A 120,759-nucleotide genomic window follows, 5' to 3' on the forward strand; every position below is an offset into this window, starting at 1 on the left:
TTGTCATCTCGGCTCAGCTCCTGGCTGCCTGGGGGGGAGGCAAGCTATCTGAGGTGGGAGAGGGGGCTGGGGTCCAGGCAGTGACGGCGTTTGGGGAGGGAATTTCCAGGTACGAGGAGGAAAGTTGAGGCCCATGTACCCAGCCACCTCCCCCTGGATGGCCCCCAGTCACTCCCTCCCAGCATGCTCGCTCCTCCTCTGGGTGTCTTCTCTCAGTGAGTAAAGCTGCCAGCCCCTCGCTCCCCACCAGGGTCCTGGCAGCCCTGTAATGGCCACACAGACCCCTCTGTTCCTTACTGGAACCACAGAGCAGCCCCCTGCCCCCAGGCCCACCCTGCCTGCCCAGCCTCAGCGGCCATCATTGTGGGCTTGCAAAAGTGGCAAGGTGAGGGTGTCACCCTGAGCCTTATATCTTCCCTGGCTCCCTGTTGACCCCAGAGAAAGTTCTAGCTCCTCAGCCAGCTGTCAAGGCCCCTGGCTTCCGTGCTCCCTGGGTCCCAGTCTCCCTGTGTGAGACACGTGTGGCCCCTGGAAAGGCTGGTTGTTCGACAGTACTTCCTCAGCCCTGGGCCTGGAAGATCCTTCCGGAAAGATTTGACCTACCGTCCCCCACCCCATGAAGCGTGCTGCTGATTCGTCTCCTCTGGCCTGGGGGGTGGGCTGCTCCCTCCCAGCTGCCTCGCTGCTGTGACCCCCTGTGGCATAGTGACTGTTACCCTCAGGGACACTGATTTGGGTCTTAGCCTGTCTTCCCTGCTAAAATCAGGAATCAACCCTGTTTCTTTTTCTCTGCGGTCCCGGTGACCTGCATGGGGTCTGGCCAAGAGAGGGGACACAGGGAATGCATTTATGCATTCGCCCATCCAATACTGTTGGGGTGTTCTGTGAAGACTGCACAGCATATTCAAGCAGGACAGCCATGTACAGCCATGCTCAAAACCACAGGGTTGGGGCCCGCTGATGGGACCCAGGATGGGCAGAGGTCATTGGTGTCTGATGGGGGACACCTGGCCCCTGCCTCCAAGGAGGCCTGTTTTGAGGCAGCCTGGTACATGGGAGAGCTTGGGTTTGAATTTAAGCGCTCCCCCTTCCTCGCTGTGCATTTGGGGTAAGTCACGTACCCTCTCTGAGCCTACAGTGGTGTATGCCCCTTTGTAAGCAGTGAGGCAGTGCTCATGAAGCACATGGTGGATGCTTGGTAGATGGTTACTCTCCACCCCTACCTTCCTTAGGAACCTTCTGGTTCGATGTGGGCCACTTGGGACCTATCCTCAAAGAAGTAGGGAGCTGGGGCCCCTCTGCTGGCAGACGTCACCCTGTGTGGCCCTATGGGCCTGGAGGGCAGCAGAGCGGTCTAGCTCTCCTAGTGGTCTCTGCCCTGGGAGGTGCCCGCCTGCCCTTCCACCCAGCGCCCCTGCCCTCTGCGCCCCTTGGCAGGCTCTCAGGGCCAATATGGGATGTGCCCGGCATTGACTCCACATGCTTCCCAATGGGCAGACCACTGGCAGGACCAACCCTGTCATGGGGCCTGGCCCTGTGTCCGGCATCTCTCTGGCACTGCCTGGGTACCGGCTTCCTGCAGGCGGATGCTGGCTTGTACCCTGTGCCAACAGGCCCTCCCCAGGGCTGAAGGTGCCTCGGGGCCAGGCCCACGCCCGGGGACCTGCCCAAGATGAATGCAGACTTGTCCGAGAAGGGCCACATCTGCCCTCAAGTCACGGCTCCCAGGGAAGGCTGACACCTCCTCCCTCTGACTAGGGCTTGTCAGAGCAGGGCCCTGTGCCGCCCTCGGACTAGACTTTGTGAACCAAGGCTGTGTCTCCCCCTTTAGACTCACTTACTTCCCAGGGCAGGTCCAGGTCTCCTCCCTCATACCAGCTTCCTGGGGCAGGGCCGTGACTCCTGCTTAGACTAGGAAAGGGGGTGTTGCCAGAACATTCCAGAAGCACCTGGTGGTGGGTGGAGCATGGCGAAATTCAAGGCCCTACAGAAGGCCACATGGATGGGTATCACAGGGTAGAGGAGAGAAGGTAACGGATGAAGAGAGACAGGCCAGGTGGGCCATCTGGCACCTAAGAATGGGCTTTTGTCCTGAAGATTGTGGGGAACCAGTGAAGGGAGCAGAGTTGTTCTCACAGATCCTTCTGGCCACCGCACCAGCCACAGGGAACAGAAGCCTGGGCTACTGGGTGGTGGCTGGGGTAGACAGGAGGGACCAGGTCGGGCCATCTGGGGAGGACGAAATGACAGGTCAGGTGGAAGGGAAGGATGGGGAAGGCAGGCCCAGCACCCTGGCTTCTGGCTGGGGCAGCCAGGGTCGGGTCCACAGCAGGGGAGCCACGATGTGGGCCCTTCGGGGCCTGAACCTGCAAGGAGCCCAAGGGTCAGGCAAGTGGAAGGGTCCAGAATGCAGCCCCGGGAGACGGCTTACAGCAGAGGTAGAGTCTGCCCATTGGGAAGCACATGGAGTCATGTGCATGAGGTTCCCCGCGGCAAGGGGGAGATTCTGGGACGCGGTCTGGGGAGGCACAGAGAGGAAGCCCGGAAGTGGTCCGGAAGAGAAAGCCCTCTGCCTCCATTTCCTGTTCTAGAAAAGGGGCAGGTCAGTGCTGCCGGGCCCTTGTCCCTGGCTGGGAGGGTGCCCGAAGCAGCCGATGCCCTGCAGGCTCCGTGGGCTCCCCAGCCCCACACTGCAGCCCTTCAACTCGACACTGGGCCCTTGCCCTTCTTCGGAATTTTCCAGGTGGAAATTCACCTCAAAGGCCCTCTCTGGCTCCACATACTCACTACATCCTGTCTCTGGTCCCGGCACCCCGACCCCCAGCAGCTCTACGGGCTCCAGGACTGAGTCCCCCCGGAGCCCTGGGCCCTCCTCCCAGGGGGGCGGCCGCCAAGGAAGGAGAGAGGCCCTCAGGTGACCCCTGTGCACCTCTCCCCACTCTCCCCCAGTTCCAGACACATTTGCGATTTATCTTTCTCTGTTGTTTATTGTGCGGAGGCCAGGCCTCCCAGCCAAATCGGAGCTGGACCGGCCAGCTGTGGCCCGAGACGGCCGTCCCAGCCAAGCCCGGAGCAGCCCCCCGCCCACCGTCCCCTCAGCCGCCCCCGAGCCAAGCAGGCCCTGAGCTTTGGCGGGCTGGACACTCCTTATGGAACCCCAGGGCCCGTCTCCCCTCATTGTCTGCCCATGTTTACAGCCTCGCTCATGTTTGCCTCATGATCTTATTCCGGGTGACGCCCCAGTCTGGACAGGGCCTGCATGCCATCCTGCTGAGGCCTCGCTCATCGCCCGGGCCCTGGGCCCCTGGGCTCCTCATCCATCATTTCACTGAGCCTCGCCCTGCAACAGGGGTGGGAGGGCTCCTTGCCCACAGCGGTGTGAGCGAGGGCACGGCTGGTGAGCCGGGTGGGAACCTGCCGCAGGGCTGCGCCTTCGTGTGTGTTCACAGATGTGCGTGCGTGCGCGTGTGTGTGTCGGGGTTTGCTTTCGTGGGTATGCATGCGTGTGTGCATGCATGGTGGGGGTTTGGGGGGCTAGCACGCGAGCCACAGCCTGGAGCCCTAAGCCCGTGGAGGCCCGCAGACCTCCAGGCCGGGCTTCCAGGCTAGCTCTCCCCTTCGCAGGTGTATGACTGTGGCCTCATTAGCCCCTCACTTTCCTTTGGGGGGACAAGGGGGGCTGTGTTGATACCAGCCTCACAGCATGCCTTTGGGCATCTAGAAGGGCTGTGCTCAGCTCTCACTGCAGACCCGGGGACTGTCTTTCCCTCCATCCCTCCTTCCCTCCTTCCCGCGTGCAGTTGTCCATCTCTGGGCTCCTCCTGGAGAAATACACCTGTACACATACAGGTAAGATTTGGCAAGTCCCCTGAAGTCCCCCCATGAAATCTTCTGATTAAAAACCTCTGTTGGGGGGCGGGTGGTGTCTGGGTGGTTCAGTCTGTTAAGCGTCTGCCTTCAGCTCAGGTCATGATCTCAGGGTCCTGGAATCGAGCCACACGTTAGGCTCCCTGCTCAGTGGGGAGTCTGCTTCTCCCTCTCCCTCTGCTTGTGCTCTCTCTCTTTCAAATAAATAAATAAAATCTTTTAAAGAAATAAAAAATAAATAAAAACCTCTGTGGGGCTGGACAGAAAAATCCTCAGAGGCCTTAGAATTTTCCATAGTAAATATGAATGTGGCGGCAGTCACCATGATGTCCCTAGAGGCAATTAAGGGACCCAAAGCTGCCACTCAGGCCTGTCTCTTCTGTCCACCAGAAACAAAATAATGGGGCCATTCTCTGACACCCTGGTATGGCAGGCAACCTGAGGTCATACCCTGATCCTAGATGGTTTGATGACCCAAGTTGGTGCCCCATCTCTAGAAATCAGGGGGCCGGAGGGCTTGTGTGCTGAGTGGCCCCGGGCTGAGGTCCTCCCCCAGGCCTCCCAGCAGGCTGAGGTGGCTAGGGAAGACCACGGCTGCAGGGGATCGTAGATCCCCGGGCAGGGAGAGGGAGTGCTGGAGAGGATGCGGGCTGGTGGTGGAGCCAGGCGGTGTGCAAGATGGCAGGGGCTTTGTTCATCTTGCTCATTCTTTATGGTATTCTGACAGCCAGGCAGTGCCGTGTAACATTTCCCAAACACAGTCCCATCCGTCGGGACTGGAGCTCCAGACCCACAGGGGCGATCCGATGACCACTGTCTGAGATGCTAAACTGTGGGTCTGGAAGGTTTGTAAAGTCCTTGAGGACATCAGTCCCCCAGCCACCTGCCTAGGATTCCTGTCCCTGGAGCTGTGGCCTCTGAGCCCCCTGGGGCTTCCCCCGTCACCAGGCCCAGGGCTCTGGAGACTGGGGACCAGCCGGGGACCTCTGGGGCTAGCGGAGGAACTGATGGGCGGGCTGGTTGTGACTGAGGCAGAGGTGGCCCAGGGATGCCCTGGGGAGGGAGAAGGGTCATCCCACGGACATGGAGCTCCCTAGGAAGCAGCCATCTCCTGGGCCTTCTGACCCTGGCTAACCCATCTCCTCTAACCTGGGTGGGCGGGGGCTCCCCCCCCACGACCCTCAGGCTGCCTTAGGATCCTGAGAAGCTGTCACCTGTTGCACGCCAGCCAACGGCATCAAAGGAACTGATATAATATCTTCTTTAGACTATTCCAGAAGGTACAGGGAGGGTAAGAGACTCCTGAGGGTGTCAGGAAACCATCCCCCTGCAAAGCAGCTCATTCCCAAGAGACAGGCTGGGGGGATGGGGGGATGGGGGGATGGGGGGGCTGGTTCCGGACAGCCAAGCTCCTCGCTCCTCCCTATGGCAAAGTCTGGCACTCCGGAAAAGCTCCATCCAGCGTGCACACGCGTGTGTGCATGCACACTTGAAGCCTCACGGACCATTCAGAGTCTATAGCGGGAATGAGACATGCTCCATGACTTCAAGGCAGGTCAGGCAGCTACATTTGGGAGCCCACAGTCCCAGCCAAGGACGGGCTTGCAGCCCACCCACCCCATCCACACACAGAGGCCAATATTCCTCTCTGATTTTCTGCCTTTCGGAGAACAGAGGACTGGGTGGGGATCTGCAGGCCTTGGGAGAGCCCACAAAAGCGCCGATAGATGCATTTATGTTCCTCCAAATGACACTGTAACAAAGCGCGCTGAAGGAAGAGGCAGAGTTTCACACATATTAAATCATGGTCATGGGAACGGTGCGATTAATTCTCATTTATCATCTCTCCTGTCCACTAGAAACTTCCATGTCTCGGACCAGCACCCACTTCAACCCCCACAGCTCTACCAGACACTCATAAATCTGTTTTGCTGTTTCACGCGAGCTGCCTGGGAAAAGGCCCCATTTGCTGTGTCTGCTCCTCTGTCCAAACTTTCAACGCCTTCGACATTTTATGGTTTCACGTTATTGACTTGGCCTCCTGGGTCCCCTGTGGTAGGCGGCTGTTATAGAGAGCAACGAGAGGCTTGGGGTGACCTCAGGTTCACCCCCTTGCCTGGCCGGAGCAGGGAGGACCATGCAAAAGCCCTGCAGTTGCCTAGGGCCTGAGCTCCTGGGGGAACACAGACCCTCACCAGGCCTTCCCCTCTGTGCCCTGACTCGGGTCCCGAATCCCACCCCGAACTGAGGTCCTGGACCCATTCTTCCTGCTTTGCCCAAACCTCAGCTTCTGCTTTCCTCTCCTCCTTCCCTCTCCAGCCCCAGCTCCTCCTTTTCCCAAGGGCCTCCTCCCCACCCCCAAGGGAAGAGACATGAGGTCAGTGTGCCAAGAAGCAAAATGTCCAGGTGGAGGGGAAGGTGTGTGCGCATAATGCCCAGGGTCGTTCCCTCTACGGCTGGACCAGGACTCCTTGGTGCCACTGAGGACACGGATAAAGGCCAGGCTGATTTTCAGCTGGTATGTTCTGGAGAGGTGGTACAGTTGTTAAATATTTTTTTTTAAAAGATTTTATTTATTTATTTGAGAGAGAGAGAATGAGAGACAGAGAGCATGAGAGGGAAGAAGGTCAGAGGGAGAAGCAGACTCCCCGCCGAGCAGGGAGCCTGATGCGGGACGCGATGCCGGGACTCCAGGATCATGACCTGAGCCGAAGGCAGTCGCTTAACCAACTGAGCCACCCAGGCGCCCCAGTTGTTAAATATTTTGACTGATGTCTTGAATGAAGGACATCTGTCTTTACCTCAAGGAGCTCAATGAGGGGGAAACAGAGAGGTAACTACGTAATAGTGATTCCAGTGGCCAGCAGTGTTCAGCATGATGTGGGGGCTCAGAGGCCTCATCTGCCCCTGTCCAAGGCTCCTGGGGGAGGAGGCAATGTCTAAGCTAATCCCTGAAAGACCCACAAGAAACACCAGAGGTTTATGGTGATAGAGGGGCTGGGGTGAGGGGTGGGGGGACGGTGTGCTTCCAGGCAGAAGGAACAGCATGTGCAAAACCCAGGAGCAAGAGAGAAACTTTTGATGTTTGAGAAATGGCTTTTGGTGTTCATGGAACAAGGAGATAGAAGCTGAGAGGTCAGCTAGGGCCAACTGTGAGCCGAGGCACCTACAAAGCTGGGGTAGGAAGGTTGGTTTGCCTTGTGGGAGACAGTTTAGGCAGGGGAGTGACATGGTAAGATTTGAATATTGGCCAAACCATCCTACAATGAGGAGAGTGGATTGGAGGACTAAGACTGGTAGAAGTCCCCTGCCTTACCCCATAGGCAAAAATGAACTCAAAATGGATCACGGACCTACCTGTAATAGCTAAAACCATGAAACTTCTGGAAGAAAACATAGGGGGAAAAATCCTAATTACTTTGGGTTTGGCAACTATTTCTGAAATACAATATAAAAAGCACAAATAATAAAACAAAAAAATCAATAAACTTTGCTAAAATGCAAAACTTTCGCTTTTCTAAGACACTATTAAGAAAATGATAAAGGCAAGGCACAGACTGGAATGCTTGTAAAACATATCCAACAAAGGACTTGTATCCAGAATATATGAAGACGTTTTACAACTCAGTATTAAGAAGACAAACAACACAATTTAAAAATGGGCGAAAACTGGAACTCACAATCATGGCTGGTGGGAGTGTAAAATGAAACAACTTTGGGAAACAGAGTGGCAGTTCCTTAAAATGTTACACATACACCCACCACATGACCCAGACATTCCACTCCTAGGTATTTCCCAAGAGAAATGAAAGCATCTATCCACACACACAAAAACGATACATGAATATTCATAGCAGCTTTCATCATAAGAGTCCTAAACTGAAAACGACCCAAATGTCCATCAATGGGTTGAATGGATAAACAAATAGAGGTATAATCATATAGTGGGATACGGCCCAGCAATAAAAGGAATTAATTATAGATACATGCTACAGTATGGATACATCTCAAAATAATCATTGTGAATGAAAGAAGCCAGACCCCCCCTCCCCAAAAAAGAGTATATGAAATTCTAGAAAATGCAAGTGAATCTATAGTGAGTTGTTTGGGGACACGGTGGGAGGCTGGAGGGGGGATTACTAAGGGACAGGAAGAAACTTTTGGGGGTGATGGATGTGTTCATTATCTTAAATATGATGCTGATTCCATGGGTGTATTTATCAATCAAAACATATCAAATTATGCATGTTAATGTACATGCTGTTAATGTCAGTCAATTGAACCTTAATAAAGCTGTAAAAAATAAACACGCAAATTACAGCAGGTGACCAGGGAGGCATGGGCGATGTTCAAGACCAAGTCAGGGAGATTAAATACATGATTGTTGGTTCACTCACTCACTCACTCACTCCCATTCCCACTCATTTTTGCTAAATTGTAAGTCCTATAAAGGCAGAAAGGAAGGCTGCCCTGCTCACCCCCATGTCCTTAATGTTCAGCTTGTTGTAGGCACAGGGGCAGAGAAAGGCAGATTGTCTCAGGTGGAATTTAGAAAGTACTTGGCCAGCCCTGAGGATGTCGGAGGTGAGGGAAGTTGAGGGACCAAAAATAATGCCTGTGTTTCCAGCTCAAATACATGCTGCTGGTGTGTGAATTTGGAGAGGAGAGAAAGGTGACCTCAGACTTGTGAATGCTGAGTTTGTGGTGCCACATTGTGTGGAGACAGACACGCTGGAGTGAAAGATTTGGGCATTGCCAGTGGGTCTCAATGTTTCTTAATGGTTTAGAATGAAAACTGAAAAGTTTCGAAAGATGCTGAATCCTGGGCCCCACCTTTAGACCAATAAAATCTCTGAGGATTCTGCCTGGCACTGGAATTTTCCTAAAGCTCTGAGGGGATTCTAAAGTGCAGCCAGAGTAGATAAGTCTCACCACGGGTAGTGGTTAAAGTCATGGGAGGAGATGAGCTCCCCAGGTGAGGATGGGGGGAATGAGACAGAAGAGGACCTGAGGCTGAGCCTCAAGGAGCCCTGACTTCAAGGGATAGAAAAGGGAGAGTAGCAAGAGATGGGAGTAGCTGGAGAAAGAGCAACTGGAGAAGGAGCAGCCGGAGAGATAGGAGGAAAATCAAGGGTGCAAGTCACAGAACAGGGAAAAGGGATTCATGGAATGGGAGGTTGAAACTGGTATCAAATGCTGTGGCAACATGGAGCAAAAGGCAGGATGAAAAGGGTCCATTGGATTTATCAACAAAAAAGGTCACTGGTGAGCCAAGAGAGAGCTATGTTGGTGGAATGGATGTGACAGAGCCAAACTGGAGAAGGGGATTATGGAAGAAAGTGGGTAGAAAGAGTGAACTCTAAAATAGCTTTGCTTTGAGGTAGAGTATGGAGTTAAGGGAGGAAACTTGAGCATATTCAGTTGCTGATAAAAAGGAATCAAATGGGACAGAATAGAGTCTAGAAACAGACCTTGCCTATATGGTCACTAGATTTATGACAGAAGCACAGAAGCAATTCAATGATAAAAGGAAGATCTCTTCAATAAGTGCTGCTGGAACACCCAGATGTATGTGTGGGGTGGGGGGAAAGAACCTTGATCCTTACCTCACACCACACACACAAATTAGTTCAAGATGGATTATAGACTTAAACATGAAAGTAAAAACCATAAAGAAATTGTAGGAGAATATCTTTATGATTCTGGGGCAGGCAAAAATTTATTAATAAACATGACATAAAAAGTACTGACCATAAAAGAAAAATTTATATGTTGGACTTCTTAAAATTTTTAAACTTCTGTTCATCAAAAATCACCATTAAAGGCAAAATCAATCTATGATGATGCAAAATAGACCAGGGGTTGCTGACTTACTGGAAAAGGGCATGAGGGAACTTTCTGGAATGATGGAAATGTTCTGTGTCCTGATGGAGTAGGGGTTATGTTAGGGGGTTACATTTTTCCTTTTTTTTTTTTAGATGCTTTCTTTTTTTATTTAAATATATTTGACATATAACATTGTGCAAATTTAAGATATACAATATGCTGATTTGATACACTTATATATTATAATATGATTGTCATTGTATTGATAGCTAACACCTCAATCATACCACATAATTATCATTTCTTTTATGGCTGGAATAATTAAATATAGTCTGTTAGCAAGTTTGATGATTATAATACAATATTATTGTCTATATTCACTATACAGTACATTAAACTTCCAAGACCTGTCTATTAGTTGCAAGTTTGTAATGCATGCATTGTTCGAAACAAAGATTAAACTGTATACTTAAGATCTGTGTATTTAATTGTCTTCAAGTTATATCTTAATATAAAAAGATAGAAAAGAAGGAAAGTGAAAAGGCAAGCCATAGACCAAGAGAAGATATTCACTATATACATATATATTTGATAAAGAACTTACATCCAAAATATATAAAGAATTCTCACAAATCAAAAAGGAGAAAAAGACCCTATTTCTAAAATGGGCAAAAAACTTGAACAGGCACTTCACAAAAATATCTCAATGATTCATAAACACATGGGAAGGTGCTCGACATCATTACTTAGCAGAGAAATGCAAATTAAATCCACAAGAAGATACCCCACACACACATACACACCCAGAATGCCTAAAACGTAAAAGACTGACAATTCCAAGCATTGGCAGAATGTGGAGAAATTTTATATTTTCAGACGCTACTGGAGGAAGCCTTCCTACAGCAGGGAGGGAGGGGGGCTCAAGGTTGACAAGGAGTCACTGTGAGTATGTCTCTGCTGCTCTCCTAGGCCTGGGTGTCCTCAGTTTCTCACAAGGCACAACTGGGGAATGGCTGCCTGAAGCCATACAGTCCCCATTTTGCTCACATTCCTCCTGTCCACCCCCCTTTCTTTCCATTGCCCACCCCCCATGGGCCCTTGGCACCTTCAGCCAGAGCACACTGCCCTGGGCCATCCTTTTCAAAGCCAGCAACACTGCTAGTGTTAGTCCTGGCTCACGGGGCAGACAGTGGATGCTCATCCCCCCTCTGATAGCGTGGGTGGTCTTCTCTCCTGCAGCCTGGGCCTCCTCTCCACTAGCCCATCTCCTCTCTGCTGGTTGGTACCACAAACTCCTCACAGCCTCCTGGCCCACCTCAATCCCTCTGCTATTCACCTGCAGTCTCACCAGCCATTGCTGGCACTCTTCGGTAGCCCACTGCCTTCAGGCTAAAACTTGAGCTGCTGGGCTCAGCATTCAAGGCCTCTATGGCCCACTCCATTTTTCATCCTGTTAGACCAGATGTGAACATAAGGGACCTTTCGGGCATGCTGGGGCAAGTTACAGAAGGCCCACAGCACTGTCCAGGGGTAAGACAGATCAGGCAAGCCTTGGACACAGTAGGGGGGGAGCGGAGGTGGCTGCAGGGGATGCCCCATCTGGCCCACACAGTGATGCACATGGCCGGCAGCCGGGGGGAGAGAGGGAGCAGGCCAGGCCAGCCACTGGTAGACACATCTGACTTCCCTGAGGAAGGCAGGGCGGGCATGAGTAGTCCTAGGCCAGGGAAGTGTGAGCTCAGCATGGACTTTTGTCCTGGTAGGGAAAGTGAGTCAGAAGCTCAGACCTGTGGACCAGGCTGTGCAGCGGGTGAAGGGAAAGGCCAAGCCTAGGCCCCTGGGAGACGTCAGCCGACTTGGTGTGAGAGGGGGGCATCTCAGGGCTAAAGGGCCGAGTTCCCAGCTCTGAGGGCGGGGTGAGGGAGGTGCTAGGGGGTGAATATCATTTGTTAAGCAGCTGCTCTGGGCACCAGGTCCTGTGCTGGGCTGTGTATCAGGAGGGGCTTGGCAGGGGGTGGGGATATATCCAAAGGGATTAACAGAGCAACTTTAAGGAAGGGAGTGTGTGCAGAAAGGGATAGGGGTGGGGGCAAGGAACCAAGAAGGGGTACTGAAGCCCAACATAGCAGATGTGGGGAGCCATGATCTGCCTGCCCCAGGCCTGGAAGGGCACCTGAAGGAGAGGTGTTACCGGGGTGCAGAGAGGGCTGGGACCATGCAGTAGGGCCCCCACCCCAGGAGCCAAGAGCCTAGAGGCATGGCTGCTAACCGAGCTATAACCAGGCATGAAGAGAGCCTGGGGATGAGCGCCCCAACTTCTCTTTCCTCCCGCCCCCCTCTCCTGAGTACCTCATATGCATTGTTGGGTCATCATCCTTCAAGGTGGTGATTTTTTGTCCATTTTATGGAGGATGAAAATGAAGGTCAGCAGTGAGGGGACCTGCCCACAGCCACTGCACAGTTAGTAAGTGGCCAGGGCACAGGCCTGGGAGGGCACAGTGCTCAGGGCAGGCCTCCGAGGCGCTCCTCAGACGGACGACAGAGAAGACAGCCCAGGGTGGCCGGTGGAAGCTGGCTTCGAGAACCCAGAGCTCGCCACCAAGCAAGGTGGCTCCCTTGGGATGGTGCCTTTCGTGCCCTCCTGCCTCTGAGCCGGGGCCCTCGGCCGCATCTGGCCCCCCTCTGGTGGCTCCCCTCGAGGCCCGGCCTGGACACCGGCCCGTCACGTGGCCCGTGCTGACAGATTGGGGGTCTTCAGTGCACCCACAGCTGCCGCTAAGTGGCTTCCTGGCAGGGACTCAGGGGTCACCTCATCGCTGCTTCGCTCAAACAACACTGGCCTCTTCGGGGTGCCTGCCACGTCTGCCTGCCAAGACTGGGTGTGTTTAGCATCAAATCTGAGACGCGGCCCCTGCGTGGCGACTCCTGGGGGAGCTCGGAGGCCCCTCGGGGCAGACGCACAGCCGGCCGGGGTTGGGTGGGGAGGGTGCTCTGGGCCCCGGCTCGAGAGAGCTGGCGGGTCTCACCCCCTGTGTTCCCAGCGTGCCACACATGTCGCTCTGTGTCCCGGACGCCTGTGCTCCAGCCTCTCTCGCTGGCTGACGGTGGCTGGGCCCCCGGCTCTGGGCCCCGGCTCTGGACAAGTCCCCGATCTCAGAATGTTTCTGCTTCTCCTTGCAGTGCGTTCCACCGAGGCCCTTCGGGGACCTGGGACTGAGTGAGCTTGTGTCTTGACCACTGTCCAAGGCTCCGGTCCCAGTCACTGAGGCCACCAGTGCCGGGGGAATGATCACAGGGGTCAGACCAGTATGGTTCCAGGACCAGCGCCACCTCGTAAGCCACGTGATTCTGAGCAAGTCACTCTACCCTGCCTGGGGCTCAATCTTCTTTGAAAAATGGTGAGAAGAGCTGAGTACATGCTAGCACCTCCTTTGGGACCCCCTAAGAATGTGTGTGTCATCACGAGGCTGGTCTGCTCTTCCCCAGCTGTCCTTGGTGGGCCCCATGCTTCCCAGCAGGTATGTCAGAATGAAGGGCAGATACAGACAAGGTGGGGGTCAGGAAAGTCTCCTTGGAGTGACACTGGAGCTGGAAGTGAGGCCCAATAGGGACGTCGCGGGTCGAAGGAGCCCGAGGAACAAGCATTCCAGACGGAGGGACCCACGTGCGGAAGAGGGCAGGTGTGTTAGGCAAACAGACGTCGTGGCTGGTGATGGTCAGAGCAGAAGGTGCATGGAGGGGGTGGCGGGAAGTCGGCTAGAAAAGTGGGCGTCTGAGGACCAGGGAGTCAGGGGCTGGGTGAGACTCAGCAGGCGGGGCAGATCACTCTGGAAGCCAGGAGGGGGTAGCTACCCACGGAAGGGACCGGAAGCAGGGTCTCTCCATGTGTGGCCGGGGTCTACCTGCCTCGGATCACCTGGGGAATTCTTCAAATGCAGAGTCCAGGGGGATGCCTGGGTGGCTCAAGTTGGTTAAGCGTCTGCCTTCGGCTCAGGTCATGATCCTGGAGTCCCGGGATCGAGCCCCACATCGGGCTCCCTGCTCAGCAGGGAGTCTGCTTCTCCCTCTGACCCTCTTTCCTACTCATGCTCTCTCTCTCTCTCAATAAATAAATAAAAATTTTTTAAAAAGTACCGAGTCCAGGCCTATAGCTCTACAACTCCAGGTGTGTTGCTGGCAGGGAAATCGGAGGGAAGAGGGGGGACAGCCCCGTCTCAGCCTGGTCAGGGCCTGGGGCAGTTCGGGGGCTGTCTGCAGAGGGCATCTGAGGCCTGGGGTGAGCCAGGTGGGCGGGCCCTGTGTCAGGCTCCTGGCTCAGGGTGCAAGTGGGCCCTTGGCGTGTTTCCCAGCCGGTAGAGGGCCCATTTCCCTCCATGTGCCCTCTCCGAGGCAAAGAGAGGCTGGGGCTGAGCCTCAGGGGTCGCTGGTTGGGGCTGCAAACTCTGGATCTGTGCAGCGGGAAGCCTGGCCCCAGAGCCATCGGGTGGGAGCCCCGTCCAGCTGAGACTGGCCCTTTGTCTCCATCTCAGCGGGGGAAGGTGCCCGAGTTGGTGTCCAGCTGGAGCCCAGGCTGAGTTGACAGTGCCAGCCTCCCATCTGGTCCTGGAGATGTCCCCCAGAGTTCCAGCGAGAGAGGGCAGGGACAAGGGCCTGGCCCCGGGCTTGGGGGAAGACTGAGGAACAAAGAGCTTCTCCACCACTCAGGCGCAGGGGCCCAGCGCGTATCCCGAGATGCGGAGGGGCGGGTTTGGGCCAAAGCTTAGACTCCGCTGAGCCGGGGTGACAAGCCCCAAGCTGCTCCCAACAGCTCGGGGGCCTGGTCAGTTTGCACACGGGAGGGAGGTGTTCCCCAGCTCGCCAAGCCTCCAGATTTGAAATAATCCCAGCTCAGTGAGAGCTGGGGGCTGAGGAGGCCAGGGAGGAGGGTGGGGCCCAGGGACAGGGCCCGGGGAGGGTCCAGGAGCTCCGAGAGGGGCTTGTGTCCTGAGCCTGTGGATGAGCCGAGGCTTGGCCCTGGCCAAGCTCCCTTGGTGCCTGGCACTGGCTGAGGCTAGGGGTGCCTGGCCTCTTCCAAAGCCCTCCTGGTCGGGCTGCAGGCAGGGCGGGGCCGGGGGCTGGGCGCGGCCACTCATATCTTCCCCGTTACTTCATCCATTTTGCTCCCACTGATCCCTTGTTTATCTCCCTGGGAATGCAGCCGCGGTGGAAATTGGGGCCAAGGGAAAGGCCAGAGCCTGGGCCGCCTCCAGAAGAGCCCCAGCCTCACTTGCCTCCCTCCCTCACCTGGGTCTCTGGGCTGAACCGTACAGGAAGGTCTCTGAGAAGCTAGCACGGGGCCCAGAGGCCGGTTCTGGACCGGGCCCGGCAGCGGATGGGCTGTGTGACCCTGCCGAGGACTGACGGTCCCTGGGCCTTGCTTTCTTCATCTTAGTTGGGGGTTATTCTAAAGGACCTTTGAGAATGCTTACTGTCATGAACAATAAACGTACCATTTCATAAGCACCAGCCTCGGGCCCAGCGTGTCCCTGCTCTCCCCTGAGGCTCACCCATCTCCATGGATCACCATGAGCCCACTTTAGAGAGGAGGCGGGGTCCAGGGGCTTTTCCCAGGTAGAGGTGGGGGTGGAGACCGGGCTAGGAGAAGACCCCCTGGGCAGGGTTGGGGGTAGCTGTATCAGAGGTCAGGGCTGCCATGGTCAGGGCTGTGTGTGCCTAGCAGGGCCAGTGTCTGAAAATGTCCTTTAAAAACCGGTCAGTGGGAAATGTCAGGCCCATACCACGCCTTCCTGTTGCAGGGCCCCTCGCTGGGGGTGCAGGGTGGGACATTGGTATCTCCTGGGGGCCTGGATTAAGTGGGCCCTAATCCCGATCACCAAGCAAACCTGTCTGTCCTGGAAAATCACCCACTTGGGTAGGAGGCAGGTGCTATGGCTTTAAGCAGGCGGGACTGAGCCCTTGTCCTTAGTCAGTGATGTCCAAGGACACCCCGACCCTGCCAGGAAGAGACTGCCAGGCCCCTGGTCAGAGGTAGAAACTGAGGCCCAGAGAAGCCGATGGAGTGGCTCAGGGTACACAGCTGTGTACCTGTCCGACCCAGAAGCTTGCCCACCATCTGTCCCGACCGTGGCTGCCTGGAAAACCCTCTTCTGGGGTCCCCTCTGGGCTCGGCAACCCGAGAGGGCATGCATTTGGGCCAGGTACTAAGGCCAGAGCCTCAGGGGCCTCTTGTCTTCTTCTCCCCGGTGACTTGGTGTTCCAGTCTGTAAAATGGGATGGGTGGGTCCAACTCTGGGCCTCTGGGTGTCTGCCCTCCGTCCTGGAACCTTCGGGAGGAATGAGGTCATATTTGTCTGGGGGCTGGAGTGTCTTGGAAGGAGAAACCTCGGCAAAGACAAGGGCCCATTGTCCCCCTTTCCCCAGTCCCCTGCCAGCTTCCGCCCCAGTCACCAGACAAGCCAGCCCTGCCTGCAGGCCCCAGAGGCCACCATGTGCCAACAGGGGGTGACTCAGTGCCCCCTCCCTTCCCATTAATTGCCATTGCCTGGAATCCCACCATCAACGCTTTGTCGGGGTGCCACAGAAGGGAAGGCAGGAGAGGAAGGGACGGCAGGAGAGGAAGGGTCCCCCCCGGGGATGTCACACTGGGGGCTTTACAAGCGGGCTTGGCTGACGTGTCCCGCAATAATAAGTAATAAAAACAGCAAAACGTGTGTGCTTGCTTTTCAGCGGTCTTGGTTTGAAGCTCTCACAAGCATTAGCTCAACGATTGCTCACAGCCACCCTGAGGGGGCCATTGATGTCATTACCCCCATTCACAGATGTGGAACACTCACCCTCGGCCACCCAGCTCACAACTGGTAGATGAGGATGGAAGAGGTAGAATTTGGATTGGAGTCTGTGTGGTTCTCGAGAATTCCGCAGAGAGGCTCCGGGATGCTCAGGTGGGGGCCGGAACGGGGGGACAGAGGAGAGGCAGGTCCAGATCCTGGAGCTCACAGTAGATGGGGTGTCCCAACAGAGATGTGGGCGCCTCCCCACTGAGCCCATAGACCAGGCCTCAGTCCTTCGGGGCTGCAGAATGGAGAGTTCTTTGCTGCTCGGGACCGGGAAGGCTCCCCGGCCTCTGGCACTGCCAAGGCGGGATGAGAGATGCTCAAGCAATTTCAGCACTTGGAGACACCTAATGGGGCCACACATAGGCAGGGCTGCTTCTGGGCCAGAGACACCCCTCTTTCTGGCTTCCCTGCCACTCTGGGGCCAATGGAGCTCTGTCAGCAATGAGCCAGGCAGAGGCAAATAACAGCTGAAGCTTAATGCGTCCGAAAGTAAACTCTCGATTTCCTCCCCAAACTGCTCCTCCTTGCGTCTTCCCCGTCTCAGGAAATGGCACCATCGTCCGCCCTGTTGCTCAGGCCAGAAAACTGGGAGGCATCCTTGGATCCTCCTGCTTCTCACCACCCACATCACTCCATTGCCAAGACCTGTCAATTTTACCTCCAAAATAAACCCCAAATCTACTTCCCTCTGTTCCTGCTGCCACCATGGGCTCAAGGCGCCACCCGCTCTCCATGGACAACTCTTCCAGCCTCCTCTCTGCCCCTTCCAGCCCACTGCCCCATAGGAACCACAGGAAGCGCTTAAAATGTAAATCAGACCGTACCGTTCGCTTGCTTAAATTGCACACCAACACTTATTACCGTGTTTGGAGCCAAACTGACACCCCTCGATGACTATGAGGTCCCTTGCAACCTGGCTTGACCTCATCACCTCACCTCCGTCTACTCTTCCTGTCCCTCCGGTCTCGGCTCGTACCTCGCTTTCTTTGCCGACCCCAAACTTGGTCTCCCCAAGTCCGTTCCCTCACAGCCCCTTTGTAGGAATTTTCCTTGACTTATAATTGTGTGGTTATGCTCTGGCTTCCCAACCAGCTAAGACCCGTGAGAGCAGAGCCCTGCCTGCCTTGCCCACCGCCATCCCCACCCCAACCCGGTCAGCACTCAACATCTCAGTTGGATGAGTTAACAACAGGAATAATAGCAGTGGCCAAACTGTTCAAGCAACAGTGCTCTCTCCCAGTGAATGCAATCACCGCACCACCCAATGAGTACTCGACGCTCAAGGCTCCCCATTTTTCAGCTGTGGAAACGGGGGCTCGGAAGCTAAGATCGGTCCCCCGGGGATCTCACAGCCTGAATAGGGCAGAGCCAGGTTCAGACCCAGGTGGGTCAAATCTGAGGTCTGACCTTCTAACCACTATGCTGTCTCTATAACGCACTATGATCACGCCGTTCTTGTCGTGCCATCAAGTCTGAGAAGTCGTCCATGGAAAGATGCACCATTGTTTCATGGCCCATTAAGACAGGTAAAAACTCTTGACCATTAAACCATGACAGGCCATCCCAATTTCAAAGATGTGAAACTGTAGCCACAGGGACTTTTGGGGGATTGATCTGAAAATACAGTATTTTAGGGAACAAAACCCATTCAGTCCTGAGGACCCAAGGGAAAATTAATAGATGGATTTCTCAGCGATGCTGAGGATTGCTCTGTAGCCATTGGGGAGCAGGAGGAGCCCCGCCTTGGGCCCCCACCCCCCGGCGACTCCAAGGTCGAGCAAGGACAATCTGCTGATGGATGTGCTGGGGAGCCCATGTGGGGGAGCTAGCCCACCCCCTGCGGGGGAGGTGGTGAGGCTTCACGGAGGAGGGGACATCTAAGGCAGACATCAGAGGAGGAGTAGAGCTTAAGCGAGCTGAGAGGGGGTGGGAAGCATGCCAGGTACAGGGAAGAGCCCACACGAAAGTCTGGAGGACAGCTTCCCTCGTGGGAAGTGGCATGTGGCTTGTGTGTCTGGAGCCGTCACTGGATGGATGGATGGTGATGGTCCTCCCCCGCAGCTGCTGGAGCTGAGGCTTCATCCTGCAGGACAGGGAGCCCGTGAAGTCAGCGACAGCGGAATGACCACACCACCTTTGTACGTTAGAAGGATGGAGTGAGGAGGCATGGGAAGCTTGAAGGCAGTGGGGAGGCCTGAGAATGGCTGGGACGTGCTGTCAGGTCGCTCTTGGGCGGGACGGTACCAACGGGCTGACTCACACGCTCGCTCTGGGGGCTCCCTTGGCATGATTGGGCCCACTGGTGAGGGGCCCGGGGAGCAGGCGGGACGGGAGGCAGCCTTCCCCCAGGCCTGGGAATGTCCAGGCCGGCTGAGAGCCCGCCAGAGGCCGGTGAAAGGCCTACTTACCATGACAGATGGGGGCCCGGTCGGCCACGCCAATTAGGCAAGATGGAGTGCCAGGGCCGTGCTATAAATATCTTGGCTGCTGACCAGCCCAAGAATGTAAATGGTGGTGTTGAACAAGCGGGAGAAAATGTTCAGTTCAGACATGATGGCGTTTTTGTGTGTTTTAAAAACATGCTCTCCCCTCCCCGAAGACTTCAGATTGGGCAGCAATCAGGCTGGGTGCCCAAGAGCTGGCTACTTGTCCAGTGAGGGGCCGGAGCGAAGGCTTGCGAAATCCAAGTCTCGGGGCAACTCCCTGGAAAAGTCAGTGCCTTTGAAGCCTAGAAAAAGCCTGAACCCCACTTGTAGCTTTCTCCCTGGTCAGAGGGGTGCCTGGGTGAGGGAATGCGCTAACCGCCCAGCTGGGCGACACACAGCCCAGACAGGTGTGGTAGTGGGGGGATGCCACCGGTGATCAGAGGCATCTCCCCAACACCAGGCTGCTCCCAGAGTCCTCTGTCCTGTTGCAGGCACGCTGGACCGGGTGTCATGTGCTGGGGCTGAGGGCACACCTGCTCTTCAAGATCAGAGCCAGGAGGACTGGCTTTCTGTCAGGGTCACTGAACAGTAAGGCCGGGAGACCCTCAGAGGTGCCCGTGGAGCCACGGGTCCCCCCTACCCAAACACCGTTTGTAAATCTCGAGCAGCTGACCCTCCCCCTCATCACCTTTTTCATTTCAAAGCACAAGGTTGCAGGATGGCAGGCAGGGGGAAGCGAGGTCCGGCTGAGAAGGGGAGGCGGTCAGCGAGCCCTCGGAGCAGCCCAGAAACCCTCCAGCCAGCCCTGTGGGTGAGATACACACACTCAGGGTCCGGGTGAGAGATCGGGGCTGGCAGGAGGGACAGAGTGGCTACGGCCCGGGGTGAGCCAGGCCTGCAGAAAACCTCGGACAGCAGGAAGGGCACCTTTCGGGATGCTTTGTGGTGCTGAGGCCCTGCTCTGTGTGCCCGGGAGAAGGTGTACTGAATTGGGAAGGATGCACTGTCCCTGGGGAAGGGAGAGGCAAACCGCATAAACGTGGGGGGCCGGGGGAGGAGGGGGCCCGGACAGAGTGGGGTCAGGCACGTTCTCGGCTCCTGGCCTAAAGCAGCCCACCTGGAGGGGCCAGGCTAAGGGGATGGGTAAAGGAGTGCACCGGGCTATTCTAGGGGATTGTGGAGGAATTGACTCATTTAGCAAATATTTGTTGAGGGCCTACTACATGCCAGGCGCTGTGCTCAGTTCTGGCCGGAGTCCCCAGGCACGGAGGCAGGGCAGGGGGTCTGTCTGGCCTGCCGGAGAAAGGGCTCACAAGGGCGTGGAGACTGGACTGCAGCTCAGCCAAGCTCTAGGCAGAGCTGGGGGTAAAACTCAAGTTCTAGGGGGAAGGTCTGGGGCCTGGAGGCAGATGTTGGGAGTTGGGGCTGGACCAACTGGGGGGGGGCGTGAGGGGCAGTGCAGGGCTTGGTGGGTGAGCAGACCCCAGAAGTACAAAGTGGAGGTCAACGCTGCCCCCTTGGAGCCCCCCAAGGAGGTGGTGGTGCCTCCTCCCAGCCTGGTCAGGTGGGCTTAGAGAACAGAGCAGGTGAAGAGGATGATAAGACCCTGGGCCCTTGCCTGGAACATGCCACTCATCCTGCAGGTCCTGCAGACGGGGCTCAGAGCAGGTACAGATGCGCTGTACTGCTTGGGCTGGAGAGGGGTCCAGGGTGGGGGCATGGGGTGGGCAGCAGGAACTGGAGCAGAACAGTGGGGAGAATAGTCTCCCACTCTGAGCCAGTGGACTGGTGGGGTCTGGCGGGGTCCACACCTGCCACACTGTGGAGTGAGGTGACCACCCAGAGAGGCCCAGACAGATGGAGCCCTGGATTGTGCCCAAGGATGGGTTCCATCTTCTCGTCGGGCGTGCAAGAACCTATGTGTATGCAGGCATCTCAAAGCAAGTCCCCAAGGGTGCACTTTTGTGGGAGATCAATGCGGTGGTGAAGCCAAGAGAAGATACATCTATGGAGTCCAAGGGTGTGCGATTGCAGACCAGGGTTCTAGGATACAACCAAGGGTGTGAGTGTGCCTTGACAGTGGGACCTGTGTGGGCATTCAAGGGCTGCCCTGGGATTCCAGACACCCGCAACTTGGCAGTAGCATGTTGCTGTGTATTTCTCGGTCTTCAAAGCTGATCACTGCAGCTCTGTCCCCCATGATCACTCCTGGAGGACTGCCCCATCCCTCCACACCACCCATCCCTGAGCCAAGAAGATTCATCTTTTTTCCTCGTGATTTCTTCTATTGCTTGGAAATTTATAAACCACTTGGGAAGTTTAAGAAAAGTTAAGGAAGTTAAGAAAAATTTATAAATGCTTTTCCAGAAGGTAAGAAAGACTGCAATGTTTCCTACTAGCTACTGTAGAATTTTATTACTTACTTATATAAGTTTTAACTCTGTCATCTGCCTGGAGATAATTTTAATGTTGAATATAAAATGTTAGCTAATTTCCTTGCACCCCGAATTGCTGTCCCTCCAATTCATTTTATAATTCAATTTATAAATGCTTTACCAAGTCTTGCATTTATATATATAATTGGCTCTTATATAAAATTGCTGCTTTGTATTTTGTTCCAATGGTGCATATTTCTGATCTTACTCCAGTACCACACTCTTAAATTATTGTTCTTTTAGAACATGTTTTGTGGAAGGCTTTATAGCATAGTAGCTAAGACTACAGTCTTTGAAGTCAAACTCACTGGGATTTACATACGAGAACTTTGCCACTTAATAAATGTGTGACCTTGGGCAAGATACCTCATGATTCCTCATCTGTAAAATGGAGTATTAGGAGTTCTATAAATAACATCTCCCTCACACATTCAAAACAAACCAAGAGATAGCCAAAGGAATCAGACAGAGATTAAACATTAACCTTATTACCGAGGACTGCTGTCCACTGCCACCACTTAACTCTGCATTAGACCGCCTAGCCATCTCAATAAGGCAAGAAAAAATATGAAAAGGGGGCACCTGGGTGGCTCAGTTGGTTGGGCGACTGCCTCTGGCTCAGGTCATGATCCCAGAGTCCTGGGATTGAGTCCCACATCGGGCTCCCTGCTCGGCGGGGAGTCTGCCTCTCCCTCCGACCCTCCCCATGTGCTCTCTCTCTCATGCTCTCTCTCTCAAATAAATAAATAAAATCTTTAAAAAAAAAAAAGGAAAAAGAAAAAATATAAAAAGTATAATGATTAGAAAATCAAGCCAGAGGTGCCTGGGTGGCTCAGTCGGTTAAGCATCCAACTCTTGATCTCAGCTCAGGTCTTGATCTCAGGGTCATGAGTTCAAGCCCTGTGTTGGGCTCCATGCTGAGTGGGGAGCCTACTTTAAAAAAGGGGGAAAAATCAAGCCAAAGAGCAAAGCTTCAGTGGGCACCCTCACCCTTCATCCCTGACTCAGATACACTGCACCCCCAGTCGTAAGTAGCACTGGACACCCCAGGTCTTCCTTCCACCCTGCCAGGCAGAACCTTCCCCCATAAAATTACTACAGAGCACAGTAGAAAAGACTAGTCCTGGGGGAGGAGAAACAAGGGGGAAGAGAATACAGGAAAGTCTTCTAGCTGAAGTCCCTTCACATAGGAATATGAGTTGGAGATGGCGGTGGAGACTCTCCCAGTGACTTCACATGGGGTCGTAGTCAGTGTGCCTGTGAAGCCCTCAGCCCAGTGCCCAACACACAGGTGCACAGTAAGTGCTGTTCTTATTACCAGTATGCATAGGATCCTGTTTTGTTTCATTTCTCCTCCTGTCTTGAATTTCTTAAAAAAAAAAAAAAAAAAGTCCCCATGTGTTTTTCCAGATGAAAATAGGGTCCTTTGGTGATGTTCTAAGATAAAAGGCTTCTCGGGTGCCTGGGTGGCTCAGTCGGTTAAGCGTCTGCCTTCGGCTCAGGTCATGATCCCAGGGTCCCGGGATCGAGTCCCGCATCGGGCTCCCTGCTCAGCAGGGGGTCTGCTTCTCCCTCTCCTCCCCACTTGTGCTCTCTATCTCACTATCTCTGTCTCTCTCAAATAAATAAAATCTAAAAAAAAAAAAAAAAAAAGATAAAAGTCTTCTCCTTAACACCTGGCCCACCCCCACCATTTCAATACGTGCTGCATTAATGTGTATGTGATCCTGGGTAGGGGGGATTGGTTCAGGTAGAGGACTGGGGTGGGCAGTAGGGAGAGGAAGGATGGGGGGGTGGGGAGGTTAGTGGGTTTGGGGAATGTGAGCCCAGTGGTGGAACCAGGTCCAGAGAGTCAAAGGTGGGGATGGTGAGCATGTCATGGAGGAGGTTCTGAAGAGCCAGGTGGGCTCCCAGGTAGGGAGAGCCGGGTGGGCTACCAGGGGGGGTGGTGATGTGAGCCCAGGAGGTGAAGGCCAAAGCCAAGGGACTTGTAACCTTCTGGGAGCTGAGAACATACCCCAGGGTCAGGGTCCTGGTCCAGGGTTCAGCTCTGCGACTGGCCACTGTGGGCCTCAGAGCCCCTTTATCAAATGAAGGCCCTCTCCATGCCATGGTGCTGCAAATGTATCTCCTGATTAAGGGGTGTCCCCCAGCCCCCCAACCTATTCTTTATCTCCCCAGACACCCAGGCCTGCTTCCCTTTCCCATTACCCCACTTGAGCCTTAATGTCTTCCTGGTCTCTGAGGGTCCTCTGGTCCTCTCTTTATCTCATTCATTCTAAAAATGGTTTGGAGGGACCACCATGTGACTGGGCTCAGGAAAACCAGTGGGGGGCACCCAGACGGGGTCTCTGCTCCTGGGGGAGGGGCTTCCAAACTTGAGGTCAGAGAGCCAGGAAATGATAACTAGCATGATCTGTGCTCCTCTGGTCCCCATGGCAGCCCAGCAGCGGGGCCCCAGAGCAGCCCTGGGAAGGAGGGGAAGGCTTCTTGATGGAGGTGATGTTTGCCCTGAGCTGATGGACGAGCAGACATTAGCTGGTCACGCTGCCGGTTACAGGGAGACAAGGCAGAGAGGACTCCAGGGAGGGGGACACACGGTACATCCGCATATGTCCGGGATGACTGGCGCCGAGTTGGAACAAGAGAGCCCAAGGAGATCGCTGCAGGGGAGTGGGTAGTTAGTGGTGGGGTGTAGGCAAGTGACACGATAAGATTGGCATTTTTAACAGGTCAAGCTGGATTAAAAGGGGCAGGAGTAGATGAGGGTAGAGTCGGAAAGCTATCCTTGGAGATCGGATAGAAATTGGATGGCAGCTTGGAGGGGGAAGAGGGGAGCGCAGGGGTAATGGGCGAGGGGTAGGATGGTGGGGGGCAACGAGGGTAGGGAGTGGGCGTGGGTGGGGGTAGCTGGGGTGCCGATAGGGTGGAAATCCAGACATGGACGAGATGTCCTGGTGGGCGGGCGGGCGGGACCTGGGACGGTGAGGAAGAGAGATGTGTGGAAATGACTCGGTTTTGAGCAACAGGGATCGCTGAGCTGGAGCACTGCAGAGAGAGCAGTTTGGGGGGAAGAGGAGGTGTCTGGGTTTGGACAGCAGAGACCGAGGTGCTAAAGATGGACATCCAGGCAGAGATGACACCGCCCTTCCAGACCAAGGAGGGCAGAGTGGGGGTCCTAGGAGCCTGGAAGGACAGGGCTTTGCCGGTGGGGCTGGGCTCCGTGGGGTCCCTGCTGACCTGGGTGGGGACCGCTTGGGCGCCTGGTGGGGACGGGAGGCCGACGACGTGTGCCGGGGAGTGAGGGAGGTGAGGAGTGGAGACAGCCATGCAGACAGCTTTCTGGAGAGTGGCCGGGACAGGGAGGTGAGAGCTGGGCGGCCAGAGGCGGTAGTGGGGCACTGGGAGGGTTCCCTTCTTCTTCTGACAGTGAGATGTTTAAATGCCAATGATAGCTGGGGGTCGGGGGCGGAGAGGGGATGGCTGGCCAGAGGCCTGGAGATGTGAGGTTGATGACATCCCATAGAATTAGTCCCAGGCTAGTTCTGAGGACGAAGGCTTAGAGGGAGGCATGGAGGGTTTCTGTGGGAGAGCTCAGTGACAGAAGAAAGCCCAGTCGGCCTGGGGCTCGGGTCAGAGGTCATTGGGCCAGGTATGAGTCTGGAGTTAGGGTCAAGATTCAATTTGGGGTCAAAGAGGGCTCTGACCAGAGTGTCCAGAGTGGGGGAATTGTGGTTAAAACAAGGTCAGAGCCTCGCACCCCAAGCTCAGGGTGCCGCCTTAGAACCACTGAGCTCAAAGGTGAGCTCTCCCAGGTGCTCAGATCCAGGTGTCTGACCTGGACCGGCTCCCATCCAAGAGCCCTCCACCCTGAAGGACAACGCCAATTCAGACCCTACTCTTCCTTCGGGCCAGAAGGGCCCCCAGCTCAGCCCACCCTCCCCACAGCTGGGCACGAGCCGAGTGGTGCCCTGCCCAGTCCAGGGTGAGAATTCTGGCCACACGTCTCTGTGATGTGGTCACGTTGGAAAAATGTTAATCAAATATTCTCCTCCGTGTTTCCTTTCTTTCCCAGGCTGGATTCCTAGAAGACAGGAATTTATGGTGTGAGAGCTCCAGCCCCCGCAAACCCACAGCCAAGGTCAACAGCACGAGGCGGGCAGCCCTGCCAAGCGAGGAGGGGAACAGTGACTTTGGGAGCTGGTTGCACAGAAAACCAAAGTACATGCATTTAAAAAAAAAAAAAAAAAGTCCCTTCTCTCCCTCATGTTCCCAAACTGGGGGCTTAAACAAAAGTCCCCCAGACTGGCCCAGACAAGACCCCTTGTCTGGGAAGAGCAAACCTACTTGGAGACAAACCTCTGAAGCTGAGGTTACATCCTCAGGGAGAGTTCCCAGAGGTCCGTGGAGGGCCTGAAAGGGGTCCCATTGCTGAGACCCAACACCAGCCCCCATCTGGCCTTGGGAGGGTGGGGAGTAGGCTACCCATGGTGCCCCCATCCTTCTAGCTAACCAAGAGCAGCTGAGATGGAAGGAGGAGCCCCAGGCCCTTCACAAAGCACCCCCAACATGGGAGCCTGATTTGCCCAGTCTCCCCTCTGCCTTCTGGAGGCTTGGGTCTTGACAACCTACACACAGTGAATGCCCAGCACCCCAGAGGCCAGGGCTCCCTGTCACAAGCCCAGAACCCTGAGTCTCTGGCAGTCCAGAATAAGCTTACCCTAGCCTCCTGGGGAGGAGAGCAGGGGTCTGGAGACCACTTTGATTCAAACCCCAGTGAGCTGGTGCTGGGAAGACAGCCCCCACCCTGGCCATGAACCCAGGCACATGAAACCAAACATCTACTGGTTATCGGTGCATCTGACGTTTCTGAACCCCATGGGGTGCCAGGCACCTGGGAAAGTAAAACAAGGCAACCTCCTGCCCCGGAGAAATGCCTCCAAGTTGGGGTGGAGGGAGCACTGACGTGGGTTTCATCACGTGATCATCACATGAGGGGCTGTGGGTCCCCCCAGGAGGGACTGAGCACCCTGGGGTGCAGGGAAGGACATGGGTCAGAGAAAGTTCCTGAAGGAGGTGCCCCCAGAGGTGGCTGGAGTTCACCAGGAGGACACCCAGTGAGAGGGGGCTTGGAGGGAACATTCCAGCTAAGTCCACAGCATGTGCAAAGGCCCAGAATGTTTATACCTTGGTAAGACTTTTCATATAAATAAATTCTCAAATCCAGAAAAACAAAGAGGCTTCTGGCAAAACTCATGTCTGGGTTTCTTGCTCAGAAAATGGAGCCTTGCGCTGCCCAGTCCAGGGATCAGCAGAGAGTGTCGGCCAGAACAGCCCTCAGGTTCCCACTCCTTGTACCCCAACAGCACCATCCTGTGCACCCGCCAAGGGGTCCACCTCTCAGCCCCTGCCTGACAGTGCCTGCTTCCTCCCCACCATCCCCTTCCCAGGCCCAATTAATTACCACCTTCACCCTGGGCTCTTGCCGTGTGCCAGGAGTCGAGACGGGATGGGAGATGCTCCTTTGGGGTCCCAGGGTCTCTCCAGAGTCTCTGACCCCTGGGTGCCTAGAGGAGAGGAAATCTGACCTCCTGTGTATATGCTATTTTTAAATCTCTTCTTGGCCCTCAAGCCCAGAGGATTGATTGATTGATTGATTTAAATTTTTTTTAATTGAAAAATAATTGACATACGGTATTGTATTAGTTTGGGTGTACAATGATGGGGACGTGCATTACGGAACGGGCATCACAGTAAGTCAGCACACAACGTTGTTACTGTCCTATCAGCCATATTCCCTGTGCCCCAGGGGCTTCATGGACCTGTTCCTTTCAGCCCTGTTCCTGCCCCTCCCGGCAACGTTCTCATGCATGTGTTTTTATTTGTGTGTATTCTTGAAGATGAAACTGGCATGGGGTTTCCTCTTGGGGAATGGCATGTCTTGGACCTGGAAAGATCTGGTGGCTGCACACCATCGCGACCACACCCAATGCCGCCGGACTGAATGCTTTCCAACAGGGTCAGTATCATGCTGTGTGAATTTTACCTCATTTTTTTGTAAATGTGTATCGCCGTTTGGGAGGGGGCATTATTTATGTGAATGGAGTTGGGCTAGGGGCTGCATATTTCTTTCTTATTTTTTCCAGCTGCGCTGTTTTTAGGATCCGACAACCTAGTTGTCTTCCACGGGGCTTGTGGCTTCACGTGTGACTGCCATGTGGTGCCCTGGGGTGGGCGTGGCCAGGTTTTGCACCCAAACCCCAGTGATGGGGACCTGGGGAGGCACTCCTGCCCACATCCTCCACGTGCTGGCCAGTACCGACCTCTGTACTGTCTGGAGGCCTGATGGGTGATAAGCAGTATCTTATTATTGTTTTTTAATTTGCATTTCTCTGGTTTTAAGTGAGTTTGAGTCACTCCTGTACTCTGGTTGTTCCCATTTCCTCTTCTGCAAATCGCCAATTCATACCCTTAGCCCATTTTTTTATAGGGGCAGCCGTCTTTCTCTCCTTGCTCCGTAGCATCCCATGTATATTCTACAACTTCAGTCCCTTGTTGCTTAAAAGGCACAAATATCCTCCTCCTCCTGTCTGCCACATTGGAGTCCTGAATTCCAGCTGGATATTTTTGAGGAACTTGATAAGCTTACTCTAAAATAATATGGAAGAATAAAGATTTGTAAATGGCTAGCTGACTTTGAAAAATAGAACCAAGAGGGGAGGCCTTGCCCGGCCTGCCGTGAGCACATACCACGAAGCCATGGGAAGGAAGGAAAGCAAGAGGGTCTGGGTTCAGAAACAGCCAGGTGGGTGGCAGAGCAGATCAGCAAGTTCGAGGAGAGTCGAACACACCACAGGTCCAAGGAGAAAGGATGCAGTGCTTAGTAGGGTTGAAGAAATGGGCTCACTCGATGGAGAAAAATTGCCACTGGATCCCTACCTACTATCTCCTAAAAAAATGTCTCCAAAGGGATTAAATGCAGACCTAAATATGAAAAGCAAGACTCTGAATTTGCTAGAATAAACTGTTGGAGAATATCTTTGTCACACAGGAGTGGCAGGACTTCTTGAAACAAAACCCCAAATACACACACCATAAGGCAAAACCGGAGGGCCTGCAGCCTTATCCAGAGGAAGTGGCATTTCCTCCCGGATGCCGGCCTCGGCCCTGCCCACCTGGTGAGTCATGGGCGCTCTTGAGGCTCGCAGCCCGGCCCGCCCTTCCCGCCGGTCCCCAGGAGGGAGCAGCGTGAAACACCCGCCTTATCTCGCCCCCACCCGCAGCCCTGCAGACGTGAGGTCAGGGCTGCGATGCAAAGAGGGTGGGAGGCAGGAGACAGTGGAGGGGTCGCGGAGGGGGCAGGGAGAGGTCTGGGGTTGCTGGCAGGGCTGACACCGCTTAGGTAAAGCAGGCCCTTGAAGGACCCCGGCCAGGCGCCAGGGCTGGGGGAGGTGAAAGGCTCGGTCGTCAGGAGGTGGCAGGGGCGAGGGGACAGGGACACTTGCGCCATCCTAGTGGAACAGAGGGTCCTAACTTGAGATCTCCAGTGTGGGACTCTATCCATACCCACCTAACAAGCTGCTCCTCCCAGAACCCTCTCTGGCTGTTCCAATCGTTCTTTGCATCCAGACCTTCCAGCCAAGACACAACCAGCCTGAGAAGCCATTGAGAACCGGCCGGGATGTGTCTGCCCTCCCCGGGGCATGTCTGTACTCCGCCTGGGGGTCTCCCTGGGATACCCTGGGTATCTGCGCCTCACCCCTTTGGTCATCCAACAAAGGGCCACCCAACACTGGCACCAGCCCTGTCCCCAAGGCTCCCCGAGTCTAAGGTGGGACGAGTGCCCCTCGACAGCACGACAAGTGTGTGTCTGGATGTCTGGGGCCGAGCTGTGCATGTGTGTCCACGTGTATCTGTGCCCGTGTGTGTGTGTGTGTGTGTGTGTGCAAATGTCCGACCATCTGTCCCCCTTTGCCTTGTCCCCGAGTCTATGCCAGCTGAGCCAACTGCTCTTTTCTAGAAGGTCCCTGATAACTGGGACAACCGTCCTCCAGCCCGCCTCCGGGCACCCCAACCAGCGCTGGGCAGCGCTCTGCAAGCCAGGCCACCGGCTTATTTAATTATCTGTTCGGGGGTGCGCCGCTGGGCTCCGAGGGGCTTGCAGCCTGGTCTGCCTCCTTTCTCCAGCTGGCAACGATGAGAGGGGGCTACAGTCTGTGGGTCTCTGTCCAGGGTGAGCAGGGCAGGGGCATCCACTGCGTAGTCCGTACCTGCCTCCACCCACCCACCCAGCATTGAACCCAACGGCACGAGAGAAAGCATTAGTCAGATTGTCCCGGATATACTGCTGCGACCGAGAGAGAAAGATTTGTAGACACACACATACACGTACGTGCTCATACATGCGTGTATCGTAAAACACTGCGACTCACTTTTTTTTTTTTTTAAAGATTTTATTTATTTATTTGACAGAGAGAGACACAGTGAGAGCAGGAACACAAGCAGGGGGAGTAGGAGAGGGAGAAGCAGGCTTCCCGCTGAGCAAGGAGCCCGACGTGGGGCTCGATCCCAGGACCCCGAGATCATGACCTGAGCCGAGGGCAGACGCTTAACGACTGAGCCACCCAGGCGCCCCTGCGACTCACTTTTGAACAAATGCGTTCAGTTTGTGAAAATTCACATTTGTGTTGAGAGCATGCAGTCAGCCTACAGAACTCGGCCAGGCCCCCCGGAAAACTTCTTGAAACCCCCTTTCCAGTCCCTGCTCTCCCAGCCACGGGAAGCCCTCTCTGGGGTTGATGCGGGCAACAGCCTGCCCCCACCCTCCTTCTGCCCTGACCCCAGCTGAGTCCTCCGGAGCCCACCGATGGGAAGAAGAGCCTAGAAGGAGATTTTTCCAGAGAATAAATGCCTCAGGCCCACTGCAGCTGTGGTCCTCCCAGAGTCTGGGGTGGCCTCGGGGGCATTTGCTGAGCTCCGAGAGGGATGCCTTTGACGCTGGGCAGCTTAGGAATCAGAGACCAGAAGGATGGGACCCAAGCCTTGCCCAGCCCTTTCTAGAAACGCCTAGTGGGAAAGCAAGGTAGGTGCAGGTGCTGGGGGCAAACAGTCGCCTTGGGGCCAGGAAGACGAGCTTCCTGAGCCACGGCCCTGTCAGAGGCGGCCCTGCAGGCCTTGGGCCAGCAGAGCCGGTGTGGATGGGGCACGGCCTAGGCATGGCGGGAGACCCAAACCATCCCTCTTTCCAACAGAGGACACATCTCCCTCTGCCTGCTCCCTTCTCAAGCCCTGAGTCTGTGCCAGCTGTGGGGACACAGATGTGGGCCAGATGCCACTGTGCAGATGTCCTTCTTCTCCTTGGAGGCCCAGATTGAGTGATGCCTCCTTGGTGAAACCACCTGGACCCTCTGTCCAGGCCCCTCCTGGACCCCAAAGCCCCTTTCTGGGTACCACTGGTGTGACGTTCTGCACGGAGGAGGCAAGGGCCCAAGGGTCAATCTGAGATGCAAATCTGATCATACTGCCCCCTGCTACGACCCTCACATGGCTCCCACTGACCTCTGTGGAGACGGTCAAACTCCTCCATCTGGCATTCCATCCATGCCTGGCAGGATCCGGCCCCCCCAGCTCACAAGCTCCCCACCCAAAGCCTAGCCTGCTCTGTCTTGCTCCTGTGCTTTTTGAATTGTGGTCACCCCGATTGCAATGCCCCCTCTCTCCCTTTGAACTAGTAAACTTCTCTTTGTCCTTGAAGACGGGGCTGGAAGGTCCTCTCCTCCAGGAAGCCTTCTCAGATTGCCAAGTCAGGATCAGTGCCTCCTCTGGGCTCCCACAGCCCCATGCTCACCTCAGAGCACCCCATTCCTCCACTGCAATAGTCTCCTTGCTGGACTAGGGCTGAGGCTCTGCTTGGTTTATCTCCATACCCAGGGCCTGGCACACAGTAAGTGTTTGTTGAATTAAGGAGTGGATGTACCCATTTTACAGACAAGGGGCATGAGGCCCTAAAGAGCAGTGACGGGGGCTCTAATTTGTGTGGAGTATAGACACGGTCCTAGGAGTTTCTAAGGCCGGTTTCCAGGCTCCTGAGAGTGGCAAGTAGGATCTGCCTGCTCCTGACCCCACCCTAGGTCAGGCCCCCGCAGGGAGCGACAGCCTTGACCAACCACCCACCCCCCCAGCCCCAGGAGCCAGGAAGCAGGGCGGCCATGGGAACAGTCTTTGGAGATCTTTGGGAATGCTTCCTGAAAACCAGGTCACCCAGGACATCCTCCTTGCAAAGCGGGAGCTCCTGGGCAGGGCCAAGTCTTGTCTCTGGGCCCCTCTCCGCCTCCCCAGCTGGGTGGAACTCGGGGCAGGCCAGGCAGCACCAGGAGGGTGTGGTGGGAGCAGGGAGGTGTTGGGGAGAGACAGGCTGATTTATGAGGCAGGCAGTGATGGGGTCATTTGGCAAGGTGGGCACGCACGACAGATCCTCACAGATAAGAGCCCAGAAGTATGTGAGCGATGTAAACCATAGTGGGGGGGGCACCCCAGTTTCCCTGTACCAGCCAGAGACGCCTAGACTGGGGCAGGATGGGGTAGCCATCTTGGACGGGAGGAAACATCAGGACCTTGCAGGGCCGGGCCTCGCTTTCCCCACCAGACGGCCTGAACCCCTCATCCTCCCCCACGCCGCCACTCAGACCATCCCCATCATTCTGCGTCATCATTGGACCCTGCCCAACTCTGCTTCCTCTCTCAAGGCAAACCTGCTCCAGAATTTTCCCTGACTCCAGGCTCTTCTTCATCACTGCCCCTAGACCACGTTAGGCTCCCCTCCCTCGTGGCTCATCATAGCCCTTCTCAAGCTCGGCCTTCCCGACCTCCTGCATTTCTCAGGGTATGCCCACACTTCTTGACACCTTGGGACCTTGGCACCCATGACGCCTTAGCTCTAAAATCCTCCATGCTAATCTGCTGGCCAACTCCTATTCAACCTTCAAAACCCATCTCATGAGGTCCGCTCTTTCCGAGTCATCACTGCAGCTCAAAGGTAGAGAAAGGGCAGCCCTCAGCTCTCCCAGCCCCCCAACGTCATCCCAGCCCTCTTGGTCAGAGTGTACCTCCTTTCGCAGGGCTTCTCTGGGTAGATGCCTCCTGTGGGCCCTCTCTGGGTCCCCAGCTTCCACCTTGGGCTGTCCAGGACTCAGAATCTCCAAGGTCAAGGCCAGAGGCTCCCTCCTTTTGTGAAGAGGTCCCTGCCCTGGAACACGGAAAGGATGGGGCCTCCACCAAAACCCCCTCAACTGGGTTGGGGAGGACTCTCCGTCGTCCTCCCCAACCCAGTCCTGACCCATTGCCCTCCATCCTGATCACAGTGGTCATGTGAAGGGAATGCCCAGGACTGCCGAGAGACGGGGAGCCTGAGGCTAGAGGTGAGGGCAGGGGTGCATAGTATCCAAGCCCAACTCAAACAGCGGTCGAGCCCAAGCTGGTTGACTCCCTGGCCCTGTGTCCAGAACAGGGTGAGGACACACCCAACCTCAGTATGGGCACCAGACCCACCTGCAGGGGCCCGGTCAGGACGCAGGAACGAGGGAAAGTCAGTGTGGGCAAGGTCAGGGGCTGCACCTGCTATCTGCTCAGAGCTGAAGATACACATAGGCAGGGGCATACTAGTTGTCCACGTGGGGCAGGGCGATGTACAGCTGAGCGCCCCGGAGCAGAACCAGGCTGTCAGCCGTCCGCGCGAGGCTGGTGTCTGCTGACTGACGGTGTAGACACCGCAGGCTCATGCCGATGGCACGGCCGCCCGCCGCTGCATCCAACACAGATTCCCTTGGCCGTGGGCACAACCTGGGGAGCCACATCTGCAGACAGGACTGTGCGTGCTGAGGCAGGGCCCTCGCCCCTGCAGACAGCCACGACCCCTCCTCACTGCCCTCCCACAGGAATGCATGACTTTGGACGGAGACTGTGTCATCCAAGAAACATTCCATGTTTTCCTTGGTGCGTGCTCTGGGAACGTGGCGGGAACACTGTCCACACTGCCGTCCACATACTTGGGCGGCTGCCGGGACGCTGGGCTGCCTGGGCCAGCCGTGTCCTCAGTCCAAAGGGGCCCCGGGCCCTGGAAGGCCACCCTTCTCCACCACCTGCCCGGAGGCCTGGTGGGAATATCTCTGGGGTTGCGATCAGGTTTCCGTAGGGGCAGTTTGCTGAGAATGGAGGTCAACTGCCCCTACCCACACCCAGGCCCTGCTTGGCCAAGCACTGTCTTTGAGTCTGGGCGACAGAGACATGGACGCTGGTTTCCCTACTAGCCTTGAGCACTGACTTTAGGCCAGCCACATAGCTCTGCAAGCCTCAGTCTTACCCTCCATACAATGGGCTCCCTCGGGGCCTTCCAAATCCAAAGGGTCTAGAGTTAGAAACTTTGGGTCTTGGCCTAGACAGCTCAGACCAACAGCACAGACAGGGTCCCACCAGTATCCCCATGCCCACACCTCATGGCAGGGACACAGCCCGTGTTCCTGCTGGCCACTTGCCTGCAAGAGCTTCCTCCTTCCTCCTGCTTTGAGCCCAGAAGCCAGCTACAGGGCCTGGGATGCCCCCTCTGACCATTCCCCAGCTTCTCCTTCACCTTGGGCCCTCTCTCATCTCACCTTGGTCCCTGGCCTTGTGCTGCGGGTGACCAATCAAGGTAAGGGTGGGTTGGAGCGCTGTCTGCATTCTTCCCCTCTCCAGTGCGGAACCCGGGCCCAGCCCTCGGTGGCTCTGGAACATCCCGGGGTGGGGGGGTATGTGCTTCCCTGGTCCCCCAGGGCGGCTGGAGCGTCAGTGACCCAGTAGCTCCGCAGTATCCGACCCTCCCTCCAGAAGGCCTCCCGTCGAGGAAACAGGTCTTTTCGTCCCTGGGCCCAGGTGTGAGGTTGGCTGACACTGAGAACCCACCCGCCAACCGGTCCTGATCGTGCCAGCAATGGAGCCCCCAGAGGGGCCAGCCCTGAGGGCCACCTGGGCCCCCGGCCGCAGCCCTAGGCTGATCACCTGCTCTGCGGGAGTTAACAGCCGAGTTCCAGGCTCTTCTGCTTTCAATTTGACATGGTGGACAGAGCTCAAGGATTTTCATGTTTCCTTAGACATTTCTGGGCTAGGGCCCGGGGCAGGGGCTGAGGACGGATGACTTCAGGGAAAGAGGCACCAGCTGCCCCTGTCTGGAAGACCGCATCAGAACCGCAGACCTGGGGTTGTCCTGGCTCACCAATTAACCAGGTGCCAGGATCCAAAGGGTGGTGAAACCAAACACCTCTTTCCACCGGCAAAAAAGGCTGGGGCCTGCTGCAGGGAGGAGCTTGCCCGGGGCCCATGGGGCACCTGCCTCTTGGCTTTCATCTGAGCAGCTTCTCAGATCTGCTCAGATCCTCTAACCGGGGAGGGGCCCGGTCAGAGACCCAGGCTGGGACGGGCCACCGGCCCCTGCCATGAGGACACAGGTATATATCTCCGTGAGGGGCGTCAAGGCCATGCCCTCTGAGGCCTGGCCCCTCTGACTCGCATCCTCCTTCGGGGGATTCCGAGACCGTGAATCTACCAGACTATGACCTCTCAAGGCCTAGCGCACCTGCCCCCCAGCCCAGGGCCTCGGCTGGGACCCCTGGAGCTAAGAACAAGGGCCTCAGGCCCTTTGGATCCCTCGACCTGCCAGGCCTGTCCTTCCTGCCTGCCCCCTGCCCAGCGGCATTTGCCTTGGCCTGCCTCTCCCCCAGCCCTGTGGAGAACCGAGTGCCTGGAGTTGGTCACATCCGGCCCAGCCGTCTAAACAGGCCTGAGGCCCCAGAGCTTGCCGGGCCCAAGGGGAGCCCAAAATAACATCTGAGTCAGCGTCCCTGCAGACACCCCCACCAGCCTGAGCCCACAGGGAGGGGCCTAGAGGAAGCCCAGACAGAGGACCAGGCCAGGTCAGGCGGCCACCTGCTTTGTTGGGGCCCAGCCAGGGGCAGGCACAGCCCAGAGGGCAATGAGAGCATTAAGGTCAAGAGAAGGAGGCTGGGGAGTGGAGGCAGGAGGGGTGGCCTCGAAGGGGCTCCTGTCTAAGGGAGACACAGGTGTCCGCAGATGGTGGCCGTCCAGGTGGTCGATGTCACACCATAGGGCCATGGGGCACAGGAGGGAGACCTCAACCCAGCCCAAGGTCAAAGAAGGCCCCCAGAGGCAAGCAAGTCCTGAAGGATGGGTTGGACCTGGACAGGACAGGAATGGGAGAAACACACTCTAGATGGGAGTAAAATGCGCAGAAGCCCAGGCGAGGAGGAGAGCCCAGGCACTGGGACTCATGCCCGAGCAAGGTGGGCACCTCCCCAGCCCACGACAGGTGCTGGAGTCTGCCTCTCGCCCCACGGTCCTCAGCATGGCCAGGCTGTCGACCCCACATTACCCTGGCTCGGCACAGAGGCGGCCCCAGCAGAAGGGACTGTCTGCCCAGAGCCATCCACTTCCTCCTCCCCATTCCTTCGGGTTGGCCCCCACCCCGGAAGACTCAGAGGAGCTGAGATCCCAAGTCTGGGGCAGGGCTCAGCCTGGCATCAGGGACAGGAGCTAGGCTGTTGTCACCCAGGGTCCAGTCTGGCCCTGGGCTGGGGCAGAGAGCACTCCAGGCCCCGGGGGGCCTAGGACTATTGGAGACAGGAGGCAGGATGCGTATGGCCTCGGCTTCTTCCTGAAGGCTGTCCTCGAGCAAGCTGGCCCAGGCAGTGCTCTGTCCCCACGTCCCCGGGTGGGTGGCTCGTGCCGGTCCCCTGACATCACAGCCCTGGGCTGGGGCAGAAGGGGGATACCTGAGTCCCTGCTGGCCTGCGGCTTAATCCCCGGCTTTCCTGAGGACAGCTCTGCTGTTCTTGGCCAAGGGCCTCTGCTGAGCCTGGCACGGCCCTGGCTTGGCCCTCACCAGCCAGTGAGGGCTTGGCCAGGGCCCAGCCAGGGCAGCGGACATGATGGAAGCACAGAACATGGGGCCCAGGAGGGCAACGGAGACCCGACCGGGGTCTGGTCAGCGGCTCCACAGCAGGTTGGGGCTTGCCTCCCTGGGCCCCTCGCGACCTCGACCACAGCGGCCTTCTCCCAGCTTAGGTGGTCCGGAAACAGACGGAATTTATGCCCCTTTATGCCTCTGAAACAGATTAAGGCTTTCCCAGAGGGAAAACCACCAGAAGATTGCGAGCAAAGTCCTGGCCCTCCCTCCCGTGACAGGCCTTGACTGAGTCTCCACCACATCCCCGGCTCAGTGCCGAGCTCCGGGCAGGGGTACAGAGATGAATGTCCTGCGGAGCCCCAGGGGCCCTGGTTTCTTGCACTAACCCTGAGCCAGTGACCTGAGCGGGACCACGGGTGGGGGGCAGGGGGCGCCTACAGAGAGCATGCTCCTTGGCTCCTCACCAGCCCCCTCTGATCGGTGGGGAAGCTGAGGCTCGGGGTGGGCGGCTCACCCAGGGGCAAACAGCTCAAAGTGGGACAGTGGGGACTTGAACCCGAAATCCGTAAGCAGGCTTTTGACTACCCTGTGAGTGGGGAAGAGAGAGAGAGAGAGACTGCGCTTGTGTTCACATCCCCGAGTGTGCATGCATGTGTGTGTGTGTGTGTGTGTGTGTGTGTGTATGTCACAGCTGGAGAAGGGTGGAGAACCCTCAGGTGGTGCAGCAGGGCAGGACCAGCGGGCTCGCCTCAGAACAGTGCCCGAGCAGTCCCCAAGGACTATTTTAGACACCCCAGAGCCCCCCTGGTCTGTTTAACGGGTTTTCACACCCTTTGGCTCACAGGCCTTGCTTGTGGATCTCCTTCCTGAAAGTCACCTGCAGAGATATAGTCCAAGGGGGGGACCCCAGTTAGCCACCAAGTTCCATTCTTGAGACGTTGTGCTGTGATCCCATCCCAAGGACCGGGGCTGGAGGGAGGAGGCGGTGAGCACACGGCTGTCACGTGAAGCCCCCGATGGGCTCGTTTTCTGTATCGAATATTGGCATCGAGAAAAGTACATGGAACTAGGTCCACACCAGAGTAGGACTTACCCACCATTATGCTCTCCATGCCCAGCACAGGGGGTCTGGGATACAGCACGTGTTCTATCAGCATTTGCTGACGGAAGAGTAGGCACCCCTCTGCTGAGCGGATCATGCCAGTGCTTCCAAACCTGGCCTCCTAATTAATCTCTGAGGCCCTCAAGTGCGTCCTTGAAACTCTCCTTTGGATTAATCCTAATGGGGCCTCAGACTAGATCAGAGCTATTAAAGGCATAACCCCCAGTGCCTGCTCCGAGGTAGACGTTACCAAGCAACTATATGGTTCTCACTAGCTAAATCGGGATCCTTCTTAACACCCTTCCAGGCCACGGCCACCAGGCAGTCGTCGTGGTTGGTGATGGAACCTATTTGCCGTCCTGAGGGGGGACAAGCTCCTCTAGCTTTGACTCTATAAACCAGTGAAGTTTCCAGATGGTGGGGTGGGTTTAGGGAGGAGTGAGGAAAGATCAGGTAAGAAGGCTCCGTGGAGACTCAGTCTGGGGACCCTCGGAGCTGTGTGAACGGGTGAGCTTGTCCCACACCCGATGGGAAAAGCAGTTCATGTGGAGAGGGGACGGGGGACCCCACTCGCTGCCTGAATCTTGACAGAGGTTGGAACAAGCGCTCATTCCAGAAACCACAGGCAGCTCAGAGCTTTTATTAATTCCAGGGCCTGGAGGAAGAGCTGGGGCCAGGGAAAGAGGCAGGGCAGCTGGTGACCCAGGAGGGAAGGAGTCTTCCCAGACGCCGGGGCCACCAGGCTTGGAGAGGGGGTGTGCGGGCAGGCTGAAGCCTGGTCCCCTGAGATTTAAAATGCTCTTGGGTCAACGTTAAAAGTTACAAGTAAAACTATGAAGCTTCTAAAAAAAACCCAAGGAGAATAACTTCATGACCTTCGGGTAGGCAAAGATTTCCCCAACAAGACAGAAAAAGCACTAACCACTAGAGAAAAGACTGATAAATTTGACTTCGTCAAAAGTCAAGAACGTCCGTTCACCCAAAGACCACATTAAAAGAAAGGCAAGCCACAGAGTGGGAGAAGGTCTTTCTAATACATATAACCAACGACAGAATCATATCACCATATATAAAGAATGTCTACAAATCAATGGGAAAATAATAAACAACCCGATTTTCAAAAATGGACAAGATTGAACAGGCACTTCACAAACAAGGATGTTCAAATGCCCAAGAGGCAAATGAAAAGTGTTCACGATCATTACTCATCAGGGAAATGAAAGCTAAAAATCACAATGAGATACCCTTATGCACCCAACAAGATGGCTAAAATTTAAAGACTTGACAATTCTAAGTGTTGGCAGGATAAAGACCAACTGGAGGTCTTTATGTGAGGCTCAAACTCACAACGCTGAGATCAAGAGTCACATGCTCCTCCAACTGAGCCAGCCAGGCGCCCCCATACAACCACTGTTTAGCTGTCTGGAAGTTCCTCAAAAAATTATCCATATAATTACCATAAAACTCAGTAATTACACTCCTACATCTATACCCATGAGAAATGAGGACATACGTCCACAAAAGACAGGAATGTCTCTGGCAACGTTATTCATAATAGCAAAAAAGAAGAAAAAAAAGGAAACAACCCAACTGTACATGAACATTAGAATGGGTAAATAAATCGTGGTATATTCATAAGATGGAACACTACCAGCCAGCAATGAAAAAGAATGCACTATTGTTACACACAACAACATGGATAAATCTCACAGACATGATATGAGAAAAGGAAATCAGACACCAAAGTACAGGCTGTGGAGTTCCATTCATACAAAGTTTGTATGAGTTTCCTGGGGCTGCTGTAACAAATCACCCCAAATGGGGTGTCTTAGAACAACAGAAATGTATTCTCTCACAGTGCTGGAGCCAGAAGTCCAAAATCAAGGTGGTAGAAGGCTTACAACTCTCCTGAAGGCTCCAAGGAAGAACGCTTCCTCGCGTCTTCCTAGCTTCTGGCGGTCAATGGCCATCCTTGGCATTCCTTGGCTCATAAGTGATTCACTCTAATCTCTGCCTCTGTCTTCACATGTCTGTCTTCCTCCCTGTGTCTCTATGTCCCTATGTCTTCAGAGGGCCTCCTGAAAACACCAGTCACTGTATTTAGGACCCACACTAATCCAGTATGACCTCATCCTAATTTGATTATATCTGCAAAGACTGTATTTCCAAATAAGGTCACATTCACAGGCACCAGGAATTAGGACGTGAACATATCTTTTGGGGGACACCACTCAACCCACTGCAAAGTCCAAGAACAGGCAAAGTGAATCTGTGGTGGTAGACATTAGCTGAGCGGTGATCTCTAGCGGGTACCACCTGGAAAGGGCACAGAGTCCCTGCTGGGCTGGAAATGTTCTAGATGTAGATGTGGGGGTGGTGATATGGTATATAGACAAGTAAAAATCCTCAAGCTGCCCACCTAAGCTTTGTGCACTTTGCGTGTGCTGTTCTCACTTGGAAATGCTCTTGTGGGGGGACACCTGGGTGGCTCATTCGGTTGAGGGTCTGCCTTTGGCTCGGGTCATGGTCCTGGGGTCCTGGGGTTGAGCCCCGCGTCGGGCTCTCTGCATAGGATAAACTACTTAATGCAAACCCCAGGGACTTAAAAGTCTCAGGCCCCACAGAAGTGAAGCCCCCGGAGGCAGAGAAAGATACAGGCAGGAACACTCAGAGACTGGCAGGAGAAAGAGATAAGCACACTGAGAGACACAGAATGAGAGATAGAGAGAAAGGGACAGAGTGCAGGACACATCCATGCATTTATCTGCCCTCCTCCAGGTATGTGTTCTGAGTCCGATCAAGATGGGTGCTGGGGATGCAGTGGAGTCCGGACATGGCCCCATCCCCCAAGGAGTTCCTGGCTGTGAAAGAAATTCTAGACATCCAGAGGGAGTGGGGCCAGGCTTTAAGGCAGGTCAGCCCCCTCTTCCCCAGGAGCTGGTGTTTCCCCCCTCTCTCCCCACCTCCCTCAAGAGTCCAGAGATGAAACGCGATGGGTCAGCCTAGAGAAAGCACGGACTGGGCAGGGGGTGGGGGGAACCCCCAGTGCAAAGGGCCATCTCCAGGACAGGTGCGCTGGGCCCCTCTCAAACACCTCTCTTCCTCCATGCTCCCTCAAGGGCCTCGCTCTATCTGAGGACAGGGGCTGTGGAGAGATGCTGGGCTTGGCACAAGGTTCAAACCCCGTCTGCCACGACTAGCTGTAGAACCTGGGGCAAGTCACTTAACTTCTCTGGGCCTCAGTCTGCTCTTTCTAAAATGGGAGGAAGATGGTCCGAAATATAGGTCAGGTATGGTGAGTCCCACAGATCAGGAGAGGACCCCATTGAAAAGATAGTTCTCCCAGATCCCAGGAGAAAGGGGCACGCCGTGCAGAGCCACACACACGGGGATGCCCCAGGGCTGGTCAGGAGGCCGTGGGGAAGGAACGGGGGGCAGGAGGCTTTGCTGTGGCTGCCGTGGGAAGGGGCGGGTGAGGCTACTTTGAATAACTCAAGTGGGCTTTTGGGTGTAGAGACCGTCCCTAATTGTCTGGTGCCTGGCCATGTGGTGATTAGGGCAGGTGGATAACGGCCTGGAGCAGGAGAGCCCCGTCAAGCTGGTGGTTGAGGTGCGGGCTCTGGATTCGTTAGTTCGTTCATGAAAAGCATGCCCCCAGAGAAGTTGTTTGCTATCTGTAGGAATTAGCTAGCCCTGGGAGGGGTGGCCTCTCCAGGGTCAACAAGACGCCAAGATAGCAAGGCATCAAAAATACAGAATAAAAAAAATACGGTTAATACTAGGGAATAACAGCATCTCTGCCATCTGTCTGGAGATTAAACCAGTTAGGGTCAGGTGTCAAGAGCTGAAGCCATATCTCACCTCCTCTGGGAAGGCTTCCTGGGCTGGCCCCACCTGGCACCTCTTCTGCCTGACCCCGACTGCCAGGCTTCCCCTGAACACTCTCAGATGCCTTTTTTCTATATCATGAGCTCTCACACAGTTCTGGGGGGCCAGAGGTCTCACTAGTCTGGGCTGATGGGTAAAGAGTGGGCAGTTCAGCCTGAATCAAAGAATTTTTTTTAAAGATTTATTTGTTTATTTGAGAGAGAGAGAGCATGAGCACGGGGGGGGCGGGGCAGGGGGGACGTTGTAGAGCAGAGGGAGAGGATCAAGCAGACTCCCCACCGAGCAGGGGGCCCAATGCAGGGCTCGATCCTAGGATCCTGGGATCATGACCTGAGCCGAAGGCAGACGCTTAACGGACTGAGCCGCCCAGGCGCCCCCAAAGAAGATTTTTAAAGAAGTGAATGAAAACAATCATATACCCCTCCTGGATACTCAGCCCATCTGGTGGCACAATGTGACTGGGAAAGATCCTTCGGAAAAGTCAGAGCAGGTGAGGGGTATTCTATCCTTATAGGGCATCTCGAATACTGTTTCAAGAAGGGCACCCACCTCCTCAAACCCACCCCTCAAGCCCAGGCAAGAATCAGAACCAGAGGGTCTGCTTTCAGGAGAGGGTGCAATGGGCATCTTGGCGGTCAGAGCATCCAGAGGGCTTAGTTCCAGAACGTTCCCTCGCTGCACTTGGGGCCTGGAAAGAAGGAGGAGACTAGGGTCTTTACAGAGGCAATTAGGTCAAAACGAAGTGAACTGGTGCCCTCATAAGAAGTGGAGATTAGGATGCAGACATACACAGAAGGGTGACCACGACGCAGGGAGAAGGCGGCCGTCCCGTCTGCAAGTCAAGGAGAGGGGCCTCGGGAGGAACCAACCATTTAAGACTCAAGGCTGATCGGATCGCAAGGATGACACTGAAGGCATTCACCTCAGACTGCCAGCTTCCAGAACAACGAGACAATAACTTCCTATTGTCTGAGCCCCCCGGTCTGGGGTCCTTTGCTGTGGCCGCCTGAGCTGACTAGTACACCCTCTGGAAACCTTCTTTCCAGAAGCAGAAGCTGTGGTTGGAAGACACAGGTGACCTTCACACAGAGGGGCCTGATGGTCAAGGTCAGGTCAGTGGTTCTCACGCTTGGCAGGCTCATTATAACACCAATCGCAGGCCCCACCCCAGTGTCAGAGTCAGCCGATTTGGGGCGGGGCCTGGAAATCTGCATTGCTAACAGGTCTGTTCTCCTCTGGGGCTGATGCTGCTGGTCCAGGGACCACACTTTGAGAACCAATGTTTTCCGTGCTCATTAAACTCTGAGAACCCCTGGCCTGACAGCTGGAGCGCCCAGTGGGAGAGTCACTTGCAAAGATGGGCCGTCTGGCTCAGGGTTTCTCAAGCTCTGCTGTGCATCAGAAGCTCCTGGGAAGACCCCCACCCCTGGGTCCTACACCGGGGCCTCTGGTCTGGGATATGGCCCGGGCAGTGAGATTTAGAAACCCCCATGGGTTCTACTGCACAGCTAGGGTTGACAAGAACTCATCACACTCCAGTGCGCAAGTATGACATTTGCATCCATTCTATTCCATCCTCTTCCCCCCATTTTCAAATGCTGTTCCTGCCCCTATGAAATCAATTTCACACCCATCGATGGGTCACAGCCTGCAATTTGAAAAGTGCTGGGAGGGCGTGAAGGCTGAGTAGGAAGGGCCAGCATCCTCCCAGGGTCAGTTACTGGCGGGCTTCACACAGGGCGGGACAGCTGGGATTGTGTTTCCGGAAGCTCCCCGGCAGGCCGGTGGGCAAGCAGGCGGTCTGTGGGTGGCCGAAGGGCAAAGGCCAGGGCTTTCAGCCTTCCTGCTTTTGCATCTACCACCCGGAACGCATCTCCCTTTGAGAGAAGGGAACAGGTTCAAGTCTGGCCTCATCTCCTCCAGGAAGCCCTCCTGATTACATCCCCTTTCCCAGGATCGCAGGTGCTGGTGTCCTGTCGGTGCCCCCTCCCAAGGCCAATGCCCAGCCAAAGCCGACAGCTCAGGAATGTGGAGACCAGAAGGAATGAGGGAGTAGATAACCCAGGCCCAGCGGGAGACCCTGGCCCGGCCTCGCCCGCCTCCCACCCTGCATCCTGTCAGCTGCCCTGCCCGCCCAGTGGGACCTGCCTGGCGCCACAGGGATCAGGCCCGCTGAGGGTTCCAGGCATGGGTGGAGGAGGTCTGCCCAAGGCAGGGAGTGGCCAAACGTGGTGTAGGAATGGAGACTGGCAAAACCCAGGAGGAAGAGAGCTCCCCGCCCAGCAGTGTTCCCAACTCAGGCTCTTGGAAGGGCTCCTGGGCACGATGGGCTGGAGGAGGTGAGCCGATAAGGGTGTGCAGGAGGGAGCACTGCCGAGAGCCAGGCAGAGGGAGTACGGACTGGGCAAGAGGAGGGTGGATAGCTCTGCCCACCAGCTCCTGGAGCCAGCATGGCGAACAACTGGGGTGCCCAGCCCTGGGAAGAGAGGGCCTTGCTTTGGGGAGTGTACCCCACAGCTAGGGCCATCACCCTATCAGAGAGTGGGGTGGCTGGTAGGGTGAAATGCCCTAGAGGCCTCCGCTCCGGGCCGTAATGCTGGTGGGTGAGCTTGCGCACCCCCAAAAGACTCAGTTTGCTCACCTGGGTAGCCGGATCGTTTAGGGAGCCATGAATACCTATGCGAGTCCATCCCGTATCCTGCCCCTCACAGCTCACCAGGCTGCAAGCCAAAGTAGGCAGAGAGCTGCCTTCTCTTTAAGTGAATATACTAGAGGGGCAGGAGGTCTGGAGGGAAGATTTCCCTGCCCCGGGGATGGGAGAGTTCCCTGTGGGTCCAGGAGCATATTGCCGCTGGGCAAGCACCCCCAGAGATGGCCCCGGGCTCCCCAGCCTCATCACAGTCCCCGGGTACACAAAGGCACAGAGGCTCCAATAAGGCCAGCGAGGCCAGGGCCCACCTGGGTTTTGGTTAGGGACGGAGGGTGGGGACAGAGAGAGCCAGTGACTAGGATGGAATTTACTGCCGCCCGCCCACATGATGGGGCTCCGAGTTACAAGTACATAGATCCACAGGAGATCCAGAGTGCTCTTTCTGGCAGTCCGAGTTTGTAGACAGGGCTCCTGACCCCTGTGTTTATACTTGGGATAATAATATCCCCAATCGCAAATGGAGATGTGCTTTGTAAACTGTCAAGTGTCAAACAAATGAAAGGCGTGCTCTGGATTCATCCATCCTGGGTCCCTGGGGAGAGGGGGGCGTGCAGAGTCTGCCCGGCTAGCAATGTTCTCCCCCAGACAACAGCAGACAGCTCAGGAGGCGATGTGGGAACAGCACGGGGCAGAACAGCACAGCCTGTCCGGGACACCCACCCCCTGGCTCGCACCGGCCAAGGACCCAGACTGACAAATGACTCAGACACACAAACACCCAGGCCTGGGCAGAGGCGAGGCGTTGCGCAGAGGTTGCTGGATCAGAGATGAGGAGCTCGGGAACTGCGGCATGGAGGAGGGGGTGGTGCTTGTGAGAAGGGGGCTTCCCCTGGGCCTCCCCCCTCTCTCCCTCCAGCCTCACTCATCTGCTTTGTTCGCCTAAATGGTGTCATGGACCCCATCCTGCATTGGAGAATGGGCTGTCTACCTGAGGCTTACAGACACGGGTTTTCAATCTTAAAGGCCCATGGGGACCCCGTCTCCATTTTTCTGGGGTTAATTACCATTGATGTCACCATTATTGGGTATTACTAGGTGATCCGCCCAAGCTCATGATGACAGCTGCCCCCTCTGCACCCCCAGCCTCCTCCTAGCACCCCAGCCTGGGAGATGCAGAAACACCCTGCACTGGAATCCAGCCACCTTCCCAGCTCCCAGAAACCGCCCCTGAGTACCACCTGTTCCTCCCTCAGGCCCAGACCCGCAGCTTCCCATCAATCGACTTTTAACTACAGACCCTTTACCTCCAGCGAAGTCTGACATCTGTCCCCTTGGCAGGCTCCTTTCCTCTCCTGGCCCGTGCTCAGAGAGGTCCCCAGCTGCCTCGGGGCAGGGACGAGCCACAGAAGGCCTTTCTCATTTTCGGGCCAAAGTGTTGGCTCCGGGTGCTGCCCGGTAAGCCCCCACCCTGCCCCCCCCAACCTCCACCTGCTCTGGTTGGGTCACCAGCATGAGGCAGGGCCTCTCCCCTGGGGCTGCCTGTCCTGGTTGTGCCCCAGGCCTCCCCCCCCCACCGGCCCTCAAGGACGTCCCTTCTTCCCTGCCCCTCTCCCTCCCCCTCATGCCCTGTCCTTCCTATAATCTTAATAGTGGGAGCCACCCTCGGGCTCATCCTCACCAGTCCCCTCATGATCTTCACCTGCGTTGTCCACCCCACGTGGCCATTGGCCACACGTGGCTACTGAGCTCTCGAAATGCAACCAGTCTAAACTGAGATGGGCTTTAAATGTAACTTCCACGCCAGTTTTGTTGTTTGTTTGTTTGTTTGTTTGTTTGTTTTAGTGTAATTGACATATAACATTGTTTTAGTTTCAGGGGCACAAGATGCTGACTTGATATTTGTACAAATTGCCGTCACCACAGTAAGTCGGATTAACAATCCATCACCGGCTATAGTGATGACCTTTTCTGTCGTGATGAGAACTTTTAAGATCTGCTCTCTTAGCAACTTCTAAATTTACCATACGGCATTGTTAACTGGGGTGACCGAGCCGTACGTGACGTCACCGGGGCTCATTTATCTTAGAACTGGAGGTTTGTACCGTTTGACCCCCTTCCCCCATTTCATCCCACCTCTGTCCCCTGTATCTGTGAGCTTGGGTTTATTTATTTATTTCGATTTCACATGTAAGTGAGGTCATACAGTATTTGTCTTTCTCTGACTTATCTCACTAAGCATAACGGCCTCAAGGTCCATCCATGTCATTGCAAATAGCAGGAATTCCTTTCTTTTTTATGGCTGAATAACATTCCATTGTGTGTGTGTGTGTGTGTGTGTGTGTGTAGCATTTTCTTTGTCTCTTCCTCATTGATGGCTACAGTAGGTTGCTTCTCTGTCATAGAGATTGTAAATAATGCTGCAAAGAACATGGGGTGCAATGTCTTGTCTTTTCTTTTTTTTTAAAGATTTTATTTATTTATTTGACAGAGACACAGTGAGAGAGGGAACACAAGCAGGGGGAGTGGGAGAGGGAGAAGCAGACTCCCCGCCGAGCAGGGAGCCCGATGCAGGGCTCCATCCCAGGACCCTGGGCTCATGACCCGAGCCGAAGGCAGACGCTCAACGACTGAGCCACCCAGGAGCCCCCAGATGTCTTTTCAAAGTAGCATTCTTGTTTCCTTCAGATCAATATTCAGAGGTGGCATTGCTGGGTCATCCAGTTTTAAGACTCGGTACAATAAAAGGAATGTAGAACATCTCCATAACTTTTATATCAATTACATGTTCAGATGATAATATTTTAGATATAGTCCGTTAAATAAAGCATATGATCAGAATGAATTTTACTTACATTTTCTTTATTTTGTGAGGCTACTGGAAAATTTGAAATCAGAAGAGGGGCAGGTTCTGGCCTTCATGTCTGCAGCTGGGTCTCTCCGATGAGCGAGGGTGGGTCGGGTCAGGGGAAGGGGTCCTTCACTTGGCCCTGCTGCTGATTCTCTCCAAAAGTGTCTACACTCGGACCCACACTCCCGACCAGCATTCCGTTCCTTCCCAAACCTCAGTTGGGTCCATCTGAAAAATTCATGCTCTCCTTACCAGTGTAACCTTGACTTTATTTCCTACGGGACTGGCTGAAAGGACGCTTACTCACACGGAGGTGGAGATGACTGAAAGCAGAGGGCCCCAGGCGCTGGGAGGGAGCACAGCATGGGTCCCAGGTCCGATGCACACCAAGCTCTTCCCAGGCTAGCCCTAAAGCAAATGCTTGTCTCTCTCTTTCTCTCTCTCTGGTTCCAGGTCCCACGCAGACAGCCGCATCCAGTACTGGACAGACAAAAGGACCATGTGTAGACAGGGGGGAAACAGAAACCACACCCAGACTTCCGGGGGTCGGTTCACATCAGCAGCTTCTGCCCCCCAGCTCCCGGAGGGCACAACTGTGCCATTATCCAACGCTCTTGGACGACACGGGAGACAGAAATGGGTCCATCTTCAAAATACCCTCAGCGATGGCCAGGCCAGAGGGGCCTAAGATGAAGCGCCAAGCCCAAACACAAAGGCTCCCACCAACGCCCCTCAGAGGGGCTGGGGACAGGGATGCCGAGGGCACAGATCTGCAGGGACAGAAGCTGAGACTAGGGAGCCTTGCCAACGTCCAGCCCTCCAGGACAAGTCTGGGAGCTAGGGAACAGCTTCACCGGCCAGAAGGGAGGCCAGCCAAAAGGAAGGAGAGTGTCAGAGCCGTTGAACTGGGTCATAGAGGGCCTTGAAGGCCATACTCAGAAGTCTGGACTTTATCTGGGAGACAATTGAGGGTTTCCAGGCAAAGCAGTAAGATGCTCAGAGTCCAGCGGGGCCGACGGCTCTGTCCTTTCTAAACAGGTGCACCTAGAGGACTTGGAAGACGGAGATGGCCTGTCAGTGACTCACCTGGATGCTCGGCAGTGAGTGGGCGGGGGAGGCTTGTCGGTGATAATTGGGAAGCCAGGCTCACCCAGCCCGAGATGCATCACGCAGCCCTCCGTGGGCGGTTCTACCTTCACGACTTTAACCTACGCAGCTATGCAGGGAGGTGGGCATAGAGCAATTGACGACTGCTGGGTTTCTGGAATGTATGAGGGAATGAATGAACGAATGTTGACTAATAACTGTAACCCCCGGTCCTTAACATTACGTATTGAATGCCCTGGGCTAAATTGCACTGAAGACTCAGTTCTATGGGTGGGTTCAGAACCGAGGCCCCTTTTGCGGTGTACAGAGTCTTGGATGCAAGTTATTGGAGCTGCTGCACCAAGCACAGGGTGCTAAGAAGAATGGGGGTCCCAGGTGGGGGTGGAGCACAGGGCCCTGGCCGTGCAGGCAGAGGTCTGGCCCAGCAGCCCGGAGTCTCTCCCTGCAAGCCCCCCTCCGCACCTCTCCTGGATCCCTGAGCAGCAAGAACTCTCCTTCTGGCTCTAGCCTCCCTCCCGGTCCTGGAATTAATAAAGACTCTGAGCAGACTGCGGTTTGCAAGTCTGAAAGCCGGTTCCTGCCCACGTCACTGCCCCAAGAGGAGTGGGGCCCAGCTCCTCCCCAGCACCCCCTCCGTTCCCCCTTCCCAGGAAGGGGCAGGCACACAGATGCACCCCCTCCCTGGCCTCCTCTTCCCACAGGCAGGCTCACCCTAGGCACTGAGCCTCCAGACCCCGACCCTGAGCAGCCCCCACCCCCACCAACAAAGACCAGTTTGGGCGCATAACCTCTGTCAGCTACCCCAAAGTCCCCCCAGATAACACACCCTGGAAGCAAGAGCTTACATTTACTGGGCAACCAGCTTCTAGCCTGTTCTCTTCGTGTGCCCACCCCTCTTCCAAATTCCTGGAGTGGCCACTGCCCGAGACCAGAGGGAGAGGCAGGGATGACCCGGGGTCCCAAGGTGGCCCGGCAGAGGGTCGAACTTAGACTTACACTGAATACAGGAGTGGTCCTTGCAGGATGAGTGGTAGAAATAGTAGCGTGAATACTAGTACTAACATCAAATGAGAATGGAGCATTTTGGATCTGGCAGGCACGGTACAGAAATATATGACCACATTTTATTTATCTCTGCAATCACCCTTCTAGGCAGGGATATTTATCACCACCTGACGTGAGATGAAACTGAAGCTCTATAAAGAGCTTACCCCAGTAGAAAGCACTAGAGTTCGAATTTAATGCTAGGTTCACCTGAGTCCAATGCATGGCCTGGTTGTTGAACTCGAGACGGCCGCGGGGCTCCTGGCTGGAGGAGGGGTCCTTTAGCTCCCTTGCTCAGAACTGTGGTTGTGGCTCCCCCTCATTCTCCATCTGGGGGCAGGGAAAAGCTCAGAGAACTTGTGGCCTCGACTTTTTCCCCCTCAGAGGCTCTGATGAAGGCAAGTATCCATTTCCCTCCCCGATCCTCTGGCTCCCGAATTTCTTCCCCCACTTTCGGGGGCTGGGGAGGCATGACCCTCTCTTACCCTACCCGACCCCAGAAAAATCCCCCGGGGTCCTCATCCTGTTTCAGGCAGGCTGGGACCACCGGAGTCCTGGAAATGCTGGTCCCAGCTGTTTCAGCACAGGGCCGCCCCCTCCTGGCCACCAGAGGAATGTCAGCGCCCCGGGTGTTCTCCTAGGGCTGGGAGAGAATTAGCAGTCTGGGGACTCCCGGAGTCTGGTCTGGGCGCTAGCAGTGCTCAGCATTGAGACAGATGGGGGCTGGGTGATAAAGGGGTGCTGGGCCACCTCTCAGTCCGGGTGAGGTCCCCAACCCCTCGGTCCCCCATAGAGCACCTGGGGATCCTGCCTGAACTTCACCAGACACTGTGGTCTGCACAGGCCTGCGTGTGGGACTGTGACCTTGATCCATGACAAATGGAATCGCTGTGATGTGTCAGGGTCTCCCCCATGTCCCCCAGACGCCCCAGGGGACAACGCCAACACGGTCTCAATTCCCAGGTGATTCCCCTGGTGCAGCCCCTCGGCCTTTGCAGATACGGATCCCAGACCTGCCCAACACTCCCCTCTGCAGCATCAGGCAGGAGACTACGACCTTAGCCTATAAAGAATGGAGCCCTCTAGTGTGTCAGGGTCCCCCTTCCTTTCCCCAGATGCCCCACGGGGCAGCGCCAACATGATCTCACCTTCCAGGCCACTCTGCTCACAGCCCCTCAACCTCTGCAGATGTTGGCCTCAGGCCCTGGACCCCAGACCTGCCCAGCACCCCAACTCCTCAGCTTCGGGCAGGGACCGTCTCTGGCCAGACCTGGGGGTACTGGGGGGGGGTCTGGAGGGCCGGGGTGGGGGCAGAGGCGCGGGACAGCTGGCCGGTGTCCCCACGCTGGGCCCGGGGCCCAGCCGGAGGGGCGGGGGCCTGGCCACTCGGGCCTTGGCTGGGGCCGGATTTTTGGCCGGGCTGCAGGGCCCTCCCTCCTGCTTCCTCTCCCGAGGGCTGTCCTGGCAGAGGCCCCCCTCGCACTTTCTGGCGGGAACAAGGCCAGCAGTGAGAGAACAGCTACAGAGGGAAAGCGGGAGAGAGATGGGGGGGACTGTGTGTGTGTGTGTGTGTGTGCGTGCGCGCAAGCGTGTGTGAGTGTGTTTTAAGGAAAAAAGCCCACAGTCCCATCCAGTCAGACCCAGCCTGGGAGGCTTGTGAGCCTGGCCTTTCGTAATTGCCCCCCTCCCCGCGGCCCCCTCCCCCAGGCCTCCCCCCTCTCCCGCCCTCCCGCCCGCCCTCTCTCCCTCCCTCCTTCCCTCTCCGCGCGCGCCGAGGCAGCAATTACGCTTTGGGGATAAAACGAGGCGCAGAGAGCCGGCTGGGGCATTTCTCCCCGAGATGGCGGGTCTGGGATCTGCAGCCCGGCGGCCCGGAGTCCTTCTGCTCCTGCTGTGTATCGCCCACCCCTCGCAGCCTGGAGGTAGGCCTCACCCTGCTCCCGGGGATGCCCGCAGCCTGAGGGCCTCCCGGCCAGGTGGCTGGACTGACTGGCCAGAGGGCGCCCTTCACCCGGCCGTGCTCCGGGGGGTCCCAGGCGGGAGCCCCTCAGCCACTGGATCCTTGGAACTGCCCCTCCCGGGAGCCAGCCCGTGCTGAGGAGGAACCTGTCACACAGCCACCCCGAGACTCAGGACGGTCCCGACCGGGTCCCGGTTCTGCTGCCCCCAACAGGACCGAGGACTCCTGCTCTGTCCCGGGCGCTGTCCCAGTGGGGGGCTCCCGAGCATGCTGGGGACGGGCCGGTGGGGTCCGGTTGGGTCGTTGGGCACTAGCAGTTTGCACACCTGTGGACCCGATGGGTGTGCACACGTGCCCTGGGGGCAGGGGACCTGGGCTGGAGGCCAGCTCCACCGCGGTGAGCTGTGTGACCTCAACAGGTTCCTTGTCCCCCGGGGAAGTCAGGACACCCCTCTGAGGAAGGTCAGGGTTAAGTGGCTTACGGGGTTGTGGGTTGGAAAGCCGCTGCTGTGGTCTGTCCGTGGTGAGGAGGACTGGGGCATCCGAGCATGTGTGTGAGCGTGTAAGTGTGTGTGTGTGTGTTGGGGTGCGGAGTTGTAAGGTGGGTGGAAATGCTGTGAGCACGTGCAAAAGTCTGCCACCCGACAGGCATGCACACTGGGAAATATGCACTCCAGGTGTGGATTGTCACTGTGTGTGTGCGCGTGTGTGCGTGTGCGCGCTGTACGGAACACAAATGAGGATCAGGGAACCCGGGGAAGGTAAAATCTCCTGGCAGAGAGAGGGTGGCCAGGGCCAGAGGCTAAAGTGGACCTCGGGGCAGTCCTGGACCGTTGGGCATGTCCTCTGCCACAGGCCATAGGGTGCCCCCGCCGTGGGGCTGCTACGCGCCTCAAGGGCCCCTGGAAGTGGCCTCCCCGGGGCCCCCGAAAGGTGCTCCTGGCCATGGGAAGAGAGGAGTGCAGATACTTGAGCCGTCTGGTGGGGTAGCCTGCGTGGGGGTCAGCTTTCTGGGGGCGTCCCCTTGCCGTAAGAACCAGACCTTCAGTGGGGGCCAGTGCAGGGGGCGGGGGCCAGGTGGGAGCAGGGCCAGGCCGGAGGGCTGGAGTACGGGGCTGGGCAGCAGTAACAGTTTCCATGTGACTGACTAGCTGGGCAGCGCTGCTGGGAGCAGAGGGTTCCTGCACGGAGGTCAGCTCCTGGACCTGGAGGAGGGGCAGGGGGACTCGTGCACCATCAGGTGGGGCCCAGCAGGGGGAGCGAGACAAACCCCCAGGACCGGGCCACCCCAGCGTGCCCCCCCCCCGCCAGAGCAGCAGCTCTGGGCCCTCCTGAACCTCCTCCCCGCTCCCCCGGGTGTGGCCCCTGAGCACCTGCCTCCCCAGACAGCGCTTCTACCCGGAGCGTGGCAATTAACCCCCTCAAAAACCCTAAGAGAACATTATCCTCTTTTGCAAATAGGGAAATGGAGGCTGAGACAGGGTAAGGCAGCCTCAGGGGGGCTGAGCACCAGCCAGTTCTCTGCCAAAGGATGAGGGGTGGGGGGCCGGGTACCAGGCTACCTCTGGGGAGGAGCATGCCCAGGGATGAGTCCTCCAGAGAGGGCACACCCTCAAGCAGAAGGCACCCTCTCCTTGTGCTCTCGGTGACACTGCGAACCCTCAACTGTCCTTGTTCTTCTTTTGCAAACATAAATCTCAGCTCGGTCCCAGATGATAGAGCAACTGGGTCCCAGTAAGGGCTGTGTGAATCCATGACATCTGTTGGGGTTTTTGCCCAGAGCCTCCGAGAGAGGTCGGGGGGAGGTAATGGGAGGGGTCATATGCCTACACACACGGAGCCACCCCCCAGCTCTCCTGGGGAGCCCAGCTTCTGCCCCCCACCCCACCCTCTGCCAAGAGGACATCACCCCCATGGGTTCCCCAGCTCCAAAGAACTATATTGCCAGTGGAGGGGGCTCCCTAGGAAGACTGTGATGGAAAGGGTTATCTAAACCCACTTAGGATGGGTCCAAAGTAGCTTTGAGGACCCGCCGCCCCAAACCCCCACGCCATTTAAAAAGAGAGAGAAAAAACAATTAAATCGGGTAGAATTCCGTCCCCCGTGCCCCAGAAATATTATCAGCCTTTTCTTTTCCTGATTCCGGAACTAAGGATAATTTGGAACAGGGCTTGTCAACCCTGGCTGCATATTGGAGTTAACTCGGGAACTTGAAACGGCTCTGATACCAGGGTCCCACCCAAGAATTCCTGCTTTCTTTGGTCTGAGGAGGGAACTGGATTGTGGAGGTTTTGTAAATGCCGCCCAGGTCACTCCGATGAGCCTCCAGGGTGGAGGACCTGTGGTCGAAGGGCTAATCCCTCTCTCTGCATTTGCTAGGGCTGAGGCAGGAGGGCAGACATGCCCAGGGGAGGGAGGGGACAGAGTCACCCACTAGAGGACAGATTGTTTTTGAAAAGCCCTTGGCAGCCTTTCTCCAGGCAAACAATAAACAGCTTCGTAAGGTCTTATCTGCTCCCTTGCCAGCCCCCTGGACTGGGGCTTGGCAAAGCCCCTTGCCAAGGCCTGCTGGCCCAATGCTCATTCCCTAACAGCCTTCTCCACATCTTTGAACCTGAAGCCCAGGGCCCAGGCAGAAGGCCCTGCATGTGACTGGGGTCAGCTGTGGGTCCGGGCCAGATGCCCCGTCTCACTGGCCATCAAATGAGGAGAAACATCCCTGCCCTATTTATCTCCTAGGCCCAGTGGGAGGCTCCCGCCGCGTAACATCTGCCAAAGTCACATCAAATAAGGGGACTGTGGGAATGTGAATTCCTGAAACGATTCATCTTCTTATTCAGAATGTGTTTACTTGGACCGATTGACTCTTATAATTAGAGCACATTTTTAAGGTTTAACTTTCCCTCTTGCTACTCACGCCATGTTTTGTCTGCTGGGTGGAGCACGCATGAGTGATGGAGGAAGCAGATACGACTGGGGGCCCTGGCGGCAGGGGTGGGGGTGGGTGGGGAAGGGCCGGGAAGAGTCCCGGGAAATCCAGGAAGGCTTCATAGCAGAAGCGACATTTGAGTTAGACCTTGAAAGAAAAGGCAATGCCTGAGAGGCCGTCTGTGGATGAGAGATGAGCCTGGGGCTCTGGGGCTCTGTGAGGCGGAACTGGAGAGACGGAAGGGCAGATTCTATCTCAGCAGAAAGAGGTAGAGCCGACAGCATCGGGAGGGGGTGACTTTCCTGTCACCGGAGGCATGCAAGCCGGAGCACAGGGGGATGTTTGCAGAAGGAGTTTCTGCCCACGCCAGAAGACTGTTATGATCTCTGAGAGTCTAGGATCAGGATTCTAAGAGGCAAGAGACAAGTTCCACCCTGGGCTAGCCTGCAAAACAAGCCAAACCCACATAAAACAAGACAAGCATGCTCCAAGCCAACTCCTTTGGACGAGCTGAGCAGTGAGAACCACAGGCTCAGAGAAGGCAGGAGGGGGAGAATTTGAGCTCAGTCTTGGAGGAAGGACAGGACTTGGGTAGCAGAGAGGCGCTCCTGGCAGGAGGCACGGCTCCGACCAAGGTGAGGAGGAGGATGACCAGCTGGAGCATGAAATCTGCCTTTCTGAAGGCCCTTGACCGACTACTGTCTTAATCTGTTCTCACCTCTCCGGCACTTGGCGAGAGGAGGCAGGGCCGGGATCCTTTGCATCCCCTGATCCTTCTCCCTTAGCTCAGTGCAAAATGGCGGTCAAAATCTCTAGCTCCCCAGGCCATCATGGTTTGGGCACGGAGTTTGGCAATCGCTGTTGGGATCTGAATCATGGGGGGGTGTGGGGACAGCTGGGGCAGGCCAGGAGGGCTGCAGAGAGATGGGCAGGTGCTGGGGAGAGAGCAGGCAGGACCCCAGATGAGGTGCAGGGGAGCAGAACCTCAACAGAGGAAGTAGGGGTTCAGCCGGGCCCAAGGTGGGGAGCCCCCCAGGCTGGTTGGGGATAGAACAGGTTGGACCCAGACCCACAGGCAACATCCTTGTCTCCCTTCAACCTCATTCCCCTGTGGTTTATTGACTATCTACTGGGTACCTGGCCCCAGGCCACGCATGCGCAGTGAAGTGTAGACAGAGTCACCTCTTTTTTTTTTGAGCAATCACTGGATGCTAGATTCAGGGCAGGACCCTTTGACAGTTTGCAACAGCCTTGCAAGGCAGAGGTTATCAGTCCCGCATCGCTTACAAGGAAACTGCAGCTTGGAGGGGCTAAGTGACTTGCCCAAGTTCACGCAGATGCCAAGAAGTGGCACGGCCAGGATTAGAGGCCAGGCGGGTCTGTCCTGAGCAGCCTGCCCCGGAGCCAGAGAGCAGAGAGGTGGGGAGAGGGGACTGTCGGGAGGGAAAGAAAGGGGAGGAGGATGAGAGCTGAAGCAGAGAAACACCCGGACTAAACGGGGAAAGGCACAGAAGAGACAGCGCTCAGAGCCGGAGGCCGGGGCCAAGGGAGGCATCAAAAACCCAAGGCAGGCTGTGTGCGTGCTTGGCAGCCGGTGACAGGGCCCAGGCGCTCCTTCCCAGCAGGCCCAACCTCCTGGGGCCACCACTCTGCGTCCCCGAGGCTCTGACCTGATTGCTTGCACACTCCAGGTCTGGATGACAGGCCCTGGGGTGGGGGGGTGGGGGGGTGGGGGGGGCCTCCAGGCCCTGGGGGGCTGTGGCGCCGGGGCTTTGGCATGGGGTAGCCGTGACAGCTTGGCATTCCCCACCCCGCTGGGCTGTTGCTCAGGCTGACGGGGCCACAGTGGCCAGACATCTGCCATGAGGCCTCCAGACACACCGCAGAGCTGCCCGACCCTGTCCCCCAACCCCACCCGCGCCCCTGTCAGCGGGGTGGTCCCGGGGCCCTGGCCGGAGCCCTGGCAAGGCCACTCGTCAAGGCTGGGGCCGCTCTGTGGTGGCGGAGTCGGGGCCTGGGCCGCCCCGGGATCGTCTGTTGCCATGATCACGGCAGGCCCGGTGCGGGGCCCGGCCGCCCGGCGTTTCCCAGGGAGGGCTTCGCGGGTCCGTGGGGAATGAACTCGTGATCTCGGCCGGGCAGACAGCCCCTGGCCTGGCCAGTGAATTAGCTTTTCCTTAGGAAACTATTCACTTTGCTCATTCATGGTGTCCCCCTCTGGGCCCCGGCACCTCCCAAGACAGCCCTGTGTCAGGCGGCCAGAACCCCACCCAACCGTGGCTGCCCGGCGGCTGAGGACGCTGACCTCACGCCATCGTATCAGTGTGGGGCTGGCCGGCTTAGTGCTGCGATGGCCACACTCCCTTACTGCTCGCGGTCCCAGCCCAGGCTGCCCGCCCCCAGCTCCGGCCCCTGCTCGTGCTGCCCAGGGCTGGGTAGCGTTGGCTGCCCAGACGAAGGGACCCAGCCGCAGCCCCACACCGGGCCCTCTCCGCGGGGAGAGGAGCAGGTAACACCGTGCCAACCATCCCGCTCAGAGGGGTGGCCTGGGTTTGAATCCAGACTCCATCTCTTTCCAGCTGTGTGTCCCTGGGCACCCGTCTTAACCTCTCTGAGCCCGATTTCACATCTGTTAAAACGAAGATAGTCACCTCTGCCCTTCCAACCTCATAGGGCCATTATTATGGTCACCGCGCTTTTACTAGTTCTAGTACTTACTTACTTCCAGGGGTCCCGGGGGCTGTTCCTGGTGGAGTTCCCGGAGGCGTCTATTACCCAGGTAATGTACGTGAAACTTCCACACACCCAGGTGAGGCAGAGCGTGATCGGTTCGTAAGAGATGCGCCCCATGACAGCGCAGACTGGAAGAACATTGGCGCGCCCCCCAAGCAGACCCGCGAGCCGCTCCTACTTAAAGGCAGTCTGCGTGACACTTTTACAAGTACTCAGAGCATGCATTTTCTGAAAGATGAAAGACAGTGTTTGTTTGCCAGGCTGTACGGAAGTGGGCGCCATCATGCCCCCCCTGCCTCTCAAACCATGAACCCCACTCTTGGGAATCCATTCAAAGAAAATAATTGAAAGGTAGAGAAAAAGAGAGATCCTGAACAAAGTTTATCGGGGGGTTATTTGCAAAGACATAAAACAAAAAAGCCCACCTGACTGGAGGGTGTGATTGAGTCGACCCTGACATAATACACAGCTACTAAAAAATAGGAGTGTGCAACCTGCCCAACCGGACGGCAGAGTGCTTTTCCGGGTGCTAACAATGTAAAAGCAACGACCGCGTGCGGCTAGAGACTGGGAACACCCCCGAAAGATAAGGGGCAGAATATTGCAGCTCTGGCATGGGGGGAGGGCACATTTTCTTTTACTATGAAAAAAAAAAGCATCATGCTTTAAAGCAGATTGAAAAATCAAATGCAGCACTTTCAATACTTAGAAAGTATTGGAAAGGCGTTTCCAGAGAGGTGGACACCTGAATGTGCAGGAAGAGGCACCAGAGAGGGCGTGGAAGCCCCGCCCCTTTTCCCAAACCTTGCCCCACCCCCCCCACCCCCCGCGCCTCTTTCCTCTGGCCATTCCTGAGTTACATCCTTTTATAATAAAGTGATGATCTAATAAGAAAAAAGAAAGAAAAAAGCATTTGAGGGTTCAGGCCCGATATGAAATGGAGGGCAGCTGCCGACACACTCCCAGACACAAAGTGGCACTGGCCTGTTGGCCCAATGGGGAAACTGAGGCTCACAGAGGTTAAGGCTCACCCAAGGTCATGCAGCTAGGCAGTGAGGGACTTGACCGTGGGTCCATGGGCAGCTTTCTGGCAGAGACATTGATGGTTCTGTCTCTTTCTCTCTCTCTCAACACAGGTGCTGGTCTCGGAGGTCTGGGAGGAGGAGGTGAGCTCAGAAACCAAACTTGGTTCCTCACGGATGGGGTCTGGCTGTCACTCTGGTCCACCCAGGTCCCCCGGCCTCAGAACCCCCAGAAGGCCTAGACATCCCTCAGTTTACAGACAGAGCTTCCAGTTGGGAGAGACTTGCCGGAACCTACTGGCCTCCCAAGCCCCTCCCCTGGCCTCTTTCCCTGGTGGCCCCTGCCTCCTTTCCCGTGGCTTTTGATCCTCCACAACACCCCTGCAAGGCCCGCTGAGTGGGTATCGTTTTCCCTTCTGGGGCTGAGAAACTGAATCTGAGAGAGTAGAAACCATAAATCAGGGCTGGAGCTAGGCTTCCCACCCACACATCCAGACACTGGGCTCCCAGCAGTTCCCTGTCCAAAGGGGAGGACCATCCCTATCAGCCCTTCTAGGACCTGGGGAGTGAGACACGCCCCCCCACACCGCCCCAGGGAGATAAACAGTAGAAAAATCATGGTTTGGGGCTCCTCATTCACTCCCACCTCTTTTCTCTGCAGCTCTGGGGCCTGGAGGCAAACCGCCCAAGCCAGGTAAGACCTGAGGCCCCAGGGGCAGGGGAGGGCAGGGCCCACAGACTTGTGAACCGTCTCAGAAACAGCCCCGATGCTGGGGCGGGGGGGGGGGGGAGTAGAAGGCAGGGACTGATGTTCCAATGGCCACCAAGCCTATGAATGTCACTCTCGTGCTCAGAATCAGATGGTGGGCTCCAGACTCCACCTGGATGGTCCCCTGACCCCAGACCAAGTTTCTCCAGCCTCTAGGCCAAGACCCTAGACATCTCTGACCTCAGTGACAATCGGAGCCCTTATCCTGACCCCAGGCTGAACCCTGACCTGAGACCGAGGCCTGGACTTAACCCCAGCCCGAACCCTGACCCTGGGCCCTGATGAGCTCCCCTCCTGACCAGGCCCCTTCCATCTGTGTCTAGACCTTGGAGGTTTCCAGTAAGAAGATCTGGCTAGATCTGTCCAGGCTTCTGCCCATGGGGCCCGGATCTGCCACTGAGGTCCACTGTCAGCTCCAAAAAACACACCCGCAGGAAAGGAGGAGGGCGGGTCCCTCTGGAAACACTGGTGGATAAGGAGCAGGTGGAGGAAATGGTCCAGATTTATGGCCCCATCGGCGTGAGATGCTCCACATGTGGCCTTGGCAGCCCCCCCCACCCCTGCTCCGCATCTCCCCGGCTCTGAAACCAGAGGCTCCAGGACAGTTTGGATGTCCAACGGCTCTTACGAAATCCCAGTGTTCGATGATCCAAGTGCAAATGAATCTACAAGACCCAGATCCCCCCTTCCCTGCAAGCCTGTCTGGGTTGTGAAACTCCGGGGCCAGGCCAGGCGAGAAGGAGAGAGGCGAGAGAGCGGGAATCCTGGGCAAGCGCTTTCCTGGGGTCTGTAGGAGTCTGCGAGGCCGGGAGCCTTTGGGCTTCACTGCTGATCCTGCCAAAAGCTGCATCCCAGTCTTCCTGGAGGGGCGAGCTGTCCTCACAGGGTCCCCGAGGGCAGGGAGGAGGCGAAGGCGTGGGAGTAGGACTCTGCTTAGCCGGGAAAGCCCACTAAGGACTTTGCTTCGTGGGGGTCGTGACTGCAAAGCTAGGGGGGGATGAGTGGATCCCACCGGCAGCGGGGGACCCGGGGCAGTGGTGATAAAACACCAGTGGGGAGACTGGGGCCGCTGCCCACAGAGGCCCATAAGGGATGGGCGCTAAAGCGAGGCATTAATGAGTGCAAGACTTAGTGTAGACATCTGAAAGAACTTTGGGCTCGGAGTGAAGGAGTAGACCAAAAGGGAAGTCAGGACATCTCTTTCTGACGGCAAGGGCCTGAGGTCACCCCCTTTCAGCCTCAGCACCCTGGGCCACAAAGGCCCGGCTCGGGTCACAGTGCCCCCCTCCCCGACCCCAGAGCAGATCTGCACAGCCTGGCCACGGGGACGTCCGGGCCTGCCCAGGCAGGACGGAACGGAGCACAGGCGGCGCGTGTCATGCTTGGGAACAATTAATCCCTTGACAAGTAGAGGGTGGGTGCCCGGGCAGCCACTCCACGGGGGCCTCGGCGGGCTGGGCCTGCCCGGACTCTCAGTGGGGGCCCAGGCAGCCGGGAACCAGCACCACCCACCCCCCCAGCACCAGCTGGAGGCCAGCCGCCGGCCGGGGAGGACGGGAAGGAGCTGGGGGGACACCCACTGGGTGCCCTGGCAGGTGGCACACACTAGTACTTTCTACTCACCAGCCCACTGGTCCCGGGAAGGTTGGGGACATGCTGGCCATTCCGTAGGTGGGGATACTGAGTCTCTGAGAGGTGAAGTGACTTGCTCCCCTCATACACAGAGTAGCTAGGGGCAGCAGGGTTTGGATCCAGGGCTCTGTGACTCTGGGAAGACAGAGGGTTAAGCTGGCCGGGCCCCTGGGCTCCCAGCTATGGGCAGCTCCTCACCTCTCTCCTCCTTTCCAGGGGCTGGACTCCTGGGGGCGTTCGGGGCAGGTGAGTCCCCTGGGAGGAGCGAGCAGGGGTGGGACTGGTCATGCTGCAGGTGGCCCTGGGATCAGACAGCTGGTGGGGGAGCATGGGAAAAGGGCAGAGCAGAAGGGTGGCCTGCCCACCCACCAGCCCCAGCTTCTTCTCACTTCCTGCCGGGTCCTCATCTTCTCTTCCCAGCCCTTCTGTGGTCAGGAAAGGCCTGAGCCTGTTCCCTGCCCTCTTGGAGCTCAGGAAATGGGCTTGGCTTGAGAGAAGCCCCTGACAGAACTGGGGAGGGGTAGGGCCTGAGGTGCTAAGGAAATGCACCCAGCACACCCCCAGCCCTGGCCGGACGCATACTGCACCTGCCTGGAAGGGAGAGGGGCCGGAGTTAGAGACCCACCTTGCAGAGGGGCCCACTGAGTTTCAGACGTGGTCAGCTCAGACAAGGAGGAGATGGCGTAGGAAGGGGGACCACACCCAGGGAAAGCCGGGTAGCTCCTCTGGGGCTCAGTAGTCCCCTGCGTCTGGAGCCTGTCCGCAGAGAGGCCTGCCCCTGGGCTCGGGACCCTGGCAGCCAGGACTGGAGCTTGCAGGAAAAGATTCTCACAGAATTGGAAACAAACCTGGCTCGGTTGTGAACTCCAACCTGATTGCCCATCGGTCCTGGCCAAAGCCATGGAATGTCTCCTGGAGGGGGAGAAGGAGCAATTGGGCCCAGATGTGGGAAGGAGAGAGCCAAAGGGACCCATTTGGCTTCTCATAAACATTTTAGCATCCGTGTTCAAGCAAGGAGGCTCCTGCACTGCAGGGCAGGCTGCATGGACAGACAGACAGATGGTGGGCGATGGAAGGGGCTCCAGATATAGGGGAGGAGGAGAGGGCTGAGCCGGGGGACCCCTGCAAGGAAGCAGCACAGGCCTGGGGTGGGTGCTGATGGAAAGAACAGAGCAGGACCTGGCACAGAAAGCCCTGCTGGGCCCCCCTTTAGCTGGCAGGCCGAGCAGAAGCAAGGTCTGGCCTAGGGGTGTTATGGGGGAGGTCAATGCTATCACGCCTACATGGCACCTAGTTGCTGGTCACTATTTTATCAGGATCGGCCCCTAAGTACCAACTGCTGGAGTCCAGCTTAGGGGCCTGAGCGCTGCACACGGCCCTGCCCGGTTCCTGATCACCCTCCACGAGACCCTTCCCACCCTGGGCCCAGGAATGACGCCCGCACACCAGCTTCTCTCCTCACCTGGCTCTGTCCCCTTCTCCCCTCAGGTGCTGGTGGGCTCGCAGGTGGTGGCCCTGGGGCAGGTTAGTGTTGACATCCAGGCAACCTGCCCATCAGGGGGCCAGAGCCAAGCCCAGGGTGTCTGTTAGGTGCGGAGGGCAGCTGGGGTACAGGGATGAAAGGCCAGGCGTGTCCTGGGCGCTTGCATGGGGGTGATGTTGTAGCAGTTGCCCAGGGCACAGGCAGGTCACGGCTGGGTCCGGTGTGAGAGCAGGAGAGAAGCCCCAGGGGCCAATTTATAGCTCTCCGGCGCCAAACCTGGTCCTGGGAGCAGGGCTCACTGCTTGGTATGGAAGCAGTTGGCCTCCCAGGAGGGACAGGGCCCCGTGGGCTGGGGCTCAGAGTCTCACCGGGTCCTCCCCTGGGCAGGGCTCGGGGCCTTTCCAGCAGGCGCCTACCCGGGGGCTCTGGTGCCCGGTGGAGCAGCGGGTGCTGCCGCGGCCTATAAAGCTGCCAAGGCTGGTGAGTGTTACCCTTGGGGACATGCCGTAAGCCCTCTGGCCTCTGTGAGCTCACGACTTTGCGAAGACCCTTCCCTGGGAGGCGGGCGGGCGGGCAGAACTCTCATCCCCAATCCACCGGGACTCGGGGAGGCCGCCAGCCGTGCCCAAGTCTCAAAGCGAAGTGGCGGCGGGGCCAGGCCTTAACGCAGGGCCTTCAACCCTGACCGCCCAGGGCCCTCCTGCCTCCCACCATCCCTTGTGTGACCCCCGGCCTCTCCCACTCCCGGCTTTGTAGGGGCTGGGCTTGGCGGTGTCGGCGGCCTTGGCGGGGTGGGCGGCCTTGGTGGCATCGGCGGCTTGGGAGTGTCTACAGGTATGGTGGGTAGAGCTGGGCTGCCCAGGGGAAGGCCGCAGGCCCGGGCAGACCCCACTCTGATGCGGGCCCCGTCCCACGCCAGGCGCGGTGGTGCCTCAGGCTGGAGCCGGAGTCGGAGTCGGAGCCGGAGCGAAGCCCGGGAAGGTGCCCGGTCAGTGTGCAGTCCCCGGGGGGAGCGGGAGGGGGGCCGGACGGGGAGGGGAGAGGCCCCCCAACCCCCCCGCACCAGAGCCCTGGCCCCACGTGTGTAACATGGCAGAGATGCCGGAGACGGGCCCTGGCCTACCTTCCGGGTCCTTCTTCCAGCTCTGGGAGCAGAAAGGGAACTCAGAGACCCGCTCTCTGGCAAGCACTCAAGGGGCAGATGGGGCACGGGGGGCTCGGGAGGGACAGGCAGTCACGGCAGAGCCGGCCTAAGCCCCGGGCCGCGCTGACTCCCCGTCTGGTGCTTTGCACTCTGCAACCAAGCCCTTGAAGAAGTGACTTCAGGTTGAACAAAAGGCTGCCTGAGTCCACACAGCAGGGAGGGAACATCTGGAAGCTGTTAGCCCAGAGGTGGGCTGAGCCAGCCATGTAAACAGGCTCCGGGAGACAAGACAAATCCACACACAGAAGGGTTGGCAGATGACTTCCGAAACTCGTGGGAGAGCCGCGGCCACCGCGCTTGGGTCTCTGGCGACATCCTCCGGGCCCTGGGTGGCTGGTCCGGGAGCCCCGGGGCCGCTCCAGAGAGAAGGGCCCCGGAGGGGCTCCTAGAAGCCAGGCTACGGCTCACGGCTCAAAGCTCTTCTCTCCGCCACAGGTGTGGGGCTGCCCGGTGTATACCCAGGTGGAGTGCTCCCAGGCGCAGGTGAGGGCCAGGAGAAGGAGGGGACCCGAGGGCAAGGAGAGCAGCCCCCGGCAGCCTCCCTGGTGGCCCGTGGCCTCCCCAGCTGGGCCCTGACCAGCACTGTCCCCCTGAGCATCAAAGCTCAGGCCAACAGACAGAAGGCCCCGGTCATCTTTCCCCCAAGAGCCTAGTGAGCTTCACCGCCTGCCCCAAGTGCTGACCCTAGGCCCAAACCCAGACCATTGTCACAGCCCAAGGAGGGCCGCCCGGGGACACAGCAAGTCCCAGTGTGGCCAGTTCTTTCCCAAAAGCTCTGAGTCACCAGGGGGCCGGCCCGGCACATCCACCCTGCAGGAGACCCCCCTCCGAGCTGCCCTCTTGCCCTCCTTTTCCTGCCAGGGCCTGGCCTGGCCACCCCGCCCAGCATGTGACCTCCTGAATTCCCCCAAAAGCCCAGACTCGGCCCGCTCCGAGGGATTTGCTGACAGAGTGTCCCTCCCCACTGTCCCTCTGGCTGTCCCAGCAGAGACGGGAGTGGGACAAGTACCAGATGCTCCGCCTTGTGCGGGGACGGTGGGCAGGGTGGCTGCAAATTAACTCCAGTTTAGAGAGAAGGCCGACTGAGGCACAGGCTCAAGTGGCTAGGAAATGGAATTAACACTCAGGTCTTCTGACCTTGGGTCAGGCGGGGAAAGAGAATCACGGCCACACAGGCCCCCCACCAGCCCGGGAGCCGGGCCCGTGGCTGATAGTCATTACAGAAGGTCAGCTCTGGGACCCCGGGGGGGTGTGGCTCGTCTGCCTTCCCACACCTCACGGCCAGCTCCCCCTCGGCCCCTCAGGAGCTCGGTTCCCGGGTGTGGGGGTGCTCCCTGGGGTTCCCACCGGAGCCGGAGTCAAGGCCAAGACCCCAGGTATGCGGCCAGTGGGCTGGGAGCCCAAGGCGGGAAGGAATCTCCACCCTCCTCCAGGCCCCTGTGGCCCCTGGGGTGGGGTGGAGTGGGGATGGGGACTCTGAGCTCAGGGCCCTCCGGGTGGGCGGCCGAGATGGGTAGCACCCCTCTCAGAAACCCCCAAGTGTGAGCCGGGAGGTCCAGGCAGATGGGGCCAAGCTCCAGGCGGCCCGCCGGGGGTCCATGGTGGCAAAGGCTGATGGCTCCTGTCCTTGCAGGTGGAGGTGGAGCTTTCGCCGGAATCCCAGGTGAGGCATAGCTGGGTGTCCCCCCCGTGCCCCCAGCCAGCACCCCGAATCCCAGCAAGGCCTGTCCGGTTTCCCTCATGCCTACTGCCGCAGGCCTTGAACCGGCTTCCGCACAATGTGGCCTCGATCACCGGCCGCTTCCCCAGCCCCAACCCCTCTGTCTGTGCGGCAGCCAAACGAGCCCAGAAATCCCACCGTCTGTGTCACATGCCGGGAGAGCTACAGGCCCTGACTGTGGCCCGAGCCCCAGCGCGGGGAGAGAGCCCGGCAGTTTCCCGGAGGAAGTGACCCGGGGACACTGAGGAGGGCCGGGCTGACCAGGGACAAAGACGCAGGAAGACAGGATGGTTTCTGGAGCTCACTCTGAGCAGAGAGTAGAGCGGGAGGCCGACGGCCCTGCAGGGCTGCTGGCCCACGTGGCTGGGACCTGAGCTCGCTCTCCTTGTTCCCACAGGAGTCGGACCCTTTGGGGGCCAGCAGCCTGGCGTCCCGCTGGGGTACCCCATCAAGGCACCCAAGCTGCCAGGTGAGTCAGAAAGAGGACTCAAGATGCACCACTCCCCGGGCCTCACAGATGAGAAGCAGGCGTGTGGGGGACTTTTGTTGGCCAATGGTGTCTCGGCAGGGGGGTGGGGAGGGTTAGGACACCTGAGTATGGACGCCCCACGTCTGGTCGCCTGCAAGGGAAGCCATCCTGTAGGCACCGGCCTCCCGCACATGCACAGGTACACAGAGCCGTAGCCCCCATGGGGAACCATAGGTGTTGATGGTAAGAAACAGCCTTCAATGGAAAAACCCCTCTGATGTCACCCCCTGCCCCCGCCATCAGCTCAGACAATGAGATGTTTGCTCCTGGGAGGATGATAAAGAAGAGACTCGGGGATTCTAGGGCCATGGCAGGTCCTGGATTTGTAGGGGGAGGGTCGTGCCATCAGCCCCTGGAGAAGGGGTGCCCTCTCCCTCCTCCACCCACGGCCTCTGCTCTCCCGGGAGCCTCTGTGAGCAGCTCGGGACCTTTGGTGCATGCGTGGGGGCCAGGTCTCAGGCCTTAGTACCTGTGGGGGTAGGGCTGTCTACCCAGGCAAATGGGAGCCCAGCATAGGGTTGCCATGGAGCAGCCCCTGAGCCCACCCTGCCCTCCCTTCAGGTGGCTATGGACTGCCCTACAGCACTGGGAAACTGCCCTTCGGTGAGTAAGACCCTCCTGAACGGATGGGCTTCTAGCTCTTTCCAGCTGCAGGGGCCTAGCAAGGACAGCACCCAACCGGGGATGGGGTAGAGGCTTGGAATGGGAATCCCCTAAGAAAGGAACATAGAACTTGGACTCAGCCTGGTTCTCGATCCTGACCCTCACGCTTAGCCCCAGGCCTTGGGCAAACCAGTTTCTTCACCTGTAAAATGGGAATAAGCATCCACACCCATTTGTATGTGTTTTCACTCTGGCTGGGAGTGAGAGCGTGGAGACTCTGGGCAGCCTGACCCCTGAAGGGCAGGGTGGGGGGGCAGCCGCAGTCAGATCTGCACAGATGCCCACTGAGCCTCTCTGTTTCACAGGCTATGGGCCCGGAGGAGTGGCTGGTGCCGGGGCCAAGGCTGGGTACCCGACGGGGACAGGTAAGGAGAACCTCAGCCAACTGTCAGCCAAAGGGGCCCCAATCACCCAGGCTCCAGAGCCCCAGGGGCTGGCCAGGGTCTCTCCAGGATGCAGGCCAGCTCACCCTGCATCTAGACCCCAGTCTGAGCCTGGAGAAGGATCTCGGGTGAGGGCAGCTCCCTCAGCTCTGCTTGCTATGAAGCCCCTCCCCCATGCCCTTTTGCCAAAGGGTTGGTTCTCGTGGGGCTGGAACAGGTGGGCTCTGGAAATGCAGGAGTACAGTTTTCAGAGTCTCTCTCCTTCCCCTCCCCCAGGAGTTGGCGCGCAGGCTGCAGCAGCAGCAGCTAAAGCAGCAAAGTATGGTGAGTGCATCTGCCAGCCCCCAGCCCCCCAGCCTCTCCAGCCCTTTTATCCCTGAGAGCCTGCCTCATAGAGAACTAGCCAAGGCAGCCCCTCCCCACCTCCATTTATCAAATGTTTTCAATACCACCCACTCCTCTATCTGTCCATCCACTCATTCTCTCTTCCATCCTTCTCTCCATCCATCCCTGTCTATCCGTCATCCATCTTCCCATCCATCCATCCATCCATCCTTCCTTCCATCTCTCCATTCCTCCCTCCATCCTTTCATTCATCCATCCATCTATCCATCCCCCATCCATCTATCCTCCATTCCTCCCTCATCCTTCCATCCCTCTCCTTCCATCCCTTCTTTATCTATCCCTCCCTCCATCCATCAATCCCTCCCTCTTTCCACCCTTCCATCCCACATCTATCCCTCCCTCCCTCCCTCCATCCCTCCCTCCCTCCTCCATCAATCCCTCCTTCCACGCATCCATCCATCCCTTCATCCATCCATCCCCCCATCTATCCCCCAGTCCATCCATCCATCCATCCATCTATCCATCCATCTCTCCATCCATTCATTCCTCCATCCATCCATCCATCCATCCATCCATCCATCCATCCATCCAGCTATTTCAGAGACCAGGGTCAAATAAGAGCCCTGCTGGAAAATGCAGGCACTGTGGTGGGAGTCAAGAAGAGGGAGACATTATTTTTACGTGGGGGAAATCAAGAAGGTTTCTCAGAGAAGATGACATTCGATTCTGGAGTTTGCCATGTGGTTAAAACAGGAAGGAGAAGCCCAGGCAGAGGGGATGGGTACTATGATGGTTAGAATGATAATTTTAGGCGGTACCTACATGAGTATTTAAACAATGTGATAGTTCAGTATCAATTTAATGTGCACTATACAACTTCTAACCTGCTCCTCAAGCCCATGATCCCTCGGCCTGCAGACGTGGCATGGCCTTCCCCACGCCTGTGTGGTGGGCAGAGTGAGCATCTCTGCCCCCGTCCCAGCTCATCCACCAGTTCAGAATCACATTACTGGGGCTGAGGTCCTTGTCTTCACCTCCAGTCCCAGGGAGCCCCTCCTGTACCCCAATGGGACGGAGAGCATATCCCCACCATCCCAAGGGGGCAAGAGTGGAGGGGAAGCAGCGAGCCAGAGGCCTGCTCCATGGAGGCCCCGCAGGCCCTCCCTCTAGGCCCCCCGCGCTGTGGGGGATGGCTGGAATGTGGGAGCAGGAGAGTGGGGCGACGAGGGGCTGCCAGAGCTGGGCAGCCAGGCGCTTGGATTACAAACTTGGCCGAGTGTTCGGAACACAGGGAGGGGAAGCCTTGAACATTCCTACAGGGGCCCCTCTGGCCCAGGGAGCGGCCGCTTGTGGTTTCTCAGTATGTGGCAGTGATTAGAATGGGATTTGTCTGAAAACATACAAGTCCCTTAATGAGCATGTTGAAATGGACACTTTGGGGGTGAGTCAAGGAACAGTGGGGTGGGGGCCTCCTCGAGCAGGCCCAGCCGGAGATGCCTGGGCCGCATTCCCAGAGGAGGTGGTGCTGGTTAAAATTCCAGCATCCAAGCAGCCTTCCTGCCCGGCCCCAGGAGGGGCCCTGGGAGCTACGTCTTCAGCGCGCCCTTCCCGGCAGGTGCGGGAGGAGCCGGGGTTCTCCCTGGTGTTGGAGGCGGCGGCATTCCCGGCGGGCCCGGCGCAATTCCTGGGATCGGAGGCATCGCAGGTAGCGTCCGTCCAGCAGGGGCTGGGGGTGTTCTTGAGAGGGCCACCGGGGGAAGGGCCTCACGCTCTGTGGCTGTCTCTCCAGGGGCGGGGGCGCCGGCTGCTGCGGCAAAGGCTGCTGCGAAGGCAGCTAAGTTCGGTGAGTGCCCCGAGGGGTGGCCGGCCCGGACCCCGGCGCCCTCAGCCCCCCATCCGCATGGGCCTTGGACAGCCCAGTCCTACAAGGCTGGGTGGACCTGGCCTTCATCCATCTACGGCAGCCTCTATCCCCCCACTCCCTAAACATGCAATGTTCCTACCTCCTTGCCTTTGCCCATTCTGGCCCCTCTTTCTGGAAGGCCATTGTTCTCCACTGATCAGCTCAGCTGGGGGCGGGGGGCGGTGTCGCACGGAGCAGCTGGCTTCTCCCCTCCTCCCTTCAGGGCTGTCCCACTGCTGCACCCACTCCCTGGGGGCCCAGCGGAGAGACCTGACTCGGCTTTAGACCTAGATCATGGTCTTCCCACCCACAGAGCCAAACCCTCAGAGCTCTGGGCAGGTTCCGGCAGCCCTCCCCATCTCTCGGATGGGTGGGATCCATGCAGGCACAATGGCAGCCCACCTGGGATCCTGCCCTCAGGACCTACTGCTCCCCACAGCTCCCAGAGCTGTGCCCTTGGAGGCCCTCTGAGGTTCCCACAGGGTCCAGGCCAGGAGAACAATCCTTTCCTTCCACCAGGAGCTGCTGGAGGCTTGGTGCCCGGTGGACCAGGCTTTGGCGGCCCGGGAGTTGGGGTCCCAGGTGTTGGGGTCCCGGGTGTTGGAATCCCAGGTGTTGGAGTCCCAGGTGAGCTGGGCTACGTGTGTGCGTGCGTGCGCGTGCATACACACGTAAGAGAGAAATATTGAAACCGTTGCTAAGACTTTTGGATTCCCTCTAATACCTCACCCATCTATCCTCTTCTCTTCCTACCCTCGGCCATGCCTCGTCTTCTCTTCCTTGGGCTGTAACAATCTCCTAATTAGTCACGGCCAGCATCAGCTTCTCTAATTCATCTTCTGGCTCTCAGTGTACATTCCCAGCCCTTAGCTGAATAGGTGCTCAGTAAATGGTGAGTGGATGGATGGATGGATGATGGATGGATAAGCACATGGTTGGATGAGCGAACGATGAGATGGGTGCGTAGAAGGCAAATGCAAAATGAACCATTGCATAGTTAGATGAATCGATAGGTAGGCAGAGGAGTGGATAAGTGGATGGATGGGTGGGTGCATGGTTGGACAGAGAGGTACGTTGGTTGAGTGGGTGGATCGAAGTCCAAGGATAGACAAACAAATGGACAGACATATGGGTAGATCAATGGGTGGATGAATGGGTGGTTAAGTAGACAGATGAACAGATGAGTAGATGGGGATATGGACAAGTAGGCCCTTGAGTCATTTGTGTCCCCCTTGGTCTCTCCAGGAGCTGTGTCACCAGCTGCAGCTGCTAAAGCAGCCAAATTCGGTGAGTGCTGTGCTGATTAGCTCTGCCCCGTCCTGTTCTGGCCAGAGAAGGGGAGTGACTTGCCCAGGGTCACACAGCAAGTCACTGGGAGGTCACTGGCAGAGCTGGGACTTGGAAGTGCTGGGCCCTGGGACAATGTCTCCTCCACTAGTCTCCTACCATAAGGCCATGGGGCTGAGTGATGGGAGAGTCCCGGTATGGCATTCCCAGTGGAGACAGCGTCCCTGACCCTCCCTGCCCCAACCGGGGCCCTCTCAGAGGAGCCCAAGCCTGGCTAGGGCTATGGGACCTGCCCACAGTCTCTCCAAGGCCAACAACGGGGCCCTTCCCCAAGGGGTTAGAGAGCACTGGGGGGGGGGGTTGTCAGTAAAGGCTCCTTGGAGGAGGCTGGCCCGGGGCCCATGCATTGTATGGTCTCCAGTCCTTCATGGACCAGACCTGGGGGAGGCTTGCCTCCTCTTTCCCAGTTGACCAGCATCCCACCCCCACCCCCCACCCCCCAAGCCCTCCCCGACCTCTCTTACTGAGATGCTTTTCCACCTGATTCTCTTCCGTCTGCAGGGGCCAGAGCTGGAGTGGGTGTTGGAGGCATTCCCACTTACGGGGTCGGGGTCGGTGCTGGGGGCTTTCCTGGTTACGGTATCGGAGCTGGAGTCGGAGGTGTTCCTGGAGCTGCCCTTTCCCGTGAGCCTGAGTTCCATGAGGCAAAAGTGGGAGAAGCCTCCTCTGTCTTGTAGGGCAATGGGGGGAGGGGTGCAGGGGAGCGTAGACTGGGCTTCAGAGAGCTCAGGGAGGAGCTGGGGTGGGGGGAGCAGAGAGGGGCTCTAGCACTTTAGCATAAGAGTGCCGTAGGCATAGCCCCCCCAGAGATCCAGGGGGGTTTCTGAGGGGCTCTCTCCCCCCCTCCAACAGCTGCAGCCCAGGCAGCAGCCGCGGCCAAGGCAGCCAAGTACGGTAAGTGCCCGGCCCTGCCCGGCCCCACGCCAAGGCCAGTGCCATCCCCTCCTCCCCCGCCCTGCTCTCCCAGGGGGCCCAGGCTCCAAGGTCAGAGCACTCCCCCAGCGTGAGGGCGGAGCCACCTCAAGCTCAGGCCTCTGTTTCCCTCTCTGTTGAGGTCAAGGTCGGGAGGTCCCTGGCCCCAACTTCCAAAGCCACTCTGAACCCTTCCGCCCTGTTCAGTCGCCCACCACTATGAATATTGAGGCCCTGCTTATCACCCCCAGCCCCAACCAGCAAGTTGGAGGTGGCCTTGCAACCATTCTGTTCCCCAAACCACCCCCACCCTTCACTCTCCCAACGGGTGGGCGACTCTAGGGACAGAGCTGACGCCCTTCACTCCTCCAGGTGCTGGAGGGGCAGGAGCCTTGGGAGGGCTGGTGCCGGGGATCGGAGACGGAGTGGCAGGTGTCCCAGGTACAGGAGGGGTGCCAGGTGAGCGGTGTCCCCAACCCAGAGACGGGTTTGGCTTGTCTCATGGAAGGAGCCCTGGTGTTGACCAGGTCAAGTGCATCATTTCGCGGATTGACAAGACTTTACGGAGGCCAGAGATGGGGAGGAGGGAGGGCAAATTCCCCTACTTGGGAGGGAAGACCCTCTGCGGGATCCTAGCTTGCTGGGGAGGCTTGGGAAGTCAGGCGTCATGCAGCTAGGTGACGGAACTCCTTTACTCCAGTGGCCTTTCTGGTTCTGGAACAGGTGGGAGGCCTGGGCCACCTTTTGGCCTTCCTGTGTTCATTCTCCCCCATCAGTCAGAGGCCAAAGAGAAGAGATGAAGTTACAGGGAGATTAAGTTATAGACTTCCTTGGTTGTTTCTCCCCACCCGATTTCTCTTCTGCATGCCTTCTTTGTGGGGGAAAAATTTTCCTTTTGAGCTTTCCCCCAAAACAAGCCGTTTCCTCCAGTTTGGGATACAAGCACTGTTGGGACTTTTTTTTTTTTAATTAACACCACCTTTGGCAGAAAGCTGCACAAGACCTCTAGAGGCTTGGGAGAGGGTCTGGGCTTCTACCCATCAGCGCTGGGCTCCCCTCTGCCATAGCCAGAGCTAGAACTCAGTCGCAGAACTGCTTCTCCGGGAAAGGACATGCCCAGGTTGGCTAGTGGGCCATCCTCAGAGCAGGCCTGGAAGCCAGGCTGGCTGTCCATGTTCCCCTCTCTTTCTGCAGGTTGAGGACACAGCGTGGGGAGGGTCTTCTGGGGGAGGGGACACTTCCCTACAGGTGGTCTTTCCAGAAGAGGGGATGGGGCAGGGCATGTGGAGAGGGGTGTCAGGGACTGCCCCCTGATCCCTACTCTTCACCTCTCCAGGAGTAGGGACCCCAGCCGCTGCAGCCGCCAAAGCCGCCGCCAAAGCCGCCCAGTTCGGTAAGTGCCCCCTCCAGTCCTCCCCCATTCTGCTCCCAGCCCTCATTCTGGAGCACTGTTCCCCCTCATGTTCTCTGTTCTGGGGTCTGGCAGCTCAGCTCTCCTCGGGAGGCAAGCCCCCTCGGGCTGTCACATTCGGGGCTTTCTCACCACCATTGGCCCATCTGACCATTGTTAGGGGTGTGGGTGAAGGGCTGATCAGAAAAGCAAAGTGAGAACAGGCCCTGGCGAGCCCTCTAGGACCCGGCTCCCCAGCTTTCCCAAAGCCCTTGCTGCCTCTAGCTGCAGCTGGGGCCTGCGCCCCTCTGGACCTCAGGCTGGGCTCACCGGACTCCCACCCTCCTAGAGTACTTCTTGCAGCCTGATGAAGCTCTCCGTCTCTTGCTACCTCCGAAGCCCACCCTGGCAGCCCCAGGCATCCACACCTTCCTGAATAGGGCAAACCACAGCAGCCCCACTTTATAGATTCCAACTGTATGCCAGGCCCTGGGCGGGGGGAGGTCCCTGTGCCTTGGCCTTAGGGACCTGCAGACATCAAGGTTCCGATCACAAAATTTAGCACTGTCTAGGCCAGAGAACATCTTGACTTCAGGTCTGCTGACCCCCAAACTCACGTATGGCAAACGACCCCTTTTTTGCCAAGCCAGTATGTACGGAGGTAATCCTTACACCAAGTCTATGGGGTTGGTACTACTATTCCCATTTTACAGATGGGGAAACTGAGGTTCTGAGAGCTTGAGTCACGTGCCCACATTCGCTCAGCTCAATGGCGGCTGAGCTGCGCTTTGAACCCAGGTCTACCCGTCTTGCCGAGTTCCCTTTACTGTGTAACTGCCTCCATCACCCTCAGAAGCCCCAAAGGGGTCCTTGTCCTCCAAAGTTAAGAGCTCCTGATCCTGCACGTGCCTCATTGTAGGGATGAGGAAGCTGAGGCCCCTCGAGGGAAAGCAACTTGTCTGACGTCACACAGCAAGCCTGTGTCCGGGCTGGGACAAGATCCCAAGGCTCTTGACTCCCAGCCCGCTGCTCTTTCCATCGGCTTCTGTCCTCGGTCAGGACTTGGTTAAGAATGAGCTCTTCCGGCTCTTGCAGGGTTAGGCCCCGGTATTGGCGTGGGTCCCGGCATTGGTCCCGGCATTGGCATTGGTCCCGGTGGTGTTATAGGTAAGCTGCCTGAATAAGTGGGCCTGAGGGGCCTCTGAATCCTCCCTGGGTGCCGTCCCTGAACCCCCTCCCTCTCCCTGCAGGAGCAGGGGCCCCCGCTGCAGCCAAAGCCGCGGCTAAAGCAGCCGCCAAAGCCCAGTACCGTGAGTACCCAAGCCTGAGCTGCACCCACACCCCCCGCACGATATGCAGCCTCACTGGGTCCCAGAGCGGCCACCAGAGGGGTCGGAAGCACAGATCGGGCATGAGGGACACCTGGGTTCAGGTCCTGGGGCCCACCCTAGCAAAGCAATCTCTGAGATCCCCCTGTCCTCCTGTCTGACACGTGGGGTGTCCACAGCTGCCGTGCAGCCCTGAATGCCAACCTGGGAGGGGCTGGACTTGGCGGTCAGTGGGCGTTTTAGGAAGACCATTCTTGGTGGCACTACAGAGGGCAGGTTCAGCGGGAGGAGGCCCCTGCTTGCGTCTGGACCCCCTCCCTGAGGGCTGACTCAGCTCCCTGGGAAGGACCCCCCCCACCGTGGGCGCATGCTCCTCGCCTGCTGCCCCCCCGCCACTGCCCATCTCCCCCAGGGGCTGCAGCTGGGCTCCCTGTTGGTGTTCCCGGCTTTGGGGTTGGTGCCGGCGTTCCCGGATTCGGAGTTGGTGCCGGCATTCCTGGATTTGGAGTTGGTGTTCCTGGCTTTGGGGCAGGTGCAGGTGAGGGGCCTTGTAGGGCCTGGGCGGAAACTGTCCCCCTGAGCTCCGAGAAGGGAGACCCCTCTTCCTGCCCGCACATCCTCCAGCAGCCTCACTCAGGGGCTCATAGTGAATCCCCCATTAGGTTCTCCTGAGCAATCAGAGACGACTGGGGTAACAGATGGGTGGCAGGCCAGGCAAAGGGGGCCCCAGGCTGCTAGATTTCAGAGTTTCTGTCTGCTCAGTTAGAGGAGTGACAGGGTTCCAAACTGAAAAGTAGCCCACTACCCAGGAGAAGGAGGCTGGAGGTCCCTGGGGTCAGCGGGCATGAGTGGGCCAGTCCGGCTCCCCTTCAGCAGCACTATGGCAAGAGGGCCACTAGGACCTCCAGTTCTTCACCTAGTTAGTGCCTGCTCTGCATCCAGCCTCTGGCAGATCACGCTGTGCCTGGAGCAGAAGGAAGGGGCAGATAGGACGAGGAGGCACAGTTCAGCCTTCAACCAGCCCCAGACCAGACTGGCAGCAGCATGGTTAGATACTGGAGCTCTCTACCTGGCAGGGTGAGCGCCTGGCTGGGGAGCCACCGCTTCAGAGCTTTGAGAGGAGTGATGAAGGCTGAGGAAGTCAGGGAGGGCTCCCTGGAGGAGGCAGAGCTCCCGGGCACAGACCTCGGCTGCTGACCAGCCCCCTTTTCCTTTTTCTCTTCCCCCCCAGTACCTGGAACCCTGGCTGCAGCTAAAGCCGCCAAATATGGTGAGTGCACCCCACACACCGCCCCCTGGGGTTGCTTTGCTTGCTGCCCCACCAGCCCTGATAATACCTGGTCACCCATCTCCCCTCGGCGGGGCCGGGGCCCAGCGCCCAGAACCTGCAGCACAAGGCTGGGAGGGTCAGGGTGGGAAAAGGCAGTTTCTGGGACACATCAAGGATGGTTTAGCAGCCCTGGCTCCTGCCCGCTAAATGCCTAGCATGCCTCCCCCTCCGGGACAACTCAAAACGCCCCTCACGTTTCCAACGCCCCTGGTGGCAGTTCCTTGATGAAGACCGTGGTCCCGAAGGCCCTTCTGGCCCTGACCCCTGACAGTTTCATGGGACCCAAGGCCAGGGGCCAGGGCCCAGGCCTGCCTCGTCAGCAGAGCCGGGACACCTCACCTAGGCCCCCGGCCTCCTGCCCACCTTGCTGTCAGCACGACTGGGCCTGCCACGAGCTTGGAGGACGTGGCAGCCCCGCCTGGACAGACAGACCCACACTGTCTGTGGCCCCCGCATTCCTGGCCTCCTAGGAGCCGGACCAGGGCCCCTGCCAGGGAACCGCCAACCAGCCCTGGCCAGTCCACTTGGGGCCAGTTTCCACCTCGGAAAATCCCGGCTTCCTCAGCCCCCACCCCCGCACGGGCCTGGTGACCCACAGGCCCCTCTTCTGTTCCTGGCCGGCGGCTGGCCTGCCTGAGTCTAACAGACGTTGCCAGGGAAACAAAGCAGTCGAGGGCGCTGGCTCCCAAGCCATGTGTTGCCTGTGGAAACTTGAGGACATTGCTTAACCTCTGCTGTGCCTCAATTTTCTCATCTGCAAAATGGGGATGATAGTGGTCCCTACCTTCCCTGCTGCAGTGAATAATAAGCCGGCTACTCCGTGCAAAGCACAGAGAACCGTGAATGTTGCATCAGGTGTTAGCCGTGGCCACACGCAGCGGCTCCGCACTGAGCAGTGGGTCAGAGCTCAGAGTATGTGCACAGTGGGGGTGTCCCTTTGCTCCCCAAACACCTGCAGCGTGAGCAGGGTAAGGATCATCGGCTCTGGGGCTCAGAGAGGCGACAGCTATAATGAGTGGAGGAAGCAGAATTCGAACACAGGGCTATCAGGACAGGAGTCTAGTCTTCTCCCCTCCACAGCTCATGGCCACCACTGTGGCTACCGGTGGCTCCCAGCCCTAGCTGGCTGGGAAGGAGCAGAAATGGGCGGGCCGCGGCTCAAGGGGACCCCCCCTTGCCCAATTGGCCAGGACAGAGCCAGGACTCAGACTCAGGTGTCTGTCCAGTGCCCCTTCCACTGGGTCACATGGCTTTGGCCACATGTCTGCTGGCCTAGCGTCCCTGGGGCAGGGAGCCCCCGTCCTGAAGAAATTGGGGTACTGACTTTCCATCTTCTCTCCAGGAGTGGGAGGTGCCGGGGCTCTCGGCGGAATAGGTGTCCCAGGCGGTGTGGCAGGTGAGTCGAAAGCCCAGGACAGGGTGGGCAGGGAGGAAGACTGACCAGTGGAGAGTCCCCCACCCCCCTACACACCCTGAGCTCCTTCTGTGTCCCCAGGAGTCGGACCTGCGGCCTCGGCCGCTGCTGCCAAAGCCGCCGCCAAAGCCGCCCAGTTTGGTGAGCATTGGTTGGGGGTGGAACTTGAGGGGAGGGCTCTGACCATGCACGGGGCCCTCAGGGGCATCGGCTCCCCAGAGCCCAGCCCACGCCCTGCAAGGCCCTGGGAGCTCAGGCTCTACCTGGGTCCTGGGATGAGAACCCCACCGTCTGCAGACAGACCCCTGCCATTCCCACCAGCAATTTAACACACAGCTCTCTCCACAGGCCTCGGGGGACCCGGAGGCCTGGGAGTCGGGGGGCTCGGAGTCGGGGGGCTCGGAGGCCTTGGAGGTGAGGGACTGCTCTGGAATCAGAGGGTGCAGGGGGCGTGTGTTTGTGTGTGTGTGTGAGAGAGAGAGAGAGAGAGAGAGAGACTGAGCTTCCTTCCCACCTGCCACACCTGCCCTAGGCTGGCTGGCAGCATTTGGAGGACCTTCAGCAAGTGCACGCTGGGGCCACTGAGTGCAGCTGGGCACCCCTCCTCTCCCTCTCCCGTGTCAGCCTACCCACCCACTTTAAGTGGGAGTTTTCATCGGGATGACGATGGTTGTGCCCATTTTCCAGAGGAGAAAAGCAAAGTTGGGAGGGACATTTTTTCCCCAAAGTCTCTGCCACCGCCGGGGGGGGCGGGTGGTGTCCACCGCGTTGACATGTCACTCTATCGTGGGCCATCACTGTGTCTCATCCTGTGTGCTCCTGACTGGACACGCAGGAATAGCTCACTAAAGACTTTGGGGAAGATGGGAGGATGGTGGCAGGTGGTGAGTGGGTGAGCAGGCCAGGAGGGGACAGGACTCCGGGAGGGCGGTGCTATTCCTGAGCCCTCTGGCCCCATGTCTCCCCAGGTGTGTCCCCGGCCGCAGCTGCTAAAGCAGCCAAATATGGTGAGTTGCTCCCTCCGTCCAGGCAGCAGGCTGTCTCTGCCCCCACCCCATCCCTGCCCCAGCTCCCGCCTCAGTCCGCTCACACTACCCCTGAAGGCCTGCCCAGGATGTCCCCGACCCCAGTACCCAGAGAGGGGGCTCAGGGCCCCTTCAGCTGTGCCTCATCCAGACCCAGCCCACCCTCTCCTCAGGTGCCGCTGGTCTAGAAGGTGTCCTGGGAGCCACCAGGCCATTCCAAGTCGGAGGTAGGGGCCATCTCTCTGTGAGATCCTCTGCTCCGCCTGGGTCTAGAGGAGGCCTGTCTGGCTAGCAAGGGGGACTCCTAGAGCCACATCTAGCTCAAGGACACGAGAGAGAGAGAGAGAGAGAGAGAGAGAGACAGGGTGGAGGGAGCAGTCCAGGAAAGGAAACATCCTGGGCAAAGGGGCAGGCCTCAGACCAGCGGGTACACCGTAGGCGACAGACACAGGCTGATGAGCTGGGGGTGCGGGGGCCCCTGTCAGGGTGCTGGGCGGAGACAAGACTTGTTAGGGAAACTGCTCCGCCAGCGAGGGGCACGCGGCGGGGAGGAGGTGGTCCTGGGCAGAGAGGCAGGAGGTGATGAGGCCGGAGCAGGGCCTGCCCCACGCCAACCCCGAACCCCTCCCACAGGAGTTGCAGCAAGACCTGGCTTCGGACTGTCCCCTATTTACCCAGGTACACCCAGGCTCCCTGTCCCCTGGCCCGGCCTGGCGCTCCAGCCCCATCCTGCCCACTCCCCTGCTTCCTCTGCTCGGAAGAGCGGAGCCAGGACCCGGGGGTAGACCCATGGCCTCCCTTACACGAAGCCGGGCCTCCCCTCCTTCTCCTCCCCCTCCCCTGCAAGGCCAGGGAGCATCAGCTTTTCCAAAGCACCACGTTCCAGACGAGGCACACTGAGGTTCAGACAGTGCCAGGGACTTGCCCAAGGTCACACGATGACTGAGGCCGAGCTGAGGGCTCCTGACACCCAGGCCCAGAACTTGGCTGCCCCGGGGGGCGGGAGGGAGGCTTGGCGGGCTCCCCAGAGTGGACTCACTCATAGCCCCTCCCCTTGTCCTGCAGGTGGCGGAGCCGGGGGCCTGGGCATTGGTGGTGAGTCAGGGCCCTGAGCTACTTTCGTGGAGTGGGGGTGGGGTGCTACTGTGGCAGCAGTGACCGAGGCCATGGCCCTAGGCTGGCCCTCCGATGCCAAGGAAATTCAGTTGTGGGATGTAGGGATGCGTGGGGGGGCAAGGATCCCATTCCCGGGGCTCGCAGCCTGGCATTTGACATGACACCAGGAGACAGAGACCTGGGCCAGCCCCCATCTCTGGTGTAACTGTAGAACCTGATGAGACCCCACAGAAAAGGAAAGGAAGCATGTAAGGGGAAAACAAGGTCTGTTCAAGCAGGTGGTTAGGGAGGCCAAAGCCTAGGGCTTTTTAGGTGGGGCAGTCTGCGTGGCTGGGGTCTGACTGGTGGGCGGGGGCATCTTCCTAGCTGCTCAGACCACCACAGGCAGGATACCGTTCATAAGGAGCAGAGCAGGTGTCCAGCTGGGTGAGACCGAAGGCCAGGCTGGGGGCAGGAAGGTCTTCAGAACCTTCTGTGACAGGCTGGAGGCCTGGTACATGGTGGGGGTTCTGGGAGAGGCAGCAAAGCTTGGCCGCCTCCCCAACCCCCACCCTTCCCTCCACAGGCAAACCTCCCAAGCCCTATGGAGGGGCCCTGGGAGCCCTGGGATTCCCAGGTGAGTAGAGACTCAGCCCCTGGGAGAGGGCATGGCGGGGAGGAGCGGACAGAGGCAAAGGGCTGGGGTCCATCAGCCTGGGAGCAGCGTGTTTGGAGCAGGCCTAGCGGGGAGGGAGTGGGGAGGCTGGGGGGAGCTGGTCACCTCACCCCCATCCCTGCGTCTACCTCCGACACAGACACCCAGAGCTAAGAGTGGGCCTGGGACCCTCCAGGCTCTCCCCAAGCCAGGCCTGGCAGTTTCTCCCTCCCGGCTACCCACCGGGAGGAGCCAAGGGAAAGAGAAAGGAGGAGGGCGAGGGAGGAACTTGGAGGAACAGAGGAAGAGAGAGTAAATGGGACAATGGACCTTAGAGTCAGGGAATTTGAGGGGTGGATGGGGGACCCAAGGTGCCCCTAGCCAGGCAGGGTGGGCAGAGGCCACCATCTGGTCCAGACAGAGCCACACCCTTGCTCAAAGTTGCAGACGTGCCTCTGGGAATGTGTGTGTGTGTGGGGGGGACAGATAATGGTCACCACCCCCCAAGGCACCTCCCAACAGTTCCCAGAGGAGACCCAAAGACGCCCAGCTCCACCCCTGTGTCTACTCAGGCTGTGGAATCCCTTCCTTCCCCACCTGTTTCCCACGACACAGATAGGGCAGCTGGGGCCAGGGCTGGGAGAGGCAGAGGCAAGACCAGCCCAACCCTGTCCAGGGTAACCCACTCTCAGGTACCACTTGATGCGTGTGGCCTGATCACACTGCTTTCCAAACACACTGGAGGAGCTTCACAGGGAGAAGCCTGTCCCTGCCCCGCTCGGCTGATCGCTGCCACCAGGTGGCGGTAAGGAGCCGTGTTGAGCTGCCCAGGGGTAGAAACTACATCAGGCCCTGCTACCAGACAGCGGTGCCTTGATGGCTTAAAACGAGGCTTGCCAATCGGTGCGCTCAGAGCTGCTCGCTGAAGCCTTCCCAAACGCAGTGGACTCAGAACATAGAGACCTTGTCCAGGCCAGGGCCCTTCCCCTCCCTGAGCCTTGATTAGGCCACCATCCCATGGGCCCTGCTCCCACCCCCCTGCCTGGGAGGAGTTACGGTAGTGCAATGGCTCAGAGTTTGGTGGGAGGTTGTGGCCAGGCTTCTCATGGCTTTGGAGCCTCTGTTCCCCACTGTGTTGATGTGGGTGTGAGAAGACCTTGGAGCTGCTCCAAGCGGTCAGGGGCTTGAGCAGGACCCCGGAGGGGTCGGACCGTCATGAGTGCCTTCTCCCGCCCAGGTGGGGCCTGCCTGGGGAAATCCTGTGGCCGGAAGAGAAAGTGAGCTTCCCGGGACCCCTGACTCGCGACCTCATCAACGTTGGTGCTACTGCTTGGTGGAGAATGTAAACCCCTTGTGACCCCCTCCCCCACCCCCCATCCCCCCTCCCCCGTCCCCACCCTGGGAGGGGACAGGCCAGGCTGGGTGGCCTTGGAAATCCACAAAGCAAGGAAACAAGAGAGGTGGCCAAGTGGACCCCAGGAGGCCCCCAACTTCAGAGGCCGGGGGTGGGTGGGCTTAGCCCCCCGCCCTCACCCCCTTCCCACCCAGGAGCTCCCCCTCCACACACTCTCCATCTCCAGGGAACTTGGTGCTACATGCTGGTGCTCTCATCTTCCTGGGGGGAGGGAGGAGGGAAGGGCGGCCCCTCGGGAACCCCCTCCCTTGGGACTCCTCTGAAGATGGTGCGGACACTCCCTGGGCAGTCCCACCTCCCCCTGCCCACCAGAACCACCCCCCAACCCCGGCTGCGGTCCAGTTGGTACCTAAGCACCTAAAGCCTCAAGCTGGATTCGGTCATACCATCTCTCAGCCCCCTTGCCCCCCCACCTATTCCCCACGTCTGGGACACCTGCGGATGGGAAGACCCCCACTGGGAACAGCGCTTTTGCTCTTGTGGAATTCATCCAGCCATCTGTCCATCCGTCCATCCATCCTTGTCCCCAGCTGACTGCCCAGCACCGCTAGCTGGCTGGGTGCCCCCACCATCAACCTGGTTAATGTGTCCTGGCGACCTGTGCCCTGCCTCCCCCCCGCCACACACACCCCTACGATGGGGCCTGAGCACACAGGGTGTGAGGAGCTACACCAGCTGGGGCGGCAGGAATCTCCTCCCCGACCTGGGTCCCCCCCATGCAGTACTGTATACCCCCCCGTCCTTCCCTCGAACCACTGTACCCACTTCAGAGCATTTCCCACCCCTGCCCCGCCCGTTTCTTTGTGTCTCGCTGTGATAGATCAATAAATATTTTATTTTTTGTCCTGGATATTTGGGGATGATTTTGGATTGTTGACGTTCTCCTGGTTTTATTTTCGTGGTTAATTGAAAAAAAAAAAAATTTTTTTTTTCTTCTGATCTGGGAGCTATATTCCCCAGGAGAAGATTCATCTTAATCACTTTGGTATAACTCTGGATGAAAACACATACCTTTTTTTTTCCTTTTAAATATGAAAAGAGAATTAACTGCTTAAGAAAAGACTAATAAATGAAAACCTTTTGAAGGAAACTGGGTCAAGGCCTCCTTTGTCCTCTCTCCTCTGCCCCCAGGGCAGAAACAGGTGTACTGGGGGGGCTCTTTGCCAAAATCACCTGCTCTGGGTGTATCAACCCTTCTCCAAGGTCTGCTCGCCCTTTAGCAATGAAAGCCCGGCCAGCCAGCCCCACGCATGCACACCCACATGGGCCTCCCCTGAGGAGGTGGCTCACCCACCCAGCCATACCTTCCTAGGCCTGCCCCTTGGGCCCAAGACCTTGGGCACAGGGCCTGGTAGGTGGCCTCCAGGCGCTGAGGGTAGAGCTGAAGGGGTAGAGGAAACAAAATGACCCTCCTGTCCAAACCAAACCCTTGGCCTTGGTGAACAGCCACGCGGAGAGGGGAGAAACGGCCCCACCTAAGCAAACCTGAAGACGGGCTTCCCTCTGAGACATCCCCTCGAAGGAAGAGCCATTCACCCACACGGCACCGCTTCAGTTCTTGCTAAAACCCAACAAGTGAGGTCCTGCAGGTGTCACTGGGAGCCTCAGTACCACCCTCGGAGGCCCCCAGCCCCAGGGCCATTCCCCTCCCCTCGGGGCCAGAAATCCACGGGGCCTGGGCATGTGCCCACCTAGAGCCCACAACTCCCCTTCACACCACGCCCTGGGTGCCAGATTCTAGAATCCCCTCCCCACCACCACCAATTCCACTTCCGGGGCCCACATGGCCTCACGCCTGCATCCGACCCCACAGCTGCTGGGCACACCCATAAAGCAGCAGGGAGGCGAGGGAGCTGTTTGTCGGGAGCCTGGGTATCTGCGTGTTTGCCTGCAAAGCCAGGAGGGGCTGGGATGGAAGGAGAAGCAGGTGGGGTGATGCTCTGGGAGGATATCCCAGGGCACAGTGGAGCGAAAAAAGCAATTTACTGGGAAGACCAAGGAGGAGGGTCTGGACAGGTGGAGCACCTGCAGGGAGGGGGCCGCAGGGAGGAAAGGGGGAGGGGCGGCTTCCTGGAGACCCACAGGGGTGACACCCCCGTGACAATGTGACTCCTCTCTTCCAACTCCCCACAGCAGATTGCCCAGCAAATCCCACAATGCTACCTCCAGGAGACGCCCAGAGTCCAGCCCCTTCTCACAGCCTCCAGGGCTGGGTACCCTGGTCCGCCAGGAGCACTTGCCCAGATGACCACAGTAGCTTCCTCACTCCCCGATTCTCTCCCGGGCTCCCCATTAGCCTTCTCTCCACGTAGCAGCCAAAAAAAAAAAAAAAATCCCTTTAAAACCTAAGTCAAGGGCACCTGGGTGGCTCAGATGGTTAGGCGTCTGTCTTCGGCTCAGGTCATGATCCCAGGGTCCTGGGATTGAGTCCCACGTCGGGCGGAGAGTCTGCATCTCCCTCTGCCTCTGCCTCTCTCTTTCTCTCTCATGAATAAATAAATAAAATCTTTAAAAAAAAAAAAAACAAAACACCTAAGTCAAGTCAAGCCATGCATCCACTCAAAATCCTGCCATGGCTCCCATCTCTCTCAGGGCCAAAGCCAGAAAGGCCTTCTGACGGCCTCGGAGCCCCCACCTGAGTGGGACCTGCTGTTCTGACCCCACGTCCCGCTCCCCCGCCCTCCGTCAGGCCAGGCACTTCCACGGGCCCTCTCTCTTTTCCTTGCAGGGAGCAGGCCACCCCGCTGTGGGTCAGCATCTGCTGTCTCCCCTGCCCGGAGCGCTCTTCCCTCTGCTATCAAGGTGCTTGGCTCCCGCCCGGCCTTCAGTGACTCCAATGTCACCTCCTCCATCTCCCTGTCTAAAATCACAAACTGTCCCCTCCTCCCTCACCTGTCCCTGCCTGCTTTCTCTCCAGAGCGCCTGCCACCATGTGACACAGGATATTTCACCTCTTTGTTCCTCATCTGACTCCCCACACCAGAATGTAAATTCCCCTGGGGCTAAACACTGCCTGAAGAACAAGTTGGTTAAGCGTCTGCCTTCAGCTCAGGTCACGATCCTGGAGTCCCAGGATCGAGTTCTGCATCGGGCTCCCTGCTCAGCAGGGAGTCTGCTTCTCCCTCTGACCCTCTCCCCCCTCTCATGTGCTCTCTCTCTCTCTCTCTCTCATTCTCTCTTTCTCTAAATAAATAAAATCTTTAAAATAAAATACATAAATGCCCTGCTTTTCTTAGTTACGCACTACGGTAGAAAGATGGTAAGTGAATGTGTTAGGCTGGATAATAGCCCCAAAGGTATCCGGGTCCTGAGCCTTGTGAATATTACCAACTAACCCTATGACTATTAACTGCATTAGTCTGCTCAGGCGGCCATAGCCATGTACCCCAGACTGGGGGGCTTCAAAAACAAAAATTTATTTTCTCACAGTTTTGGAGACCAGAAGATCAAGATCAAGGTGTGGGCAGGGTTGGTTTCTTCTGAGACCCCTCTCCTCAGCTTGTTCTCCCTGTGTCTTCCCACGGTGGTCTCCGCTCTGTGCATATCTGTTCCTAATCTCCTCGTCTTATAAGGACACCAGTCAGATTGGACCAGAGCCCATTCTGATGACCATTTTAACCTAATTGCCTCGTTAAAGGCTCTCTCTCCAAACACAGTTGCATTCTGAGGTACTGGGGGTAGGATTTCAACATACGAATTTTGCAGAGATACAATTCAGCCCATAACAGTTACCTTATATGGGAAAAGAGTCTTTGCAGATGTGATTCAGTTAAGGATCCTGAGATGGGGAGATTATCCTGGTTGGCGCTAAATGCCATCACAAATATCCTTATAACAATCTGGACAGACTGTATGCCAACAAATTGGGACAACCCAGAAGAAATGGATAAATTCGTACAAACACACCACAAAGCAAGACTGAATCATGAAGAAATAGAAAATCTGAAAAGACGACTAACAAGGAGATTGAATCAATAATAAAAATTCTCCCAACAAAGAAAAGCCCAGGACCAGATGGCTTCACTGGTAAATTCTTTTTTTTAAGATTTTATTTATTTATTTTTTGCAAGAGAGAGAGCGCGAGAGCACAAGCCCAAGGGGAGGACGGGGGGTGGGGGGTGGGCAGAGGGAGAAGCAGGCTTCCCGCTGAGCAGGGAGCCCCATGCAGGACTCAATCCCAGGATCCTGGGGATCATGACCTGAGCCAAAGACAGACGCTTAATCCACTGAGCCACCCAGGCGCCCTTCACTGGTAAATTCTACCAAACATTGAAAGAATGAACACCTATCCTCCTGAAACTCTTCCCCCACCTCAAAAAAAACTGAAAGAGGAGGGAACATTTCCAAGTTTATTCTAAGAGGCCAGCATTACCCTGATACCAAAATCAGACAAAAACATGACAAGAAGAGAAAACTACAGAAAAGGGACCGCAAGAGGGAAGAATACATCCCCAGCCCACACACCCTCACCGAAACAAATATTTGGCAGCCGTTCGTGGACAAAAATGCTTGTGGGAGGTTTAGGAGCTAGGTAGATGGTGAAACCTCAGTGGTGCCCAAAACCCAGGATGCCCACTTTTATTTTTTTTTTAAGACTTATTTATTTATTTAAGAGAGAGCGAGAGCGTTGGGGGAGAGGGGCAGAGGGAGGGAATCTTCAAGTAGACTCCGCGCTGAGGGCAGAGCCCAACACGGGGCTCTATCTCACGACCCATGAGATCATGACCTGAGCTCAAACCAAGAGTCAGATGCTCCATTGACTGAGCCACCCAGGCGCCCCACAGGATGACCATTTTTAGAAGGTAGATCCACACACTGGTGGCAGGCCCATCAACTGTGGTCAGTAGACCAGTAGCTATGGACTTAGCACACACTGCTTCTCCATGATCCTGGCACCCACCCCTCCACCACAGGATCCAGGAGCAGGAATGCCCATCCAGCCCCCAGTAGACAGGACTGCTGGCCTCAGACCCGACTATAGTCCCTAAAACAGCCCCATGACTTGGCTCCAGCCCCATTGTACCGTGGCCTGGAAGCAGCTCCGCCCACCCAAGGACCAGCCCAGTATTGCAACGAAAGCACATTCAAGGACCCAGCAGAAGCCATGCCCACCCATGCCCTTGGGTGGGACCCCACGGTGGGCCCAACAAATGAGACCCAGCTCCAGCCCCACTATAACACAATCCCAGAGACAGACCCATAAATCCAGGGAACTGGCAGGAACAGGTCTTCAGCTATCAAAATGAGTCTGTAAAGACTGGAAGGGGTGTCAGTGTTCAGTGCTGAGAAATCCAGGCAAGGCCACACAGATCATGAAGAATCCAGTAAACATGACACTGCCAAAGGAAACTAATAAAGCTCCAGTAACCAACTCTAAAGAAAGGTAGAGGGGCGCCTGGGTGGCTCAGTCAGTTAAGCGGCTGCCTTCGGCTCAGGTCATGATCCCAGAGTCCTGGGATCAAGCCCCACGTCGGGCTCCTTACTCAGCGGGGAGCCTGCCTCTTCCTCTCCCTCTGCCTGCCACTCCCCCTGCTTGTGCTCTCCTTCTCTCTATCTCTATCAAATAAATAAATAAAATCTTTAAAAAATAAATAAAAAAAAGAAAGGTAGAGCCATGAGCTACCTGATAGAGAATGCAAAATAATTGTCCTAAAGAAGTCCAGTGAGCTGTAACACAGTGAGCTAAACAAAATCAGGAAAATAATACATGAACAAAATTAGAAGTTTAACAAACAGGGGCGCCTGGGTGGCGCAGTCGGTTAAGCATCCGACTCTTGATTTCTGCTCAGGTCATGATCTTGGGGTCCCGGGACTGAGCCCCACGTTGGGCTCCACACTGGGCGTGGAGCCTGCTTAAGATTCTCTCTCTCCCTTTCCCTCTTCCCTGGTCACGTGCACGTGCGAGCTAGCGCTCTCTCTCTCTCTCTCTCTCAAAAAAAAAATAAAAGGGTTAAGATGGGGGGCGCCTGGGTGGCTCACTTGGTTGGGTGTCTGGCTCTTGATCTCCGCTCAGGTCGTTTTTTTTTTTTTTTTTAATTTTTTAAGATTTTTTTTTAAGATTTTTAAGATTTATTTGACAGAGAGAGACACAGTGAGAGAGGGAACACAAGCAGGGGGAGTGGGAGAGGGAGAAGCAGCCTTCCCGCTGAGCAGGGAGCCCGATGCAGGGCTCGATCCCAGGACCCCGGGACCATGGCCTGAGCCAAAGGCAGACGCCCAACGACTGAACCACCCAGGCGCCCCTCCACTCAGGTCTTGAGCTCAGGGTCATGAGTTCGATCCCCGCACTGGGCTCTGTGCTAGGCGTGGAGCCTCCTTAAAGCAAAAAATGATTAAGATGGTAAATTTATATTATGTGCTTTTTACCACAATTGAAAAAAGAAGCAGCTAGAAGAAAGGCACTGATTCTCCTCTAGAGCTTCCAGAAGGAGTGCAGCCTTTGATTTGGGCTCAAACTGATTTCAGACTTCTGGTCTCCAGAACTGTGAGCAAGTCAATTTCTGTTGTTTGTGAATCTGCTCCCCACCACACACACGTACTCATGTTCACTTAGACCGAGTTTGTGGTGATTTGCTAGAGCAGCCCTCAGGAGACAGTCAGTAAAGGATTCACTCTAATATCAGGGGAATCAGAGCCATGAGGATTAAAAGCCAGGATGGGGGAACTGGGCTGGCTTAGTAGGAAGAGTTGTGTGTTCAAGCTCCACATTGGGTGTAGAGATTGCTAAAAAAATAAATAAACTTTTGGGGCGCCTGAGTGGCTCAGTCAGTTAAGCGTCTGCCTTCGGCTCAGGTCCTGATCTCAGGGTTCCGGGATCGAGCCCCACATGGAGCTCCCTGCTCAGTGCGAAGTCTGCTTCTCCCTCTCCCTTTACTCCTCCTCCTGCTCATGCTCAAATAAATAGATAAAATCTTTAAAAAATAAATAAACTGAAAAAAATATTTTTAAAAATTAAAAAGAAATAAAAGCCAGGAAAGAAGATAGGGAGTGACAAAGAATGGTACATTATTGGAAGGGGTGGGGATACCTGACCTCCCGTCAAAGACCCTGTGATGAGCGCATGCTTGGGAAGTTAGAACAGCACAAGAGGTGCACCGTGGTTAACAAAAGTGAGCAAGGAGAAAAGAAGTAAAAGCAAAGAACTAGCCAGGGGCTAAGTCCTGTAAAGGTCGAAGTAAGGGCTTTGGGTTTAAAAGCAAGAAAATGTCACACTTTGACCCATGTGTTTGGAGGCTCCGAAGGGTAATAAAAGGACACGACCTGGGGACTATTGCCCTGTACACCCAGCTAGACCAGGGAGGAGGGAGAAATGGTGGAATTCTGGATATATTCTGTACAGAAAGCCAAAAGAATGTGCTGACGATCAGATGGCAAGGGGCAAGGGGAGAGGATGAGAGAAGTCAAGGGCACCTGCAAGTTTGGACCTGAACCACTAGATGATGGTATTGTCATTTACTGAGATGAGGAACAGCTGCGGAAGAGCAGCTCCAGGCACCAATTAAGAGCTCTGGCCTGGACACATTAAGTGTGAGGTGCCCATTTGCCATCAAAGTGGAGGTGCCAAGGAGACATTTGGGTCCTTAGGTCCTGCAGTTCAAAGACGGGGCAGGGGAGCACCAAGCAACATGCCTGGGTGAGGTCACCCAGAGTGGGAGAGAAGGGGGCAGACTGTGTCTGACCGCAGGGATTCCGTGATGCCATCTCTTTGTCCCGAGGCTAGGACAGCTCAGGCTCAGGCCCCTGCCCTGGGTGACAGCCTTGGGCTCATCCTGTGACAGTGTCTCCATCCCCCATGGAGCTTCTTGCTTGTCACCAGCTTGTGTTTAGCCAGACATCAATTTAGCAAGTTTGGACAAATCCTAATCACTGACCTGGAGTAAACGAGCCTTTCCCCCCAGGGCTCTTGACCCCTCATCTAGAAAATTTTTATCGTGAACCCCATCAGTAAAATATTTTTGAGCAAACATCATATACACACACACACACACACACACACACACACATTTGCCACTTGGATGGCAAACAAGCACCCAAAACTTAATGCATCCAAGCCGGGGCTCTTAATTTGCTCCCCACCACACACACATACTCATACTCACTTAAATCATAGACGTACTTGACTATGCGAACAAAACATGGTCATCCCATAACCGTGCAAAAGCCGTTTACGAAGAGTCCTCAAAAGATGAAAAACAATACTTGAACGATTATATTACTTAAAAGTACAAAATTCTTTTTTTGTCTTAAAAAGAAAAAAAAGATGTAATACCTTATATGAGCAATGTGACTGAATACGTCAGATTTGATGAGCCAGTCACTGGTTCTGCCGGGACGGGGGCTGACAAGCAGTTCCTACCAAGGATAGAAGCCCAGCTCCATCTTTTTGTTTGTCTTGCAGTATCAGCATTGGCTTTGATCTCGGCTTTCTTTTCAGGAATCTTTAGCAGCCACCAGTCCATTCTGTGTTAGTTTTGTTAAAACTTGACAATATCACTCAGCTAACTAGGCACAGGTGCATGGCCCCTCCAGATCCACTCTGTGCCCTCCTCCAGCCTGCACTGTGGCCTGCTCCCGAAGCCATCCGACCAACAAACAGAGCAAGGACACTGACACCAACCTAAATATTAAGTATTTTAAGAGCCCAGGTTCTTTCTTGTCAGAAATTAAAATTCTAGGGCGCCTGGGTGGCTCAGTTGGTTGAGCGACTGCCTTCGGCTCAGGTCATGATCCTGGAGTCCCGGGATCGAGTCCCGCATCGGCCTCCCTGCTCGGCAGGGAGTCTGCTTCTCCCTCTGACCCTCCTCCCTCTCATGCTCTCTGTATCTCATTCTCTCTGTCTCAAATAAATTAAAAAAAAAAAGAAAGAAAGAAATTAAAATTCTAGGGGCGCCTGGGTGGCTCAGTCGTTGAGCGTCTGCCTTCGGCTCACGTCATGATCCCAGGGTCCTGGGATCGAGCCCTGCGTCGGGCTCTCTCCTGGGCGGGAAGCCTGCTTCTCCCTCTCCCACTCCCCCTGCGTGTGTTCCCTCTCTCACTGTCTCTCTCTGTCAAAAAATAAATAAAATCTTAAAAAGAAAAGAAAAGAAATTAAAATTCTAATATTTTCTTCCCTCCTCCAGGAACTGTATTTTGCACCCAGGGGTGAGTGTCCTTGCTTTGCAGGCCATTGGCAGTGGGCCCTGGCTAGAGGATTCTACACACACATGATTATGTAGAGCCCAAGTCGAGGCCGCTCTGCCCCTTGTTCACTGGGCACCCCTCGGCATGGTGCTCAACCTCTCCACTCACCACCTGTCTGCAATGGGATGAAGTGGGAGGGTGCGTCTAAAGGGATAAAGGGTCGCCCCCTCCCCAGGTCCAGCATTCTAGGATTCTCCACTTCTAGGCAGGATGGTCCATCTCTTCAGTGCTAAACTGGGGACCTGTGCTTTGGGGACGGCCCAAGTCCTCTGGCCATTTCACTCAGCCCAAACCCTGCTCAGCTATGCCTCTTTCCGCACCCTGGGCAGGGTAGCGCCAGCTCCAGGTCTCCAGAACTAGGAAGAGCAGACCCCTGAGCACATCTGTCAAGGTCCGGGCAGAGGTTCACTCCTCCCCAGATCGTCCTCCTTTAGCTCCCTGCCTAGGCGGTGAGGGCCTGAGACCTGGGCCATGGCCTTCCCCCGCCAGGGCCTGACCTCACTGCAGGCCTCAGAGACAGAGAGAGGACCTGACAGGCGCCCCTCCCCAAGGCGACCACCACGGTCCTCAGGGTCCACACCGCCTCCTCCAGCTCGGGTCTGGGTTCTTGGCCTCCAGCTGGTTCGGGTCACAGGGGCTCCCGCGGGGAAACTGAGGCCCCTTCTCCAGGCCTCTGCATCCCCCTAGGCCGCCGCACCGGAGCACGCTTCCCCTCCGATGCCGCAGTTTTCGGCTTACGAGTCTCCGCCTCGCGGCGCCCAGCAGAGGCCTGGCGCTCGGGCGAAGATGAATGAAAGGGCGGGGCTGGGCGCCGCCGAGGGCGCGGGGCGGGGCCGCGCAGGGCAGTTCGGCCGCTCGCCCGCGCCCCGCCCCGCCCCGCCCCCGTGCCGCAGCTCCAGGCCCCGCCCCGGCCCGCCCCTCCGCTCCGTCCCCTGGCCGCCGCGGCGCGGAGCCGGTGCCGGAGCCGGTGTCCGAGAGGCGGCGGCGGCGCCGCGAGCCCCGAGCTCACCCCGGCCCGGCCCGCGCTCTCCGCCTCCGCCTCCCGGGCCGGCGGCGGCGGCGGCTGCGGGCGAGCTCGCGGGGCCCGGGCCGCCCCCAGCCCCAGCCCGCCGGGCCCCGCCCCCCGCCGAGTGCATGAGGTTGACGCTACTTTGTTGCACCTGGAGGGAAGAACGTATGGGAGAGGAAGGTGCGCGGGGCGCGGGCCGGGCGGGGCGCCGACCGGGGCCCGGGCGGGCGGGGGCGTCGCGCCGGGGCAGCCGGGGGAGCGGGCGCACGGGAGGGGGCCGGGCCGGGCGGCCGCGGAGGCCGGGTCTGCCGCGAGGCCGCGCCCCTGCCTCCTCGGGGATGAGCTCGCCCTTCCCAAGCCCTCAGGCCCCTCCCTGACATGCTCCCACCCGGTTTCCCCCTCCTCGGCCCGGGGTGGGCCCCTCCTCTCTTTCATCCCCGCCTGCCCCCTCCCCCGACCGACGACCACCCGGGAGGAGTCCCAGGCGCTACCCGCCCGGCCCCGGCCTCCCTCCGCGTGCTCTGCCCACCCGGGGCTCGCACTGGGGCCATCCCTTATCCTGTCTCTCCGGCCGGGAAGAAAGGGGCTGGGGAAGCCGCAGCCCTGGGTCCGAGCTGCCCGCCCAGCTCTATGACCTTGAGCCGGGGGCTACGTGCCAGGCCTCAGTTTCCCCGTCTTTACAATTGGGAGCTGGGTAGTTGACCCCCGGTATTGGTGGTTGGGGGCCCGCATGGGCAGAGCAGAGATAAGCCTCCTCCAGGGAACTGTCGGCAGTATCCGGGGGGCCCCCACCCCCTCTCCCTGCAGCAAACCCAGTGCCTGCCAGCAGTCTTGGCTGGGAGGATGACTCTCATCCTAGTCTCCTCTTCAGCCCCTTTCCCCTTCCTGGGGCCCAAGGATTGGGTTGCAGGACGGTTAGGACATGAAGACTGCCAAGACTCCCTCCTTGGGGGGTCCCCTTCCTGGGGTTTCCCCAGCAGCCATCACAGAGGCTCACCTGGTCCAATGCAGGTCCCATTTATGCCAGCCCCTCCAGCCCTGCCCTTTCCTAGCTCCTGTCAGCCCTCCCCCAGGCCCCTGAAGGCCTCCTTGGGGCAAGGGCCCATCTCACTGTCACCTCTGCCTTTTGGTCCCTGCATCCTCATGGAGGGCCAGGCTGTGGCCTGGGAGCCTGACTGTATGACCAGGCTTGCCCTCTTCAGGACTCAGTCTCCCGATCTGTACAATGGGGAGGAGCAGGTTTGAGAGATCCTCCAGGACCCACCCAGCTCCAAGGATACCAGGCCCCTGGAATGACTAAGCATGCCTAATGGCCGGCTTGAGGAGGTGCCAGGCATCCCCAGAGCAGGTGTCTGGGAGTGTCCAGCTCTGCAGGCATAGCTGGGACTCAGATGAGGCCAGCACCTCTGGGCTTCCTGCCTTTCTCCTCCTATGGGGACTTCAGCTCTGGATACACCAACCCAGCCCTGTCCAGTCCCTGCCCTTTGAAGGTTCCTCTTCCTGGATGGGCAGGGGAGGAAAGGGACTGTGACAAGAGTGTCACCTGCTGCCTTATCTCTAAATCCTGCTGCTTTCTTTCTCCCAATTGACCTTGCCAGACAGGAGTCAACCCAGAATGCTCCTGCTGGAGATTGGACGTCCACTCCTCCTCTTCAGTTTACAGATAGGGAAACTGAGGCCCACAGAGGCTTCGCAAGTTAGCCCAGGTCTCAGCAAGACTCTCAGACCGGCGTCCTTTCTCCTTCTGCTAGGCACAGTGCCTAGGTGCTCTGTGTGTGTGCACGAGGATGTGCAGGTCCACGTGGGGTGGGCAGAGCAGGCTGGGCCTGCACCAGACCGCGCCTCCGGAGAGCGAGTCCTGACCCCCTGTGTCCTTGCAGGAAGTGAGTTGCCCGTGTGTGCGAGCTGCGGCCAGAGGATCTATGACGGCCAGTACCTCCAGGCCCTGAATGCGGACTGGCACGCAGACTGCTTCAGGTAGGGCACGCTGGCCGGGGTGGGGGTGCCCTAAGCAAGGCCTGCCAGCGACAAGAGGCTGGGTCAGCGGTCCAGGGGACCTGGCTAGTCCCTCTGGTGCCGTCGTCTCTGGTTGTGACTTCCAGCAAGTCCGTGGCCTCAGTTTCCCCACCTGTAAAAATGAGGCATTTGGACTAGAAGGTCCCCAAGGGCCTTTCTGTTCTGTCATCCTAGATCTCTAAGGAGAGGAGCGGGGAGACCTGCATTTCCACCGGTATTACTGAGGCCTACTGGCTCCTAGGCAGGGGGAGGCCGTGGAGGGCAGCGTGCTCCAGAGAAGGAAGGAAGATACAACCCAGGCCTCACTGTGAGCATGCACAGCCCAGTAGGGCCAGCCTTAGAGAGCTAACTCCAAGTGTCAGGGCTGTGGCCAGCCACAGGGAGACCCAAAGGTGGCCCAGCCACCCAGTAGGACCATCCTGAGAGGCAGGTACAGGGGATGGCCTTAGAGTTAGCAGCACGGCCAGAACCGGGGTCTCAGAGACGTGAGATTTCCCACATGGAGAAGTGTGGCAGGAAGCAGTTCCAGGCAACGGGCCTGGCAGGTGCCAAGGGTGCCGGGGTGACAGGGCAGGGCCAGTCAGCGAACAGCAGAGTTGAGGTGGGAAGGCATGGACCACCAGCTAAAGGGGTTTATTTTAAGCAGTGGGAACCTCTGGCAAGGTTTGTTTGTTTTTCGTTAAGAACATCGTCCAACATTTTCTGCGGTGCAGGAAGGGCCAGGCACCCTGCTAAGGACTTTGTCTAGTAGATTTTGTGTTGTCTCCATTACTGGGGACACAGAGGTTAATTCTCTTGACCAAAGTCACACAGCCAGCGAGGGAAGTGAACACACAGCGCCCACCCTGGGTGGTGAGGCCAGAAGAGAGGCAGGTGCCAGGCCCGGGGCTCCCAGTCAGGCGTTCACAAGGAGGCCTTCAGGGACAAAGAGGGCTCTGGATAGGCGGAGACAGCCACACGCCCCGAGACAGACACGGGAAGAGCTCATCTGGTTGGAAAAGAGCGAGCGGAGGAGGCAAGGTTGGGATCAATTTGTGAAATGACCCCAAGGCCAAGATAAGGACCTTCCAAGGTCAGTAGGGAGTCAGCCGAGGGTTTGCAGAAAGCAGGGGAGGGACGTGGGCGGAAGTGCTATTGAAAAATGCCATCCCAGTGGGCAGATGGCGGTGACTTGGCAGGGAAGGGACTGTCACAGTAGTTCAGGGATCTGAGCTCATAAGGCCTGACCTAGGACAGTGACTACAAATGGACAGAGGGGACAGTTCTGGCCAGTAGTCATATTAGCCGCTGTTAATCGGGCACTCTTAACGTTCCCCTTGACCCTGAACGACACAGGTTGGAACTGTGCCGGTCTCCTTATATGCAGATTTTTTACAGTACGATACCATAAATGTCTTTTCTTTATGAATTTTTTAATAACATTTTCTAGCTTACTTTGCCGTAAGAACACGGTAGGTACTACGTATAACACACAAAATACGTGTAAATTGGCTGTTGATGTTACGGGGAAGGCTTCCGGTCAACAGGAGGCCATGAGTAGTTAAGTTTGGGGGAGCTGAAAGTTGCCTGTGGGTTTGTGGCTATGTGGGGGTCGGTGCCCCTAACTCCTGCATTGTTCGAGGGCCAACTGGATTTCATTAAGCCTTCACCGTAACCCTGTGAGGTACCATGACTTGTGCAATTTACATGCAGGCACGGGCTGGAGCCTGTGTTGGCCTCGCTCCCAAGTCACCGCAGAGGTGAAGAGGTGAGGGGTGCGGGAGCAGGGACTGGGGAACAGCAGGGGGAGCATCTGGAGTCGTCTGGGCTTTTGCCCTGGCTGCTGGGGAGGATGGCGCTCCTTCAGCTCTCCTGGAGTTGGGGACCAGGTTGATGCTGAGCTGTGCCCAGCCACGTCGCGTTGAAATGCAGCAGGCCATCCAGCATGGCAGTGCCCGGCCCCTGAGCTGGTGAGGTGGCCTGAGACCTGTCAGAGGTGGGAAGGCTGGAGAGGCAGCTCCCTGGGGCCAGGATGCTGAGATGGTGGATGGATTGCAGGATGGGGCCGAGAGGAACCGGGAAGAACTTTGGGGGCCCCGGTGCTGAGGGCGGGGAGGGAGGTGGAATATAGGGAGACACGGGGGGAAGGCCGGGAATGCGGCGGCAGAAGCCACAGCAGGGAAGCGGGGGGGGGCAGGGGGAAAGGATCTAGCGTTGGAGGGGGTCCCTGCCCTGTGACCAGGAGACAAGTAGGGCCCCGGGTCAGGGCAGTAGGCAGAAGGCTGTGCCGCCGTCCCGGGTGTGATGGGGGTACAGGGGAGGCTCCCACAGTGAGAGGGGGCCCACAGGCAGTAAGAGCCACGGCGTCCGCATTCTGGCCTCCACAAGTGCTCCTGGCCCCGTGGTGTGCGGTTCTCCCAAAAGCCCCCAAATCTCAGCCAGGCCAACAGTGTCCTTACCCCCGTGACCGTTAGGAGGCACTGTCGGGGGGGAGTCACTGCTTGCCCAGGCCCCATGGCCACCTGGCAGCCGGGCTCTGGACTCTACTTGCTTTGCCCCTCAGAGCCTCTCGGTGCCATGACATGGGGCTGGCACTGGCTCCCGGGGCCCCGAGTTCCTCGCGATGGGCGAGTTGAGAAGGCACACGGCCTGCCTCTGGCATTAGCACAGGGGGTCACTGTCACCACAGGGCCCGCTGCTTCCTCAGTTCTGCCTGTCCCACCTCCTGTGGGCCCCGCCTCTCGGCAGGTCGCGGCCAGGCTGTGAGTGGTCCGAGCTTGGCTCTGGTCCAGCTGCTGGCCGGGGAGGTTCCTTCTGAGAAGCCGCAGCACACCGGCCTGGGGCCACGGGTGACATCTCCCCGGAGGCAGGGTGGGCTGGGCCCCCGGTGAGGAGGGGTGAGCGGGCAGCGGGCACGGGGTTCAGAGCCTGGGCCGGGGTGCGGTCTCCCCCTCTCCGGGGGACCTTTCAGGCAGGGAGGACAGACCGTCCACGGAAGTCAACCTCTGTTCCCTTGGGAGCAGCACCGGAAGAAGCAGCTGCTTTGGAGCTTGTCCCTGTCCCCAGAGAGTCCGGAGCCTCCGGTGCCTTTGTCCAACTGGAGGCCCAGGGGCCTGGAGGGCGCTCTCTCAGGTGTACAGGGCTGAGGGCGGAGCGCAGACCACCTCCTCCCTGCCTGCACCAGAGCAGAGCCCAGGCAGAAGGCCCCCCAACGGCTTCCTGTTGTGGGCCCAGACCAAGTCCTCCTCAGCCACAGGCTGCATCCTCCTCCCCTGCTGTGTGGCCACGCTGGCCCCACCCTCTGCAGCCTCCAATCCTGAGGGCCTGGAGTAGGATGGGGAAGCAGCTGGCCCGGCCACCCCTGCGCTGCCCCCCTGCTGCAAGGGATGCTGGCCCTAAGAAGAAGCCGCTTCCTCAGAGGAGCCAAGTAAGTCCAGAGGTCCCCCCACCCCCAAACTGGCCCAGACCTCAGGCAGGGCTCCTGGTGTGAGGGCCCCCTGGGGCCGGAGGCCACCGTGTGGGGCAGACCTACCTGGGACGGGGCTGCTCTGGGGGCAGAACTGAAACTCCTTGGTCACTGTTGGCCGCCTGCTGGGGGAAGCAGGCCGGCCACTGCTGAGACTTCTGGCCCTGTGGTCCGGTCTCCCGGCGAAGCTGGTCATCCAGCTGTTCTTCCTTCGCCCCTGGTTTCCAGGGATGTGGCCCTGGCTAGAGGGCATCCCTGGGAGGGATGGACCTGTCACTGCGGAGCTGGCCACTGCCCCCCCAGTGCAGCCCTCCGTCCCCGAGCCTGGCTCCCAGGCTTCGTGCCTGCCTGTCCCTGGGCCGTCTCTGCACACCCTCAGTGCTTGCTGCTCCTCCCTTGATATCCCTGCTGGGGGCAGCAGCATGTGTGGGGGCGCCCCTGAGAGTCCCACCTGCCTCTTCTGGCTGGGGGCCGGATATGGGCCTGAGAGGTGAAGGGACGGACAGGGGCAGGGGCTCCTCAGTGCCTTCCACACGCAGAGGTACACTGAGGCCCTGAGTGCCGGCACCAAGCTGCTCTGTGAGCCTGGGCTGGATCCCCTGTCTGAGATGGAGGCCCAGCCGGCCGTGCCCCCCGGGAGCCGTTCTGGAGTGCTGGGGGTGGGACCTGCTCCAGGTGCAGTGTTCTCCGGGAACCACTTCCATTCTCTCTGGGTCCAGCATTTGTGGCTGGCTGGCATGGGACCTCAGCCCTCGGGGTGATGGCAGAGGCTGGCGGTGCAGGGGCATCCCAGCCGGGTGACCGAGCAGGCTTCAAGGAAGCAGTGACCTGGGAGCCTGCTGCGCTCCCCCAGCCCGTGGGGGAGTCCGCGCCCCGGTCGTCCAGGGCTGCTGCAGTGGGGAATGTTTGTGCGGGATGCGGGGGTAGGAGTTTGCAGGCTGGAGAAGAGCATTCTCTTCCCCCAGAGGAAGCCGAGCTGCGCCGGAGCCCCCAGCAGCCCACCCACCCAGAGGCAGACAGGGGCCCTGCTGCCCGCAGCCTGGCAGCCAGCAGTGAGGGGGAGATTTCTTTGGGGACACTGCTGTGACGTGCTGTCTAGCCAGTGGAAGGGCAAAGTGAATCACTCACTGATGGCACAGGGTGCTCGGGCGGCGGGGGAGCCTCCCCAAGGTCACGGTGCGGTGCGCGCGCCCGCCTCTTGGCGGAGCCGGCTCCTCGGCCGTGCACCTTCCCGCCAGGTTAGAGGCCCCTGAGGGCGTGCGCTAGGGATCCCCCTCTTCCTGGGCAGCTGCCTTACTTGCCCCTTCGCCCACCCCGCAGTGAGATGTGCGCCCCGTAAGGGCGCCCCGGGGCTGGGGCCGCGTGTGCGGGGGCAGGAAGGGCTGAGGATGACGTCATGGCTCGGGGCCAGCGTGGCTTCCGCTGCCTCCTCTCACATCCCTGGGCGGTCTCCGGAGGCCCGCCCTGCCCCACTCGCACCTTTCTTAGGGAGAGCTCATCGGAGCCCCCCACCCCGGATGCACCCCCACCCCGGTGCATTCGAACCCGGGCATTTTGTGCCTTCTCCTCCCCAGCCCCCAGCCCCCGGCTGTGGTCCCCCGCCCCTCCCCTCAGGCTCCCAGACAATGGGGAACTGGCTGGATCCTCTTAAAGGGACAGTGTACCACCAGCACTCTTGGCTGCCTTCCTCTTGTCCTCTTCATCCCCAGTTCCTAAAGAGCATCAGTGAGTGCCGTCAGTGCAACCACCCGTGTGCTGGCTGCAGAGGCTGAGGGTGCCCTGGCTGCTGGGCACCGGGCAGTCTCACTCAGGCCCCGGTCTTTGCCGCCTTCCCCTCTGCTGGATTGTTTCCTAACTGGGCGTGAGCTCTGAGCCTGGTACCAAGTCCCTGCCTGACCTTGGCACATAACCCAGAGTGCTCAGACAGCAGCGGAGTCGGGCAGATTCTCTGCTCACTGTGTATTCTGGCCCAGACGATTGTATGCAGCCAGGACCCTCCATCAGGCTCCTCAAAACCCAGTGTGGCCCGTGCCCCTGCCGGCTGGCTCCCAGGGGGCATCGTGCATTTCTGCATTTGCTCATCCTGACTCAGCTGAGCTGCTGGTCCCCATCCAACTCACTCTTGGGTGGAAGGAAGCCAGGCATGTAGGTCTAGCTCCTGGCCTGTGGGATAACACAGAAGGAAGCAGGTGCATCATTTCGCCGCAGCTCCCTTCAGGGGCCCCAGCCCGGCCTCTCCCGCAGCCCCTCCCGACAGGGCAGGGGGTCCTGGCCTTGATGACCGCACACCTGGGTGTTCTGCATGCACTGCTCCTCTGAGGGCGGGTGCAGGCGCTGGGGCCCTGGTTGAGCTGGGGTGAGCAGGGCCGGGCCGAGCCCCCTTCTTGGGGCTGCAGCACCCAAGGGCTGAATAAGGTCTAGGAAACAAGGAGATCCTCTGTCTTCACTGATCCTGGCTGGTGTCTGCTGAGCCACATTCCTGCCTTATATCATAGTAGAACAGGGAGTAGCTTTGCTCTGGGTCTGTGGCCTCCGTCACGTGACCTTGGGCATTTAGAGCCTCCAGAGTTCATCTGCCTCGAGGTGGCCAGTGTGGATTAAGTACATTTGGCCAAGACAGTGGGCAGGTGCCAGCATTTGGTAGCTCTTCACAGCTCCACCGGGTCACTGCCATCTGCATCAGCCCCACCCGCGTCCTCGGCACGCAGGTTCCATCCCCCCCCTCCACCGCACTGGCGAGCAAGAGCAAGTCGTTTGTCTTCCCTGGGCCATCTGCCATGCCTGACAAGGGACAGGGGCTCAGATGTGAAGAGCATCTCTCACCCAGGGAGTGGCAGGTGGGCCAGATGATCGGGTGCGGTGGGTGGTCGTGCAGGTTGTGCACTGTGCAGAGGCTTCCAGCTGCGGGGCCAAGAGAGGCTGAAGCCATCCCCGACTCCACCTGCTAAACCCTGGGCCCCAGCACAGGCTGCTTCTGCCCGAGGGAGGCACATCTTTTTCTAGTTCTTAACAGAGGCACCTGCTGTGGGGAAAGGGGCTGAGCCAAACTAAGTCCCTGTGCCTCTTGCACCCAGGTGTTGTGAATGCAGTGCCTCCCTCTCGCACCAGTACTACGAGAAGGATGGGCAGCTCTTCTGCAAGAGGGACTACTGGGCCCGCTATGGAGAGTCCTGCCACGGGTGCTCGGAGCACATCACCAAGGGGCTGGTCATGGTAAGCGCCCCGCCCCACTCACACCCCACACCTGGTGCAGGCATATGTGTGTCCTCACGGGTTTCCCCTACCCCGGCTCTCTTCGGTTCTCCTTTTCACTGGCTCGGACTACCCCCTGCCTTCTGAGCCCGTTGGTCTGTCTGTGTGTCTCTGGAACCAGCATCCTAGAGCGGGTCAGCCAGGCCCCCAAAGTTGGCTTGGAGCTGCCCTTCCGAGAGGAGGCTGAGGGGAGGAGCTGTGGGGACTGAAGGGGTTGCTGAGCCGGGTTGTCCCTGCCACCCCCCTGCCAGGTGGCCGGGGAGCTGAAATACCACCCCGAGTGCTTCATCTGCCTCACGTGCGGGACCTTCATCGGTGACGGGGACACCTACACGCTGGTGGAGCACTCCAAGCTGTACTGGTGAGTGTGCGGGCCCCCTCCTAACCTGGGGTGCCCACCCCGTCCCGGGTCTTCCACACCGGGGTCCTTTCCTTTCCCGCGTGGGGCAGGTGTTAATAGAAGTTCGGTGTAGAAGTCACTGAGAAATGACACGGTTGTCACACTGAGAACTCCCGCCTCACACGCCCGCTCTCCCGTGTCACGGAGGTGTGGTTCTGGCATGCACCCCGCAGGTTCAGACCCAGTCCCCAACTAGCCCCACGTTCAAGGGTTCCCACAACCCCTCAAGTTTGAGAATTCACTAAGCGACTCCGAGAACTCAGGAAAGCCCCATACTTAGGATTACAGGGGTTTTTATAAAGGGCGCAGATCCCTTTTTATGAGGGCCAGCCAGCAGAAGTGACACCAAGAGCAAAGTGTGGGAGGAGGTCCCCAAATGTGGAGCTTCCATGCACCGGCCCCCCCACCATGGAATCAGCACATGTGACACCCCCACCTGCCCTGGCATCACCAGAGTTTTTTATTGGGGTTTCATTATGTAGGCACCATTGATTGAATCATTGGGCGCATGATTGAACTTAATCTTCAGCCACCCCCGTCCCCACCCCCCCACCCCCCCTCCTCCAAGGTCGTAAGGCTGGGTCACAGGCCCCACCCCTCATCTAATCCCATGGTTGGTTCTTTCTGGTGACTGGCCCCCATCCTGCGTCCCCTGTTAACACAAGCTCAGGTATTCCAAGGATTTAGAGCCTCTTTCCCAGGAACCAGGACAAAGACCAGACAAATTTCTTTGTTATACAGTGCTGATAAAGCTGGATGCCCCGGGCGGCGTGGCTTAGTCCCAAATGGGCTTTTAATGACTTCCTCCTGAACTGGATTTATCCACAGGCCTTTTTCTGGCCAGTTTACAGCATGACAGGAATAGAGTTGCCCAGAATGACTGAGCTCCAGAGAGCGGTAGGGGTTGGGCTGGATGTGCTCAGTTCCTGTTCCAGGCCTAGTGGGCAGCTAGACCCTCCTGTCGCAGGGAGCCGGAAGCGGGGGTGGGGAGGAGAGAAGAGCCAGGGGCTGGGAGATGGGGGGAGTGGTGATGCTGGTGATTGTCCTGACACTCTTTTCTTCCCCCTCTGTGGGTCCCTACCACCTGTGGCCCTTGCAGTGGACATTGCTACTACCAGACCGTGGTGACCCCTGTCATCGAGCAGATCCTGCCCGACTCCCCCGGCTCCCGCCTGCCCCACACAGTTACCCTAGTATCCATCCCAGCCTCAGCTCATGGCAAACGTGGCCTCTCAGTCTCCATCGACCCCCCACACGGCCCGCCAGGCTGCAGCACAGAGCACTCCCACACCGTCCGCGTCCAGGGGTAAGTGTGGCTGTGGCCATGGGTGCTGGGGGCGGGGGGGTGGACTCTAGGGCTGGGCAAGCATCTGGGCACCAATAGAACCCGGCTCGACAACCTGGTGTGCCATATCCCTGGTCCAGTCAGTCTTTTAAAAACTATGACAGGTGTTAGATAAAATATTTAAAACTTCTTTAATCCATGTATAACCCAACAAGAAAGAGGAGTAACCAGGTCAAGGATAATTGATGCAGGAAGCCTAGGAGCGTCAGCAGAACCAGGGAAGACAGCCATGCCCTGAGGCAAATCGAAAATGAATGAACCTAAGCTTCAGTTTTTAAGTCCTTTCGTGGCTGGGCCTCTCAAAGCCCTGACCTGCTCGAGGAAGCCGGTCCTGCATTAGAGAATCCCTCCTCCATTAGGCTGAGATCCCAGAGGGCTCTCAGGGTGAGGATGAATGAGAAACAGACCACACCTTCCATCAGCCCCCCACTCCCAGAACTGAAAGATAAACTGATTTGAGCCTGAATGGAAGGGAGGGGGACTCTCCCCTGAGAATACATAAACTTGGGTTTGCAGACCAAATTCATATGCCTAGATGGCTCAAAAACCCCCAAGTCACAACTGTAAAAGTTTCAAGTACTTCCCAATTGGCAGTGGTTCCCAGTCCCTGACAGAATCAGATGCAGATTTTTTTCATTGAATTTACTGAGCTAAGCGTCCCAAGGAAGATGGGCAATTCAGTGAAAAATCACTGAACGCATAAGGAAACAAGGCTCACTATGAGCGAGAGCCAGCAGAAACAACAGGAAGTAGAACCAGACCTACAGAACCTCCAGAAACTGGAATGATTGGAAACGATGTAAAATAATTACACTCAGTATGTTGTAATCAATAAGAGATGTTTGGAAAAAATAAGTAAAGAGCAAACAGATTTGGAAAAGAACCAAACAGAACCCCTAGAAACGAAATAATGGAAACCTCAGTACGAGGGTTTAACAGCGGAGTAGGGCTCTAAACTACCTAAGGGAGAAGCAGAAACAACAAAAGGATGAAAGCCGTGAAAGAGAGATTAGGACCCATGGAGGACAGAGGTTAGGACACATGGAGGCCATTTGGCGTCCCAGGAGAAGCACGAGATGGTGGGAGGGAGGCGGTATTTGAAGATACAGTGGCCACAGAGAATAGACAAATCATCTTCAAAGCGGGGGGGCAGCTGATTTCTCAACAGTAACAGTGGAAGCTGGAAATAAGCGAAATGATGTGTTCAATGCCCTGAGCAAAAAATAACCATCAGCCTAAGATTCATTCTGTCCTTGATGAAAATACTCTTCCAGAAAGGGAGAGAAATAAAAACACGTTCAGGCAGACCAGATTCAGGGAACCAGGATTGGATGTGAGCAGGTCATCCCTAACGAAGGTTCTAAAGGATGTAGAAAAGGTTTGAAACACAAGAAGGAAGGCAGATAAAGGAGCCAGCCCAGTGGCCAGCATGCTGTGTGACGCTGAGTCAGAACCCCCTGTCCTCTCTGGGCTTTAGGGTCTTCGTCTGTACAGGGAGGAAGTTGGGCACCTTGGAGCCTTCTAAGATCTCTCCTGGGCTTTGATGGACTCCTTGAGAAGTAGCTTTAAACGTCCCCCAAGTGGGCATGTGAGCCAAGCGCCAGCTTCCATGGGGTCCCGCGCACGCCTCTCCCACAGCTGTCCGGTCCCGGCTCCGCAGCAAGGCACTGGTCAGGAGGGGAGGCGGTGCCGGGGACGGATGCAAGGCCGGCAGCTACCTCGGATACACAAGCGGACAGACAGACTGGTGAGAGAGACGGGGGGAGCTCCCAGACCAGCTGCTCTCTCGAAACCAGGCAGGATTTTGGAAACAAAAAGCCAACAGCACCTCCTCCCTGCCTCCCTCGCTGGATGGGCATGCTCACCAGCCTGCATCTGCTGGCCCAGCAATTTCGGCCCAGAGCACGCCCCTCGGAGGAGCGGCCCAGCCTGCCCAGAGGCTGCTGACCAGATTCACTTGTTCGTTTTGAACGAGTCTTCGTGGACCGCTTTTCTTCTTGTCGATAGCGGCATCTGAAGGAAAGTTTAAATTCCCTCTGTGCCCCAGCCCCCTGCCGCCTTAGCAGGAGACTGAGGGGAGGCAGGGAGGCTAAGGAATATACTTGGAAGACCGTACCCACGAGAAGCCTGTATCGACGAAAGATACTCACTGTTTTTCAACCTTTATCTGGAAATTTTCAAATTTACAGGAAATTTCCCAAATAAGTACATTGAATACCTGCCCACCCTTCACCTATGTTCACCAATTTTAACTTTTTTTTTTTTGCCACATTTAGGGTATGTGTGTTTCCTCGTACACATACATATCTGTATGTTTGTATGATTTCTTTATATTTACGCGTACGGGTATGTACACGTTGCTGTTATTTACCAAGTCACTTTGAGAGTATGTTACAGGTGCTGTTGACCCTCCCCACCAAATACTTCACACATTCTTCTAAAAACAAGGGCATTCTCCTACATAATTTTCAGTCGTGTCTTACAGTGCAGTTATGACGTTGAAGAAATTTAACACTAACGTGATACTTCAATCCAGCACAGAGTCCACATTCACATTTTGCCAGTTTTCTCAACACCATCCTTTATGGCCATTTCCCTCCATCCAGGATCCAGTCCCTGACCTCACATGGCATCGAACCCTCGTGTCCCCTTCAGTCTCTTTGAATCTGTGACAGGTCCTCAGCTTTTCGTTGTCCTTCATGACCTTGACATTTATGAAGAGCACAGGCTGATAAGTAGAATGCCCCCCCCCCCAGCTGGGTTCAGCTGCTGCGTCCGCTTTGTCGGATTCAGGTTATGCATTCTGACCTGCTGCGGCATTCATGATGCCGTGTCCTTCCTGCATCCTCCGACCGGACCCACGAAGTCAATAAAGCATGCCCTTTATTGGGGATGTCGCCTTTGTTTACTTGGTTAAAGTACAGTCAGTTGTCTGCTGTCCAGGATATTGTTTTTCCCTTTGAAACATAATCAATAAGTCATTTGTGAGATTTGAATCTGTAAATACCCTGCCCCCGGCAGCCTGTCCCCACATGGTTTTAGCATCCGTGGTGGATTCTTAGCTGTATCACTTAACTTCTGCAATGACTGCATGGTGATGACTGCCCAACTCTCTTCTTCCTTTCGCACAAATGACCTGCCTTTCCAGGGAAAGGCAGAGCTTCCCCCCCCCCCGCCCACCCCCGTGTGAGAATATACTCTTGATAACGGAGAATTTTTATGAAACTTTTCCTTTTTTTTTTTTTTTTTTTGAGAGAGCGAGTGCACACACGAGGAGGGGAGAGGGGCCGAGGGAGAGAGAGAAAATCCCAAACAGGCTTCACGCTCAGCTCAGAGCCGACGTGGGGCTCGATCTCACGACCCTGAGGTCATGCACGACCTGAGCCAAAACCAAGAGTCAGACGCTTAACCGACTGCGCCACGCAGGTGCCCCCTTATGAAACCTTTTTCTTAAAGTCCCCGGTCTCCTTTCTGTTCCACTCCCTACCCCTTCCCCATCTCAGGGCAGAGACAAAGTAAACATCCCTTAAGAAGCTTTCGTGAAGACAAAGTGAAAACAAGGTAACCAAGGAGTTCAAAGAAGCAAGTAAAGTTGGCAAATTGGCCATCCCACGGGTTCGAGAAGGGTGCCATCCTGTCTCTAGCCTGCAGCTGTGGCGAGGGTGGGCTGCTAGCCCTGTAATGCTGACTCTGGAGGAGTGGAAGGAAGCCTTAGCCTCATCTTGTAGGGCCAGTTTGGGAATCTGGAAGCCAAAGGATCCAGACCCTCTGAGGACTCATCTCGTGCCGCTCGTCTGCCTGAAACACACCGGGCAGTTGGAAGGCTCGGTCTCTCCTCCGTGGCAGAGACCGCACTCTGCCCAGCGGGAGCCCCTGAGCCTCCAGGATGGAGCAGCAAAGACCACTTCTCTCCACTTTCACACCCACAGCCGACATCCGTAATCAATGACAGAATTCTTCCCCACCAAACCAGAACTCCAGATTCTAGCCCAGTGCCATCTGTCAGGGCATGCAACATAGAAATTAATTTGCCTCCACACCCCGATCTGATCCCCTCGGCCTTGGCTTCCTGTCAAGGCTCCAGGGGATAGGCGGGCAGGGGCCTGACCACTACTGTCTCTACGCACAGGGTGGACCCAGGCTGCATGAGCCCAGATGTGAAGAATTCCATCCATGTCGGAGACCGGATCCTGGAAATCAATGGCACGCCCATCCGGAATGTGCCCCTGGATGAGGTATGGGTCCCGAGTCTGGTGAGCAGGATTGGAGTGCCTTCACGCCTGACTCCTCCCCCACCACCTTGGACTCACCTGTCCGCGCATCCACTCTCCCCAGATTGACCTGCTGATCCAGGAGACCAGCCGCCTGCTCCAGCTAACTCTTGAGCACGACCCCCATGACACGCTGGGCCATGGGCCGGGGCCTGAGCCCAGCCCCCTGGCCTCCCCAACTCTTACTCCCAGCGGGGAACTGGGCAGCTCTCCCCGGCAGAAGCCTGTCTTGTAAGTCAGCGCCGTGCCTTGTTGTATCCAGATACTTCCACGGACGCCGGGCCTCAGGGGGATGGGGCCTAGTCCTTGCTCTCCAGGAGCTCCCAGTCTGGTGGGCGAGTCAGCCTTGCAGGAAAGCAGGCCAGCAGGGGGTGCAGAGGGCTAAGACGGGGTCATGAGAGGTGGGAAAGCAGGGGACCCAGCTTCCCCGGCTGGGGGTTACAGAGCGCTCCCAGGGTGGACCGACGCCCTGGCTTCAAGGAACAGCAGGTAGGTAGCTCAGGACGATGGGAGCATCGAATGTCGTTGGGAAGGGGTGGGCCCCCTAAAGGGCGTGTTTCAGAGACCGCTCTGGTCCCCTGTGCACAAGGGTGCCCAAGCCGAGAGATGGCTCGCAGGCCATTGCAGGGTCCAGGCAGGAGGTGCCAGGGACCCCATACTCTCTTGAAGGGAGGGGGAGCACAAGGAAGAAACCCAGAGGCAGCCTGATCCTCGCTCCACTCACCGTGAGGCCTGCTCAGGACTCCGGGCAAAGATTTTTGGGGGATACCTTCTGGGGAAATCGCGTTTACTCTAAGGAACGGTGGTGGTGAAGGCCTGTAGTTGCTCCTTGCATGCGTTTGTCAGGAGTTCTAGCTGCCCTGTGGAGCCAGCTACACAGCCGGCCTACGGCCTCCTGGCCAGGCTGTCTGTCTCCGCACCCCAGGGCCTGGCACCTGAATGCTGGGAGACAAAGCATCTGACCTGGGCTACCAGGCAGAGAAGGCCAAGGGTGGACGGTCCTGCGGAGGCCACCTACAGGATGGCAGGCCTAGGGCACGGCTCTGGGTGCTGGCGTCAGGATGGGGCGAGAGCCTTACGACCGCCCAGGAGATCCGCCCTGTGCCACGCTGTCCCGCACCGCGGTGGGGGTGCTGATTGTACGTGGACTGGCGTGGATGGGAGCGTGGCAGGCAGGAGGAAGGGGTTAGGGCTGCTGGTGCCCAGCTGCCCCGTAGACACTGAGCACAGCGTGTGCCTCCCCAGGAGGAGCTACAGCATCGACAGGTCTCCGGGTGCTGGCTCACTGGGCTCCCCAGCCTCCCAGCGCAAGGACCTGGGGCGCTCCGAATCCCTGCGCGTGGTCTGCCGGCCACACCGCATCTTCCGGCCATCGGACCTCATCCATGGGGAGGTGCTGGGCAAGGGCTGCTTCGGCCAGGCCATCAAGGTACGAGGTGGGCCTGCGCAGGGGTGGGGCCGGAAGTGGGAGCGGGGGACGGTGCAGGTGAGACCCTTCAGTCCTCCTGCCTCCCTCCACTGCCTCCAGGAACCCACAGTGGAAGGGGCACCCGGCTTCCAGACTCCCTAGCCCATACTCTTGCCCCTCTGGGCTTCCCGGAGCTGGTTAGGGGGAGGGGACTGCCCTCAGAGAGACCCCAAACCTTATGTGGAGGACGTGGTTGGAAGGTGGGGGGTGGGAGGGTGACCCAGGCTGATCCAGAAGGCTCCCTCCCCGGGGGCCCTGTACTGAGCCTGAGGCCAACCCCTCATGGCCCCTCCACTGCTCACCCCCTCCCACGCTCCCCCGGTAGAGACCTAAGCCCTTCCCTGGCTCTGATGTCCCCTGGCTGTGACCAGGCTGGAAGGTTCAGGATCATACAGAAGGTGCCCATCAGGCCCTGTGCCTGGTCCCCTTCCCGGGGGGGGCGGGGGGCGGGGGGGGGCAGATAGTCCCTGGCAGAGCCACCATTCGACCTCCAGGAGACTGCCCAGCAGAGCAGAGGACAGAGAGCTGGGCCCTGGGTCGGTGGTCCTGGACCTGAGCCCCAGCCACCACCTGCCCTCCTGCTGGGTGACCTTGGACGCTCTCGGCAGCCTCCTGAGGCCCCACTGCCTCATCTGTGAGGGAATCAATAAGTCCTGCCCCTCGGGGGCTGGGGGCATCACCTGAAATGCCCACGAAGAGCTTCAAGCCTGGTGTGTCCGTCTCCCCCGCAGTTTGGGGGTGCGGCTAGGGCCTCCTGCAAGGCGGGCAGAGAGCAGAGCCTCTGATGGTACTGAGTCGCCGTGCCTCGGTGTCCCCACAACAGGTGACGCACCGGGAGACAGGCGAGGTGATGGTGATGAAGGAGCTGATCCGGTTCGACGAAGAGACCCAGAGGACATTCCTCAAGGAGGTCAGTGAGCAGAACTGCCACCCCCTCAATGGAGAGGGGTGACACAGGGTTCCGGGAGGATGGGACGCTCGAGCCACACACTGGAAGAAGAGAGAGTATCTCGCCAGGAGAGCGAGAGGGGCAAGGGCATCGCTGGGGGTGGGCGCAGCGCACGCAGACCACACGGTGGCCGGCAGGTGTGGCGTGGGCCGGGCGGGCGGGGACTCGTCCACCTTCGGGACCGGTGGTGGCCTCTGGCGGGGCAGCGGAGGGAGAAAGAGACTGGGGCACAGCCCCCGGCCTAGCCTGTCTGCACCCCACCAGGTGAAGGTCATGAGATGCCTGGAGCACCCCAATGTGCTCAAGTTCATTGGGGTACTCTATAAGGACAAGAGGCTCAACTTCATCACGGAGTACATCAAGGGGGGCACCCTCCGGGGCATCATCAAGAGCATGGTGAGTGCCCGGGCAGAGGCCCCACCTGCTGCCCCGTCCCCGCCACCAGCACTGTGGGCCCTGGGCAGGCAGCTGCTCTCTCGGCCCCCTCGGCCCCTTCAGCGGGCTTGGCCTCCGGTCTCCAGGGCCCTCCAAACCCTGATTCTGAATCAGACAGGGAGCGACCAAGTCCCAATTAAAGCTCACGTCCAGAGAGGGCAGCAGCTTCGCCGAGGGGACACACAAGCTGTTTCGGGGTGGCCGCCCTGTGGACCCCCGGCCTGGCCCAGAGCAGCCAGACCAGCCAGACCCAGCCTTACCTGCCATGGGGCGGAACACCTCAGGAAAGGCACCTTTGTTACCTCTCCTCTGGGAGTTTTTTTACTATTTACTATGTTCTGCAAAATTCGGAACTTTGTTGAAGGCCTTGGAGAAAAATTGCAAATGCAAACTGAGAACGTATTTGGGGAGGAGCTTGTAAGCACCTGGTACTCTCGGACGGTGCCCCATCTCGGCATCCCCCTGAGCCCAAGCGCTCCTGTTCCTTTCCTGCACCCCAGATGCCTCCTTCCCTCAGGCTGGGTCCCTGCAGGCCCCTAAGGTGCGACTTCTCAGAAAGAATTCTGTGGTCAAGTACAATTTGGAAACGCCGGGCTACACCCTCTTGGGCGTCCTCACTGCACTCTGGTCTTTTATATGCTCTGATGTCCTCAGCCCCCACTTGAGGTCTCCGGCGGGGGTGGGGGGATGGGGTGAGAGAACCAGGCGTCTCCCCGGATGAACTGAGCCCAGAGCCCTACTCGCTAGTGCTCAGTAGGCGCTCTCATTGGCCCCGTCTGTCTCTGCCCGTACAGGAAAATCGGTGCAGATTTTCTAAAAACCTGAAAGAATGGGATTGTGTTGAAGATAGAGGGTTTTTTTCCCCCAAAGAGCTGGATCGGGAGCTACAGAGGAGTATCCCCCACTTTATGTTTGAAATCACGTACTGGAAAATGCCGTTTTTGAGTTAATCCACCCACACCCCTTAGATGCGGACAGGTGTGGGGGCAAGAGAGAGTTGGGGGGTGGGGGTCATTGGACTCTCCGGGACACCTGCTGCCTTGGCTTCTCTCTGCCCCAACCGTTCTGCCACCGTGACCCCGTTGGCCCATCCTGGCCCCTTCTCTCCTGCCCCCTCAGGACAGCCAGTATCCGTGGAGTCAGAGGGTGAGCTTTGCCAAGGACATCGCTTCAGGGATGGTGAGTAGGCTTGGGGAGGGGGTGGGAAGGGGTGGGGGCTGGGTGATCTGCCCCCGCTTATGAAAAGATTCTGTCCCACTAACCTAAAACTTGACGAGGAAGTCAGAGACGGAAGCTATCAGGAAGCTCTGAAAAAGAGCAGGGGGGATCAGATGGGGGTGGGAAGAGCACCCCTCACTCGCCCGATTGGGGCAGCCTCTGGGGAGCCAGGGCTGGGCTGGGCCGGGACCCCTCAGCACAGCGGCCTCCTGACCTCCATGCCCCCTGCCCCCAGGCCTACCTTCACTCCATGAACATCATCCACCGGGACCTCAACTCCCACAACTGCCTGGTCCGAGAGGTGAGCCACCTGGGCCCGGGGAGGGAGACCGCAGGAGGCCCGCCCCGCACACTGCTAGCCTCGGGGGCCCTTCTGGGGACCGGGGTCCTGGCTCGCCCCCTCCACTCCTCCTCGGGCCGTGCGGAAGTAGTGCTAGGAGGCAGACGGACCCGGCTCAGCCGTTTACTTGGACTGTGGCTCCAGCCCTCTGAGCCGTCAGCATCCCAGGTTGTTAGGAGGCTCTGAGAAACGGATAAAGGAGAAAGTGACGGGTCATCTGTGATGGCTCGTGAGCGTGGCGTTGCCAGAACAGTCCACGGCAGGGCGGCCAGGCCTACCACACGCCGCAGGAACCCTGCAGGCCTGGAGCAGGGCCTGGGCCGGCCTCTGAGAGGCTCTAGGGCCACATACTGAAGTGGGGAAGTGCGGGGTGGCGGGGGGAGGGCGGCGAGCCCAGGGTCTGAAGGGTGGGGACGGAGGGGACCATAGGCTGTCCACAGGAGGCAGTGGGGGGTGGCCGGCCAGGCCCAGCTGGAGAGGTAGGACACGCACATCACAGAGAACCACAGACTGGATGGCTTGGAACAACTGAAATGCACTCGCAGGGTTCAGGAAGCAAAAGGTCCTGAACCAAGGTGTTGACAAGGTGGGCTCCTTCTAGAGGCTCTGAGGGAGAATCTGTGCCATGCCTCCCTCCCGGCTCCTGGAGGCTCCTGGTGCCGCTTGGCATTCCTTGGCCGGCAGCCACGTCATTGCAGCCTCTGCCTGAGTCTCCCCGCCGTGTGTCCTCTTCTTACAAAGACAGCAGGCACTGGATTTAGGACCCCCCCCCCCCCCGCCCAGATCTAGCATAACCTCATCTGAACTAGTAGTATCTGCAAAAGTCCTGTTTCCGAATACAGTCACTTTGAGAATCTAAGTGGACATGAATTTGGAGAAGGAGACTCTTCATCGCACTACAGGCAGGTTGAAGTCAGGCCTGGAGGAAGAAGTTTCTCCAGGCAGGCTTTTGCCAAACGAATTCAGTACAGGAAGTGTTTCAGGCCTGGCGGTATGACAGGAAGCAGTGAGTTGGTCACCCTGGAGTCGGCGGGGCAGGGGGTGGGGGCGGGTGTCTCAGCCCACTGGGAATTTCCAGGAGGCTCTGGGGGCTCATGGGCTCAGAAAGCAATGTGGGGAAAGCAGTGGGCGGTGAGCACAGACAGGTGGGCGAGGCTCGAGCCCTCTCACACTGCTCCTGCTGGCAATGAGCGTCACCGCAGGGCTGAGCCCATGTGGTGTGCGAGGCCGGGAAAGGGTGACCTGTCACAGCTTCCACTCTGCAGCAGGGGGCAACCCCTGAGAATCTGATGAGAGTTGTGAGCTCCCCCCCAACCCCCGCATCCCCAGAATCCATCTCTGCACAAACCAAAACCTCTGCCTACCATTTGTGGCCTCTGAGAATCCGGTGGTCACCCTTGGCTGGTCTCCCTGGAGCTGTCTCCCATAGCAGGGTCTGGGCCCTACCGTACCATTAGTCCCTGGGGGACTCTTCAAAAGTGGAGGCCCTCAGAGGGATGGGGCGGGAGTCAGCGCTAGAACAGTCCTGGCAGACCCCGCGCATGCTCAGCCCCTTCCACCTGCTGTCTTTGTAGTTTTCTCCAGGCAGCTGTCCGCGTTGGTGTCACTCCCAGAGGCGACAGAGTCCTTCCCTTCAGAGTGAGCCTGGTCCTAAGCCCCGCCTGGCTGGGGCCCTGCCGCCTCCACCTCTGTGCCCACTCCTCAGTGTCCGGGCACCGTGGCCAATCCTGGGGCTGGCACGTTAGCGGACCTCCCCAGCCCCCTGACTTGGCACCAGTGCCCCAGGGTTCCCTGCCTGCCCCCTGGCCTTCAGGGGGGCCCCCACCCTGATTGTCCCATCTTGCGGGGGACACACAGCCGTCAACATCTCCACTCCACGGGGTTCCGGGCCTAGAGGGGCTCCTGCAAACTGAAAACAGTGGAGCTGACCAGCTGGATGGCCTTGGGCAACTTTCTTAACTTTCCTGGGCCTGAGTAATATCATGTGTAAAGTGGGTATAAAAACAACATGCACCTCCCCAGACTGTTGGAGGGAGGAGTAAGAGAGAAAGCTGTCCGGGGCCAAGCAGAGGACCTGGGTCTTGAATGAGAACCACCACCTCCCTCGCACAGCCGGGTGGCCCCGGCACCCTGATGGGGTGGACACAGTACTCCCAGACCCCCAGGTGTCCGAGGCGCGTCCTCGGAGCCGTCTGCGGATCGGGCCCGACTAGGCGTGGGGTGCGCAGGTGGTGCCAGGAGCCTATCTCAGTGAGGCCCCGCTTCCTTGTCACGTCAGAACAAGAACGTGGTGGTGGCCGACTTCGGGCTGGCCCGGCTCATGGTGGAAGAGAAGACACAGCCCGAAGACCTGCGAAGCCTCAAGAAGCCGGACCGCAAAAAGCGATACACGGTGGTGGGCAACCCCTACTGGATGGCGCCCGAGATGATCAATGGTGAGTGGGCCGGCCCGCCCGTCACATCTGTCCAGGCCCAGCGGGTCCAGGCAGGTCTGCGGCCCCCCCAGTCCCCGGCCCCCGCCGCCTCCTCGGCTCCCTCCTTGGGTCCTGTGACTCCTTTCCTGTCCCGCTGTAACAAATCACCACCCGCTTGCCTTAAAAACCAAATTACCACCTAGTCCTGGGAGTGGGAAGTCAGGTGTCGGCTGGGCTGGGCTCCTTCTGGAGGCTCAAGGGGAGAACGTGTTTCCCTTCTAGCCTCTAAAGGCTGCCTCCATTCCTTGGCCTGAGGCCCCTGCCTCCGACGAAGGCTAGGACCCTGGCACCTTCTCTGACCTCTGTGTCCATTGTCAGGTCTCCTTCCGTGTCTGCCTCCCTCATAAGGACCTTTGTGGTTGTATCGTCCTCTGTCCATTTCCAGATCCTGAACCTAATCACACCGGCAAGTCCCATGCAAGGCAACATCTTCACGGGGCCCAGGGAGTAGGTGGTGGACAGCCTGGCCCGCCCGGGGCTTCTCTCCCACTCCATTTCTTTTTCATCAGGCCCCTCACCCAGTGACCCACATTTGGCTCACACGGTGCGCTATAAAGCCCCCGCCTGGGCAGGTGCACACATGGGGTCAGGGCGGGCAGGGCCGGGGGCTTCTCGGCACCAACCCCACCCAGAGTTAACATAACCGCTGACTTAACCTGCAAAATGGGGCTCCCTGCTTTTAGGGGGGGCTGTGAGGCTCAGCTAAGGTTTGTAAACTAGTCAGAATCTGACACGTGAGAGCAGCCGTACGGGTTGTTTTTAATGTCCCACGGTAGATGGTCTTATTCCCTATGTCACAGCTGAAGAACCTGAGGCTCAGGGTCTGTGTCCATCCCTGGGGCTGCCATCAGCAGATTTCCACCAACTGGGCGGTTTAAAACAACAGAAATGTATTCTCTCATAGTTCTGGAAGCCAGAAGTCGGAAATCCAGGAGAGCCGTGCTCCTTCCAGGGATCTGAGGGGAGAACCCACTCCTTGCTGCTTCTAGCTGCCGGTGGCAGTCTCGGGCTCGTGGCCCCCGCCGCCTCTCCCATGTCTCCTCCTCCTCAGTCTCTCTTAGGACACTTGTAGTGGTGCTTGGCACCTGCCCAGATAATCCAGGATTCTCTCATTTCAAGATCCTTAGCGATCATATTGGCAAAAACCTTTTTTTCAATAAATGGTCACACGTCTCAGGGGTTTGACATGGATATTTTTCAAGGCCACCACATGGTCCATGACTTGCTTGGAGTCACAGCTGGTCAGTGGCCGAGCTGGGCCTGGAACCCCCTGCCCAGGGCTCTCATCCTCATCCCCCAAAGGTTTGCTCAGACCTGGTGGGGTCAGGGGGGGTGAGGGGGCAGAGTCTAAGCCCTGGGCCCTTGGAGGCTGCTGGCCTCCGCCTCCTGGCCTCGGCCGGTGGGCCGCCGATCCAGCCTCACCTACTGATAGCCGGTGTCTTCACCCAGGCCGCAGCTATGACGAGAAGGTGGATGTGTTTTCCTTTGGAATCGTCCTGTGCGAGGTAGGTCCAGGGGCGGGCGGCAGTTGGCATGAGGCTTGGTGGCTCCTGTCCACTCCCGGGCTGCAGGCTGCAAGTCTGCAGGGGCCCCAGGTTGTGGGGGAGCTCCTGGGAACAGGGCTGCCCACAGCAACCTGCACCCCTGGGGGGCATGGTGGTCAGGTGGGTGCCAGATCAAGTGTGACCTGTTCCCAGCCCCAGGGACCCCTCCCCCGCCCCCCGCCCCCGTGGGTAACTGCTGGGCCTTGTGCGGGACAGATCATTGGGCGGGTGAATGCGGATCCCGATTACCTGCCCCGCACCATGGACTTTGGCCTCAATGTGCGAGGCTTCCTGGACCGTTACTGCCCCCCAAACTGTCCACCGAGCTTTTTCCCCATCACTGTGCACTGCTGTGATCTGGACCCTGAGAAGAGGTAAGTGCGGTCGGGGCTCCGCCGGGAGCAGCCCTAGGGGTGGGGCTGGTCCCCCCCCGCGGAGCAGAACCCACCACCCCACCCACGCGTCACCCCAGGCCCTCCTTCGTGAAGCTGGAGCAGTGGCTGGAGACCCTCCGCATGCACTTGGCCGGCCACCTGCCACTGGGCCCGCAGCTAGAGCAGCTGGACAGGGGCTTCTGGGAGACCTACCGGCGCAGCGAGAGTGGACTGCCTGCCCACCCCGAGGTCCCCGACTGAGCCCCGGCCGCCCCCGTCCCCACCGCCGGCACCCACTCCTCTGCGGGTCGTGGCCGGCTGTGGAGCCCTCGGCCAGGCGGCAGGCGCCCAGACTCCTCCCCCAGTGCCAGGCCCCGACTGGCCTCCTCCGTCCCAGGGGCCGTGGCCCCTGCCCCATCTCTGCCCCTGGCCCCAGAGCTGGCCTGGCTGCATACACACCGTCACCTCGCCCTGCCTTACCTCTGTCTTGGTGGGGCCAACCCCTCTCGCTTCTCCTCGCATGAGCTGGAGGGCCCGCGTGAGTCCCGCCCCATCCTGCACCCCGCCGCCCCCAGCCGTCCCATGCACACCCCATCTGTCCGCAGCCCCTCTGAGGCCGGGCTGGTAGACAGCCTCGGCCCGGGCCCACTGACGGCTGGGTACGTAGGGGAGGGCGCGGGGTGGGGGAGAGGCCGCATTGCTGGGGTGAGTCAGCCCCCCGGCGGGGTGTCTCAGTAGCCACAGGTATTGATAATTACCCAAACCCCCAAACACAGAGAGGTCTGCCCCTGTGGAACGGAAGTCCCCGGTCGCTCAGCCACAGGCCTCTCTTGCTTTGGGTCTCCATTTCTTTCTTGAAGCCACTTTAGTGAGAAGCAGGTACCAGGCCTCAGGGTGAAGGGAGGGTCCGCTGGGGGAGAAGGGAGTCACGTCCCTGGGTCAGAGCTGCCGGGAGGAGCCACAGAGGGACGCTGGGCCAAGCGACGAGGCAGGTGTCCACCAGCATCCCAACCCCCGCAGTTCATCTCAGTACCCCTCCCGGGCTTCTCCCCCAGGCTCCCCCCGCCACCCATGGCCCTCTGTCCTCTGGGTTCTTTCTGTGTAATCTATTTTTTAAGAAGAATTTGTATTATTTTTTCATACGGCTGCAGCAGCTGCTGTCGGGGGGCTTGGGGTTTTATTTTTCTGGCGGGCGGGGGTGGGGGGGCCATTTTGTCACTTTGCCTCAGTTGAGCGTCTAGGAAGTATTAAAACTGTGAAGCCTTCTCAGTGCACTTTGAACCTGGAAAACAATCCAAACAGGCCCATGGGACTACGAGTCCGGAAGGTGGGACGCGTCCCCTCCGTCCAGGAGTCGTGATGTCTAAAGAACAAAACCCAGACTCAGAACAATAAAGTAAATTCCATACTCCCCACCCAGATTCCCCGTTGCCATGTGTGTCTGGGGCCCCCGAGGATCCAGGAACGAGAGCGGCACTTTGTGACTAGAAGCCCGATAGGAAGACAAGAGTGGAGGGCAGGTGGGGACAGGCGCAGGGCGGGAGGGGGTGGACCGCCCAGCCACTCGAGTGGAGACTTCTCCAAGGCTGGGCTTGGGAGCGGGGAGATACTAGGGAATGTATTGCTTTCATATAATAGTAAATGTTCTCTTCTTTCTAAAATTTAAGGGATCCAGTCAGGAAAACAAATCGCACTAGCTCTTTGAAATAGAGAGCGTTTGATACAGGGGATTGTTTAACGCAGCGGCTGAAAGACCGTGGAAGGGTAGAAAGCAGATACTGGGCTAACCAGAGATGGTGAACTTCGGGAAGCAGCTACCGCGCCCCTGGCAGGGGCATTTAGGAAAAGAGGGGGTTACTTTAGCCATCTGGGGTTGGCATATCAAATCACCCCTTAAACTCAGTGGCTTGGAAGAACAGTGATCGCTCATGACTTTGTCAAGAATTTGGGAGCAGCTTGGGTGAGTGGTTTTGGTCACATACTGTCTGGGCTGCAGTCCTCTGAGGATGTGACTGGAGCTGGAGGGTCCACTTCCTCCCATGGCTGCAGGTTGATGCTGGCTGCTGACCAGAGGCCTCAGTGCCTGTCAGGGCCTCTCCACAGGGCTCCCTGAGTGTCCCTGCAGCATCCTCTAGAGCAAGCATCCCAACAGAGCCAAGCAGAAGCTCCACTGCCTAGTCTCAGAAGTCCCAGCATTATTTCCACCATATTCCACTGATCACACGGGCCAACCCTGATTCAGTGTGGGAGGGGACTACACAAGGCCACGAATACCTGTACCAGAAGGGATCACTGGGGCTCATCTGGGAAGCTGGCTAGGACCTTGGAGGGAGGAGCCCTGTGAGACCAGTGCTTGAATTTTTTAAGGTTTTTTTTTTTTTGAGGGGCACCTGGGTGACTCAGTTGGTGAAGCATCTGCCTTTGGCTCAGGTCATGATTTCAGGGTCCTGGGATCGAGCCCTGCATGGCGGGCTCCCTGCTCAGCAGGGAGCCTGCTTCTCCCTCTCCCTCTGCCCCCCCCCGCCGTGCACTCTCTCAAATAAATAATCTTTATTAAAAAAAATTTTTTTTGAGAGGGAGAGCACACACAAGCAAGGGAGGGGCAGAGGGAGCGAGAATCTTAAGCAGGCTCCACACCCAGCAGGGAGCTCACGACCCTGAGATCATGACCTGAGCCAAAATCAAAGAGTCTGACATTTAACCGACGGAGCCACCCAGGTGCCCCTGCAGTGCTTGGATCTTTGATGTGTGTTGTGGGGGGAAAGGCTGGATTCTAAGCAGTTGATGCTGGAACTTCTAAGAAGGTGGGTGCAAAAATGGTCATTGCTGGAGCCAAAATCTGCCACTGCTGACTAGTGTGGGAGAGCACAAGAACGAGAAAGTCCCTTCGCTTGTTTCACTTCCAGGTCTCCCCCAGCTGCCAGGGAAGCCTGGGAAATGTAGTTTTCAGCTGTCCAGCAACAGCATCACAGAGAATGGAGTGGGTGTGGGCCTGAGACAGAGTAACCAGCACAGTCCACCTCTTTGGCTGCTCGTCACTTGTACACATCTTTCTCCTGTATTCGATTTCCATATGACTCTAACAGCTTTGTGCTTCCCCCCAACTAGGAGTGAGGATTCTTTGTGCACCCATCGTTCTCTTCCTAAAAGGGAGGGACAGCAGCATGCTGGGGTCACCATATCCACCACTCGGATTCCCCTTGAGTGTTGTGTAACTTAAATAATGAAGTTCACCATCCTCATCAATACGTTTACATCAAATAAGGGAAGTGGCGGGGTGGGGGGGAAGTTAGTTGATGGACACACAAGCAAAGAAGAAAATACCCAGAGCTGCTGTGTTCCTCACTTCCCCAAACTGGTTCTCATGTCATAATTCGATTTTTTAACCCTTATAATGAGATACAATTCACATGCAAGTCACCTACTTACAAGATAGTTTCTAATATCTTCACAGAGTTCTGTGACCACACCACAGTTTAATTTTAGAACATTTTCATCACTGTCTTGACAGTGTCCTTTGATGCACAGAAGTTTTAAATGGTGATGAGGTGGGCAGATGGCTTAAAAGACACAAACAACCAAAACTCACCAAAGAAGAAATAGAAAATGTGATCGATTGTTTATTTACCAAATGAACTGAATTTATAGTTCAAAACGTTCAGAAAAGGAAAACTTCAGGCCCAGAAGGTGTTACTGGCAAATTTAAAGGAGGAATTCTACACAAGTTCTTCTAGAAAATAGAAGAGAAGGGAGCACTCCTTAATTCATCTTATGAGCTCAGAATTACCCTGATACCAAAATCAGATACAGGATAAGAAGAGAACAGTTTCACATCAATATCATTCAGGAATAGAAAAGCGAAAGTCTTCAGCGAAGTATTAGCAAATAGAATCTAGGGCTGTCTAAAAACAATATACTATGACCACACAGGCTTTATGCCAGGAATGTACTAGCAGTCCCAATATTTTAATCAATCCATGGAAAAACCACAGCGATACACCACTTCACACCCACCAGGATGACCATAATCTTTTGAAAGAAAGAAAAGGAGTGTGGGAGAGGATGTGGAGAAATTGGAACACATGCTGATGTGAATATAAAATAACGCAGCTACAGTGTAAAACAATTTGGCAGTTGCTCAAAATGTTAAACAGAGTTACCATTTGGTTCTGCAATTCTCTCAGGTATATGAACAAGAGAAATGAGAACATACGTACACACGGAAACTCGCAGGTGGATGTTCCTAGGAGCCAAAAAGTGGGAACAACCCAAATGTCCATCGGTGGATGAATGCGTAAACATCTGGCATGTCCACACAATGGAATATTACTCTGCCTTAAGAAGGAGTGAAGGACTAATGCACACTACACCAAGGATGAAAACACTAGGCTAAGAGAAAGAAGGCAGACAGAAGAGCTCACATGTTGATTCTGTGTACATGAAGGGTCCAAGCAAATCCACGGAGACAGGGAGTAGATTCATGGGGGAAGAGAGGATGGGGAGTGACTGCTAATGCGTATGGCGTTTATTTGGGGGATGAAGAAAACGTTCCAGAATTCGATAGTGGTGATGGTTGCACAACCCTGCAAACATACTAAAAACCACTGAATTATACACTTAAAATGGTAAATTTTAAGGTGTGTGAATTATGTCGCAGTTTTTAAAATCATAATATTAGATGATACCAAGTGACGCTGAAAGCATCTGGCAAAAATTCAACATCCGTTCCTGGTTTGGTTTTTTTTTTTTTAAGATTTTATTTATGTTTTCAACAGAGAACGATCGAGCGGGAGGGAGAGGGAGAAGCAGGCTCCCCGCTGAGCAGGGAGCCCAATGCAGGGCTTGATCCCAGGACCCTGGGATCATGACCTGAGCTGAAGGCAGACGCTTAACCGACTGAGCCACCCAGGCGCCCCCATTCCTGGTTTAAAAAAAAGAAAATCTCAGCAAATCAAAAATACGAGGTAACGTCCTTAAATTGATTTAAAGGCTACAGAAAAACCCACAGCTAACATTATACTTAATGGTGAAAGAATGTGTGCTTTCTTCCTGAGATCAGGAAAAAGGCAAGGACGTCCATCCAGCCTCACCACTCCTAGTCACCACTATTCTGGAAGTCCTGGTCATTGCAGGAAGACAAGAAGTGAACAAGAAGTAAATGTGTACAGGGCACCTGGCTGGCTCAGTCGGTAGAGCATGTGACTCTTGATCTCAGGGGGTTATGAGTTCAAACCCCACATTTGGTGTAGCGATTACTTAAAAATAAAATCTTTTAAAAAATAAAGGGGGCGCCTGGGTGGCTCAGTCGGTTAAGCGTCTCCCTTCGGCTCAGGTCATGATTTCAGGGTCCTGGGATTGAGTCCCGCATCGGGCTCCCTGCTCAACAGGGAGTCTGCTTCTCCCTCTGCCTGCCACTCCCCCTGCTTGTGCTCTCTCTCTCTGTGTCAAATAAATAAAATCTTTAAAAAAAATAAATAAGGGGCGCCTGGGTGGCTCAGTCGTTAAGCGTCTGCCTTCGGCTCAGGTCATGATCTTAGGGTCCTGGGATCAAGCCCCGTGTCGGGCTCCCTGCTCGGCAGGAAGCCTGCTTCTCCCTCTCCCACTCCCCCTGCTTGTGTTCCCTCTCTCGCTGTGTCTCTCTCTGTCAAATAAATAAAATATTTAAAAAAAAAAAAAAGCTGTAATGAGGTGCAACTCACACCTGTTAGAATGGCTAGCATTTTTAGAACTGACAATACCAAGTGTCGGTGACTATGTGAAGCAACTGGAACTCTCACATACTGGTAGCAAGAATGCCAAATAACATGGTCACTCTGTATTCCCACAAAGATTTTTTTTTTAATTTATTTCTTTGACAGAAAGATAGCAAGAGCAGGAACACAAGCAGGGGGAGTGGGAGAGGGAGAGGGAGAAGCAGGCTCCCTGCCGAGCAGGGAGGCCGATGCGGGGATCAATCCCTGGACCTGGATCATGACTTGAGTGGAAGGCAGATGCTTAACGACTGAGCCACCCAGGTGCCCCTATTCCCACAAAGTTAAACATACACTTACCATATACTTCCCATGCAATGCTGCAATCCCACTCCTAGGTATTTACCCTAGAGAAATTAAAAGTTATGTTCACACACTCCCTGTAAGTACATGGATGTTTCTAAAAGCTCTATTCATAATTGCCAAAATCTGGTAACAACCCAACTTCCCTTTAACAAGAAAACAAAGACTGTAATTGGTACATGCAGTAACATGGATAAATCTCAAAAGAACTGTGCTGAGTGAAAGAAGCCAGTCTCAAAAGATCACATACAGTAGACTTCCCTTTATACGACTTTCTAAAGACGATAGGGATGGAAATCAATAGGGGCCAGGGATGAAGGTGAAGCAAGGATTTGACTACAAGGGACAGCAAGAGGAAGTTTTTTGAGGATGACTGAACTGTTTTGTATCCTATTGTGGTGGTGGTTATATGAATCTAAATGTGTTAAAAACACATAGAGCTGGGGGAGCCTCGCTGGCTCAGTCGGTAGAGCATGTGATTCTTAATCTCAGGATCATGAGTTTGAGCCCCACATTGGGGGTAGAGTTTACGTTAAAAAAAAAAACAAAAAAACACACATTGAGCTGTAAGCAGAAAAAGAAGTCAATTTTACTCTATGTAAAGTTTTTAAATAATAGTTTTTAAAAATCTAACCAGAGCAGATGGAAGCCAGAAGAAAATATTTGCAACATATAGAAAATATTTGCAAACAGTGTGACAAAGAATTCTATAATATATAAAGTGTTCCTACCAAAAAAGAGAGAGACTGTCAAACTGGATTTTTAAAAAAATTTATATGCTGTTTATTTTTTAAAGATTTTATTTATTTATTTGACAGA

General features: G+C 57.2%; 2 protein-coding genes and 1 long non-coding RNA gene across 26 annotated transcripts; 2 read left to right on the forward strand and 1 right to left on the reverse strand.

The window, feature by feature from the left end:
- Positions 1–46,442: 46,442 nt before the first annotated feature.
- On the reverse strand, positions 46,443–50,373 carry LOC115938279 (uncharacterized). Of its 2 annotated transcripts, none has more exons than XR_004073431.2 (5): positions 50,131–50,373; positions 49,193–49,312; positions 47,918–48,092; positions 47,139–47,311; positions 46,443–47,059 (listed from the first exon to the last, which is right to left on the reverse strand). It is a non-coding gene; the product is annotated as an uncharacterized LOC115938279 (long non-coding RNA). The 2 variants fall into 2 exon arrangements; XR_014145246.1 differs by lacking the exon at positions 50,131–50,373 and adding an exon at positions 49,468–49,587.
- Positions 50,374–50,483: 110 nt separating this feature from the next.
- ELN (elastin) lies at positions 50,484–81,257 on the forward strand. 21 transcript variants are annotated; one of them, XM_081819546.1, is made up of 37 exons: positions 50,487–50,904; positions 56,600–56,650; positions 57,741–57,770; positions 58,288–58,320; positions 60,244–60,273; positions 61,516–61,551; positions 61,898–61,990; positions 62,267–62,344; positions 62,430–62,498; positions 63,150–63,197; positions 64,019–64,090; positions 64,348–64,377; positions 64,832–64,903; positions 65,525–65,566; positions 65,932–65,991; positions 66,286–66,333; positions 67,970–68,059; positions 68,144–68,197; positions 68,777–68,884; positions 69,503–69,544; positions 70,106–70,228; positions 70,457–70,498; positions 70,889–70,975; positions 71,853–71,909; positions 73,002–73,073; positions 73,157–73,216; positions 73,647–73,772; positions 74,466–74,504; positions 75,907–75,960; positions 76,060–76,119; positions 76,327–76,392; positions 76,947–76,985; positions 77,177–77,230; positions 77,637–77,681; positions 78,069–78,098; positions 78,685–78,735; positions 79,991–81,257. In XM_081819546.1, the coding sequence occupies exons 1-37, from the start codon at positions 50,823–50,825 to the stop codon at positions 80,032–80,034; spliced, it is 2,217 nt and encodes a 738-aa protein (XP_081675672.1). In that variant the 5' UTR covers positions 50,487–50,822; the 3' UTR covers positions 80,035–81,257. The 21 variants fall into 21 exon arrangements, with proteins under 21 accessions (XP_081675689.1, XP_081675679.1, XP_081675682.1 ...); XM_081819563.1 differs by lacking the exon at positions 73,647–73,772 and having other exon boundaries at positions 50,484–50,904; XM_081819553.1 differs by lacking the exon at positions 76,327–76,392 and having other exon boundaries at positions 50,486–50,904.
- Positions 81,258–90,305: 9,048 nt separating this feature from the next.
- On the forward strand, positions 90,306–115,302 carry LIMK1 (LIM domain kinase 1). 3 transcript variants are annotated; one of them, XM_081819588.1, is made up of 16 exons: positions 90,308–90,536; positions 92,237–92,333; positions 98,892–99,030; positions 99,321–99,430; positions 100,569–100,775; positions 104,944–105,049; positions 105,150–105,316; positions 106,331–106,514; positions 107,377–107,463; positions 107,767–107,898; positions 109,057–109,116; positions 109,391–109,456; positions 111,774–111,930; positions 113,419–113,474; positions 113,730–113,887; positions 113,986–115,302. In XM_081819588.1, the coding sequence occupies exons 1-16, from the start codon at positions 90,482–90,484 to the stop codon at positions 114,146–114,148; spliced, it is 1,944 nt and encodes a 647-aa protein (XP_081675714.1). In that variant the 5' UTR covers positions 90,308–90,481; the 3' UTR covers positions 114,149–115,302. The 3 variants fall into 3 exon arrangements, with proteins under 3 accessions (XP_081675715.1, XP_081675714.1, XP_030872658.1); XM_031016798.2 differs by lacking the exons at positions 90,308–90,536; positions 92,237–92,333 and adding an exon at positions 95,677–95,778; XM_081819589.1 differs by lacking the exons at positions 113,419–113,474; positions 113,730–113,887; positions 113,986–115,302 and adding an exon at positions 112,874–113,142 and having other exon boundaries at positions 90,306–90,536.
- Positions 115,303–120,759: the final 5,457 nt, after the last annotated feature.

Source organism: Leptonychotes weddellii, chromosome 5, assembly GCF_054177405.1.
Source record: "Leptonychotes weddellii isolate Sample4059 chromosome 5, ASM5417740v2, whole genome shotgun sequence".
Taxonomy (NCBI): domain Eukaryota; kingdom Metazoa; phylum Chordata; class Mammalia; order Carnivora; family Phocidae; genus Leptonychotes; species Leptonychotes weddellii.

What these genes read in the sequence shown, in the direction of transcription:
- ELN (XM_081819546.1), top strand. Translation starts at nt 50,823, where the DNA reads ATGGCGGGTCTGGGATCTGCAGCCCGGCGGCCCGGAGTCCTTCTGCTC. An exon ending in CGGGGGCCTGGGCATTGGTG is followed by an intron (nt 78,099 to 78,684) that starts GTGAGTCAGGGC and finishes TTCCCTCCACAG; the next exon opens with GCAAACCTCCCAAGCCCTAT. An exon ending in GGGAGCCCTGGGATTCCCAG is followed by an intron (nt 78,736 to 79,990) that starts GTGAGTAGAGAC and finishes TCTCCCGCCCAG; the next exon opens with GTGGGGCCTGCCTGGGGAAA.
- LIMK1 (XM_081819588.1), top strand. Translation starts at nt 90,482, where the DNA reads ATGAGGTTGACGCTACTTTGTTGCACCTGGAGGGAAGAACGTATGGGA. An exon ending in GGGGCATCATCAAGAGCATG is followed by an intron (nt 107,899 to 109,056) that starts GTGAGTGCCCGG and finishes CTGCCCCCTCAG; the next exon opens with GACAGCCAGTATCCGTGGAG. An exon ending in GATCTGGACCCTGAGAAGAG is followed by an intron (nt 113,888 to 113,985) that starts GTAAGTGCGGTC and finishes GCGTCACCCCAG; the next exon opens with GCCCTCCTTCGTGAAGCTGG.